The 121,896-nt window shown below is 40.9% G+C and overlaps 1 protein-coding gene across 1 annotated transcript; it reads left to right on the forward strand.

Annotated features, from left to right (window-relative positions):
- The first annotated feature begins 29,864 nt into the window (after positions 1-29,864).
- Positions 29,865-121,551, forward strand: IMPG1 (interphotoreceptor matrix proteoglycan 1). The gene is made up of 18 exons (XM_063125798.1): positions 29,865-29,949; positions 54,424-54,657; positions 67,912-68,078; positions 70,650-70,678; positions 73,911-73,978; positions 75,757-75,815; positions 77,514-77,669; positions 81,848-81,906; positions 86,677-86,697; positions 91,632-91,879; positions 95,123-95,199; positions 97,690-97,771; positions 109,638-110,170; positions 112,485-112,704; positions 118,438-118,648; positions 120,735-120,902; positions 121,009-121,190; positions 121,486-121,551. Exons 1-18 carry the CDS (start codon positions 29,865-29,867, stop codon positions 121,509-121,511), a joined length of 2,625 nt encoding a protein of 874 aa, XP_062981868.1. The 3' UTR covers positions 121,512-121,551.
- Positions 121,552-121,896: the final 345 nt, after the last annotated feature.

Here is a 121,896-nt window from a genome sequence, read left to right on the forward strand (position 1 = left end):
GAGTAAGAATGAGCAGAATGAGCAAGTGGGCCCCCAAACGCAGCAGGGTTGCTTAACACACTTTGAAATAAGTGTCATAATACACATTACCCTGTAATAGCACTGGCATAAGACCATTAAATCCAGAGTCTAAAATTACCTAACTGCACCACTGTGTGTCTCTCACTAAAAGAAAACCCTTATAAAAATCATTAGTGATTTTATAGTGCTTTTCTTAGGTGCCCAAAGCACTTCACATATATTTACACAGTTATCCAGGCAGAAATTTTCTAAATTAAGCCTGCCTTATTATCCTCCTTTTATAGATAGGGGAAAGAGCTGAAGCTGACAGAGAATAGCACTAGACTCACACCCACTGTGAGTTCATGATTCCTGCTTGTGATCTCACATACCAGTCACGATCCCAACCACAAAACTCCAGCACCACCTGCTTCTGCATGCTGAGAGTGGGGAAACATGGCTGGTGTTTTAATTTTAAAGCCAGGAGGGGCCAGGAGAGGAGTGAGAGCTCACTGCTACAGTCACAAGTGCAGGCTTTATCCATGCAGCCAGATTTGTTTGACTGTTTGTTTTATTCCATGCTGCTGCTGGATTTGTATTCTTTTTATCTGACCGGTTTCTTGTTATTGTTTTCTTGTTGTGTATTCTATGCTTTTAATTCTGACGCTGCTCAGAAAACTCCGATTATTAGGCAGTTTAAAAATAGAATTCAATGAACAAAAAACCTACGGTTTACAAAATGTTAAAGGCTCTACAGTTTTCAACCAAACTCCAAAAAGCAGGGAAATTGGGAGTTAAGGCTCACAGGCCTATAACGCCACATCCTCCCTAAGGAGGCAGAAAGTTCCAGTGAAATTCTCATTCTCCCAAAGCAGATATAAACCATGAGGACAGGATGGAAATAGGATATGCAGAGGTGACTGTGGGGTTGTGGAAAACTGATGATGAACAACTTAGGGCCACCTACTTTTCTTTTTTTGTTTAGAGCAGCCCTTCCCCAACCTGGTGCCCTCCAAAGGTGTTGTACTACAACTCCCATCATTGCAAGTCAGTATGCCCCATGGTCAGGAAAGCTGGGACAGCAGGATGGGGAACGCTGTTCTATATCCTTACCAAATACCGGGGCTGCGCAATATTTTTTTCTCACACACATCTCGCATAGAGCAGCACGATTGATAACAGAAGGGGCACTATCTGTTGGAGATGTAGAACCAGAGCAAGGGCTGGCACTTTCAGCTTTTGGTAAATACCCTGCCCTTCAAAGAACCAATGTTTTTTCTTAAAATATGTTCATACAAAATATACTGTTCACTCCCCACAATCCCTCCACAATACATCATCTCATCAGAGTGACAGAGGAACAGAAAAGGATTAGTTTGGGTGTCTTGAACTCCTTTCAGATGAGATTAGTTTGCAATCCTATACCACTTGGGGGGAAGCCCTAGTAAAATCAGTGGCACTGGCTTCTGAGAAGACATGTATAGGATCCAAGTGTAAACCATCCTTCTCCAGTCTGGTACTCTCCAGATGTGCTGCGCTGCAACTCCCATGTTATGGTGAGGACAAAAATCATTTTCATCAATAGTTTTAAAAATAATCCTTCCTTACACATGAATCTATTAGGTGGTAGCTCTGCCTTTGATCTCACACTGCTGAACACGTATGAAAAATCCTCTGCGGTCACAGCACTCACAGCATTTTTGATCACTGTCCATGCTGACAGAGACTTTTATGAGTTGAATGCCAAAACATCTAGAGATCTACATTTTGCCTGTCCTTGCTCTAGAACAGCATTCCCTGATCAGTTTTCCAGAACCCCACAGTCACCTCTCCACATGTTTGAGAGTACAAGTCACAGCATTTCTGTCCATGGGACATGCTGACTTGCAATGATGGGAGTTTTAGTCCAACACCTTTGGAGGGCACCAGGTTGGGGAAGGGCTGTTCTAAACCGCTCAGAGAGCTCCGGCTATTGGGCGGTATAGAAATGTAATTAATAAATAAATAAAGAACAACAAAAAAAGATTAGTAGGTTGCCCTAAGTTGTTCATCTTCAGTTTTCCACAACCCCACAGTCACCTCTGCATATCCTATTCTCCATCCTGTCCTCATGGTTTATATCTGCTTTGGGAGAATGAGAATTTCACTGGCACTTTCTGCCTCCTTAGGGAGGATGTGGCGTTATAGGCCTGTGAGCCTTAATTCCCAATTTCCCTGCTTTTTGGAGTTTAGTTGAAAACTGTAGAGCCTTTAACATTGTTTTGTAAACCGTAGGTTTTTTGTTTATTTAATTTCATGGCTTTGTGTAATGGATGACCACACAGGAAAGAAGCCATATAAATGTATGGGATGTGGGGAAAGCTTCAGCTGTAGTGGGACCTTGAGTAGACATCAAAGAACCCACACAGGGGAGAAAAAATATTTTTTTAATAATTTCCTAATTTACACTATTTAAAAAATTTAAATTATGACACTATAGTATAATTATTTTAAAAATAACACTAAAATTTATAATTTTTACTATATTGACATTAAAGAATCCACTTCAACCAAGGATCGGAGTATCTAGCATTTTTCACATAACTGCTTGATAACCCACATATCACATAACTTCCAGATGAAAGACATCACCAAATGTTGCTTCCTTGCTCATATTTTCTTGCTATGTCAATAACTGGAGATCATTGTTAACAACACATTTAGGTATTTATTGCAGAGCTTTGTCTATGGGGTGGTATATCAATATAATAAATAAATACACCCAGGCTATGGGGCGATCATAGAATCATAGAATCATAGAATAGCAGAGTTGGAAGGGGCCTACAAGGCCATCGAGTCCAACCCCCTGCTCAATGCAGATGGTTGTCCCTGACAGATGGTTGTCCAGCTGCCTCTTGAATGCCTCTAGTGTGGGAGAGCCCACAACCTCCCTAGGTAGCTGATTCCATTGTCGCACTGCTCTAACAGTCAGGAAGTTTTTCCTGATGTCCAGCCGGAATCTGGCTTCCTTTAACTTGAGCCCGTTATTCCGTGTCCTGCACTCTGGGAGGATCGAGAAGAGATCCTGGCCCTCCTCTGTGTGACAACCTTTTAAGTATTTGAAGAGTGCTATCATGTCTCCCCTCAATCTTCTCTTCTCCAGGCTAAACATGCCCAGTTCTTTCAGTCTCTCTTCATAGGGCTTTGTTTCTAGACCTCTGATCATCCTGGTTGCCCTCTTCTGAACACGCTCCAGCTTGTCTGCGTCCTTCTTGAATTGTGGAGCCCAGAACTGGACGCAATACTCTAGATGAGGCCTAACCAGGGCCGAATAGAGAGGAACCAGTACCTCACGTGATTTGGAAGCTATACTTATATTAATGCAGCCCAAAATAGCATTTGCCTTTCTTGCAGCCATATCGCACTGTTGGCTCATATTCAGCTTGTGATCTACAACAATTCCAAGATCTTTCTCGTTTGTAGTATTGCTGAGCCAAGTGTCCCCCATCTTGTAACTGTGCATTTGGTTTCTATTCCCTAAATGTAGAACTTGGCATTTATCCCTATTAAATTTCATTCTGTTGTTTTCAGCCCAGCACTCCAGCCTATCAAGATCACTTTGAAGTTTGTTTCTGTCTTCCAGGGTATTAGCTATCCCACCCAATTTTGTGTCATCTGCAAATTTGATCAGCGTTCCCTGCACCTCCTCGTCCAAATCATTAATAAAAATGTTGAAGAGCACTGGGCCCAGGACTGAGCCCTGCGGCACCCCACTCGTTGCCTCTCCCCAGTTTGAGAAGGTTCCATTGATAAGTACTCTTTGAGTCCGATTCTGTAGCCAACTGTGGATCCACCTAATAGTTGTTCCATCTAGCCCACTTTTAGCTAGTTTGTTAATCAGAATGTCATGTGGTACTTTGTCAAAAGCTTTGCTGAAGTCAAGATATATGACGTCCACAGCATTCCCACAGTCCACAAGGGAGGTTATCCTATCAAAAAATGAGATCAAATTAGTCTGACAGGATTTGTTCCTGACAAATCCATGTTGGCTTCTAGTAATCACTGCATTGATTTCAAGGTGTTTACAGACTGACTTCTTTATAATCTGCTCCAGAATTTTCCCAGGGATGGATGTCAGACTGACTGGTCTGTAGTTCCCAGGTTCCTCCTTTTTGCCCTTTTTGAAGATAGGGACAACGTTAGCCCTCCTCCAGTCATCCGGCACCTCACCCGTCTTCCATGATTTTGCAAAGATAATAGACAAAGGTTCTGAGAGTTCTTCCGCTAGCTCCTTCATTACTCTTGGATGCAGTTCATCGGGCCCTGGAGATTTGAACTCATTCAAGGAAATTAGGTGTTCTTTGACCATTTGTTTATCAATCTCAAACTGCAATCCTGCCCCCTCAACTTCTGCTTCACTTTTTCCAGGGGGGTCATAGACCCGCTTTTGGGAGAAGACCGAGGCAAAGTAGGAATTGAGCACTTCAGCCTTTTCTTTGTCATCTGTTATCAATTTGCCATCCTCATTAAGCAGTTGAACCACCATTTCTTTCCTCTGTCTTTTACTACTCACGTATCTGAAGAAAGCCTTTTTATTGCTTTTAGCATCCCTCGCTAATCTCAGCTCATTCACAGCTTTAGCCTTCCTGACGCCATTTCGGCACTTCTGCGCCACTTGTCTGTACTCTTCTTTTGTAGCCTGGCCTTCCTTCCACTTCCTATATGTATCCCTTTTTTGTTTTCAGTTCATCAATAAGCTTTTTGTGGAGCCACATTGGTTTCCTCTGTTGTCTTCTATCTTTTCTCCTTGTTGGAATTATTTGTAACTGTGCCTTTAAAATTTCATTTTTTAGATACTCCCACCCATCCTGCACTATATTAATGTAATTAATATAGTAATATATTAATGTATATATATTAATGTATATTAATATATATAATTAATATAAGATATATTAATGTAATTCCTTATGCCCCCCCCTTCCCAGCTTTCCCTCAGCCTACACTACCTCACAGGGTCATTGTGAGGATAAAATGAAGAGGAAGAGGATTACATGCCCTGGACTACTGCAACTACTGAGGGGCATTGAATTCTATGATTCTGTGAATCTAAGTCTACAGCAACTGGAGGGTGCCAGGTTGTAGCAAAAACTAGGTCCCTTAACCATTTCTCTGGTGTGAAGTAATGTTTTGGGTATAAGATTCATGGATGTACATTTTAGAAAACGTTTTCCTTTCATACAAACACAAAGCAGCAGATTTAGCTTATAAGAAGCAGGTACACAGAGAAAGGAAAATATTTTCTATGTACAACCAAAACTATTCACCTTCCTTCACACCAAAACGTTCCTTCCCACCAGAGAATTTTTAAAGAGACCTATATCTGTGTTCAAATTCAAAATACACACACACACACACACACACACAAATCTATAAAAGAAAGCTTAAAATGTAGTTCAGCACCTTTTAAAGAAACACAACTACCTGAAGAAGTTTAAACTCATGGCAGATAGGCCAGGGTTAACCTCCTCTCATTCCTAGTCTCAAAATATTTCTTTCCATAAAGTTTAAACTTTAAGAGGCTTGGGTGAGGAACTGCCACCCCAAAGGAAAGTTTGTCATATATTCTTTACTTTGAATTAAGAAGGATGCACCAGCACTTCAAACAAACACACACACCCCTCCCTCTTCACAATCACAGACACACAACAAAGTCAATCAAACCCCTACCTGAGCCAGCCAGGTTTTCTTTTTCCTTGGAGGCCAGGGAAGAGCCTCCCTCCAAGCAAGGGAGATATAGTTTCTCTCTCCCTCCCTGGCCGATACAGCACTGTGGGGAAGAAGGGGGTCCAGACAGGGCCTTGGCTTATCTGCAGAAGGAAATGGCTCCTAAATGAGCCAGGCGGCCATCTTATTTCAGCCAGGCAGCCATCTTATTTCCAACATTCCAATCTATTTGAGACAGGAGGGAGGGGGAGAGCGATGCTACTGAGCATGCTCCATTTAGGAGTTATGAGTCTGTATTCACTTTAACGGGGCAAAGAAATGTTCATTAAAAAAACAATAGAAGCAAATTTTGAAAAAAGAAAAGCCATTCCACCAACTAGAAGGACAGGGGAACAAGATCCCACCACTGGTTTGAAGGGTAAGGGTCCCAATTCAGAGCTTTTAGTGAGCAAAAAAATCATCACCACCCAGAAATAGAAAAGAGCCATTTTGAGCCAGAGAGGTTTTCTCCATTTTGGTACTTTATTTATTTATTTATTTATTACATTTTTATACCACCCAATAGCTGAAGCTCTCTGGGTAGTTCACTTTGAACTGCCATCCTGCCCTCAATATTTCACAAATCTTCTTGAAACGCGCAGGGTATGTAAACCCAGCATTTCTTTCTGGCAGGTCTCCATTTCAGAAAGATTGGTGAAACATTTTCCATTTTATGAACGTCAGAATGATCCACCCCCAATTTTGGACTTAACATGGTGGAATGCTCTTTTCACTGATCGCCTATAACATAGGGAAACACTCCCGCGTTTCCCTGTAATAAGTATTACAAATAGAAGGAACAAAAGAATAGGACACTCTCATAAATGCCCTGACCTGGAGCAGCCAAACTAATTCAGCTTCTACCCATATATTAGAGAAACCGGTGCCACCCCAGCTGAGCACAGGCAAATGGGGATGCTGAACTGAAGTAGCCTTTTTGGTTCGGCCATAGCACACACTTTCCCCACACTTTAGCTGGGTGTATGTATCACCTTCTCCAACCTGTGATAGGTATCTCCTTCAAACACATGGGTTGCTGGTGTGTTCTGCCCAATTGCTTCTGCTGCAAGAGTGGCTAAACAAACCAGAGACCTTCTGTTCATGGTTTGCTTACCATGGGGCATGAATGTTGGGTTATTGTGCCAGAACTTTTCTCTCTCTGGAACTCTGTTTGTGCTCAGAAACAAACACACATCACACAGGTCTTACACAGCAGAGCTGGTTTATTTCCTTCAGGCTTCTGTGCAGTTCAATTCAGATCAGTTCAGATCAGCACACTGAGGCATGCACAGAGAGCAGTGATCATAGAGCAGTGATCAGTAAGCAGTGATCAGTTCCATTTTACACAAGTGAGAAACTATATACACATCTACACAATTCTTATCTACATTACATACAGCTGTGATGAGGCTCACTTAGAATCTTGGCAAGGTTCCCAGAACAGCCTCTATCTCAAGGTAATTGCCCACAGATACTTTCTCTGTTTAACCCTGAGATAGCCATACACACACAATTTTAATGACTTAGCAAGTATTTCTTTTCATATACTTAACAGTCCTCCTCTTGCGCATGTTGTTTAAATTGTGTTACAATCTGAGACCCAGCTTTAAAAGCATCTCTTTGTATTTTACCATTGATACTGGTTTTGTGAATAAATCAGCCAACATCATTTCAGATGGACAATATTCAAGCTTAATCCAGCCCTTCTGAATTATATCTTTCACATGAGAATAACGAACATCCACATGTTTAGTTCTTGGTTTACACTTTCCAGATGTAGCCATACTAATACATGCCTGATTATCCTCAAATATGGTTACTGGTGTCTCAATTTCCAACCTTAGATCAGCAAATAATTGTTTATACCACTCAATCTCATTACAAGCCAGAGATAAGCTGATATATTCTGCTTCTGCACTAGAGGTTGCTACACAATTTTGTTTTCTTGTATACGTTCCACCTGTCCTTTCTCATTTTGTTTTACTTTGAATACCCATTTTCAGGTAATGGCTTTACGACCTTCAGGTAAAGGTACTAGCTCCCACGTTTCATTTTTTTCCATTGCTCTGATTTCCTCTGACATTGCTTCATGCCAGCCCTGAGCTTCTGTAGGTTCCATTTCCTGAATTTCCTCAAATGAAGTAGGTTCATAGGCTATTAGTAAAGCTCTATGAGAAACCTGTTTGCTTTGGTATTCATCTGAGTAACGAATTGGAGCTTTGCGTTCCCTTTCTGATCGTCTTGGCATAGTTACAGGCATAGTTTCCTCCTCCACAGTTTCTTCCCCCTCCCTCTCTTGCTGAGATTGTTCAGGAATTTCTTCTGTTTCTACAGCTTTCTGTTCTACAGGCAAACTTACATACTGTTTTGTTTCCTGCATTTGTTCATGAAAAACTACATCTCTGCTCACAATTACACTTTTGTGATATGGAGACCATAAACGATAGCCTTTTGTTTGTGTATCATATCCCAACAGTTTACATTCCAAACCTCTTTGAGCTAGCTTTCCTGGTCTGTTTTCTTTCTGAATATGAGCAAAACATTTACTTCCAAAAACCCTTATATGTGACACTCTAGGTTTTCTTTTGTAAAACATTTCATATGGGGTTTTTTCATGTACAGAGTGGTAAAGCCTGTTTAACAAATAATTTGAGGTGGACAAAGCTTCTGCCCAGAACAGGTTAGACAATCCTGACTCTTTCAATAGAGCTCTTAACATGTTCTGCAAGGTTCTGTTTTTCCTTTCTGCAACTCCATTTTGAAATGGTGAATATGGAGCAGTAAGGTCATGTTGTATACCCTCATCACTGAGGAATTTTTTAAATTGGTTGCTAAGAAATTCACCTCCCCGGTCTGTTCTTAGATTAGCTATAGGTTCTTTAAATCTATTTTTTCTCCACTTAACAAAGGCTTTAAACTTTCCAAAAGTTTCACTCTTCTGTTTTAACACATATACAAATCCAAATCTACTGTAATCATCAACAATAGACAAGAAAAATCTGTTTCCTCCTTGACTTGTCTCAAAAGGACCTGCAAGATCTGCATGAATTAATTCAAAAATTCTTTTTGTTGTTCTCTCACTATGTTTTGGAATGTTTGACTTATGACACTTGGTTTCACTGCATACATTACATTCTAGATAGTTAGAACATGGTTTGATTTTCACTCCTTCACACAATTCTGGAATCTTAGAAATTGTTTTATAGTTAGCATGACCAAACCTTTTATGAGTTAAATGGATACACTCTTGGTGTGGTTTGCAATTGACTATTGTTTTTGTTGTGACTTTGCTGGCTACAACTTCATTTTCTGTACAGGTATTAATCACATACAAAGATTCTTTCATTATTCCCTGCACACACACCTTGTTTCCATGTTTTATAGTACAATTTTCTTCAGTAAAACAAACCTCATACCCCATTTCTGTTAACTGAAACACACTTAGAAGGTTTGTTTCCAATTCTGGTACATATAAAACACTTTGTAGTTCAACTCCCAGACAATCAAAATATACATTACCCACACCACAAATCTGGATTTTTGTTCCATTTGCAAGGGTAACACACTTTTGCTCTGAAGTAGAAGTTTCCAAGGTTACAAATGAAAGTTTGTCTTTTGCCATACTTATTGAAGCCCCAGAGTCCAAAAACCAAGGATTCATTGTCTCTTTGACTCTTGCTAGAAGACACTTCTTTGTTGATTCAGCTTCATTCATGTTGTTTTCTTCTCTCCACTTTGCTGTCGACTGCTTTTTCTTCTTCTTCTTGTTGCAATCCCGCCTTAAGTGTTCTGTGGAACCACAGTTAAAGCATTTCCTTGCCTTTAATGCAGCCACCACATCAGAAGTTTTATGGCTTTGTTGAAATTCAGCCACAGGATGTTTAAGGCTCTGTTGTTTTGAAGCTTGTCTTCTTTCATAGGTTTCCAGTAGTTTTCCAGCTACATACTTGAGGGTTAAATTTTTCTCCTCTTGACTTTCCATCATGGTGACAACCGCGTCGTACGATGAATCAAGACTTGACAAAATCACATAGACTTGGTGTATAGTTGTAAACTCCATCCCTCGTGCCCTGAGTTGATTGAAGATTTCTCTCATGCTTTTCAAATGGTTTGACATAGACTCCCCTGGTTTCAGCTTCATTCCATACAGTTTCCGGGTTAGAATTACTTTACTGCCCGCTGTTTCTCTTTGATATACAGCTTGTAGCGCATTCCAGCACTCTTTTGATGTATTCAAAAACTGAATGAAGGAAATTTGAGAGTCTTCCACAGCTAATGCAATAACTGCCATTGCTTTTGCATCGTCCTTAAACCATTTAGCATTCTGTGGATCTGCTCTATCTGGTGGATCCTCTGTGACTACATACCACAGTTCAGCCTGAATCAGATACATTTGCATTTTGTAAGACCATAATGCATAGTTAGAGTCATTCAGCTTTTCTAACAATTGATGCAAACCAGACATATTAGCTCCTGCCATTCCCTCTGCTTTAGGAATTGGTATCTCACCGTCCTCCTGCTCAGAGTCCTCCTCAGAGTCAGCCGACTGAGATTTTTCCTCACTTTGCAGCACTGGCTTTAGCTTGATGTCTTCCTTCATCAACAGTTTTCTGTTTTAGCAGACTCCTGGTTCTGGTTCTGATACTGCACCGTTCCCATCAAGTTCTGGTTCTTCTGCCTGGATTAGGCTGGCGTAGGCTTCCTGGACTGGACTGGGCCCATAACCTTTGTTGGGTTATTGTGCCAGAACTTTTCTCTCTCTGGAACTCTGTTTGTGCTCAGAAACAAACACACATCACACAGGTCTTACACAGCAGAGCTGGTTTATTTCCTTCAGGCTTCTGTGCAGTTCAATTCAGATCAGTTCAGATCAGCACACTGAGGCATGCACAGAGAGCAGTGATCATAGAGCAGTGATCAGTAAGCAGTGATCAGTTCCATTTTACACAAGTGAGAAACTATATACACATCTACACAATTCTTATCTACATTACATACAGCTGTGATGAGGCTCACTTAGAATCTTGGCAAGGTTCCCAGAACAGCCTCTATCTCAAGGTAATTGCCCACAGATACTTTCTCTGTTTAACCCTGAGATAGCCATACACACACAATTTTAATGACTTAGCAAGTATTTCTTTTCATATACTTAACAATGAACACAGAACACTGCCTTGTCTGTGGTTTGTTTGGCCACGCCCACCTGCAGCAGAAGGGATCAGTCATTTATTAAAAAGAATTTTGGTTTATTGTTCAATGTGAACTATTTATTTATTTTTATTTTATTTAATATATTTTTATACCGCCCAATACCCGAAGCTCTCTGGGCGGTTCACAAAAATTAAAAACATGAAGAACATAAAAACAACCAACAATTTAAAAACACAAATACAAAATACAATAGAAAACTAGGCCACACATTCCCCATTTATCATGAAACGATCTCCTCACCAATTGATGAAACAGGAGCTTAATCTACACCAAGCAGGATATTGCACTATGAAAGTGGTTTGAAAGTGGTATATAAAAGGCAAGAGCCACACCAAGCAGGATATAGTGGTATGAAAGCTGTACATGCCATGTGTCAATGGGCTCCAACAGTTGTCAGTGCACTTCAATACCGCTATAAAGCAATAGTGTGGCTCCTGCCTTTTATATTCCGCTTTCATAGTGTAATATCCTGCTTGGTGTAGATTAGGCCAGGGACTGACCATTCTGAGTTTATTAATCAGCAATTTGCTCAACAAAGGAAATAGTTGGCTAGTAGCCGTAACAGTGCCTAAAACGAAGTTCCTAAAATAAACTGGAAGGGTAGGGAAGAGACAGACCCTGCTTACATGTTGACAATCTAATTACAGCAGAACATACCAAAGCGTGAAGGAAAGGAAAAGAACAGAAAGGAGAAGTTGGGTTTGGTATTGTCACAAGGAAAAGAAATCCTCTAATCCAGCCTTCCTTCAGTCTGGTGCCCTCCAGGTTTTGGACTACAACTGCCAGCTTCTTTCCTGACCATTGAAATCTATGGGCTTTTCTACTTGAGGCTTTGAAACTTGGCTCCTTGATATGTGTTCCCCCCACAAAGGTTTTCTTTCTATGCCTTTCTATGGCCATGGCTAGACCAGGCCTATATCCCGGGATTGTCCTGGGATCATCCCTGTGCATCCAAATGACACACAGGGGATCCTGGGAGCAGGCAGGGATGACCCCTCCATTTGAGTGAGATAATCCTTAGGTCTAGCTAAGGCCTATATGTTTCATTACACACCCACTAGATGGTGCAGTGGTATAACAGAACTAAACAATTTCACAAGAGTCTCATTCTGCCATTTCTTAAAAATACCACACTTTCCTCGATCAAAAAAAAGCTGGTGAAATGGTTGCATCCTCCGTGGAGAAGCCCTGGAAGGTGACAACATTGTGTAAAGAACTTGCAAACCACAATTATTATTATTATTATTATTATTATTATTATTATTATTATTATTATCCCACCTCTCCCTCTGGATTGAGGTGGGGAACAACACTAAATAAAATATAATACATAAATTTAGTTAAAAGAGCATATAAAACCAATACAATGAATGAACAATCATGAGAACATAAGAAAAGTTATGTGTAGAAAAGCTCTAAAACATCTGGAGGAAACTGGCTTAGGAAAGCCTGCCTTAATCAGTATGACAATACTAAAATGTCAGCACTTCTACTGTATTTGCAAAGAGAGAGCAGGTCTAGCCATATTCTCTTTTTCATGTTTTGGTTAAATGGGAATAATTACGAGGTGAGGGGAAACAGGCTTTGTGCATAAATGAAATGAGTGTCTTTAGACACAACTAGTTTTAGTTCTCTACCTTGTTCACATTTATTAGATTAGAATAAACCCAGTATTTGTGTCTGAAATGTAAAACACATATTTTGAAAGACTGCAAACCTAATCTGTGAAAAGCGATACAGGCACTCATGATATAAAAATAAGATAGCTATACCAATTTTGCAGGAGAATGGAGTTTCTCTATTATCAACAAAAGTTTTCACACACACACACACACACACAAGTTTTCAAAAGAAAATTCTGATCTGATATCCTGCATTTAATTAATTCCCATGTGGGATTATTGAAGAGCTATTTGTTAAAAAAAAAAAAAAGGAAAAGGAAACTAAACTGACAGCCATATGTGCTTAAAATTATCTATAGAACAAAATTGTGAAAGAGGCAATGAAAGATAATTTATGTGTATAGGATTAAAATACTACAATCCAAAAATGCCTGTTTGAAAGTTAGCCTCACAGAGAGCAGTTGGCTTTACCTCTGAGTATTTATTATCAGGATCAGCCCAGCAAATGTCATTTAGGCCATAGCTAGACCTAAGGTTTATCCCTGGACCTAGATGAACAGGGGTCAAACCTGTTCATCTAGGTGACACACAGGGGATCCAGTGCTCAGGCAGGGGTGAACCCTGGATGATCCCAGGATAAACCTTAGGTCTAGCTGTGGGCTTAGAGCTTTTCTACATGAAGCATTTGTTGTGTATTTGTCATTCCCTGCTTGTGGTTGTTTACAGTCCTTTAGAAAATGTTGTGACCCTCTGGTTTTGATTCTGTTGTATCCAGCACTTTTGGTGAATTTTCTTTTTTCTTTTTTTTCCTGGTGAGCTATTCTATGCAAGGTTGTTAATCCGTTGTATCTACTTCTGATTTCATCACAAAATTGAGATCCAAGCACCAGTTCCATCATGACTAAACATGGCTACCCAGAAGTAATTCATTGCCTTCCATTACACTTTTCCAAATACAGAAATGGGGAGGGGAGCCAGCCCTGCTACTTTAAAATTGCATTGTTGCGAACATAGGCTGAATCACCGCCTTTTACTGCTGCACTGTTTCATAGTTGTGCAGTTGTGCACTTTCAATATAGGGTATTTAGTGTTTTCCTACTCAATTCTATATTTACTTTGCACTATTTTGCACTTTTTTCAGTTTGGGGTATGTAGCTTCTCTGAAGTTTGGGTTATTTAGCTTCTCTTATGTTTGGAGTAAAAACAGGTAGGAAACTATAACTCGGTGACAGTTTGCTGGAATGGGCCGCTTCTACCAGCCCATGCTGAAGCCAGCTGAAGTCACATGGATCCCCAAACTACACTGCATCTACAATGATGGGGAAATCCATCACAAAATGAGTTGAGGGTGGGGAAAAGATTTAGGACAAGAAACACTGAGTTAGCTATGGGGAGGGGCATGCGTCAACTGTCACAATCAACTTGGGGATGGATTAGAACTTGAGTAAAAACTCCATGTAGATACCCCCCCCCAAATGAATGGTAAAGGTTTATCCTTCACAGTTTCTTTCCCATTCATTTTGTCATGTTTGCTTGGGTAGTTGTTGGCTCTATAGTGTGAAAGGAAATACCGGTGGAGAATTCTGAGAAATTAGAAACATTTTATTTATTTATTTATTTATTTATTTAAAACATTTATATCCCGGCCCTATATCATTAAGATCTCAGAGTGGCGTACAGATAAAAACATACAGTATAAAACAATAAATATACACAGTTAAAAACAAATTAAACCATGATCCTAGTTAAAACAATATATAATTTAAAAGCAATAAATTTTCTGACATTATAGGTATGTCTGACTTGATAAGGAAGAAATCATTGTTCCATCTGATGTCGTAGTTGTTACTATGCTAGCAAAAATGAATACTGATATAAAGCTATTACAAGAAATGAAATTTTGATCAGGCTGTGTTACATTACAGTGGAACAACAGACTGTTAAATTAAATTAATGTCAGCTTGTTTTCATACTGCAGAGGTTTGCATGTTTGTTGTGTTTTGTGCTGATATGGTGGCGGGGAGCAGGCATTGCAGTTTTAATTTTTCTTTCTTTCTTTTTGAGATATTAATGCTGCAATTTTATATCCAGTTTCCTGGAAGGAAGCTCCATTGTACTCAATGGGACTTACTTTTGGGTCGATATGTTTAGGGTCATGCTATCAATCCAGACATCAGGAGCAATCAAAACATTGGGTATGATCCAGCACAATTGTACTCTGCCTAGTGTTCTCTCTCTAAGGAACTTCGTTGGCACCTGACGCTTCATGTGACTGTATGGTCAGCAGATCAGTTTATTTTTATTTATTGAACTTTATTTGTATCCTGCCTTTTCCACATGAAGCACGGTGTGGCTTACAAAGTGCTTCACCAGTCATTTATCCTTACGACAAACCTGTGAGGTAGGTTCATTGAGAGGGAGTGAATGGCCCAGTGTCACACAGTGAGCTTCATGGCTGATTAGGGATTTGAACCTGGATCTCTCCCATGTTAATCCTGCACTCTAATCACTAAAGCAGTTGTAGCCTTATTTGCCTTAGTAATTCAGCCTTCCCGAGCACTTACACAGAATTTCCCAGAAGAACTACACAAGCTGGACAAGGATGGTGATGGGTGGGTGGGTAGAATAAAGGATTTTTTATTTTGTATTAAGAAACTGGATTTGCATTTATTTGTAATATGTGTCTCTTAAAAATAATCTGGTGAAAAATATGTCTGAATTGAGTACAAACAAACATAATGAAGTCTATAATATTGAATCTGTGATTTAAAGCCAGCTTTTCTATGTAAAAGAACTAAGCAGGGGGCAAAAAAAATGTAACTATTGAAATGAAGGAATACAGATATGAAACTATGGGTCATGAATCTTATTTATTATTCTGTATATTATCAACCAAACAGCATGAACATTCCGTTGTGCAAAAGACACATGAGCTGCATGGACCAGAGGTCTGAACCACACTTCTAGGGGGTACGAAAGTCTACTCAGTTGCGGCCTAGTGAGTGTTAATTGTTATAGCAATGAACACATGCTCAGAAAATATACCAGTGAGAAAGTAAGAAAGGTAATGTAAGGCAGCAATACCTGGGAGCAAGTCCCATTGAATTCATAAGGTCTTATTTCCGAGGAGACGTGTATAGGCTTGTACTCTTAATCAATTATTTAAATTGGTCACCTACTTAAATTTATTGTATTAGTAGTACTTACACACTGCTTGATATAATATCTGAGCAATTTACATACAGAAGTTAAAAGTTCATATAATAATACAATCATGTTACAATAACAAAGTCACAATAAAAAAAGAAGAGCAACAAGACAATCAATTATTAGCCAGAAAAAAATTATAAACTAGGGAAATTTCTGGTGTTGCAAATTGATGATTTAAATCAATTATTCAAATCACCTACGTGGCTAATTGTGAATCAGCCAAGACAATTTTGTCACACTGAACTTTCATTATGAAAAACAATTGCTCTTATGGGGATGCAATTTACAATGGTTCACTGGTACCTATTGGATTGTGCCAGTGACATTGCTCCAAATCACCCTGCCTAGCCATACTGCCGTATTGAACACATCTACCATGAAAAAAAAATGCCGGGTTTTTATTTGGTTGCATATGTACTGTATCTATCTCCTCTGTTCCCCCCCCTCCCTCTCTCAAAACACACATGCACACATGCACCTGCTATGCCCAAAGAGTGATCCACCCCCTTCCATAACGTGGGAACTAGAATATTACTTGCTGTGGCTAGTTTGCATAAAATAATATCCTCCCCTGTTCCTTGAAGATAACTTTTCATCTTCAAAGGGCCTTTGAAGAACATGAAGGTATGAAAGCACCATTTCATTAGTGTGGCTGACAAATTTCTGTGGATTTTTCATAAATGTAGCTGTTTTCTTAGTCAGACCATTGGACAGACCTTGGGTCTGATCCAGCAAGGCTCTCCTAAAAGGTTGACTGTTCTAGAATGGCTTAACATTTCATTTATTGTTGTACTTCTTGTGGACCCTAATTTCAGCCCAAACAGAGCCAAACAAACATTCCCAAGGTGTTGTGATTAGTGTTTATGACTTGGACAACAATAGATTGAGTTACAAAGCATTTTCTCTGCATCTGAAGAACTTCCAGTCTGTAGGAGAATGTAGAATTGCATCCAAGCAGGGCCATCTCCAGATTTGAGAAGTGCCTCCTCCTCCAGCCCCTCCCTCTCCGTTATTTATTTATTTATTTCTGTTTATATCCCACCTATATACAGGATACCCTAGGCAGCAAGTGGGCTCTTTCCTATGTCACCAGTTAAGCTAAGAGATAGAGAGCAACCTACACCCTCCTGTTCCCTTCACGGCTGAGCAAAGATTTGAATGTCTAAGTTTAACACTCTTTCCAAAAGAGAACCCTTTCTTTAGGCTTGTACCATTGCATCCAGACTCAAACTTTTGTTCAGCCAAGGGGAAGCATTAATAATACTTACCCAGCCTCATATGTTGCAGGTTCTATACAGTGCTGTGGAGGGGTGCAGAGGAGATCCCACCTAGTCTCCCTTCTCCACAGTGGTATAATTCTCCTTGTGAGGAACAGGTATGTTGCAGGAAAGGGCCAGGGGTGAGGGGAATAGTCATTGAGCCAGGGATGCTTACAGACAGTCGTTCCTGTGCCAGCAGCAGGGCTGAGCTCCAGCATCAGTATGAGATCACTAGCTGAGCACTCCCATCAGCGTAGGGAACCTTAGCATCTTATGCTGGAGCTCATAGGATCAGACATTTTAAACTCAGATATTGATATGTACTTCTAAGAGACAGGGCCTTGTTTAGGTTTCATTTTATGTGGTTTTTCAGCATGCAAAATAATTTACAGTTTCACAGCAATCCATTTCTATTTGAAGGGGGAAAGGTGAGCAGGAACACAGCCACCTGAATCATTCCAGTCTTCTGGTTGTAATACAGTGTCGCTCTGATTCAATACGAACAGCAGATGGTGCCCAAGAGCAATGGCCAGCCTTCACTGGCATGACTTGTAGCAAGCAAGAGGAGTCGCAAGACAGAGCCAGGACTCCAGGTTCTATGGTGTTGTAGAAGAACCAAGTGAGAGGTTTCAGAGTTGTGAGAAGAGAGTCTCCAGGAATTGACACTGAGATGGTCAATATGGGTATCCCTTTCTGTGAAAAAGGAAAGAGGCAAAGGGAAAGCCTTTGAAGAGTGACTGTACCAACAAACTACCCCAGTATTGGTTCCTCCTTGGTCTTGTAATGAATAAAAGTAGTTATTCCTCAACACACACCAGGAGGACTGATTTTGTAGCCATCCATTCAAAATTACATCCATTCAGACATGTTTCTTTAAACACACACACACACACACACACACACACACACACACATAAATGTACAGTGCAAGCTGACACAATACATAATTCTATATTGAGACAATTGAATAATGTTTGAAGAAGCCTGGATGCAGGACTCCAGAAATGAGTTCAGATATTTAGCACAGGTTCTGGACTGCACTCTGGTAAAATTCTGACTCAACATTGAATGCTCAGAGCTTAACTGCAGAGACTCTAAAACAGCCTTGCCCAGCCTGGTGCCCTCCTGATGTGCTAGACTACAATTACCATCATGCCTCCTTGTCCAGTGGTCACACTGCCTGTGGATGATGGGGGTTATAGTCCAACACACGAGGTTGGGCAAAACTGCCCTTAAAAAAGTACAAGAGGGACAGGACTGGAACTCGCACAGCAGCGAGTTTTCCTTGCAGTTTCTTAAACTCAATATTCTGTTTACTTGTGTTTCCACCTCATCTCTACACTGTATTCACAGTCATAAATTTGCTGTCATCTCATGATGGATACTGAAGCTTTTTGTAGCTGCCGTGCATAAGTGTACATTTCACCCCCCATAAATCCAACATAGTAATTTCTTCTCTCCGAGCTTTGCCTTCTCTACACAGTATCAAGGAAGATAACGCTCAGCAGAGAAAGAGGATTTGAATAAGACAATAGTCTGGCAGGTCTTATGTTTGGCTCTCTAGCCACATAATTATGTCATGAAAAACAGGCTTGTCTTACCTTCCTCCAGTAAACCAGAACAGTGATTATGTAGCAAACACAATCCATCTTCCTTTTGTTTCTGGTACAACAACCATGCCTATTTATTAGTATTTAGTATTTGCAGTTTGGTAAGGGTGCAGTTCTTTCCCCTAATGCTGAAATAAGGAATTGCTTGTGAAAAATATCCAAAGCTGCTCCTGAAGCTTCAATTTATATATATATGTTTTTATGTATTAAATATCTGTACCAAAGCCAAAACGTCCTGGGTGATTCACAACAATTACAACCATAAAATACAATCACATGATAAAACATAATACAACACTCTTAAAAGTTTGAATCTACAGTATAAAACCAAAGAAAAACCAGCAGCACTATAAAGGTCTAAAATTACCATAACAAGTTAAATAACAATAAACCTGAAGGATTCAAATGCATGAGAGAAAAAGTAGGTCTTTGCCTGGTGCCGAAAAGACCACAACATAGGCACCAGGCAAACTTCTCTGGTGAGAGCATCCCAAATCAGGAGATTAAAGTGAATCAAAAAGGTATTCCATGTCAGAAGCTTTTACTCATCTTTTTCAAATGGGGAATAGGGGAATTTGTGAGCACGTGAGTATGAGAGCGTCATCAGACAAGGGGAGAATCGCATTTCCTTACTGTCGTTTCCCCCCTGCTTCTGTCCCACAATACTTCCTCCTTCTTCACACAGGTGAAGAAAGAGGAAGTAAAGAATGACCACGTGGCCCATTCAGTGGCCATTTTTATCCCACAGTTTTTCCTGCACACAGCAGAAAATGGTGGCACATTTCATTTTTTTAAAAAAAATGGATTTAAAGGGGTCTGTTTTGTGATGTAAAGAAGGCAAGAAGGAGCAGGAGACACATGGGAGGTGGACGTTGTCATCAAAAGGACCCGTGAACATCCGTAAATGGGAGTAACGAGCGGGCAATAAAATGCTCGTCTGATGATGCTCTGAGTGTTCTTCTGCTTAGGCATTAAACAACTAGGATAAGCAAATTAAAAAATATTTTAGAAATGGCAAATTGACAGTGGGTGTGAAAAATGTTAACCAGCACCAGTCTTTTGGTGTAATACTTATTTATTTACAACATTTATATACAGTTCCGTAACCAAAGTTTTCTGGGCAGCTTAGAATAAAAATGTTAAAATGCAATGCAAACCATAAAAATTCCAATAAAACATAAAATCAGGCATCATAATAAATCAGTAAAATCAATCCAAGTAAGCAGAATTCTCAAGCAACACAAGTAGATCCTTTAAAAATGCAAGATTCCAAATCCTGTAAACCTTTAAAGACTCTCAAACCTTGAAAAGCTACTAAAGGTGCAGTTCTATAGATAGATAGATAGATAGATAGATAGATAGATAGATAGATAGATAGATAGGAAAAAGTATAATTCCCAGCATTCCCTGGGAGTTGTATGATTTTTTTTTTCCTGTCCAAATATGCATGAGATTGCTTCCTAAAGGGCTTTTTTAAAGCCTGGGAGAGCTGCAACTATGTGAAAAATAGCTAGAAGAAAATGAAAATGTATTAAAGCATTAGAATTATGTCAAAATATACTAACTTTATAGGACTAGGGGTCAGGGAACATACATATATACTAGATTATCCAAAGAATTCTAGGAAGATGAATGTACATTCTATAACAAGATTATAGAAGTCAGTTTCTCTACATCTATCAGTCAAGAAAATTGGTGAAAGGTTTTTTAAAAATGGTGTCCCAGTTGATGTAGGTACTCAGTAAAACATTCACTCAACATAAATTTCTCTTTCAAATCTTGGTCAGTGTCCCAGCCTTGATATGTGAAAGGACACTCGGAAGAACATTAATAGGATTTACGATATAAATATCTCTGTGCCATCACTTTGCTGGACCCATGAACATGAATAATGTTGCCACAAGCAAAACAAGAATGACGAACATACTAGAGCCAAAACCTTAAATAAAATAAATGTAATTAATAAAATTATATTAGAGGTCTAGGGTACCAAAAGGCTATTTGAATTACACAAATGCCATGCCAATGAAAGCAAAAATGGAATGTAGTAGTGACAGCAACATATTCTCAAGGTTAACAGGCTCACATTTCACAATCAAAAGTGACAGGAGTTTGGAAATCACCATAGCTGCAGGGAGAGAGCAGCTAAGAGTAGAAAGTCATCGCCCATTTTGTGAGCTGGTTTTTTAAAGAATAGGAAGCAACTGGTATTTTTTATTTAAAGGAAATGCTATTCTGAGGGAAATTCTGAATAGGCAAAATTCATTAAATTAAAATGCAACCTGTTTCACAAAATGTTTGTCAGATTAAATCCTTAGCAGAATTTCATAAAATGCATTTATTTGAACTGAAGGGAAGAGATGACATTTAGCATAGAGAAAGAGAACTGTAAACTTTTGTTTCCCTAATGTTTGCAAGAATATGCAAAAAGGGTAACTAAGGCCAAAGTCCAGATTGTTATTTTTTTTTAGTCAAGATAACTGACAGACAGCTTGTTCAGGGCAAGAGCAAGGAATGGAGCAGTAGCAACAGCATTACACGGCATTCCAGATATTTCTTTGATTCAGTCTCTGGACTAATTCAATAAACTCTGCTCATTCATTCCAGAGATTGACCCAAGACATGATCCAAGGCTAATCTCTTCTCCACATTCCTGTGTTGATGATTCAATGACCGATGATTCAATGGTCATTGCTGAATCACTCACAGGGGTATTTGACTGGGTGAGGTACATCCACAGGCAATGGAAAGCAGTTTCCCACAACCCCACAGTCACCTCTGCATATGATAACCCGCTTCCCTCCAGATGTTTGAGATTACAAATCCCAGCATTCCTGACCATGGGACATATTGACTTGCAATGATGGGAGTTATAGTCCAACAACTTTGGAGGACACCAGGTTGGGGAGAAGCTGCTCTAAACAAAACAAAAAGAGAAATAAGTGGCCCTAAGATGTTCATCATCAGTTTTCCACGACCCCACAGTCACCTCTGCATATCATATTCTCCATCCTGTCCTCATGTTTTATCTGCTTTGGGAAAATGACTTTTGAGCAAACAGGCAGAGGAATTCTATGGAGTTGAAGTCAACGGAAATTTTGTAACGTTCCAAAAAAGGCAATGGAAATTTTATTTTCATTTGCTGCAGAATAATGAAATGGTCCTTTACTGTGCGATCTTACACATATCTACTCATAAGTAAGGATCATTGACCCCAATTTCTGTTTATGATCTGTTCTTGCTAAAATAGATGAACATAGCTCCTCTGAGATAACATATAGCCATCCAATAAAAGCTAATAAAACCCACTCTCTCCTGCAAGAGACAAATAGCAGTAAAAAAATCTTGGAATACTCACAGAAACAGCTTCTGGTTCATTAGCGTTACATTATACCATAAACATGATACTGGTGGGGTGGGGGGGTTGGGGGGCATGCAGAAATACAAAAGAAAAAATATGCAAATCGCACACTAAGGCCTTAACTAGACTTACCGCTAAATCCGCGACGGACGAGGGGAGATCCGGCGATGCAAGTATTGCGAGATGTTGCCCTTGTTTACATACAAGGCAAGGCGACCTCACGAAGAGAGCCGTCGTGCCCGCCATTTTTTTTTAACTTTAAAGGAACGACACATATGAACGATTGTGCGCAAAGGTAAGTTGTGTTTTTTTAAAAAAAAAATGGGTTTCCCTGCTCGCCCCCCACCCTGCCCCTGATGGGCACAGCTCCCGGCTCCATGTGAGTAATCACCATGAAAACAGGCCACATGCTCGCGGTCTCGGGCTGAGCCCGAGACCACTGGAAATAGCAGGCTTGAAGGGGTAGGCTTTATTCCGGGGCCAGGGAGGAATGATCCCACCCTGTGCCCAGGATCCCCTGTGCATCATCTGGATGCACAGGGGCGATTCTGGGTATCAGCCTGGGATAACCCCTGGTCTAGCAAAGGCCTAAACCTCCTCATTACACAAAAGATTGACATTGAAATCATATATGTTTCTACACAGGGCTCATATACACCAAGCAGATATTCCACTATGAAAGAGGTATGAAAGTGGTATATAAAAGGCAGGAGACACACTACTGCTTTATAGTGGTATTGAAGTGCACTGACAACTGTTGGGGCCCATGACACATATCATATACCACTTTCATAGTGTTTATATCCTGCTTGGTGTAGATGTGTCATGGGCCCCAACAGTTGTCAGTGCACTTCATTACCACTATAAAGCAGTAGTGTGGCTCCTTCCTTTTATATACCACTTTCATACCGCTTTCATAGTGGAATATCCTGCTTGGTGTAGATAAGCCCATAGATGTAAATTTATAGAGTTCAATGGGACTTAATTTCAGGTGCTTGTGTATAGGATTGTAACCCAAATAAAATGATCTGGTAAATTCACATTGCTGAAATAGAAATAGAAAGAAAATAGAAACACTTCAAAGAACAATCTCAATAGTTGTCAGAGTTTAATATAATATACCAGTTTTTCTTTGAGTTGTCACATTTATTTATTTTTAATCTTCACACTAGATTTCCTGCTTTTACTGGCATGGTGTCTGAGAAAGCAGCACCTGTTGAATTCCTGCATATTCCACAGCTATTAACAGTATTGTGTGGAAGTATGGACCCAAACAGACATTACTTTCAATATCTGTCTAGCAGTTACGTCTTTCCCCCCATTTTTACTAGAGCAGACACAAATGGCCCAATCCAGATCTTAACCCCCACCCAATAAACTAGTGACCTGGTCTGGATTACACCCCTGGACTAGAATAAAAATGAAAAAATATAGATGCTAGACTCAGATTTAAACCAATGTCTGTTTCTCCCCAGTCAGCAAGTTATTCGATGTTAGCTGTTCATGGTTGTGCATTGAAGATTCTCTTCTCATACTTCCTGTAATAACTTCACACTAGAAAAACAAAGGTAACAGTGCTAATCTCTTGAAATATATAATTCAAGCTTCAGCTGTCAGCACGACTCAGTATGTTGATAAGGAGAAATAATGATTAAGATAAACCCTTGTTAATTAACAGAAATTTGCGTATAGGTTTGCCACCATTCACACTTATGTGAGTGCCAGTTTGCTTCCTTATAGTTTGTAATAGCTGAGCCAACATATGATAAAGATAAAACATTTAAATGCCTATTACTAAATGTTCAGTTCTAAACATCCTTTCCAAGGGATCACATCAAATTCAGATAGAAGCATTATGCAGATGCTTTCGCTGTTCTTGTTCTTCTTGCTGCAGATACAATGAACATGCGAGAATGAACACGCTAACTCTACCCAACCCTGTTGCCAATTTCATTGCCTTCCAAGTGTTGATGGCAAAATTCTGCAGCAGGGACAGCCTACGTGTGGGGCCTCTATCTTTAACCGTTGTATTAAAAAGGGAATTTCAGCAGGTGTCCTTTGTATGCATGTAGCACCTGGTGAAATTCCCTCTTCATCACAACAGTTAAAGAGGGCCCTGCCCTCTTTTGTATCTGGTCTCTCTAGCTAAAGAAATTGCCTTTTCTATACAACTGCAGTTAAAGATGCAGGGCCCCTGTCCCCCTTTTCATATAGTCACCCTATGATAGAAAAGTTCACCCTCAACATGTGGGGGGTGATGAGAACAGTGGCAGTGCTAGGTGGCAGAGGTAGCATGCTCATCCTTGTTCTCTCCAGTTTCATTGTACTCTCAGCAAGAATGCCTGAATATGGCTGGCATTTGCTCTACTAAAGGAAACAATGTTCATTTAGGCCTTGTTGCAGAGGATATGTGCATTTTGTTAACTTTTCATATTGAAACATATTTCATATGCACCCACATGTTGAAGGATAGATGTTAAATAACACCATTAGATGTCCAGATGGTCATAATTACATGTTTTTAACTACTGTCATCTCTTTGTTAGATGAATTAATGAGGGGAAAGACTCTTACATTTGTCTTTCTCTGATTCAGTCCTTCATCTATAAATTTAGGAATCACTTCAGGAGTGATGGGGCAGAAATACAATGAAAGAGCTCAGTTCTCAGATGCTACAGTATGGAGGGGCTTCTACAAAACACTGACAAAAAAAAACCCACCCACAGATGTGCTTCAGGATATTTTTGTCAAGTGGCTGCTTTATTCATTGGAAATTGGTGCCAACCTAATGAGCATGATGCCTGCCTGTCAAACTTCAACAGCATTAACTTTGAAGGAAGGAAGCAAACAATTTCTCTTCATGAAAAACTGCTTGACTCAAGCACATTGTGATATGCAGGTAACAGTTTGAACCTTTTCATATACTATTTAGACACTTTCAAATTTCTGCTCAGATTTGGCACATCTGTGGGACTCTGGGCATGATCCAAACCCCTGAAATGTGGCTGGGCCTCTGTTGAAGCCGCCACCCAGACCGCGACAGATGCAGGTAAGCCCCCCTCTCCCCTGCTCTTTTACCTGGCTGCAGCAGCGGAGCCAGGGAAGCCCCCCTCCCCCACACTTACCTGCATCTGTCACGGTCTGGGCATTGGCTTCAACTGAGGCCCAGGCCTCAAGCTGGAAGCAGGCTGCAGCCTGTTTCCGCCTTGACGCCTGGGCCTCAGTTGAAGCCGCTGCCCAGACCGCGACGGACACATGTAAGCCCCCCTCCCCCTGCCCCTTTAACTGGCTCTGCTGCTGCATGGACTGCAGCAGCAGCGGCGGAGCAAGGTAAGCCCCCCTCCCCCCACTTACCTGCATCCGTCGTGGTCTGGGCGGCGGCTTCAACTGAGGCCCAGGCCTCAAACCAGAAGCAGGCTGCAGCCTGTTTCCCCCTTGAGGCCTGGGCCTCAGTTGAAGCCCCCGCCCAGACCACAACAGACACAAGTAAGCCCCCCTTACATGGCTGCACCGCTGTCGCCGCACAGACTGTGGTGGCGGTGAAGACAAGTAAGACCCCCTCCCCCCCCCTTGCCTGTGTCCATCACAATCCGGGAGGTGGCTTCAACTGAGGCTCAGGCCTCAAGCCGGAAGCAGGTTGCGGCCTGTCTCCGCACTGAGGCCTGGGCTTCAGTTGAAGCCACCGCCCAGACCACAACGGACACAGGTAACCCCCCCCCCCGCTCCCTTACCTGGCCCTGCCACCGTCGCCGCATGGACTGCACTGCTACTGCCAGGTAAGCCCCCTTTCCCCCACACTTACCTGTGTCCGGAGCTTCGGAACGGTCCAAATCGCTTCAGACAGTTCCAAACCGCTTCGTGCTGATCTGGACCTCCCCCAATCCACTTTGGAACCGGGCTTCAAAGGTCCGGATCGGCCTGCTCCGCTTCATATTCGGGGATTCGAAATGGAGCGGAGCACAGCCCTAATATTCAAATGGCTTTATAGGAAAACGGAGGTGTGACTGCGTATAAACATATGCATGGAGAAGTACTGGCAATATATTGAATACAAAGAAGTATTGGGCTAGGTATAAAATCCCTATTACCCTACAGATACAGCCAGTATTGCCAACTCATCACCCTGAGACAGGGTCTGTACCTTTGAAGTGCTCTGAGGCATCAAAATAATACAATGTAGCTGCTGTGCCTCCCACCCCATTCCTCTACATGTCCCCTTAATAGAGTAATCTGATATGAAAGGAGATCAGGGTTCCTATATCCTTTAATAGTTGTACAGAAGAAGGAATTTTGACAGGTGCTCACTGAAGAGAGCTGCATCTGCTGGCATTCCATCTTCTATATAAAAGGTACTGAAGCTTTCACTGTCTTTCCCTCTAATCTCCCTATACCTTGCCCATTCTGTCTCTCTGCCTCTAGCATTAAGGCTTTCGTCATCTCCAGGTTAGATGACTGAAATGTGCCTTTTGTGGGGCTGTCTTTAAAGACAGTTTAGAAACTGCAACTAGTTCTGAATGGAACTGTGAGAGTTCAAAGAGGAACTGCATGCTCAAGAGCACAGCAGTTATGTTCTGTTTACCTCAGACCATGTAAAATTGAAAGTCACATCTCCAGGTAAGGACCAGGCAGCCCCTGCACATTGACCTTCTATGCCCGGGGTGGGGAAAATGTGGCCCAAGGCTAGAGTCAAAGGTAGGCATGGTTGGGCCCACCCCAGCAGGGGCCCACTGACAAAAGCCCCTTGGAGTTACTTCTCCTCTTCACCATGGCAACCTGTTTGTTTACCTGCCTCTCACTCTGGCCCAGGCAATCAATGGCAGAGGTGAGAAGGAGGAGCAATAGATGCCTCTGCCTGCTTGCTCACCGTCTCTCTGCAGTGAGAAGATAGACTCACTGAGGGAAGGGGCCCATTGAGGGTGTCTTGCCCAAAGGCCCTCAAAAACCTTGAACCAGAAGTGGTGTGGTCCTCAAGATGTTATTGAACAACATCTGAGGCCACACATTCTCTGTCCCTGCACTATGCTTTTCTGACTAAAAAAGAAAGAGAAAACACTTTTGTGGGGATGTTGCAAGGACATGTTACTTCAGGGAGGTTACTGAATACTCCGCAGTGACAAACGAAATGTTCTGGTGTTCATTTGTATGTGTGTGTGTGTGTGTCTTTTGGATGAATGGCTGCTTCAGCTCAACGTTCTGCCCTTTTATGCTTCATTTGTATGTTTGCAATGTGCTATTGAAGCATTGCCAGCTTTGTGGGTTTTTTTTTAAAAAAAACACCTCTTTGCCTCTTTAAGAATATATAATTATTTTTGACAGCAAACCAGCTATAAGAAGCAGTTCTAGATTAATTAACAGTGACCCATAATTAAACACAGCAGTACTCAGAGAAGCAATAGTCCCTTGGTAGCATTGCTTTAGTGTTTATCATCCTTGTCTGCTTCCACTGTGGCAGTTATCAAGTTTAGTTACCAGGTTTTTTAATTAAGTGGAAATATGGATAAGGTACTGCAAAATAGTTATGATTTACAGATAGCTCTCAATGTACATATCCCATTGGAAAAACGCCCGAGTGGCCTCAGTCCTATCCATGTTTAGAGGAAGCTGTCCCACTGAGTTCAGTGGAGTTTAGTTTCAACTAAACTTGCAGCCCAGTCCCAAATTAGCCATATACATTGGGTCAAATCATTATGAATGTGGAATAAAAATAATGATATAACACTATGAAAGCAATATATGGAATGTACCACTATTAAGCAGGAGTGTAGATCTAGCCTTAGTTTCTCCAAGTCAGCAATGCAAACATTTTGCAGAATATTTTCTTGTTTTTTTCTTCATTTTATGGCACTCAAACTCTTAGGAGCAAAATTAATGAGACACATGCCAATGAAAGAATGCTGGTGCAATCCTATTTTGTCTTCATTGTTATAGGCACGATTTTTTTTCTGTTGTAAACAAGTACTAGGAAGACAAGTGGTATTATAAACATGCACATAAAAATGTACTTAGATAATAATGATCAAATTCAGATTCCTCCAGCAGGTATTACAATATTGGGGGGGGTGCCTAATACTTTTGAGCTCTCTCCTCCCTTGCAAAAAAAAGAAAAACCTTTGGTTCAGCTTTCCTGTCTTTCCTGTTTATCATGATACTGTTCTTCTATTTTGTTCATTATCCTCTAATAATGGGTATCTTGGCTACAGAGCAAGTACAAGTCTTTCAGGGAACATTCAGTCCTCCTAGAAAATCCACTCATTGTAGTTGCTTCTTTGAAAATTCCTATAGAGTGCAAAAGAACAGAGTCTCTCAAAGAATATACAACATGGTCATCTTCTCACATTGGAAACTGCATAATTTTAATTCTTGTTCCTGATACAAAAGAAGAAACGTTACCATAGCTATAGTGCTGTCTGTATTATTTTCTAAGGTATAAGATGCAAATGCAGAGTTTCATTGTTCAAGATCGCTGACTTACTGGAAGGAACTTCTCTCTTTATTTCCAGAAGGCTATAAGAAATGTTTGCTTGGAAAACAAAAAATCGATACGCCTAAAGATTGTAAAAACCAATGAATGGGATGAAAGGTAGGTCAAATTCTGGTCCTGACAGCAGCAGCTTTGTAATCGTTGCTCCAAGTAGATAGAGGAGGGTGATCTTTGTTTTCTTTTGCCATTGTTTAAATCCCGAGTAAAAATAGATCCCTGACCAGGTTCAAATGAAGGTTGTTCTTAGAGCAACTTCTTCCTGCACAGCTAGGGAAGGTTCTTGCTGCCAGTGAATAACCTCAGAGCGGAAAGCCTAGTCATTGCAAACAAGATGTATACGAAAATGAAAACTCCAATTCCATCATTAGCCCTGATTTTCTGGAAGGTATGCAACTCCTTTTTAACCCAATAAAAGCTACAGAGACCTAGCATAAATAGAGGAAACACACATTACAATGGCCTAACTATTATTATGCAATGGAATGTTCATTTGTTGAAGGAACTACTTCTCATTATAGGCATTTTGAATGGTGTTAAGCTTCACCTCTCCCTCTTACTTTCATCCACCACCCATCACCCTAATCAACCCCATCACTATCCCCACAGTTTATCTAATTTAGAATTGAGCGTTCCAAGCTGTGATAGCTACAGAACTTTCCTGCTGAGTCATGACATTGTTTGCTTGGATGTTACTAAAGCAGCCGTTTCACGGTTTTTGAGCTGAAAGGCTTCACACCATCAACTTGCTAAAGGGATGTTCATTAGCAGTGATTCCGCCTCACCCAAGTAACAGTTTCTTCTGCTGCTGTCATTTGGCATAGCTTCTCGACGTGACATAGGCCACATGACTGGGATGTCTAAATGTCAAATGTTGACAGGTAATGGCCACTAGAAGAAGGCTTCCGTTGTTTATCATGGTGCTACTGAAAGTCTTCTGGGGTTGACAGATGCCACTCCAGAAGGTTAATAAGATGAAGGCAGCTCTTCCAGCTGGACCATAAGAGGGATTATGTCTGAGCAGCAGATAAACAGCTTATTCCAGAAACAGACCCTGCTTCTCTCTCTCTCTCTCTCTTTCTCTTTCTGGTTGTTTAAACTTTGTCACTCTTCTCAGAATTCTCACTCCAGTCCTACTTTCATTCTCTTTGGGTTAGAGGTGTGGGCTTGAAAGTTTTGCTCAGCTCCTGTATTCCACACCTGTTGTTACACATCGGAGCAGAGGACATTCTAAACGACGCAGTTTTGGGACACATTTTCCAAAAGAAAACACATCCAGTAAGAAGTTTGGGTGATTCGTCCCCTTAAAAAGAAAACCTCTTATTCAGTCAACCCTAGTTCGCTTTCCTGCATCCTTGAAAACTGTGAATGATTAAAAAAAACAGCATGCATTTGAAAACTGGATTAATATTTCTTATAATTTGCCTTGTGTTCCAAGTTCAAGGAAGCAAAGGTAAGTGTGTGTTAAAGTATATTGTTGTTTTACACTGCTTCAGCAATGGAGGGACAGTTTAAGGAGAAAGGTATGGAAATAGAAGAGTGGAGAACTCATTGCTTAGAATTGTATGAATATTAAAAAATGTGTTTGACAGCCTTCAACATGCTCACTTTAAAGTAAGAGTAATAGTTCCAGGTGCCTATGTGATTCCAATTTACTATTAACACATTTAAAGGGGTTGGTTTTTTTTATATTTAACCGTTTATAATAAAAACATTTCTATAGCCTGAGACAGGCTGATTAGCTTCTGTAGAAGATGCAGTTAGTTAAGACTTCTCAATAAGGCACATGCCATTTCAAAAACAAAAGGAAGCAAGACATCTGAGGTAAAGGAAGTGTGTGCCGATATGAAATGCCGATAAACTTAGTCATGGCTACATCCCATTGAAAGCAATTAGATTTAAGTTGGTTGCATGATTGCAGCTAACTTTTTTTATAGGTTTCAATGGGACTTAGTCATGACTAGTTTTAGCTGGATTCCCCCCCGCAGTAGAAGTACCAAGACAATGTACTTCTACTGCATGAATAGAAACAGCTGTAGTTCAAAATTAGTAAGATGGACTTGACAGCAAAGAACATACATACGTACAAGCAGACACACATTTTTATAAATAAGGGTGATATTAATGATAAATATATGTTGCGCAGGAAATATAAAAATATTGGACAACGGGAAGCTAGTGGATACTTATTCAAAGGGAAACAAGCAGAAATGCTTATTTCTGGGTTGGGGTGGGTCAGTAGAAGTTGCAGAAGGAGCTCCACTGACCTGTCTGTATCCGGAAATGAGTGTTTCCGTTCGTTTCTGGGATCTACTAGCTTTGCACTGCACTAGTTGTAATTCTCATTGCCACAACACTATCAGTGGGAATGCAGCACCACCATAGGATACCATCCATTGGATTGGATCCTCACTTCGTTTGACTTAGAGTAAATGACTTAGATTAGTCTTGACTTACTCACTGATATCAATGGGCCAAGTAAGTCAGGACTAATTTAAGTCTCATTTATTTCAGTGAGTCTACTCTAAACGTGACTAAGTCTGGACCCAACCCATTGGAATAGTGTTGCCAGGGTAGTCCAAGATGTTTTGCTGCCTGAGGTGAAGTAAATGCCCCCCCCCCCCCCCGTGCACCCATGTCAAGGTGCAAAGTACTCAAAGGCAGCCAAACTTATCTCCCCATCTCTGGCAGTAAAAATAGAATAATATAGTAAATTACCAACTATTTGCCCTTTCATGACTCCCAAAATCTGCCAAAGGTAGTTGCCTCACTTATGGTAGGGCTGGCCATGGTGTTTGATGAGAAAGGCCAGAACTCTGGTGATGATAATAAAATAATGCAAATTACTCATCCGCTAAAGAATTTCATATGAACTTTAAAGTAAACCATCACTTGGTTCAGTTATTTAGCATGGAGCCACAATATATACAAAGCCATCTCTCTTTTTTTTTACAATCTTTCCACATTTATATAGTCAAAAATATTGTGATTCAATCCACATATTAGCTCTGGAGTAATCCATAGAAAACTTAAATAGGCAAAACTGAGTGTATTTTATCTGAGTTGTTCTTGAATGACCTAATACGTATTCTATACATCTCACTTGTGCAGGTAAAATTCAAAGTGGATTCAAGATCAAATACATTTTTTTTACAATGGCAAAATAAGTAGAGATATATGAAAAATGAGACTCTATTGTCAATAACATTTTGAAATCGCATTTCCAGATGGAATACTGTGGCCATTTGGTTTCTTAAACTGCCTGATAAAAGGACTTGTATAATTCACTAACAGACTTAAATAGCTATAACAAACATAGATTTAATCAACATGTGGAGGCTATTTGTCTAGAGGAAATATAATTTAGCTAATAGTAGCAACATTTACAGTTGACTTTTTAGGCCATTGTTTGTTATTCTGTCTTTCATTTTTCACAATCCAGTTAATGTAATCCTTTAATACTGTTTTAAAAATTGGGACAGGGAAAAGTGAATGCCTATCTGCAACAAGAACTAAGAAAAATGTGGGTAGAAATCCATTGCTTTTGCATTTAAATTGACATTTTACAGCAATTAAGATAAACATATTCAACAGATTGTGAATTCACAAAGGTATTAATGATATAACAACCACGATTAAAGAAAGGAAAGTTATTACACAGGATGATACAACTCATCATTATCCCTGACCTCCTCCTCCTTTTGTGTGTGAGATTTCAACACATCTGAAATTTGGAGTAACTCGATGACATTGTGGGAGGGGGGGGGAGCGCGGAATATTACGGTGCAATCCTACACATCTCTCAGAAGTAAATCCTGCTGAATGCAATGGAGTTTACTCCCAGGTAAGTGGGAGTGGGATTGGAGCCTTAATAGCTGAAACTTTTGGATGGTGATTATGAATACGCTCCCCTAGAAAAGTAATAGAAATTCTTTAGCTTTAAATATTTAATAGATAAGACACCTTATAAAAAGCACAGGAGATATACCTTGGTTAGGAGGGGACAGAGAAAGGATTAAATACTGAATCCTGTGTTTTCTTATAACTTGAAAAGTGCACATGACAGCTTAATTCAAGATTATTGCAATGCATATAGCTCATGACAGATCAAAAGATTTATCTTAAATAATGCTGGCTTTTGTCAGTTTGTGTTACAGCGTGTCCTATTTTTGAAAAAGAATGGCTAGGGAAAATTTCCATCCCTCCTTTTTAAAAGTATGACTTCGAAATGCATACACCTATTTTGATACTCCTAGCCCCTTGATGCTAGGCTAGATATATACTGTTGTTTTTATACTGTTTTTTATGTTTTTGTTGGTTTTTAAATTTTGTATACTTTTAATGTTTACCATTTTTAATTGTTGTAAACCACCCAGAGAGCTTTGGCTGTGGGGTGGTATATAAATGTAATAAAATAAATAAATATACTTGGCTAGACATTTAATATATTTGCAGGGTGTTCTCTTTATGCCTCGTTAGGTCCTCTGAATAGAAATGAAAATTATGAGAGTTGGATTAGACAACTTTGAAGTCCATTCAGTTGAAAGCCCCATTTTAAAATCTGAATCATTAGTTTCTTGTAGGAGTAAAGAGGTCTACTGTAATTATGCTACTGAACAAACTGTGATGTGGGTTCTCCTCCCACCCACCAATCTTGTGGCGACCAGCAATGGCCACCTCCAGGAACATTTGTCGTTTGTGTGTAAATTCCCCCATGTGATCTGGAGGATCCACATGGCAAACCACACAAGGTTCTACATTAGGATGAAGACATTCATAGCAAAGCTACTTGCCATGGACATAAGATGGTGTGTACGCTGGCCCTTACACATGTGAACAGGTAATAATCTAAGCTAGAGTGACCATATGAAAAGGAGGACAGGGCTCCTGTATCTTTAACAGTTCTATTGAAAAGGGAATTTCAGCAAGTGTCATTTGTATATATGGGGAACCTGGTGAAATTTCCTCTTCATCACAACAGTTAAAGCTGCAGGTGCCCTGCCCTCTTTTAAATCTGGTCACTCTAGTATAGCTCCTGCACCTTTAACTGTTGTGATGAAGAGGGAATTTCATCAGGTTCCCCATATATACAAATGACACCTGTTGGGGCACAATTCACATTCCACTTCCATAGTATTATATCCTGCTTTTTATTCCACAATCATAATGATTTGACACAAGGGCAGGATCTACGCTACTGCTTTAAAATGGTTTATAAAAGTAGTAACAACTGTTGGGGCCCAGGACACATTCCATATACAGTTTTCAAACCATTTTCAATGTGTCATATCCTGCTTGGTATAGCTCAGGCTAAGATGTAAATCTGGCCCTGGTGACCTATTTGTCTGTTCAGTCTGCTGTCCAGATGGTGACTGTTGATGGGCAACTTCAAAGCCTCTGCTGTCCCTTCTTATGCTTTTATCTTTAAATTGGACAGCTCTTCAAACTAAGGACTCTCCTCTGAGAGGCCTTCAAATAGAGGACTGTCCTCTGTGAAGTAGAACACACAGGCACTCTATTGGTAATGGTCTCAGACACTTTCAACCTTTCAGAAAGAATTTAACATGGAAATGAAAGGTGGTTTTTTTTACTGCTGTTGTGTCCTGATAATGATAATATTTAATTAATGAAATATAGGTAACAGGAGAAATGGGCCTTCGAGTCATATACCATCAAAGTGCTCTCAAGGCATTAATTTGACTCAGTTCACTGAAATGTTGAATTCTAAAATATTAAATGTAATACAGCTTTTGATCCTTGTGACAAAATTTTGCCATGACGTCGTTTTCCATGTATAACAAAATGAGTAAGGAGGTGTGTACTTACTCATGAGCAAGTGTAGCACCAGAAACAAGCACAGAGCCATGCAGCGTGGCTCCGTGCCCATCAGGGGAGGGGGTGGCAGCAATTTTACCACCCCTGGGATGGCAGGGAAGGGGTTGGGGGGCAAGATTTTTTCTCTTACTTTTCATTGGAGTGGGGCCTTGCTCTTGCACGACCATCCCCCGCTGCTTCCAAAAAATAATGGTGGCTGTGATGTCCTGCTTCCTCCCCAGATGTTGCACGCCACATGTGAATCCAGGGGGAGGTTCTCGTGATCAGCATTTCATGAGATCCTCCCCCCTCCCTAGGTGTAGACATGCCCTAGTTCTTCTATTCCATTCTGCAACTAACTTCCAAGCAGTTATAAGCCATCTTATTAAAGAAAGAAAGGGAAATACTCCATTGCTAGGATACTATTAGATTATTTCATCCACATTATGTACATAGGAAACTGCCTTATACCAAGGGTGCTTCCAGATGGATAATTCCAAACATTACGAATAAAAGTAATTGGGCAGATACTCCATTCCTTTCTTCCTAAATGGATTTTTATTAAGAGTAGAAGATGGAAGAATTGGTGGTAAAACACAGGATGCTTACAAGTGGAAGGTGATGTTTTGACCCATCCCACCCCTGAAATCCATGAATGCAGGGATGATTGCATAGTAAAAATATGACCAGGTAGTACCAATGTCCAACCTGTGGTTTATCTTGCTTAACATTGTCTATTGAGTGGCAGCAGTTCTCTAGAGCTTTTAGGCAGTGGTCTTTTTCAGCTCTACCTATACCACTGCTGGGCCATTGAGCTATATGCTCCTTCCTTAGCATATTAATGCTAAGCATTTGCAAATTCCTCTTGGAATTCATTTAATATTACCCATCATAGTTGTCATGGTTGTTCAGCCACCTTCCTAATCTAGTGGTCAAAATTAAATGGCTTACTATTCCCAGTGGTACACTGAAATGAAAGTGCATTACAAGCTAAGCAAGCCAACCAGCTATGCCAATGGTTGTTTCAAAGGGGCACAAGTGTGTGTAGCAGGCAATGTACGGTAAGCTTCAAATGTTTTTGTCTATTGTATTATGAGATAAGGAGATGAAAACGTATTGATGCTACCACATTTACTCTATAAAAGTTTCCAATGCCATAAGGAGAAAATAATATTTACTAAATGTGAACCTTTCCATAATAACATATTTAATACATGCATTCAGTGATGGGAGTTTTGTCTGGAAGTAGAGTATGACAAGAACATAAGAAGAGCCATGCTGGATCAGACCAAGGGTCCATCTAGTCCAGCACTCTGTTCACACAGTGGCCAACCAGCCATCGGCCAGGGATGAACAAAGAGGACATGGTGCAACAGCAACCTCCCACCCATGTTCCCCAGCAACAAGGATTCTTAGGAGTGATTCATACTATCTCTTGATGTCTCACTATTTGGACTTATTATTTATTTATTTATTTTATTGCATTTTTATAACGCCCAATAGCCGAAGCTTCCTGGGCGGTTATCACACAATGACGTACTTCCACTGAAACGTGTGGGGACACTGAAATGATATGAAAGCATATGTAAGAACATAAGAACTGCCATGCTGGATCACACCAAGGGTCCATCTAGTCCAGCACTCTATTCACAGTGGCCAATCAGCCATCAGCCAGGGATGAACAAGCAGGACATGGTGCAAGAGCACCCTCCCACCCATGTTCCCCAGCAACTGTTGCACACAAGCTTATTGCCTCAAATACTGGCGATAGTGCACAACCATCAGGGCTAGTAGCCATTGATAGCCTTTGCCTCCAGGAATTTATCCAACCCCCTTTTATGTGTGATCACTTTTTCTCACATACATGTCATCATCATATGAAGGAGTAGTTCTTGGGTGATTAGTAGGAAAGTCCAGACTCATCCTTTGCCTAATTTGCTTATGAATTGAGAACACGTACCTCTAGCACATTGTGTCCTTTCCCTTTTCAGAGAGAATATGAGGGTCATGCAACATTTATTCAGGGAGGCCTAATGTGAGTTTTAGTTCAGAGAATAAATATTCTCCGGTTTATTCAGTCGGGCAGACAAAAGCTTTCTATGTGCTTTGAGAAATCATTCTAATTACTTCTGGCTTTCCACTTCCCATCCCAAAGCCCTAACTCAGCCATGAGAAGCAACTGTTAAGGATCTCTGTTTATATAACTGACCTCAGGAAGAAGGTTAAATATATCTGCACCAAAAGGCTGTCGTCATAATTTTTCTTTATTCTAAGAAATCAAAAACCTGAATCACAACTTAAATTTTCTATTTCCAATGGAAATCCTATAAGCTGTTGTAATGGCTTTTTACATTCGTGCAGCCCAGTTCTCTGACACAAGAGCTGCAACAACAGGCCTTTTTGTTGTCTTGAAGTGTGACTCATGGGGAGGCTCCCATCCCTGGAAAAATAGCAAGAACTGGCTGTTGTGATAGATATTATATTTATACCATGCATCTGCTTCCAAACGACTTTTTTTTTACATAATAAAGAAATAGTACTTTGCTTACTAGATAAATAAAATGAAACGTATGTATGTAGTAGTAGTGTTATTGATTGAATTTATATCCCACCTATATACAGAATACCCTAGGCGGTATTGACAATGGGTGCTTTACAGCTGCATTAGAGAGATAGCATGCTTGAATCCTGATAGGATGACTCATGTCTTATAGCTCTTAGATAAACAGACTAGATAGCTGCAGAGAAAATGAAAGAAAAAAGAACTGATCCAAATTAATAGGTCACTGTAAAGTGGCTGAGTCCTAAATTACTGTGCTAGAGGAAGGAAGCGACTGTTGCTCACTCTGTTCTTGTCTACATAGTGTTTCTGTGTGTTTCCAAATTAATATTCTTTCTGTAGTTTCTAAGCTCACGGAAGAGTATGAAGGCACGTGACTGCCATGTAATACAGTAGTTTGTATTCCCTGATGACCTCTTCAAGGAAACATATCTACACAATACAGAGTTGATTTTAATTATGTTTTATGTATATAAATCTCCATAGGTAACTGAGGCTGAAGTCCTATACCCACTTTCCTAGGAGTGAGCCCCATTGAATTCAATGGGATTTACTTCTGAGTAGATATATGTTTAGGATTGTGCTGTGTTAGTGGAAGGAAAGTTTCACCTTCCCTCTGCAGGAAGCTTCTCATTTTGAGGTGCACAGGGCCAGGAGGGGAGCTTCTAAAGAAGCGGTGTCAAAAAACCCTTTCTGCCTGAGGGCCAAGTTCAACTCAGAAGCCAAAGACAAAAGAGGCAGGGCAAGAGGTAATGGAGTGGAGCCAGAGGCAATGAGGCAAGGCCAAACATAGCATATTTTATCTTAAAGCTCTTACTGCCAGCCTTAGGAGAAACATTTCAACCTTTTTGAATGTGGGGGGAGGCTGCAAAAGCTGGAAAATTGAAGGTCACATAGGGTAGCTCCAATGGCAGGCTGGATTTTGCCCATGGGCCTGAAGTTCAACACCCCTATTCTGAACAATGTGGGATAGGGCGCAGGGGGCAGCTAGCTGAGGGGAGAAATGCTCAGTGTTAAGCATGTATTGTAAGATAAGTCACTTAATGAAGTTCACCAAAGGAAGTTTTGTGAACCGCCCAGAGAGCTCCGGCTATTGGGTGGTATAGAAATGTAATAAAAAAATAAATAAGCTTCCTCTCCATTCCAACCACCTGGACCTCCACCCCCACGCCATACCACATTTTTCAGGACAGACCCGTGACCATCCAGATTGGTTTTTGCGAGGGGAAAGAAGGGAAGTGGAAACTTTCCTTCCATTAACTCTCTTCAATTTGCTTATCTTAGTTTCCAACCCAATATATTTATTATTAGAACAATTTATTTTAAAGCTTCCACTTAGATTTGTGATCACTTTAAAGCTTTGTAAGCTTTTGTTCCACTGACAAACCTCAAGGGTATTCCCAAGAAAACATCACTCATGTGGTGATGTTTTCATCCAAGAAGCACATTTATTCTTTGCGGAGTTTTCAGTGTTCTTTTCAGGATCTGTAGTCATCTCTCTGAATGTCTCGTAGATAAAATGTGTAATAATTATAATGCAGTACAGTGTTTGTAAAAGACACAAGCCAGTTATAATCCACAGGAGTAAATGAGGTCAGTTTCCCGCCCCCGTGCTATACAATGGATACAGTATGTGTCATTGTGGATTGGAAAGAGGGAATCAGTCCTCCAGAGAAATCTGGGGTTGCAGGGGGCGAGGAAGAGGTTGATAGCAAAACATAAAGGAAGAAGAGAAACCACACAGGGTACTTTCTGATGGAGGGTTCCTAGCACTGCCAGTCAAAAGATGTTGTGCAGATATTCTGTCCCTTTTTCCTTAGCAGATTAGTTTTTCTGGTTAGAAAAAAGATGGAAGCAGTGGCGGGAAAACATACATATTGCAGATGTCAAAAACCACCCAGCCCTGGAATGTTATATGAATGCTGCAATGTGACTGCACAATAAAAGCAATGTATGGAAGTACCATAGTTACCAAAAAGAGAACAAACAATTCCCTCAAACAGAAAAATAGTCTAGCAGTGATTAAATTGTATCCCATAACTCCTATTCAGGCAATCGAGCAATCTGGTAATGTGAACACATGAGCAAAGCCCTACCCATGACATTATGCCTCTTGTTGGCATCCTCTATGCTCAAATGTCAGCAGAGGGGTCATGTGACATATACTTGAAGATAGGAATGAGGCTAAGCAGCATGGTCTTTGCATCACCAGGTTACTTGGTCACCTGAATAGGGCTATCCTCTAATATTTCACAGAGAAAAATAGGGGTGTGCTTGTAATATTCCATTTCTTAGAACCCTCCAAATAGTTCACATTGCTGAAATCTCTATTACACATGTTTAATGTTATAATCATTTATTCTGAAACATTTCGTTTCTTCTACCAATTTAAAACCCAAATGATGTTTATTTGTTGGGGGGGGGGGAATGTCCTACAGTAACTTATCAACAGTTCAAAATATGCTTCAGTAAATATGGAGTATGAAATGGCAGTCTGTGCCCCGTCTGAGCACCTTAGGCCAGATCTATACCAAGCAGGATATAGCACTTTGAAAACATTTTGAAAACAGTATATGGAATGTGTCCTGGGCATAAACAGTTGTCAAAAACATTATAAACCATTAAAAAGCAGTAGTGTATATCCTGCCTCTGTGTTCATATGCATGCATTTACATATACATGCACTGGAGACAGGATTCATCCCCTCCCCACTGCAGATTTAACTTCTAGAGACTCAGGGTGGGAGCTGGTCTCTGAAGAATGGGTACCCTAGAAATCCACATGGGCATTTTAGGAAGGCCTCCTGGAAAGGCAAAATTAAGGAGCAAATAGTGATTTATGATGGATGAATGCCAGAAAACAAGGGGTGACCATAGGAAACAAGGATACTTAGAAATATTGTATAGTGATCTGACTACCAGATACACGTGTATGGGAGAACAATTTGTCCATTCTAATGTCCCTTCAATGTATGAATTTCATCCAAATTATATATATTAATAAACCTTGGAAAGCCCATAATATTTTCTTTATTTAAAGCGTGCTTACTGCATCTTTCAGCTCAATGTGTAAGTGTGTGTTATTAAATTTTTCATTAAAGAAGTAAGCTCCCTTCTCTTTCTACTTTGAAGATCAAATCCTACTGCAAACTACCGTTCTTATTCCTCCCTAACACTGTCAATCTGGGAACTTCTCATGTAGAAGATGGAGTTTGATGAAATCTAGACATGTCACTGCTGTTGTTGTCGTTCTTCAGAGCTACTGTAGATCACTATACAAGTTATTAAAATATTAAGGCTACTTCTCTAAAGGCTAACTCTGTTAGCAAATCCAGTTGACAGCTGATAATGAGCTGCATAGCTAAAGCTTTAATGAGCTCTGTATCCATCCAGGTAAGGAAGAAGCCAAATTTGTGGGTGATAGTCCTAGACAGGATCTAGACTATTGTTTTATAATGGTTTATAATGGTATTGACAACTGTTGGAGCCCAGGACACATTCCATATACTGTTTTCAAACTGCTTTCAAAGTGTTATATCCAGCTTGGTGTAGATCTGGCCCTAATCTACTAGCTCTGTTGCATGTTTGTGGTCTCAAATACACAGACACACATCACACAAGCAGGAGCTACTCTGATAACTTTGATTTGGTGAAGGTGGATGCTATGTGCATGAAGCTTCCCCCTACATTGAACTGAATGGGGAATGCTGTTTCTGTAGAACTGTACAAACTTGCTATACTAAGCAGAAAAACCACAAAAGTCAAGATGTGCAATATAATATAATTGGCATTGAGGTGTTTTCTTTATTCAGCAGGCAGACTCATGTAATTTCTTTCTTCAGATTCTATTCCAATGTGCACATTATAATAAGCATATTCTTGATTGGATTTACCCATCTGCAGCATTTAACTACTGATCTGTATTTAATTATTAAAGCTCTCGTTCAGACATTAGTTTTGCTTACTGGTATAAATATCTGCAGAATACTTGCTGAAAATTTAATTCTTGGTTTTAGATTGCTTGGGAGGAAATATAAGAAAGCTAACAAAGTTATCCACTTGATGATTTGAGGGAGAGGGTGTTGTCATCTAATACTGCTTTTGTTCTTAAGCGTATGCAAGTGTAAGCATTAGTAATTGGTTTACTCTGAAGGCATGATGCCTTGTTTATCTAATCAAACACTCCCCCCTCCATTTTAAAAGCAACTTCTAATACAGAAACTATTTGCTTTTTCACAACTTCCCAGTCTTGATTTTTAGGTAATTCCTCCTTTTTTCCTTCCAGAATGATTCAAAGTTCAACCAGTTCATTTTTTGTTATCACTTACAGTTTTTTGCTGTACATTGATATTCTATTTCACATGCATATGTATTTATTATTTGTCGTAACTCATCCAAACCTATGAACATTTCTCCTTCCTATCCAGCCATATGGGTGCTAGTGGCAGTGTGCCACCCCATGGAAGAATCCATGGAGGCTCTGCAGGCAAGATTCAGCCTGTGGGCATACAGTCCCCATCCCTGCTTTAAAAGATTAAAAAAGAAAGAGAGGCCTCTGCTACTGGCTGCTACATATCCTGCCCTGAAAGTCTTCATCATTTCTCAAGCCCATCCCTGAATGTGCAGGAAGCCCTGGGCCAGTCAGAAAGCTAGGCTCCCACACTTCCAGCAGGTGTGAAACTAAGTGGTGCCTTCCATTGAATTTGTTACAAGCCAATGAAACAATCCAGTGGTTGGTACTGTCAAGCCCTAATGTTAATGGAATGGTAATATTGAGAGCTGCAGCTTATTTCAGAAGGACTGTCAAAAGAAAATAGGTGACCCTGGTGATGGGAAGGCACTAGAATAGAAAGAATAACATCTAAAAGAGGTACCATCAGGGAAACTGTGAGTCGACATTTGCATGGGATTGTGAAGAAGAAAAATGTTATATAAATGTGAAGTAATAATGAAAGGTCAGCAGAGTGTGACAGATGTCTGCCTATCTACAATTGAATTATAATGAAAATATAGAGTATTTCCACAGCTGCCTTCACTTTGCAGAAAGCAGGAGAAATGCCTTTGCAAATAAACAGTCAAAGGGCAAAATATTCTGATAAGCCAATATGTTACATGTAGATACAACAGTGATAGAACAAATATTTTATTTTATTAAGTGACAACTCGGGAAAGGGGGAAAGGATTAACTCTCCATGCCTCTAGGATTGGGGATTTTTGAAAGTGTATATGTTGGAGTTTAGTTGAGAAAGCCCTTATATTTCATGCCAGGCTTCTAAACAGAAATGCTAGAGCTCAAATCTGACAGGAAACCTTGCCATCAGCTGTGAAAGCACTGAAGTGGGTATGAGGAAGAAGTTGTAGTTACTCAATGGTGCTGGGTACTCAGAAAGACCTTTTTATTATTGCTTTAATTCAGGGGTGTTGAACCTATTTCAGCCTGTGGCCTTAGCTAGACCAGCCTTTATCCCGGGGTGAACCCCGGGATCATCCCTGTGCATCCAGTTGACACACAGGGATCATCCCTCCCTGGCCCCAGGATACAGCCCTGCACTTTTGGCCCACTTTTTCTGTGGTCCCGGAAAGGGTGAGGGGAGTGTGGAAAGTAGTTTAAATTTTTTAAAAAAACACCTTACCTTTGAGCACGAGCATTCGTGCACTCCATCCCCTTTACAAAATAAAAAAAATGGCAGGCGCAACACCTCTCTTCCTGAGGTTGTCGCGCCTTACGTGTAAACGAGGGCGAGATCTCGCATTAATCGCAACACGAGATCACCCCTCCTCCATCCAAGATTATCCGGTAGGTCTAGCTAAGGCCTGAGTGCCCAATTCCATTTTGGAGAAGCTCCCTGGGGCCACATTCTAGTGGTGGGTAGGCACAAAGACAAAAAAGGGGTGGAGGAAAAATACACTGTAGGCCAGGATCATGTAGGCTTCTTAGAATGGAGTAAAATTGCACAAAAGCCAGGAAACTACTAAACAATTAGTGGTTAGGGGAAAGAAGTATGTGGCCATCCGAGGACCCCAGGAGGGCTGAATCTGGACCCCAAGCCCTAGGGTGACCATATGAAAAGGAGGACAGGGCTCCTTCCTATCTCTCCTCTCTCATCTCACACTATTGCCCCGCTCGTGCTCTTCGCTCCTCTGATGCCATGTTTCTCGCCTGCCCAAGGGCCTCTACTTCCCTTGCTCGGCTCCGTCCATTTTCTTCTGCTGCCCCTTACGCCTGGAACGCTCTTCCAGAACATTTGAGAACTACAACTTCAATCGCAGCTTTTAAAGCTCAACTAAAAACTTTTCTTTTTCCTAAAGCTTTTAAAACTTGATGTTGTGCAGACTTTATACTGGTAGTTTTACCCTACCCTGTGCCTGCTTACCCTACCCTGTGCCTGTTTGCATTCTCTTCCCCTCCTTATTGTTTTACTAGGATTTTATTAGATTGTAAGCCTATGCGGCAGAGTCTTGCTATTTACTGTTTTACTCTGTACAGCACCATGTACATTGATGGTGCTATATAAATAAATAAATAAATAATAATAATAATAATAATAATAATTGTATAGAAAAGGGAAATTCAGCAGGTGTATGCATGCAGCACCTGGTGAAATTCCCTCTTCATCACAACAGTTAAAGCTGTAGGAGCCCTTCCCTCTTTTGTATCTGGTCACGCTAGCTATACTCCTGCAGCTGTAACTGTTGTGTTGAGGAGGGAATTCCACCAGGTGCTGCCTGCATACAAATGACACCTGCTGAATTTCCCTTTTCTCTACAACTGTTAAAAGATACAGGAGCCCTGTCCTCCTTTCTGTATGGTCACCCTACCCAGGATAGGGATTTCGCAAGCACCCAACTAGGTCTGGAAGTCAGCTGGGCCTCCTGGCATCTGCTCCAGGTGCTCTTGCAAGCTTGGACCCTACTCGTGCGCTCGCACTAGGCCACTCAGCAGCTGCCCGCCCTCATGCCAACATTGCGCACTTCCCCTCCATTCTGCATCAATGGTGGCCACATTCATGCCTTTACTCTTGAGTAAATGGGGCCTTTATGGCCACTATTGATGCAGCAGGGGCAGTGCACAATTTTGGTGGGCAACTGCCGAATGTTCGCCAGGCCTCAGAAGAGACTCACACAGCCAACGAGCGGGAGAAGTGATGGGGCGAGCGACCACGGAGGTGGGTGGATGTGATTTTGCCCACCCCAACTACAGGAAGGCCAGATTTCCCCCCCAGTCAGAGGTTCTGCTTTAGATATTCCAGGATCCAGCACTGTGTTCAATTCCTGGGACTAAGCCCTGACTTGAATAAATTGCACATTGCACAAAATAAGAGTAACACCTCCATGGAGGGCAGGTCTGTTAGTCCTGCAAGCCATGTGCCATGATGCTCACAGATGCTAAGGCAAAACTACAGGGAGGGAATGACTATCCTTTTCATATAGCTCCAGATGCCAGCCCTTGTTTGTTTATTACATTTATATACTGCCCCAAAGCCAAAGCTCTCTGGGTGGTTTACAAAAGTTAAAAACAGTAAACATTAAAAAGTATGCAAAATTTAAAAACCATCAGAAACATAAAAACAACAGTATAAAAACAACAGTTGGATTGGCACAGAAATAAGTCCAGCTATTTCCCCCCAAACTGGAAAATACCTTGGCTTATTTCTGAGCCAATCCAAATTCAGTAACCCTACTCCCTTCCCTCCCATGAAAAGCCCACTTACTGGGGAAGCAGCAGCAGTTCTGCAATGACCACAGAGAGGGAAGGACAAAGGCCTTCCCCTTTCTTCCTTTCTGGTGCCTGTCATGCTGCTCAGTGCACTTTTCCCAAGGGTTACTTGGAAAGAGGGCAGTGAGGGAAAGACCTCCCTCCTTGGGCTCATTGACACCAAGCAGGATATTCCACTCTGAAAGCAGTATGAAAGCGGCATATAAAGGCAGAAGCCACACCAAGCAGGATATAGCGGTATGAAAGTGGCATATGGTATGGGTCAATGAGCCCCAACAGTTTTCAATGCACTTCAATACCGCTATAAAGCAGTCGTGTGGCTCCTGCCTTTTATATACCACTTCCATAGTGCAATATCCTGCTTGGTGTAGATGAGCCCCTTCTGTTGTCTCATAAAGACTGGATCACCACTCCTGCTACGGCCACCATTGGCCTATTAAGTGTGAGTTGGTGGGTGGGATTAAAGCGAGGGAAGGGGAACTAACTGCCTTTTGCTGAGCTGAGTGGATGACAGATAAACTGGTCAACAATCTTCATGGACCCAGTCCTAGTGAGCTTCACTGGCATCCCTACTTTCATGCTATGCTTCTGAGCTTCCAACAAGCTGCCCACTGTTGGAGTGCTAGTCTAAATGAGCTTTGGTTTCATCCAGCAAGAAGGATCTTGTGTTTTTGTCCTTATTTTCTTGCTGTGATTAACCATGGATTTTACTTCCTAGTTGAATGTAGGTGTTTGCTTTGAGCAACATCCTGTGTTGCGCCAACAACGGGGAGTTTCTTGCCTCTTCCTTGCCCCCTCCTACCCCCAGCAGTCCCAAGCACCCACCCAGTGCTGGAAGTCCTGAATGGGATGATCTGTGATGTGGAGAACTGTGGGGAGCCCTGAAAATTGCAGGGAGGCACCTTCCGCAGGTGGAGCTCCAGTAACGGAAGGTGCCATTGCCCAATTTTTAGGGGATTCTCCTTTTCCCCTCAGCCCAATGCACCGCAGTGCACCTCATTCAGGTGGGTCCCCCTACTATCTCTAGCCTTGTTTTCCAGGTGCACAACTGGCGAAAGTTGTTTGGATGATGGCTCAATAGGAGCTGCCAACCCGGCGAAAGTCTGGGAGGAGACTGAATGAGATATACTTTCTCTAAGCTTGATTCAGCAGTTGCAGCTAGTCCTGCTGTCGCAGTGTCTGCTGCTGAGTTTTTTTGTCCCAAGGAGATTCTTGCTCCTGGGTGAAAGTGTCTTTTGGTGGCTGCTCCAAGGTTGATTCCAAGGCCCTGTTGGGGAAGGGTGATTAAGCTAGCCGCAGTGCATGGTGGTTAGTGCTGACCATGCCATGTGCTCCCACCACACAACTGCAGAACCACGTCCTGATGCATGGTTAACCTAACCATTACCAGGCCAGTGCTTTCATTGTTCTTTCTTTAAAATAAATAAACATAAAATAGCCAAAAATGGACATTTCCCACACAGGCTAAAAAGCAAAAGTGTGCATTTTTTGGGGGGGGGGGGAATTTGCACAAATGTGGAACTGCGTGAATTAGGACAACTAAAAAACTTGAAAGGAAACCAGGGCGCAATGTGCACATTGCTACCTCTTTGTGATCCGCACACTTTTCAGAGATCTTGCATGATGGCAGGAGCAGCAGTTCTGCTTTCAGCCACTCTTGTCACCGAGCTCTATGGCAGTGCTTAGTTGACCAGGGGGGGGGATGACAGTCAACATGCTAAGCTATGGTTAGTGAGGGTGGTTAAACCATGGTTATGTAGCCACACCCAACACACTAAGCCATCATGGTTAGCGCCAAACTCTTAACCATCATGGCTTATTGTGACATCTGAGTAGGGCCCAAGTCTCCCACCTGCCACCTCTGCTCTGAAGAGCAGGAGCCATGGTAAGTTTCTGGAAGGGTTCAATGGGGCTCTTCAGGATGCTCCAGACTTCCCCACATCTGCAGCATGCACCTGGCAGCCATCCAGAACCTCCATTATGCACGACAATGGAGGCTCCAAAAATTATGTAATCTCCCCTGCTGTGTAAATGGCAGCATTAAAAGTCCCATTTATGCAAGAATAAAAGCAGTGCCATGAACGGGGTGAATGGCAGTGGCAGCAGGGCAAGCATCTGAGTTTGACCACCCCTAGCTCTTACTGCCAGTAACTAAGCCTTAGGAGAGTCATTTTAACTTTTACAATGGGGTGGGGATGTTGCACAAAAGTTGGGGAACCACTAAACTATTGAAGGCTGGAGGGAAAGGATGGGTACATGGGAAAGGAGTGCGGCCTTCTGGAGGAGCAGGGAAGGGCAGCTTGGGACCCCCAGGAGGCTGAATTTGGCCCAGGCCCTGCAGTTCTGCAACCCATTATATAAACATATGAGCTCCATGTAATTGTGCTACTCACGATTGCACAGAGAATGCTTTGAAGAGACATGACTGGTTCCACTGCTCAGCCCTGTGCCCCTCCCAGGAAGAGAACAGAATGATGCCCTTTAAAATGAGTCCATGGAATCCATATGTTTTACAGTGATTTTGTGGGCTCTATATGCTTTACTGTGATTTCGTGGAAACTAGTTCTATATGCTTTACAAAGATTTTGTGGCTTCTAGTCTCTACTAATGAGCTCCTGTTGACTTAATATAAAGCAAGTGCACCTGTCAAATGTTGGAGGGTTTGGAGTTATATGAAGCCAGGATGAGTCAACCTTAATTGCCTACAGAGTGAATGAAAGGGAGTACATATAGGAGAATGAGCAATTTTCATGTCAAAAGACTTCTTAAAGGAGACATTGTTACTGAGCTGCTGTAGACCATGGCAAGCAAGATATTTTAAGTGGATTCAATGTCATGCATTTTAAAAAGCCTACACATTTTGTTGATTTTGCTCTTTGGTTAAAACAAACATGAACACAAAACCTTCTAAGGAACATAATTAAGAATTACTACCCAAATAAAATGCAGAGAGTGGGTCTATGAACAAGGGTTAACTCTCCCCTTCCCACGTGCTGCAACATACACAACCTCCAAAAATAAATCCCCCTGCATGGCAACTAAGCGGGGGGTGGGGGGCTTTTTCCATTGGTTTGGGATAGTCCTGGGCCAAATCTACACCTTGTGTCAAATCATTATGAATATGGAATAAAAAGCAGGATATAACACTATGACAGTGTTGTTTGGAATGTGGATTGTGCCCCAACAGTTATCGGTGCACTTCAATACTGCAATAAAGCAGTAGTATAGATCTAGCCCTGGTCAAAATGTAAATTAATTGAAGAATGGCTTTTATTTGAGATTATTTGGATGAGAAATTAACTGGTTTGCTCTGCCTCCTATGAAACTTAAATCATAGTAATTATGTCTAAATTTGTATATGTAGATGTATATTACCACATGCAGATTTTATGCAGATTTGTGTTCTATGGGCCTGGGCCATGAATATATGGTCTCCAGGTTCAGGGATTCTTAAAATAATCCAGGTTTGATTCCTTTCTCCCATCTCGATCCTGTGTGTTCCACATTTGTGCCTCATGGTTGAAGCTATTTGCACGGTGGTCCCTTTCCAGCTTGGCAAAGTCTGGGTCCATTCACCTAAACAGTTAAATGGGAAAAGATCCCGTCAAAAGCATTCCCAGTTCTGAATTGGCATTTGCGGAAAATCTGATCTGGTTATCTCTTCTGTGTGTGCCATTTCAACAAACTGCTTTATTGGTGTGTGATCATTGTGACTTTTTGCAGATTAGTGACAAACAGCTAACCATCAGTAGAAATGGAGCTGAGGAATAGGGTGGTAGCTCTGCCATTGCTGCTTCTGCTTTCTTGCAGGCAATTAGGTACTAGAAGCTCAACATATAAATAAAAGATTTGCCATTGTGCAACCCAACAAGATTAACGTTCAGGTGTTTTGCTTCTTCATACAAGAGCACTTACAGCATGCTCTTTCTAAAATGGTCGTACTTCATAACTGTAATAACCATTCCCATCTTCTGTACTTTGAAAAGGACATTTACTGGAATGTTTTAATTAAAAAAAACCTTGCAATAGCCTGATGTAAAAAGGGAGGGTACTTATCTTCTAGCAAATTACTGAAAGTGTCACTCTTTTCCCTTTTCTCTGTCCACTGAAATTCCATTCAATCAATTTGAAATTGTCAGGCTGAAGCATCTTTCCTCTCGTATTTTCTTTTCATCTATCTAACAACCACTGACATAATAATTAATGTTTATGGCTTAGCTTGAAGCTATATTCTTTATTTCACAGAATAAGAAATAAAGCAGATGTAAATCATTCCTGCTACATTGACACTTGTCATGCTTCACTAAATATTTAGCTCTTAATTTTCCTAATATTCTTATTCTCTTGTAAACTTGACTCGTTTCAAAGCCATTCGATTGCTTTTCTCCACCCCTAAGTGAATTTGAACCTTTTCCCAAATGCAGTTGACATCTACAGTCAATTTGTAAGTATTCAAGCTATACATATGTTGTTGGACTCTTAGAATATTTTCTGCCTCAGAAAAAGTCCAATTATCTGCACATTCCACTATTTCCCTTTCATAGGAGTTCTTTTTTTTAAAAAAAAACTTTTATTCTGTTTACCTTTTTCCTTTGTTTAGGTTGCTTGGGCAATTAAAAACACACGCAACCAATGTATGAGAACTATAAAAAAGTTTCCAAAGCATCTTGAAAAGTTCATTTAAAATCAACACTATAATTTTTAAAGCTTCATTGAATAGAATTTAAAATAAAATGACTTCACCGACTGTGCCTTCATTATCTCCAGAAAAATGAAAATGCTGTGGTTTTTTCCCTGAGCCATTGAAATTCAAAGCTTACACTTTCCTTTCTGTTAGCTTAAAAACAAAAAACTTGAATTATTATGTCATGTAAAGTTATGTCAGGCTGAACAGCCAAATACACTGTGCAAAGTTGAGCTCTAATTTAATAAAAGTAATTATGCCACCTAGTTTTCCACAAAATAGATAGAAGCATCTCTACTGTCTCTGACTGGAAAACTTTTGTTCTATTTTTAATAAATTTTATTGGGTGTTAAAAACCACTGCTTTCTATCTTTTGAGAGTACACCTAACATATAAATGCAAATGAACAAACAGGTATTTGAGAACATATATGCAATGTTTAAAAGTCCATTTCTATAATACTAGATTCTAAAATGCAATGCTTTGTATAAGTACCAGTCTTTGACATTTTATTGTGTTACAACCTGGGATTAAAATGGAGTTAAATGGATTTCTTCTCACTGATCTACATAAAACAGTCCATAATGTCAAAGTGGGTAAAGAATCTGCATCTTGTACAAAATAAAGCCTTTCCCATATTTACAAATTGATTGCATAAGTATTCACCCCCTGTTCTGTGCCATTCCTAAATAAGCTCTGGTGCAACTAACTGCCTTCAGAAATCACATAATTAGCTGAATGGAGCCCAGCTGTGTGCAGTTCAAGTGTCACATGACCTTAGATATAGTGCACCTGTTTCTGGAAGACCCTAGAGTTTGTTGGGGAGTATATCTAAACGTAGAGTGACCATATGAAAAGGAGGACAGGGCTCCTGTATCTTTAACAGTTGTATTGAAAAGGGAATTTCAGCAGGTGTCATTTGTATATATGGAGTACCTGGTGAAATTTCCTCCTCATCACAACAGTTAAAGCTACAGGTGCCCTGCCCTCTTTTAAACCTGGTCACTCTAGTATAGCTCCTGCACTTTAACTGTTGAGATGAAGAGGGAATTTCACCAGGTTCTCCATATATACAAATGACACCTGCTGAAATTCCCTTTTCTATGCAACTGTTAAAGATACAGGAATCCTGTCCTCTTTTTCATATGGTCACCCTCTCTAAACGAAGAGCATCATGAAGACCAAGGAGCAATCCAAACAAGCCCTGGATAAAGTTCTGGAGAATCCTCAATTAGGGATGGGTTAAAAAAAAAAAACATCCCCCAGAGCAACGTCCAAAATCCATTATTACAAAATGGAAAGTACTGGTATATGGCACAACTGCAACTCTGCTAGGCAACATCATCCATTAAAACTCAGTTGCTGGGTAAACAAGGCATTAGTCAGTGAAGAAACCAAAAGGCCAATGAAGGAGCTGGAGATATCCACAGCTGAGATTTGAGAAACCATCCATGGGACAACTATCACCCAGATGCTCCACAAAGCTGGGCTTGATGGAAGAGTGGTGAGAAAAAAGTCACTGCTGAAAATCCTGTTTGCATTTACCAAAAGGCATGTGGGGAACATAGCAAACATGTGGGGAAAGGGTTCTCTGGTCTGATGAGACCAGAATTGAACTTTTTGACCTTAGCACAAAACACTATGTGTGGTGCAAAGCCAACAGTGTAAAATGAGAAACTGCCCTTATGCTATCTTCAAAAGTCTCTCAGTGGTTTTACTCAGTAGATAATATAATTACAAAAACATGACCTCAAAACTATAAAGTTGAACAGTGGATTTATATGTATATTCCCTCAAAATTATTATGCTTGTGACATTACATCTTCAGAAGTAGGTGCTACTTCCTAAAATGCAAAAACCAAGGATGCAAAATATTTTGAGGGTTGGCAGAGTAAAGCATTGTCTAGGAACCACTGACTATATAATTTTATTTTTATCACCTTTATGTAGAGGGAACTTAATTGTTGTTAAATGCAACAATAAAACTGTGTTAAATGTAACAATGCACAGATAGAAGTGGAAGGGATGAAAGGTTGTCTAATCAGCCCTGTGTCCAAAGACAGAATTGTCTGCCTTAGTCTTCAAATGATTTTTTTAAAAAAATCACTTTGCTCTAGCCTTTCCCATATTATGTGCATCTGTAACTCTTAGTTCTCCTGGACACCCTCCATGGGTGTTGGTGTGTCTTCTCAGGAGTCCCCAAACTTTTTGAGCCAGTGAGCATATTTCAATTTGGAGAAAGTGCTGTGAGCACCACCACCCCGCAACTAGCTCCACACACAGAGGAAACGCACACACAGAGAGAGATGTTCCATTGGGGCTGGTTAAAAGTCAGATCCTGTAGAAATAAAATGGATCCTCTTGAATTTGCAGGATTTGGGTATTAGGTTCTCACCCTATCCCAAACGACCATCAAATTAAAGTTTACATTGGTATCTATAGACTACACAGTAAAAAAAATCAAAGACCCATTGCTTTTCCAGGGTCACCATGGCACAAAAATGTGGATCCAAAGCATGGATTCTCATGGGTCCTCATAATTAAAGGAGACACACTTTGTTAAGGCTCATCAATTTTTTTTTTTTAAAAAAGCATTCAACCCTATTAAATGGGGATCATGGGGGTCGGCCATTCTAATCTTTATAAAATCAGTTTCACTAATCTTTCTGAAATTTTCAGGTGTTAGAGAGACGTGTGGATTTTGCATACCTGGAAAATTTCACAATGATTGATGGAAATTTGAGGGAGTAAAGGCAGTTTAAAGGCAGGGAGGAACTTCCTCTGTCCAAAGTGATTTTGAGAAATTGATTTTTGCCCACAATTTTAGATGGGAAAATGAAAGTTTTTTCAGATAAAATGACAATGTCATTGGTGTGATTCATTTCATCAATTAAAAACATATTTAAAAAATAGCTTTCTAATGTGTAACAAGAGTCTATAGGACTCTCATAATGACATGCAGGCACAGAAGCCTCTCTGTCTCTCCCTGTCAATTCTCAGCTGATTTTGAATGGTCAGGGAAAGGGGAATAGCTGCTGCATTGTTGAAAATAGCAATAGCAGGTCTGGAAGGAGGTAGGTCTTCTGGGAGGCCTCCTACCTTCCCTAGTCTCCCCTCTTCCCTGCGTATCTCTTTGGGAGTCGATATTGTCACTTGGGCATTTCTCATGGCTAGGTACTGAAGCAGCGATCCGCTCAGGTGTCCAGGGAGGAGAAGTGTCTACCAACATGATATGACTTATTTGCTTCATTAGGCAATACAAGGCCAAGACAACGTGGGGCATCTTTGCTGGTCCCAGGCACTCCATACTCCCCATCTGGACTTGGACCTAAAAGACCAAGGAAAAGTGTGGGTACATGGAGGTTAAGTTGTAAGCAAGCACAATTTGTGAACTGCCCAGAGAGCTTTGGCTATTGGGCAGTATAAAAATGTAATAAATAAATAAATTTGTGACATTGCACAACATCCTCACTGATCACGGAGCATATCGGCTAAGGCAGCAGCCTTAGCTTCCAATTTCCTGACTTTTTGGAGTTTGAACCAATATGAGATAGCCTTAACCATAGTCTTTTAAACCAGCAAGTTTTTCTTTTCTTTTTTTAATCATTGGATATTTATATAGGATGCCAACATAACGACCATTAAGTCATAAAACACATTGGTGGGCACAGAGGTGACCTGTGATTTGATGGTGGTTTGAATGGGAGTGTTACTTGTAAAACTGATGAGAATGCATAAGTGCCCATCCCTTGAAACTATGCTTTTGCATCATGACAGTGCTCAAATGTGCTGGATCTGTGATTTTTATGATTTGGTCCTTGGAGATAGGTGGGATCTGTGATTTGATAATAGGCGGGGAGGGGGGTGTCTTGCATAATATTATATATACACACGTTTAAGAGGACCTATTTTACTGGGTTCTACTTCTACCTGTGTGTGCAGGTGCCTTAGTTCATTCTCTCTCTCTCTCTCTCTCTCTCTCTCTGGCACCCCCTTCTCCCTGTTACCCCATTCTCTCTCTCTCTCCCTCATCACTCCCATGCCATCCCACTTTCCCTCCATGCTCCAGTTTCCTTGTTTTCCACATCCCTCTTTTCTCCTCTCTCCACTTTTCTCCTCTCCCCCATTGCATCCTCCAGCCTCTATCCACTTAGTCGCCATGTCCTCCTCCCTCCCTCCCTCCAGTCGCTCTGCCCTCCCCAGCCACCTGATTGCCATGTCTTTCTCCCTCACTCCCCAGTCACTGCCTGCCCCATTTTGACTTGGGAGGGTCCCAGGCAAGCTGCGAAGTGAAGTGCAAGCCTCAAGGGGCCATGTGAGGTGCAGATGCATTCTGTGGAAAAGAAAATGAGAGGTGACTGGAGGCTAGCCCTTCACTTTGCAGCACACACGGCTCTGCCTGGTAATTTATTTTTAAGTAACGTTGATGAGGCTTTGGACGTGGAGGTAGCTATGAATGCACTGGGAAAGGTAGTCCTGTGGGCAAGGAACTATCTGCTTTCATCATCTATGCAAGATCCCACCAGCCTCTGCCAATGATCAGGAATGCTGCAAATTAAAGTCAAAAATGTCTGGAGATCTATTTTCTTCCTATCCTTTGAAATCATATTCAGCCTATGCTGGGGTGCATGTGGGGCTTGCTTTTAAAGGCAAGCCCCGCCCATGCCGCACCTTAGAAAGGTGCGTCGTTCTTCCCCCTCTTCCCTCCCGCAAAAGCCTGCCCCCATCCTAGCCATGCCGGCAGGGCGGGAAAGGGACTAGTGCAGGTACACCAGGAAAAAAAGTGCCTGGAGAAGGAATAGCTACATGTGACTTAAGGCAGCCAAGAGAAGCTGCAAAACAAGGCAACAAACAAACTCACGCCTCAGGGCTTTACCAGGAAGAAAATTCCTTCTTCACCCTAAAGGTAAATGTAATACAGTAAACATTAGTACACAGGTCAGAAAATACTATGGCCTAGAAAGCAGTTTGATACTCGGTTCCTTATAATAACTGCAAGTTATATCGAAATAGTTTTAATGTGTTTAATATTTTGAGGTTTTAGTCTTGTTTCATTACCATTCAGAAGGTACAAAACAATGCAAAAATCCCACAACCTTCATCATATTCCGTTTTACTGACATACTTGTTTCTTGGCAACTTTCCTCTTACAGAAACCCCGAATAAAATTAATCGTGGTGAAGCCAAACATCTTGCAGATGCTCCAGGGTCTGAAAAGTCAGAAAGAACCACAAAGAGGTCTAGAGTATCGACGATTCGAAGGATATTTGATATGGCCAAACATCGAACAAAGAGATCCTCTTTTTTCCCAACTGGAGTGAAGGTTTGCCCTCAGGAGTCAGTGAAGCAAATTTTAGCAAGCCACCAAGCCTATTACAGGCTAAGAGGTGAGAGGATGACATGGTTATTCCCTATCTGTTTCCTATATATATCCCTCCTATGTTTTTGTTACAAGCACCTATTGCACCTTCACCAGTTATTTTCTTCTTCCTGCTAGAAAGAAATTCAGCAACTGCTCCCGGGGGAGTGGATGGCCTTAAGTCATTGTGAGCTGTCCTAGTCACAGTATTGTTCAATTTACTGTTACTTTTTTCTTTATGCCTCCATTCCTCAAAAGAGGGTGAACACCTTAAAAAAATGCAGGATAAAAAAAACTATTAAAGAAATAAATGTTAAAAATATCCTCCTACTAACCCCCTCCAAATATATATATATATATATATATATATATATATATATATATTAAGAAACAAGCTTACCAGGTGCAATTCCTCACCAAATGTTCAACTTCCCCACTCCTGCTACTGCCACCAATATTAATGATTTTTCTTTACATTCTGTTTTTAATGTTCTCCAGAACTCCAAGAACACTTCCTCAATCTTTCTTTCTTTACTTCTTAAAATGCTTTGGAAAACAGGGCATCTACTGCAGGAACCATAGAGCCCTGGAGTCGTGTCTGCCAGAGCATAGACAAATACAACACTGATTCACATGTGCATGCACATCATTCACTGGGCAATTCTAGACATGTTTAATCAGAATTAGTTATCACAGAGTTAAAGGGAGCGTTTTCCCATGGGATTGCAGTTTCAAGTTAACATATGGTGAGTCAATGTGTGAATATCCTCCAAAGGAAAGTATTATGTTAATCTATGATGGTTCATTCACACATGCATACAAGCACATAATTGCTTCATAAGAGAGGGTGAAATCCCATGTTTTGTGGGTGGACTTCAACTTGCACAAGAGAACTTTCCCCTTTTCCTGTAACCCTTGTGACCTCCCCATAATATTCTCCAGAGGCTTCCCCAGCCCTCCAGAGCATACATTACAGATGTGCATGCCCTGTACAAAGGCTGAACACAAGCAGGCGTCTGTCAAAATTATTAGCAAATAGTCAAATACGTGCTCATGTTTGTCTCATTCCTGATTCCCAGTATGGTTTGTGCAAATTTCCTAAGTTGCGCAAATTTCTTCAGTAGACTGAATCAGCTCCTCTATAGAGGAGATTTGCACAAATCTCCTGTTCAATCGCTGCTCAATTTGTGCAGGTTTCCTATTCACCCAAAGGAAGCAGAAATTGCAAATGGGAATCGAAATTGTGAATGAGATGAGCAGTGGAACAATGTTCGGTGAATCCTAGTGATCACAAACATCACTCACCCATCCCTAGTGGAGGGGGGATGAAGAATTGCCCCCCCTCCATCTGTTATGCCCACAGAACCTGTTCTGTCAGTGGGAGGGTTAATTGGATATAACTCAGAGTGTTCCTCTTTTGATGAATAGAATTGTATTTCCTCTGGTTGATCAGTTACATTTTCTTTTTGCCTTAAACTCTGCTGCCCATATGTAAAATACAACTTTAAAACACATGGAAGATAGGAGTTGTGTCTTTCCATATATAGAAATAAACTTCAGAGATTCTAGAACAGAGGGAAATTATCTTATTTTCCTTCAATGCGCTATTCTACTTGTGTGCAAAATAATACCAATCTAACTTAAAGCACACTTTTCATGTAGTGAAAAAGAATGGTGATGGCCATTAACTTAGATGGCTTTATGAGTGGTTTAGACAATTCATGGAGGCTGTCTATCAGTGGCTACTAGTCACAATGGCTATTTGCAGCATCCTGGTTCAGAGGCAACATGCCACCAAAGACCAATTGCAACAATAGGAGAGAGCTATTGCCTTTATTTCTGCTTGTGGGCTTCCTAGTGGCTTCTGATTGGCCACTGTGGGAAACAGGAAGTTAGACTAGATGGACTCGTGGTCTGATCCAGCAGGACTCTTTTTATATTCTTATGTTCTTATACTGCAGCTTAATCCTAGAAGATACTGTAGAGTGTGACCTAATACCATCAAAGTTGCAGCTTTACCCCACACAAATGCACAGAGTATGTAAAGGGAATTTGTTTTTGTTTTTAAATAAGGGCGAAGATGGGATCCCCAACTGCAGTCTAAATGATACAGTCCAAGTACAGCCCAGTGAGAACTCATCACATGAATCTCAGGATATTTTTAGTATGTTTTTAGGATGCTTTTAGGATGTTTTTAAACAGTGTATGTTATTTTGTGTATTTTATGCTTGTTGTTGTTCCCCGCCTCGATCCAATCGGAGAGGTGGGTAAGAAATAAATTATTAATATGATGATGATGATGATGATGATGATCATATCGAGGCTTATGAGGTTTTTTGCACTGATGAAACCATTTCGAATTAACAGTATCTGAATGGTGTGCCTCTGTGGTTCAAGGCAAGTTTAATAGAGTTTAGTGAAGGTTGCTGAGTTTGTCTATTAAATATGATAAATGGCGTGTCTCTTCTGGAGCATCAGCAAGAACAGAAAAAAATAATCACGCAATTCCCCATATTTATGCATCTGTTTCTTGTTTATGTATTCATGTGTGCGAGCTGAAATCTTCTGCAAGAATGTTTGCAGAATGTAAATAGCACATACCTGGAATAATGCATCAACCGTGGTGCCATAGGGTTTGTCACACATGAGTTTTGCAACTGGGTTAAAAATTAGCCACATGCCTCAAGAACTGACAGTGGTGTTCACAGACAATCTGCAAGCAGATAAATTCCTCTGCTATCTGCAGAATGAAATTAATCCAGTCAAGAAGCATAATTTTTTTTAAAAAAAAAAAAGAACACGAGCAACTTACAGGATATGGCACATGTTCTGAACGTTAGTCAATATTCTTGAACATTTTTTTTCCAAATAGCAACTGGGCAGAGAGACATACCTTGGTTGCCAAAGAAGAGCTGTGTTAATTTATCAAAAAAATGGGTGTGCATATGTGTACTGACATGTTTGGTGCGTCTGTGTTTCAGTAGCCCCTGAAGTGCTTCTTAAGTGATTTAAAAACAACAACAGTGTAGTGCCCTTACAAAAAGGTGCCACAGGCAGCTATCTAGAATGATCTAGTGGGATGGGAAAGAAAGTTGGCCCTATGTGTTGAAAATGCTTTAACCTTTTTATGTCAGCAGAAGATTGGTGCACAGATGGCAGGCACTTTGAAATGCATTATCGAAGAGCGCTGAATAGCAACTCAGAAGTAGCAGAGCTATGAGGTGAAATGTACACAAGACATACCTGTATACATTGTAAATATTACCGGAGGGGTGGGGGAGTTGTTGTTCTTGTTTTGTCGTAGCCTGAGTTTTGGTACCTTAAAGATTTTACATATTGCTCATTTGCATTTGCCCCTCACAGCATATTTATAATTACTACATAGTGCCATTAACATAAACAATATTTTTAAAAAGATCTGAAATATAATGGCATGATGTAGCCAAAGTTAGGCTATGTTGTTTCAGTGATAGATAATTAAACACGTACTCAACTCTTCCATTAAAAATAATGATGGTGAAATGTGCTTTTCTTGGGCTGGATTGAGCCCTAAATTTTGACAATGGTGGAGACAATCAGGAGGAAAGAGAAATGAACTAGGAAAGTGTTACAAAAGCTTCAGCTATGGGGTGGTATATAAATGTTAAAATAATGGGATTTAGACTGGCAGAACATGTTCAGAACACCTTCTGTGTTATTATTATTATTATTTATTTATATAGCACCATCAATGTACATGGTGCTGTACAGAGTAAACAGTAAATAGCAAGACCCTGCCGCATAGGCTTACATTCTAATAAAATCATAATAAAACAATAAGGAGGGGAAGAGAATGCAAACAGGCACTGGGTAGGGTGTTTCATGTTTGATCCCCAGGTCAACCTCTGCACCCATTTTTTTTAGGCTCCAGAAATGTTAGATTATCCACTGCAATGCAGTATCACCTTTGAAGACTGTCAGATCAGAATTTTGAATGTTTTTGTCTCTTTCTCTTTAACGTAAATGCAGCTGGGGTGTGGAGGAGTATCCATTGATTTGAGCAGCAGGGAGGGTATTTAGTCCTCCCCCTCCTGCCATTTTTCTGATCCAACTGCCTCCCAAGATGCTGTTTAGTTTCAAAAAGGAATGCATCCATTTCACATTATTTTATAAAAATGGGGGGGGGAGGAATGACTTAGAAAAAATGACATCATTTGCTTACTCTGGGGCTGCTTTTTTGTTAAATGTTAAATTTAATTTTTGTTACATTTCACCACCTTTTTGTGTTATTATGATGTTAAGGCGATTGGCTGAGGATTCCTTTTTTAGGCAGATTATTGGCTAATAGACAAGGATGGTCAATTAATGGTCTTTTGATAGCTTTGTTTGTTCTTTTTCATTATTAAATCAATCTTTACAGTATTTTTCTATGCAAAAAAAGATGATAATTAAAAACTATATTTGTGAACAATTAACTCAACACAGGAACTTCAACAAGAAACAATAAGGAAAAGGAAAAGCCAGAAGTACCCTCATTAACAGTTTCACATGTACATTTACTTACTCTTGAGTGTTTTGAAGGAGATTAGAGCTAGAGCTTAGAAAAGGTGACCCTCTAGTTAAGGGCAGTTGACGTGTGTGTATATTATTATTAATAATTACATTTCTATACTGCCCCATTGCCAAAGCTCTCTGGGCAGTTCACAAAAAATTAAACATTAAAAACAATGTGTGTGTGTGTGTGTGTGTGTGTGTGTGTGTGTGTGTAAGTGCAGAAATGGAAGAGTCCAGCTCAAGACTACCCCTAGGTCCAGCTGATCTGGTGGTAGTGATTGGGGGAGCACAAGGAGGAATGCATGGTGAGACTTGTAGTCTTCCCAGCAGCAATGGCGGGGCTTCTCATGACTTGGTGAAGTCAGTGGTGTAGTGATAAATTTTGAAGTCTCCAGAGCCACACCCACAAGGAGAGTCCAAAATGCTCCATACTCACCAAAGAGCATAGTGCTCCCTAGAGATGTTGGGAAATCTGCAATGGAGTCAAATGAGTTCAGGGTGGATGCTGATTAGGAAATTCTGCAAAAGAGAATGCTCACTAGTTAAGATTTTTTTAAAAAATATCTTGATCATTCTACTAAAAGGACAGTGACTTTTTGATTTTAATAGTTATATAATCATCACTATATTTTTATTAGAAATATTTGGCTGAGCTTTTATTACATATATGTATCAAATTGGCCTATATCAAAATAGTTTATGGATCTGGCTTTCTGAAGGTTTTTTTAAAACTGTATTTAAACCATATCAAGGCAGATTGTGTGCTACAACTACACTCTCATTAAAATCTATCACACTGCTGCTATTTTCTACCTTTTTTCTCATTTATGCTAATGAATGTGCATCTGTTCAGCTTTCCCCCCTTTGTTATTCTCTTTCCCATAATAAATCTGATTCCTTTTACAATGCTTCCCCTATTATACTCTGTTAATGTATGAACACATACACATTGGAGGCATCATCTCTTCTGGCTTTTTCCTGCCTCTTTATAGTTCCATTTATTAATAATAGTCATATCTTGCTTAATATAATAAAATCTCTATATAGGAAGCGGCCTTGTACTGAGTGAGACCATTGGGTCCATCTAGCTCAGTACTGTTGACACTGACAGGCAGCAGCTTTCTAGGCCTTCAGGCAGGATTCCTCCCAAGCTGTACCTGGAGATGCCAGGGGCTGAACCTGGCACCTTCTGCATGCTAAATAGGTTCTCTACCACTAAGTTACCACTAAGTTACCGTTCCTCCCTAATTTACCAGTAAGTTCCTACCTTAATTCCCAGTATATTGTACAAAGTTTCTTCAATCCATTTTAGAAATGTTCTTTTTGGGCTGGGGCTCAATTGTATGTTTTCCACACACTTACAGTTCATATTGCTGTGGCCTGCCATGTATAATTCCGCTACGTTCTTCACCCCCATCCTGAGATCAGTTTCCGAAATTGGCCTGCGGTTCAATCTGCAACCCTCCTTTCTCTCATAAAGTCTTTAAAGGTGAATAGCCAGCTGCCATTTTTCAGACCAGCTGTCACTTTCAGCTCTTACCATGTGTCTATGACTGTCATTCCCTTGGCTTGCTCTCCCTCCCCCCTCTCCGCCCCCTCCGTGATGTATATTGACACTGAGAGGAATGCCTGCTTTACTTGCATTCCACTCAGCCTTTCACTTCACCCCGTTGTCTGATGTTTATTGAGGCTGCAGAATTTTGCCGTTTTCAACTTATTTTAACAAGACAGAGTTTTAAATAAAAATCCACTACATTGCTGCAAACCTCCCAGGTCCTCTGCTGATGCGCTCAGTGCAGCTTTCACAATAACAATAGAGCAAATATAACAAGCTAATAAGAGCATCAGAAAAAATAATAAAACAAAGCAGCAATTTTTAAAAAACAACAACACACAACTGGTGACAATAAAGCAACCACATAAATAAACTCACAAAAGGTAGTAGTCTGTCAAAAAATAATAATGATGAATAATTACTGGCTTGAAAAAGGTTGGAGAGCGCCATCTTTTTTCCAGCTGCCCACTGCATTTCTGTGCTGGGCATAGAGGAGGACACATCCCTCCATTGGCAAGCCATGTGGTTTCTATGCTGGACATAGAATCCTCTTCCACAGTGCCAGCTTCAAGTTTTAGAGGGCCCCTGGACAAGGCCTCCTCAACGGCCGTCTCCCTCAGTGAGTCTACCTTCTCACTGCCTGTGTCACCAGCTGTGATTGGTGCTCCTCCTCTTTCTCATCGCTGCTGCCACTGGTTTGCTTGACAGGTAGAGAGCCAGTGAGCAAGTAGATAGTGGCATCTACCGCTCCTCCTCCGATTCGTTACCACCATTGTCTGGGCCATAGTGGGAGGCAGGTTGCAATGGCAAAGAGGAGGAGCGAGGGCAGGGGGCTCTTGTCAGTCATCCCCTGCTGGTTGGGAAACCTCAGCAAGTGCCCAACCGTGCCTACTGCTGATGCCAGGCCTGCTCCTTTGCCAACCCGCTCCACTCTCTTTCCTGCTTATCACCTATGGCTATTGGACTAGAGCCTAAATGCAAGGCTGTAGCAAAATTATTACAGTTCCACAATACACATATGTGAAAGCCGGTTTTCTATAGAGGGTTGATGGCGATAGCAGAAAGGTGATGTCGGTATGTGCTGGGTACATGTAAGAACAGATTGGTCTGCTCTCTTTTCTCCGCAGAATCCTCCTTTTGGTTGTTGATGTCACTTTAAAATACTCTATCCAGTTGTCTATCATGGATGATTAATAGGGGCATAGAGGTGCTGAGGCATTTTTTCATGGCCTGCAGGCCCTCATGAAAACCTGAAGTTCAGTGTTCTTTGGTTGTTGTTTACATTTGAAGAACTGATGTTTATAGAGAAAAGTTTCAAAATACTATAATGTTAGAAGCAGGAAAAAGGCAATTTATACTTGTTAGTCAATTTCAAAAACATACCTACGGATAATGCAAGTTTTCCTGTATTTAAATGTACCAATCTCAAGATCAGAGTATAATAAATCAGCTGCAATCTATTCATTATAATTTGATACATGCCAAGCTTGTGGAATTAATTAATTAAATATAAGTATCGCGGTTAGATTTGACTGAAAATGTAAAATCATCCCCAGCGTATTGCACATTCTCAATGTGGACAGAATGTCAAACAAGTTGGAAACCATCCTGTATCAACCACTTCAGTAAAATCACCAGTATAACTCAGTTCTGAAATACCATGTTTTTAGAAATGTGTACAAAATATCACATAAAACTAAATTACATATGCTCATTTCTGGTCATTCCAGTCAAGCAGTATTGTTTGGACAACACATCCATCTCTTGTTTCTTTGCGCATGTCTTCCATTTGTTTACAATTGTCTATAACTGTGTCTTTTTATGGGTTCAATAAAACATTATCTATTTTATTTATTTACTGTATTAATACCCTGCTTTTTTGACAATTATTTTCTGGTAAAGTGGGTCACATCAATCGAGCCATCAGGGTTACAAACTCAAATACCAAGACACACAAGAAGCAGGCAGTGGGGAAGGAAGAGGAGAGAGATCATGTTTTCAAGGTCAGGACGAGATGGTGAGCTCTAAGCGGGCCTCTAAAAACACTTCAGGCCAGGCTGATCTTCCCTTGCTGGTGTTCTGGCTTAAATGAGGCTCCTGCTCCCTTGCTGATGTTCTTGCTTGAATGCTCTGGTTGATGGATGGGGCTGGAATGTTCTTTCCCCATCCTTCTGCAGTCCCAGCAGGGCATGTGTCGCTTGGAGCCGAGTGTTCTTCCTGGCAGGGAGGGGGAAGTGAGCTCCCTGCAACTGTTCCTCCTCCCCCTCCCTAGCAGATTATTATTATTATTATTATTATTATTATTATTATTATTATTATTATTATGTATATAGCACCATCAATGTACATGGTGCTGTACAGAGTAAAACAGTAAATAGCAAGACCCTGCCGCATAGGCTTACATTCTAATAAAATCATAATAAAACAATAAGGAGGGGAAGAGAATGCAAACAGGCACAGGGTAGGGTAAACAGGCACTGGGTAGGGTAAAACTAACAGTATAAAGTCAGAACAAAATCAAGTTTTAAAAGCTTTAGGAAAAAAAAGTTTTTAGCTGAGCTTTAAAAGCTGCGGTTGAACTTGTAGTTCTCAAATGTTCTGGAAGAGCGTTCCAGGCATAAGGGGCAGCAGAAGAAAATGGACGAAGCCGAGCAAGGGAAGTAGTAGGGTGACCATATGAAAAGGTTACACCCTCCTGTAACTTTGACAGTTTATTTATTTATTTGTATTTTTATACTGCCCAATAGACAAAGCTCTCTGGGTGGAAGGAGATCACATTTCTATAGACCATGGCAACCCCCTCCCCATCCCTCAAGTCAGTGCTGGTGCTGCACTGAGTACCCAGAGTCACCCTCCCATTTCACCCACCCAGGTCTCAGTGATACATGCCAGGTCGTCCCTCTCATCCACAATCAGATCATGGATGAGGAAGATTTTGTTTTGGACCGACCTGGCATTCAGCAGCAGCAGCGCCAAACCCGAGGGCAAGCTGGGGAGGCCACCAGAAACCATCTGGTTGGGGGAAGAACCAGAAGAGAGGATAACTGTAAGAAATCTAGCCCCTCTTCTCCTCATCTGGCCTGTTGTTCCCCCATCACCATATCTCCCCTTACTCATGACCACAGTTATGTGGGCACCCCCTTGCCCCCCTGAGTTCCCCAGGCACATATTTAAAAAGTACAATTTATAAAATGAAATAAAATAGTATCAAATGCTGCAAAATTGTTGCCGGTGGTTGTTTCAAGCTGGTTGTAGAAGTCCATAGGTGTCCGTAGGTCACTTGTGTGCTCCTCAGTGGGAGTCAAAGTGTGCACTTAATGTCACATTTTGCAGGATGCTGAGTCATGTGCAGAGGTGCTGCCTCTGGCAGCCTTGACTTGCAATACCTGTGGGAGGAGAGGAGCAGCTGGTCAGCCCATCAGGGGTGTGGGGGGGCAGCAACAGAAGGCGGCTTTTGCAATGGAGAAGCAGTGTTTTGCCAGTAGTACTTCTGTCTGCTTAGTGGACACAGCAGTCTTGTGCAACTAATGCAACAAGTGCCATAAAGAGTACTAACATGTACACAAATCCTATATGGTCCTTCTCCCAGGAACCATGGAATTGCTCTGTAAACCTCTGAGCTCTACGCTGTATTTTTTTAAGATTCTCTCCTGCTCTCAATTTCTGTTGTTGGCACCGATCTAAAGTTTTCAAACGCTCTTTAAAGTTCTCAGGTGGCTTTTCAAGCTTTCGAATGATTTTAACGTGTGTCAAGGCCTTCAAACTGTTGCACGTTTTAACTGTAAGTCACCTTGGGGGTCCTATTTGGGATGGTAGGTGACTCATACATTTACAAATCAATCAATGAAATAAATTAAAGCATGTTTGTTCCCCTCCAGCACACTGGTCTTGGCATCTCCAGTTAAAATGATCAGATAGCAAGCAATGGGGAAAACCTTTGCATGAGACCTCAGAGAGACACTTCCAGTCAGTGAGGACAATTTGAGGCAAAAAGGATTGGATTGGGCCTAGCATAGGGTGACCATATGAAAAGAGGACAGGGCTCCTGTATCTTGAAAGGGGAATTTCAGCAGGTGTCATTTGTATGCATGCAGCACCTGGTGAAATTTCCTCTTCATCACAACAGTTAAAGCTGTAGGAGCCATACTACAGTAACCACATACAAAAGAGGGCAGGGCTCCTGCAGCTGTAACTGCTGTGATGAAGAGGGAGTTTCACCAGGTGCTGCATGCATACAAATGACACCTTTTCAATACAGCTGTTAAAGATACATGAGTCCAGTCCTCTTTTTCATATGGTCATCCGAGCCTAGCATGAATATGTCCTTGCATTATTATAATATTAGGATAGCATTCTCTTCCTTCTTCTTAAGGAAAAAACATCCATGGAGGTTTATTTTTGTTTTGGTTCTGCTCAAATGTCTGCTAGGCCCTAGGCTTGTTAGGCTCATTAAACCTCAAGGTATGTATTATCTGTGAAGTGCCTGCCTCCCCTTTAAAACAATTCAGTCTGGTTCTTGGTGATAGGGGGGTGGGGACACCAACACCCTCATTGCTTTTCTTCATTGTTGGGAGTGAATTAATGGGCTTGTGTTGCCTGACATGCAGACATTCAGTTTTGAACAGCAGGCCATTAAATATTAGTGTGCCCGCTAGTCCTCCTTGTAGTCCTTGTTGTGTTAATTGCACGAGACGAGCTGCTCCATGGGCTCTGTTAGCAGAGGGAGCTGTTGGAACAGTTCCTTACAGCCTTGAGATTTTAGCCTACTGTGTGCTTGTTCTGAAGATTCTTCCCGGCCTTATTAGTTCTGTGCATTTGCACGTATTCACTTTTTATTTCCCCAAATGCTGCAGAAGCCAGCAGTGGTTCCACAGCTGTGTTGGCTATTATTTTCCACTGTCGCCACAATTTTGGCATGCGGTTGAGTTATTCATCATCAGAAAGGAGCACTTTTAACTTTAAACAAATTAGAGCAAATACGCAAAATTGGAGAGCTGTTTCCATGGGGACTCTGCCTAAACCAAAGCAGATTTTCTTTTTTTCTAGAGGTTTGTTTGAAAAACAAACAAACAAACCATCGAATATACTCTTTGGACATGATGAGACTTATAAGTAAATAAGTACTTCCTAGCTTAATTATCTCAGCCTGTGTCCAGACGCTTATTGTTATTTCTGTCAAACAATGAGAGATAATTTCCCTTTTACAATGACACCCTTGAATAGATTGGCTGCTGCACAAATATAATAAAGGAGAGGACAATCTTGCAGTGGTGGAAAATGTTTGCTCAAAGACAAAATATATTTTCAGAAATATTAACACACTCTTGAGATGGTGGGGGATCTCGTGATGTAGTAGTAGGTGGCCTTACATGATGAAGGGCAACATAACTAATCCATCCGTTCACATACTGAAATGCAGCTTTAAAAACTCTTTTAAAACTATTCCAGATCTTATTCAGCCATTGAGTGTGGGAAAGTGTTTTACTTTCAGTAGACCAGCCATGATCACACTTCTGTATTGCGGCAGCACTTGGAATGATTCTGGTGGCTAGTTTTAGCTTTTGCAAGACACAGTATGAACTCTTGGGGAAAATAGTTTCACAGGGATCTAAGACAGGATAAGAACATAAGAAGAGCTGTCCTGGGTCATGCCAAGGGTCCATCTAGTCCAGCATTCTGTTCACACAATGGCCAACCAGCTGCCCACAGGAAATCCACAAGCAGGACATGGTGCAATAGCATCCTCCCACCCATATTCCCCTGCAACTGTTGAACATAGCATACTGCCTTTGATACTAGAGTTAGCATATAGCCGTCAGGACTAGTAGCCAAGACCAGTAGCCTCTTCCAGGAATTTATCCAATCCCTTCTTAAAGCCATCCAATTATTGACTGTCACTACATATTGTGGAAGTGAATTCCATAGTTTAACTACGCCCTGTGTGAAGAAGCACTTTTATCAGTGCTGAATCTCCTACCAGTTAGCTTCCTGGGGTGAGCCTGGGCTCTAGTAAAGGGAGAAAAATGTCTCCTTATGCACTTCCTCTATACCCTGCATAATTCTGTACAGCTCTATTATGTCTCACCTTATCTCTTTTCTAAGCTAAACAAAATCTGAGGCCCCAACTACATGGGGCATTTACTCTAATTCTACTGTGCCTGCCAGATGATTGTGGCACATGATGTATTTATTTATTATTTTATTTATTTTATTTTTATTTTATTTATTTTATTTTATTTATTTATTTATGTATGCCCCTCTCTGTAGCAAACACAGGTTTTCAAGCTGTAAAACCTGCTTTTCTTCTCTTTTCTTTTCAATTTTTTGTTTGTTTGTTTTGTTTTGTTTTTGCTTCAGTGCAATTTGGGAGTCTGTATAACCTCAATTGCCTTTGTTGTGGGCTGGAGGGGGTTGGGGCAGCACTGATTGGCTGACGGGAAAAGGTGGTCCAGCATGTGTGCGCAAAGCTATAGTGAGTTTAAAAGCTGATCACTCCCTAGTACTGAGAAAGGTTGAGCATGAGGAGAGGAATAGGATAAACATGTATACTCAGAAGTAACTCATTGCCTTCAATTGCACTTTGCTGAGCAAGAGTGAAGAGAGGAGTCAGGAGAATTCCTTTGCTTGCTCTTTTTTAAAATCTCCAGACCAGCATAGGTGTGCATAAGTTTAATGAGTTTAAAAGTTGATGACCACCAAGTGCCCCTTTGTGGAATGTCCTCCTAAGGGAAGTTTATCAGGCCCTGGTGCTTTATTCTTTTAGTCACCTAGCCAAAGAATTGCTCTTCCAGAAGGCTTTTGTTAGTTATCTTCAATTTGTTACTTTGCTGGTCCTTCATGATTGATGTTCTGGGAGATTCAGGACAGACTAATGGAAGTACTTTTAGATTGTAAGCCTGTGGGCAGGGACTGTCAAGAAAGACTTTTGTAAGCCGCCGTGGGAGCCTTTTTTGGCTGAATGGCGGCATAAAAATCCATAAATAAAATAAATAAATAAATAAATAAATAAATAAATACTTCATAGTTAAACTGTGGGATGCTGGGTGCCAATTTGGATGGCTTAAAGGGGGGATTAGTCAAATTCATGGAGAATAAGGATATCAGTGGATACTAGTCAATATGCCTGCATATTATGTCCAGGATCTGAGAAAGTATGCTCAGTAAAGTGCATTTGTTCTTATTCTATTGCCTCAGTTTGCCAAGAAGCCGTATGGGAAGCTTTCCGGATCTTTCTGGACCGGATTCCGGATGCAACAGAATATCAGAATTGGGTCACTGCCTGCCAGCGAGAAACATTCTGCATATTCGACATTGGGAAAAATTTCAGTAATTCTCAAGAGCATCTGGAGATAATTCAGCGGGTAAGACTTCAAGGGCTTATGTGCACATCATGCTAAGCCACCCTACAATTGAGCCACGGTGGGCCGGTTGTTTGCTGAACATCCAATGGTACACCCAACAGACCATTGGGGTTGTTGTGCCTTGTTCTCCCGCTCCTTCACCTTCAGTCCTCCATCTGTCTCTGGCATGTATTCCAGGCTCCCTTGGCAGCAGCACCTGTCTTGTCTCCACACTTCTCGCTCTGATCACTATCACCTTTTTGTTTGCTGATTTTTTGAAGGGTTGATTCGGGAATATGTTGTTGTTGTTGTTGTTGTTGTTGTTGTTGTTGTTGTTAAAGTCTTTCATAAGTGTACATTTACAGCTTTCCAATAGGTGGAGTCATGTCTGAATAATTCCCTTGTCCATTTTAGCTGTCAATGAGAATGGTGAAGTGCAGTACGTAACATACAAAGAAATTTTCAAGATGAGGCTGCATTGTGGCGGAACCCGAAACCACGGGTTCCTGTGTGGTTCGCTGAGTGGTGGTCAAAGACTCTCAAGACACAATTTCTCTCTCCTTAGAAGGTTTATTACGAGCAGCGCTGCAAGGTGGCAGTCTGAGGAAACTGCCCAATAATTTCAGGAAATGTCAACATATTTATAGAGTCAGTTCCCCTTAGATACCATGGCAGAACTTTCTCACCAATCATAATACAGTTCTGAAAATGCAACAACCAATAAGAAGCTAAGCATTTAGGCATGTACAGAGTATGAGTGCTTCTCTGACTAGAAGATATCACAGTTACAGAAAAACAGAAAAACATCTCTATCTCTTATTTTCTTGGTTATCTTTCCTTGCAGACATCCTCCACCCTCTGACTGCCGGGGTGGACAACGCCTATGTTGTCACATAGTTTCAGCATCAACTTAACTCTAAAAGCAAAAGCAATTGCAGCATTAAAAACAAGGTTTAAAGGAACAGGAAGCCATGAACTTTATGAACTATAGCTAAGGATGATAGGCCATTTTCTCATACCTATGGGCATAGCAAAAGAACCAGCTAAAATTCCGCGACATGCATATAGGCTGATTTGTGCACAGTTGTGAAGCCAGAAGTGCAATTCAAAAGCACTGAAAATGGGGTGGAAAGGCAAACGGAGTAAGTGCACCAAAAGGGGCAGATATCTCCCCCTTCGCAAAGTGATCCTCTCACTTTTAAGTGTTAAACAGACACTTCTCGGTGTCCTCCACCTTTTCAACTCTTCCTCCAGCCACTTTGTAAAGGGGAGTTTTCGCTGATACTATTGCACTTATCCAAATTCTCCCCATATACTTTCTGGACCTTAAATTTGAGCTAATTTATCCCTCCATTTACTTCGCAGCCTTTAAATTTGCACAAATACTCCCAACACACTTAGAGGGTGGCTGAATGCAAATGGGATGCCTGCACCAGCAGTACTTTCACCTACCATGGGGCCTAATTTTTTCTGTCCCATGCTGTTGCCTTCTGCAGGTTTTTTATAAAAACTATCAGGGAGATCTATGCAAATCTGCTAAAGTGCAGTAACTGCAGCAGTAATTCTCCAAAAAGGAGCAGCGAAAAGCAGTGTGTGTGTGTGTGTGTGTGTGTGTGTGTGTGTCCAGCTGCATTCTGGAAGTGTTGAAAAGGTGGAGGACACTGAGAAGTGTCAGTTCAACACTTAAATGCGAGAAGATCACATTGCCAAGGGGGCACTTTTGCTGTGCTTACTACATTCACCTCTCCCATTTTTGTGTTACAGGGTTCCTCATTTCTTTTACTGTTATTTCTTCCCTGCTCTTTCACAACTGTGTGCAAATTAGCCCATGTCCATCCTCATCATGTCAATTTCCTTGCATGTTACCTACTCCACTTCACACAGCTCCCTTTGACAGGTGAAACATACAAGAAAATTCACTGGCAAGACTCTATATATCAGACACTTATAATTGCTCACACACACACACACATACACACACACAATTACAACCCCGATCTGCACAATTTTGAGGCACTGAAAAAAATGAAAAAGGTAGCAAACAAATGATGGTTCTTCCAAAGTGCCATTTGTGCATCTCTGGAAGGGCTGTCACTGGTGTGGGAGGCTGGAGACAATACTGGCAAGAGTGGCATTAGGTTTTTTGCCTCCCTTGCCAAGCATCTCTGTAGCCAATCCCAGCCAGCCATGATTAAATCTCTCTGTTGGGTTCAGATGACACAACAACCAACCATGGCTATGAACAACCCTACCACAAGCCATGGGTTCTCAGGGTGGCTTATTTACAAAAACTAAGCCATCCTGTTGAGAATGTGCTGGGGTTGAACAACACAATAACCCACCATGGGTGGCTGTCCAGGGTATGTTTGTCATGTCATGCGAATCCATTCTAAGAGTACATTTTCTATAACAATGTCACTTTGAAAGACCATGGGACATTTGAAAAGATTAAAAGGCCCACTGAGAAGGGAAAATGACATTAGAATAAATCATGGAGTAATACTAGACAAGAAAAAAGGATTAGAGCTTTCCATTTGGTGGCTGAATGAATTTCAAGTAATCCACTTTTCTATTATTATATTTTTTTTGCAGCGAGTAAAGCACAGAACCTTCCAGGATAGGTAAGTAAAACAAAAATGGAGTACTTGCCAGCTGATGCTGATGCCTTTTATTAACAGAAACATAAAAGGTATGTGTAGATTTATGAATGTTCATCCATTCATAACAGTGGATTTGATTGTGCATGTTTCTACAGCACCTATACATATAAAATAGGTATGAGTATGATGTACATTTTTCATGCCTTTTCTGTTACAGTCATGAAGAATGTCAAAAATCCTTTAGATCTCATGTATCCATGAGTGATACCCCCAAACCCTAGGCAATTCAAGATTTTCTGCTCTTCATAAAGGATGTATTCCACAATCCTGTCAAGTTTGCAAAAATGACCAGCGTTGTCTCAGAACAATCTAATTGAGGTTTTGCAGGAAGCTTTGTGATACAGGCATTTAGAGAACTGTTCAGCCATTAGCTATTGTAGGCTGAATATCTTTCAACCTTCAGCACAGTTTCCAAAGAAACAAGATGCAAGAATTGAGATGTGTAAACTCAAAATTACAGTTACTGTTGAATATCCTACTTCTGAGTGGATAATCATTGTTTTTTACATGAATTAGTTTTAATACACTATAGGATGTAACATATCATTGAGTGGTCTGATTCTTCCACATTCCCATGTCCAGGAGTACAAATTATGGTGCCCCTTTTGAGCTAATTCAATTGTTATATATTCTCTCCCTCTCTCTCTCTCTCTCCTCGTCTAAGCCACTTTGGTCAGCCACCCATTTTATCCACAGATTCTATTCTGTAAGCAGAGTTGTGGAAGTTGGTATGTAGGATTATGTGAGTTTCCACTTCCTATGTGACAATCCTCTCACAGTTAGACCACTTGGATGAGCTTATTGAATATACAAGACAGCAGGAGGGTAAAGCTTCTGAGCATGACTTGTATATTTCTAGAGATTTAATCAGAGCTTTGGTAGCCACCAGGTCAAACAGAAAGGATTTATGGGGAAATAGTACTTAAATCCACAGAACGAACTTGATCTGCTATTGTGTTGAGCATCCCTAGGACAAGAGTCATGCATCATAGTAGTCCTGTTTCCCTACAATAAATATATTCCATAAAATAATATGGATTTAGTTCGGAGAGCAGATTTTGTAGTCCTTAACTTATTATTCATGTAATACTATTTTGCTGAACCTGGCATGTTATTCCTATAGACATCTCTATCCTACCACCTTCCTCCCTTGTGCTAGTGCACCACACTGATTTTCTCCCCTTGTGCAGAACCTCTTCATTCCATCTTGAAAGAAGGTGAGCATGGGCGGTGGATGTCCTAACTTCCATTAGACTCTACTGACACCCATAATATGGCAACCACCCTGGGTGGTATGCCATGCACCATATTGGAATAACTTTCAGAGCATAAAGGAAAACTGGTGTTTCCCTGAGGATGTACCACATCATGGTACAAACTACACAAGAAATGAGATGACAACCACAGATGCTTTTAAAAAAATCGTTTATTGAAATAAACTGCTGAAGCCCAATGTGCTTTGGGTATAAAATACCTTCTTCAGGAACAACTCTCCTATTTAATCTTTATATAAAGTAGCACACCTTGTGCTGACTCTTTCTTCTGTCTCTCTGTCTCTGTCTCTCTCTCCCCTTCCTCCCTGCCTCTCATTCTCCCTTCCTCTGTTTCTCTCTCTCTCTCTCTCTCTCTCTCTCTCTCTCTCTCTCTCTCTCTCTCTCTATATATATATATCACCCTGCTGCACATGAACAGCTGATCATGTGAACTGCCCATATCTATTCAAAACCATCTCCTCTTGACAGCCATAATATTTTTAAGCTCTGCTCTTTTTAAAAAAATGGAGAGAGGTTGTGACTGTCACTAGAATCATAGAATTGTGGAGTTGGAAAATACCACAAGGATAATCTAGTCCAACCCTCTGCAATGTGAAGGAAAACCAGGAAAACCATCCATGGGGGGTGGCTGTTCAGCTTCTTCTTAAAAACCTCCAGAGAGAATTGGAGTTATGGAGTTATGGAGAACCCATAACTTCCATAGGTAGATTGTTCTACTGTTGTACAGATCTTACCTTCAGGAATTTTTCCTTATATTTAATCAAAATCTAGGTAGCTGTAACATATACCCATTATTTCAGGTCCTAATTTAACCCACTATATTGGGTGATTATCCTCCCTCCCTGGCAATTGTGCCAGGCAGTCCCGCAAGGTATCACCTTGTCCCTTACATTATTCACCATCTATATGATGCCATTGGGAGCAGCCATTAGATGGTTTGGAGCATGGTGCCATCAGTTTGCCAATGACACTGTTTCTCTGTTACATCTGAGTCAGGAGAGGCTATGTAGGCCCTAGACTAGTGTCAGAATGCAGTGGTGGGATGGATTGTGGCCAATAAACTGAGACTTAATTCTTTACTGACATATATCTTGCAAGCTTACAGTTATTATTAAAAGATGATAAATGCAGTTAATTCCACTGACACGAAAGCACTCCAGCAACCATCAGGAGGTGCCATATGAGCGTTAAAAGTTCCTCATCTTGACAGTTTCTGTTTCATTCTCAGAATTAATTTTATTTCATTGTGGCTCTTAACTTTGATGATTTTGGATTGCATTTATTCTTCTTCTAAAAAACTTAACTTTGTACCCAGAGGGCAAGGATTTGAGGAACACTGTGAGTGGAGGAAAATCAAGCCATAGAACCAGTTCACCCCTTTCTCTGTCAAGGGTCGCTTTCCTTCAGGGATAATATTGCAAATAAAAACATAAATATGGCAGATCATTTCACCATCCTCTGACACATACACCCTGATAGATCGCACTCCTGTGGGCACCCTACTGAATTGCCCATGTAGTGGTTGCAAAAAATGTTTTGTTCTACCACTGATATTCAGCAGCAAACTGCTATGGGGCATGTATTAGGTTATGTTTAGCTTGTTCCCAATCTAAATGTGGCATAATTACCACCCTGTAACTAAATCTGACCTACTTATTGCTCTGTTGCAGTAAACGGATGTTTGTGTGGTTTTGCCGCCACACATTTCAGCAGTGAGCCCCAACCCCCACCCCTAACCTAAAATCATGATCCAGCCAAAATTAAGCAGAGCCATCGACTTAAGCACAAGAGATTTAAACAGACGTTTAACTTTCCTGTTGACAACAATAAAGCTGGTTGAGGTCTTAATGTTTAAGTCAGGGAAGAATGAATTCCTTCATGGCACAATTTACTATGTTCCTTTATTACTTTCTTGATAGAAAAGAGGAAATTTCTACAGAGAAAACCAGTAGCAAAAAAATGGAAGAACCTCCTTCTCCTGCTACAGGTAAAAATGCAATATGCTTTTTATCCATTAACATTGAGTACTTTGATTATTATTACTGTAGTTCAGAATTCTGAAACATCATGGGTGTTGCAAGGGAAATATGCTAATGGAATACATTTTGGATTATAAGCCTTATATTTTCCCATGGGTTGAGAGTACTTTACAAACTAGGCTTCCTAACACGTAAACTGCAGCATTTTAACTGTGCTCTGTTCATCTTGCTTCTGCTATAAAATACGTTTCAGGGAAGCTGTTGAACTTTGCTAGGAGAAATGATGAGACAAATTGGTAACATGCAGTTAAATTTGTATCAGGTCGGGCTGCCTGTTATTGGAGCGGCATGCTGGTGTTACTACATGCAAACGTGCACTATTCTATATGGTCAAGCAAAATCCTTCTTCCACATTCATGCAGGAACTGTATCTGAAGATGTGGCAGCATGGAACCAAATAAAACATGATGCCATGATCCTGACCCAGGTTCCAATTTGCCCTCCTTGGGAGGAGAAGCCTTTGACATAGACTTCTCAGACCCAGAAGAAGATGTGGCCACACAGAAACACCCATCAATGCCCCTCTCAGCACAGGGTCCTTGGGGCTGGAAGAGCCCTTGGCACCAGGCCTCCCTGCTTCTGAGGAAGCCACGTTGTCATTCTCAGATTCTGAGGACTCTGGTTCTGGCCACCACCACACAGCAGTTGGCTCTATTCCATCAAAGTCAATGGCTTTAAAAGCAAGAATGACTCCTTTAAGGGAGAAGGCCTCATGCCGTGTGTGGGAGAAGCTAACAGCCTCTGGGTAGCCCCAATCCTTACCAAGCGCTCATAGGCTGAGACTGCAGATTGTTGGAGAAACTTACAAACAAGTTTGTCTGGCTTCTAGTGGCACTTGGAGCTCTCCATGGTGCTATCCTAGTGCTGCCTCCCTGGGAAAATTGCCTTTCTATAACCCTGGTATTTATAGTGAAACCCTGGCCTTTGCAGTGCCCAATGATGCTAAGCCCTCACCATGACTGTGGCAGGAGAGACCATCAACAGGACCTGTGTCCTGAAAAGCAATTAACACTTCTCTGAATGGCTTTTAAAAAGGAAAGAGCAGGCCCAGAGGGGCTGACCTTGGAGGAAGGTGATGGAAAGGGGGCTTCATCTCTTCGCCCCTCTGCTGCTTTCCCTAGAGAACCATCCCTGTGTTGGCTATACAAATTGGAGGTTTTCTTCTAATGCAAATATTAGGTGTGTGGGGTCCCTGATCAAGATTCAGGGTGCAGCAAGAGAAGCCAAGGATGAAAACTCATCTTCTCCTCTCCTGGTCAGGATCAGGGCCTCTGAACCTACTAGTTACTTTAATATTTATTTATTTATTTATTTATTTTCTATCCTGCCCAATAGGCAGAGCTCTCTGGATGGTTCAGAAAAATTAATGGACACTTCACAAAAATTAAAACATGCTTTAAAACACACACACATTCCCCCAAATGTTAGTTGTGGGAATGGCATTGCATCTAATTTGGCCCTTAAAATGCAATCCTGTCAAGACCTACTCAGAAGGAAGTCCCATTGAATTTGCCACCATGTAAGTGTGTGTAAGATTGCAACCCCAATCTGTTCCTTTGTTCTTCCTTGAATTCACAAGAACTGAATTTATATTTGAGTTTATAGCACATCTTCAGACAGAGGCTACTTAGTTTTGCTATTTTGCCCCCTCCATATTCTGTTGATATTGGGCAAAAGCAGAGTGCCCAGTCAGATGTCCTTAACCTCTCTCTACTTGTGCATGCAGCGGCCCCTACTGGCACCCTAGTGAATGAGATCGCCAACGACACCAAGGCTCCCGTGAAGGTGAGGACATATTAGCATTCCATCTAGCTGGGCAGTTGCTCTTGGCTTTCTGTCTCAGTGCCTTGCAGAGTGCTCTAGCTCGATGCCATTAGGTTTCCTCTATATTCACTTCAGCTGTGATGTAAATGTTTTATTAGCGTCTCTCCATTGAGCTAATTGTGAAAGATGTTTCTTGCCTATGCTTCTGGAAAATAATGGTCATTTGAGATGGCTTTAAAGCAAAGGTTTCATTCAGGGCTGTTAATCAAGTCTTTTAGTCCTTATTACATAACCCATTCCCATTACACAAATAGGAAGCCATGCTTTGCTTTAAAGGGAGTGGAAAAATCAATATTTTCTTTGATAGTTTTGGGTGTGTAGTGGTGGGTAATATTTAATGAAGTGTGTGTGTGTGTGTGTGCGTGCGCTAGATTTACCTGTTATGAATACTTTCACATATTGATAGTTGTATATAAAATGTACCCACCCTGTAAGTTGAGCCTATGGCCCCTTTTATTTAGTTATTTATTTATTTCCAATTTAAGGATGCAATCCTACCAAGATGGCTTACAAGTAAACACAAAGATTAATAAACCATGTTAACAGATTCAAATTCATCAGGATCCTTCCCTTAAGGCAGATGGTGGTAAATGGTCCTGTCTGTCCATCTGGGGCAGGCTCTGAGGTCTTGCTTGAATGACATGGAGTTGAATGGGGAGGGGAGACGCAAAAAAGGCCTCCAGCTGAGTTGAGTCCACAGCACTTGATGGTAGGGAACCTCCCCAGCCAAAGAAATGCCTTTAAGTGGTCTTGACAGTGGTTTCTGGAGCCAAAGTGGCTCCTGCTTGAAATGTAGTGAAGATCACTAGGCTGTGAACTAGCCTTCCTTTAGTTTAAGGCTTCTGTATATTCTCCTGCTCTCTCATTGTACTTTAAACTTATGTAGAGTGACCATATGGAAAGGAGGACAGGGCTCCTGTATCATTAACAGTTTATTGAAAAGGGAATTTCAGCAGGTGTCATTTGGAGCCTCATCACACGAGTGGAAATCATATTTGTTTACCATCGCTTCTCCACCCTTGTGTTTGTCCCTCATTACTTCCTTTTTTGAAAGAGGAAGTAAACAATGTGCATGTGGCCCTATGCTTAATGCCCTGCTCCAAACCACCTGTCCCATAAACCTCAACTGCCTGGGACAGGTTTGAAATTAGGAAATGGTGCTTCTTTAGGCAATATCGGGAAATTGGTGTGTGGACATTTGCATACTGAACATTTTCTATCCATATATATTCCTGATTTTAGAGGCATGCATTGTATTTAGCTTTTTAATACAAAAGCCAGATGGTGCAGATTCAGAGGTGTCTTTATGAAATAGTACGTGAGGTTGCTATGATAAGAAATGCAGAACAAGATAATACAAGTGGGACTTACAGGAAAATGTTGCAGGGTAGAGCTGTCTGTTCCGGACTCCAGCCAGCCATGCCCTTTTCCAGGATTCTGTTCCACTCAGCATTGTGTGGCCACTGAGCATACTCAGACCTCATTGGGCTCTTTTAGATGTCCACCCCTTAGGATTTTGTTTTCTAAAGTTGTTTTTTGCTTGTGCAACTTTTGTGGTTTTCCCAAGCCTGCCGATATCTCCTTCTTGTGTCTGTGGATTGTGCCATAGTAGGCTTTGCTCAAATAGGATGCATCTTACTTCCTCTCTTGTTCTTCCAGGAGCTAAAGCCAGAGGTTCCAAATATAGTCTCTGAATTTCCTGTGGAGCAGATGGTGGAATTCAGTGTCACCCTCACCAACCAGGAATATACCCCCGAACTGAGTGATCCTTCAACCGCTCAGTACCAGAAACTAGCTGCAAAATTTCAGCTTCAAGTAAGAGCACAGCAGTACAGCCTATTCTGGTCTGATGAGAAATGTACTTGTGTGGGGTGCTTTGTTTTGTAGACATCCCACAATACTTTTAATACAAAGGAAACATACCTCTTGTCTGCTGGGCTATAGCCCAATGCATTGCATTGATATAGAAACTGTTCAATTATATTTTAGGCTGCAATCCTATGGGAGCAAGTCCCATTGAGCTCAGTGGATCTTCTGCCTGAAGAACCATGCTTAGGATTGTGCTGCACGAGTACTTAAGGTTTTATAAGAAATAACAAACAGCACCAACTCAGCCAAAGTTAAGCACTTTCAAATACCATTGATTCAATGAACTGGTCTCCATATAATGATAACTCATGGGTTAAACAAGCCATGGGTTGTCTGGGACAAGCGGGAGAGAATGGGTGCCCTGCCTGCAGTGCACCAGCTCCTTCCGCTTTTAATCAGGTTGTTGAGCATGATGTGCACACCCAGAGCAGTGGGTTGTTTAGGGGTAAACAACCATGGTTAACCCTACCACAAACCATGGGGCACAGAAACACCATGCTGTTTTTCTCCCAATTGTCCCTACCAGGTTAAACAACCCATGTTGCATGGGAACTGGCTCACTGCATGCTTAAAATGCTCCCACTGAAATAAGTAGGATAATTTATCTTTTGGTGACTCAGACCCTGTCAGCTGTTACATCCATTATTAATTCTTATGAGTTGTTTCCCAAAATGTCATGCCACTATCAAATTGGCAACACAAATACAGATCAATAAAGGCCACCACATTGCAAACAAATGGCACTACGTCAGCAAAACAAGTGACTGGTGTTATCAAAGCTTCGTTCTCACAGGAACTCTACTTAAGAAGCTGGGACATGTCCCCAAGGCTACCTAATAACCCAGTGGCAAAAACTGAACCTGCATATTACAAAGACAAAGTTAACTCTCTGTTAACTGGCTATCAATAGGAGCAGCAACAGCGATGATCTTCTTCCCATGTTATAATTTCCAGATGGAACCACTGGCAGAACGGATGTCCCTTTCCCACCCCACATCCCCTTCAAATCTGCTCTGGGGCATTGGGGGCCCCTCCAGGGCAGATTTGTGGTGCTGCAGGGGCAAGGGAGGAGATTTCCGCTTGCCCATGAGTTGGAGTCAACCCTAGATCCCCTAGGTTCACTCTGAGAAGTCCCAGGCCAATGAGAGACCTATATGGCTGTGCTGCAACCCATCTTCGTGAACCCTCTTAGCCAGGCATGACATCTCCTGTCCTGCTAGCCTAACCAGCATTACTAGCGTCCATTCAGCAGCCTAAGACAGACTGCAGAGATACCCAGTCAGCAGAGAGCATTAGCCATCCTGCACACACCATTAGGAAAAGTCATTTGAGCCTAATCAGGAATTAATGGACAGTATTTTGTAGTGATTTCGTTTCAACAGTAAACCTAATGAGCAATTTCAATGTGAATGTTGAATGAAATTAACCACTGTTGTCTGAGCTACTTTTTCAAAGAGAGCTGCCCATGGGATCCAAAATCATGCCTTCTCTTCTTGTCATTTGGGTATTATCTCCATTCCCTCAGAGTTAGAGCAGCGATGGCATGTTTATACCATTACTAAGGCTAACTGCATGCTTCATTAGCTATTTAATAGTCAGCAATTAATGATCTGAAGGTTGCTTAGTTAAAAGTTAAGCAAAAGTCAGTATGGCAAGCAGAGGGAGGGTTTGCCGGAATGTTCCTTTGAGTATTCTCTTTGCCTTTTGAATTCTTAACTCAATCATCAATCACAAATGTAACACTCATTCAAAGAGCATAGAAAGAACCTTTCCCTGAAATATAACACTAATCTTCATGCAAAGTTGTGGGCAGACGTTACACATTGCTTACACTCTACTGAGTACCAAGAACTAATAAACTGACTGTCCAACATAATGATGTGCGTTGGGAGATGCCTGCCTTTTTAAATCAGATTCCAGAGAGGCATACGAATATATATATATATATATTTAAAATGTTTCAGACTGACATTAGGAAACTAGGATCCTGCCTTATACTGAGTCAGACCCTTGGTCCATCTAGCCCAGTATTGTTGACACTGAGGGGGCAGCAATGGCTCTATGGGGTTTCAGGCAGGAGTCTTTCCTTGCCTTACCTGGAGATGCTGAAGATTGAACCGGGGACCTTCTGCATGCAAAGCAGGTGCTCTAGCACTGAGCTCTGGCCCCTCCTTAAATTGCATCAGGCTACTTTGCAGCCCCTGCAGCTTCATGCTCAAAATATTTATTTATTTATTTATTTATTTATTTATTTATTTATTTATTTATTTATTTCATTTTTATACCGCCCAATAGCCGAAGCTCTCTGGGTGGTTCACAAAAATTAAAACCATAATAAAACAACCAACAGGTTAAATGGAGCATTCATCAATGAAATAGGTCCCCATAGCGCTATTCTTCATGCACAGCGTCCCTGGCTTCCTCCAGAAAGAGGTTCTATAGCTGTCAGAACACAAAAGCTCTAAGTGCCCTAGTTTTTTATGTGGAATGGGTGGTGGTAGTTCTCGGTATTCTTGGCATACCTTGCTACCATTTTGAGATCTTATGATAGAGAGGCAGGGTGGGGCAGGTCAATGCTAATCGGTATGTTCACAGCATTAACGTTGCCCCAAACAAGGGCCTCAGTAGTTTGTTTTTCTTTTGTTGACCTTTGAACAGTATGGCAATTCTCCTTACCACTTGACAGGTCGGGTGCTACCTCTCCCAGCCCATCACAGGGAGGAGAATGAAGGGACGTGCCCTCCCTCCCTCCCCCACCTCCAGTATGCCTGCCCCACTGCCACCCTTCCTGCATAGGTCAAATTTGATTGCTGGGTTTTTGATTACTGGAAAGTTTATTACTGGTTGTTGTTTTTTCCTTGGCAATTGATGGTGCGATCTACTTGTGTTGGACTGTGTACACATAGGCTATACTTAGACATTCTATCCCCACCTGGCTGTGTGGATGCAAAGGCAGCGTAGGTAGATAAGCCAAGCAGATGGAGTGTTCACTTGATTCCCTCTGCCTATATCATGTGCCAGATTGAGGGAAAGGTATCATTGAATCCAGCCCAGAGATAATCAGTTTATAAAGTGTACACTGAACAGCTGCAGCCAAATCTGTATGATACATCTATTTGCAAACACACATATTTAACCCAGTGTTGGCTCTAGGTTTTTGAGGATCCCTGATCAAGACACCTACTATAGCCATCCCCCCACCACAGTGAGTCAACCTTCTTGGGCCATTTCTACACCTGCCTTTTCCCCCGGGATCGTGCCAGAATCATCCCTGTGCATGCAAATGACACACAGGGGTGACCCCGGGAGCAGGCAGGGATGATCCCTCCATTTTCCTGGGATAATCCTTAGGTGTACAAAGGGCCTTGGTGCCATTGTCACCTGCTGTTATTGTTCCTCCTCCTCCTCCTCTTTCTCACCACTAACATTGCCTGGGCCAGAGTAAGAGGCAGGTTGCAATGGTGCAATGGAGTACTCCAGGGGATTCTTGCCAGTGGGGCCCCTGCTGGGGTGTGGGCCCTCAGCATGTGCCCGGCAATGCCTACCCTTGATGATGGCCCTGATTTGACTTCATTCACTGTCAATGCTTAGAGAGACCTCTAAAACCATGAAGTAACAAGAGGCTGACAATGGCGTAGGAGAGGTATTGTGCACATTCTCAGGCGAACTCTGATTATCTTACCACTTCACATTTTCTGGAATGGATCCTAGCTTTGAAACCTGAGACCAGACTTAAACCATGCCCTCTGTAAAATTATTACAAAGTTAAATAATACGTACAGGCTTGCTTGGTGAGAAAAGCTGCCACATAGAATGGGTTTTGTTCCCTAATCCAAACAATATTTAAGCATGTCCATGTTAAAATGCTTAATTAAGGTCTCCACTAACCATAGAACTGAAACAAATTCCCAAATGTTCTTTCCAAATTCCAAAGTTCTGTTGTACAAATGCTAGAATCGGGCCTACTGGGAGTAAATGCTTATTTAGCTAACATCTGTTAGTTCCTCTGATAGAAGAATGAACATATAATTAATTCCTCTCTCTCTCTCTCTCTCTCTCTCTCTCTCTCTCTCTCTCTCTCTCTCTCTCTCCTCCCTCCCTCTCCCTCTCTCTCTCTTTAACAGATGCAAAAGATATTTGAGAAACTTGCAGGATTCAAAGAAATTCGTGTGTTGGGATTTAGGTAAGAAATAACAAGGATATTCTCGAAGACCACAAATATGCACATCTCCCACCATGCTGATTATCCTGCAGTATTTCTCATTTGTGGAATTAACTGCAGAATTGTAATTCTAGTGTATGAAGTGCACATCAGTTGCTGACTCAAAACCCAAAGCAGGTTGGAAGAACAGGAGAAGGAACAGCCATTTTAAGAGCATTAGCCCCACTCATTCTGATTGGTGGGCATGATACCTAGTCTGGTGCTTTCTTCTCTCAACTGCAAGAGGAAGTTTTTCATGGTTCCAATAGTAAACTCCCACGTGAACACATAATGGGTTGGGTCCAAATTCTTTTCCACCAGTGGGAGCATTCCCTGAGCAGAGTTCTGCTCAGAATGCTCCCATCTTCAGAAATGGAAGGAGGAGGAATCAATTCTTTGTTTGTTTTATTTAGCCTTCCCACTAAAAATAATAGAATTTGCTGGTTTTCCTCTTCCTCTGCAGGCCCAGTGCCTCTTTTCTTCCCTGACCCTCTGGAGCACTTTTTGTGAGTGGGGTGGGGGGAAGCATAGAAGACTGCAGAGAAAGGGAGGAAATCAGCCAAGATTGCCTCCACCTCCATTCTGCCAGTAGGGTTCCTCCACTGAATCAGAAGTGTCCTGCAGATGGAAGGAGCTCTTCCATCCATGGAAGGCAGTTGCTCAAATCAACCCAACATGTTTCCTTTTATCCAGCTTCCAGTTTTTCTCCTTATATAATGCGAGCAATACATGGATATTAGTTGTGGATTGTTTGACCTTTGAGGTAAGGGAAACTGGAAGGAAAAGAGCAGCTACTGTAGGATGGCATAGTCCATGTAAGAGTTGTAGGTCAAGATATTAATATTGGAAGGGAGAGCGAACGATCTCCAGGACATCTTGGGCGCAACTTCTCAGACACACTTAGGGTTTTGGCATTCCAAGCACCTTTCTTGTTTTTCCTTTTTCTTTTCTGGTGCTGAAATACATGGTTTGTTAAAGTTTCCAGGACTGTATTTGTATGCCTTTGGTTTGCACACAAAGATTTTGCTGTTCAGGGAATATAAAAGAACCATAAGTGAATGTCATAAAGGTGATTTTCTTTTTAATCTTGACAAAAGCAGAGATATTTGTCTTCTGTTTGTTTTTTTGGCATGCTGTTGTTTAGCATTTTTTTATATAAACTCAGAGGATTTAAACACACACACACACATGCACGCACACACCAAGGGCAATGCCCCTGAGTTCTGCACAAGCTGTAGACAGAAAGCCAAGCTGCTATAACAATTAAATAAATGAACAGATTTTAATGTTAGCCAGATGTGCTATATTACCAGGGAATAGTCATAATGTTGTGGTGAACTGAGCCCCAGTGAACCATCTGATGTTGTAAATAATACCTGAAGCCTTAACTAATTTTAATAAATGCCAAAAGGATAAGATGCCTGTGATTAGGGAAGAGTATGATTAGGGAAGAGCACTTGAGTCATGGTGAAGAAAGGAGGTTTCATGAATGGATTTGCTACCAAAACGTTCTGCTTTAAGCACTGATAGGAAAGATGAACTGTGTCGAATGCTATAATAGAGTAGCTCTGATTGAGTCATATTGATGGGATCTGGCACATCTCCACTGCTGTCCCCTGTATGCTAAATGATAATGCATCAAGTTCCTTATGCTTAGCATTTAGGACATTGTGGCATGATCCCTTTCCAGGTGTTCATAAGGGTACAGTGAATGTGCAGGGCAGCAGCTCTGCCCTCCCCTCACACAAACACACAACTCAAATCGATGCATATTTATTAGAAGGTCTGTAAGGATCAGAGTTTGTGCTGACCTTATTTTTATTGTTAAAAGTAGTAATTGAATTACTTCCTGAGGCATTAAGAATTATTTTCCTCTCATCTGTGTAATTTATGAATTAGCTCTCAGGAGTAGATTTTAACAAAATCTTTTGTATTCTGGTACAGAGGCCAGAGTACAAGAGTAAAAATATTGTAAGAAGAAGCCTGAGTGGTGAATCATGGGTGATGTCAATGTGAAGAGAAAGCAAGCACAGTCATCTGAGGTTGATCAGTGTCACAGTGGTTGCATCCATATTTAAGACCTATTAGTGGTGCTGAGGGTTTGCTTTTCCACAATGAGCTGGATGCAGGATTAAAATAGTGGTTCCACATGGCACTTAATATGGCACATATTATCTGGCAATTCCTAGACCTGCAATCAAGCTCCTTCTATAACGTTTACTTAGAAGCAAGTCCCATTCAGCGAAAGTCCCCTACAACTTTAAATAGACACATTAATTAACCAACTCGTTTTCCCTATGGTGGTGGTGGGTTTTAATTGCTGGTTTCATTACATTGTTTTTATTTTCTTTAAAAGTATGAAATAGTTAGGGTGACCATATTTTGGAAACCAAAAAGGAGGACAACATGGTCAGCCCCCAAGGGGGCATGTCTAGCACCAAGGGGGTGTGCCCACCCGAACATAGCCTTTGTCACATGTCTGATTTTACAGCACACGTTTAAGACAAATCTGTTCTACAAAATAATTTTAAAACCTCAATTATTAAAAAATTCCTTAAAAATCAATGGATGAATATATCTTTTTCAAATTTGGTATGGCTAAAGCGCTACCTAAAACCTATCACGGTGCAAAGTTTCATCTCTTTATCTTTAAAAATGACGATTTTAAAAATAATAATTTTAAAACCTCAATTATTAAAAAATTCCTAAATAATCCATGGGTAAACAGATCTGTTTCAAATTTGGTATGGCTAAAGCTCTACCTAAAACCTATCATGGTGTGAAGTTTCATCTCTTTATCTTTAAAAATGACAATTTTAAAAATAATAATTTTAAAACCTCAATTCTTAAAAAATTCCTAAAAAATCAATGGATGAACAGATCTGTTTCAAATTAGGTATGGCTAAAGCTCTACCTAAAACCTATCATGGTGCAAAGTTTCATGTCTTTATCTTTAAAAATGATGGAGTTATAAGCATTTTTGTTAATTCCTATTAGAGCTGCTCTTTGGCTGGGGAAGATGGAAAAAATCCGGATTTCCCCTCCCCCTCCCGGATTTGTCACCATAAACCCGGACAAATCCAGGCAAATCCAGTCATATGGTCATCCTAGAAATAGTGCTATTTTGCAATTAAAAAGTGTGGGGAGGAGATAATGCAAGGAAGTCAGTAATGAAAGCTCCCCGTCACTATCACCACAAGGAACAGGACTAAATGATGATTCATCACTAATGCCACACCATGCTGAATGAGGAAGCAATTAGAGGCAAAAGCTGCACAGAGAAAACTTCCAATTAAAAGTACAGTAGCCCCCAAATACCTAATAGCTTGCTCTGCCCACACTGGACAGTTTGAAACTATGATTGTATTTTAAATGGGGAGACAAACACACACACACACACACACACACACAAAGACAGGAGGGCAACAAAGTAAATACTGGAATACAGCAACAATCTTATCTGTATTATCACAAAAGGCGAGTGAACAAAAGATGGCAACTCCAAGCTAAATGGCTAATGTGGAAGCAACCAATGAATGAGACATTCCCATTTTATAAACTGCAACAGAAACAGGGAACAGAAGCACATGCAGCTTCTTTCTTTACAATCATGTAATGTGTGGAACACCTTCAAGGTATAAGCAGTGATCTTTTTATAGATATGGAGTAAGATCCAGATTTAACCTTGGCAGAAGTGATGTTCTCCATCCCCTCCTTCCCATGGCAGTCCCTCAGACCCCTGAAAATGTGACACAGAGAGTCAGGAGACTTTGTTGATGAAGAAGAACCATGATGCGTTGAGGGGAGGGCAGATCCCCAAACATTAGTGGAGGTACCTTGCGCAAGAGGACTCCTTTCTCTTGTGGAAAGGTCTGTCCTCTTGTAGAGGACCAATCCTGGATCCAACCCATGATATCAGTGTTTTATCCCATACTAACATTCTGGTAATATTTGGATATTTCCAAAAGTCATGAATCTCAGCTTTTGCAACACACCAGCCCCCAAAAGATAATTATATATGTTTTTGATAAAAGAAACTTTAACATATAATTCATTTACCTGGCAAAATGAATATAAAATGGTTGGGAAATGGCTAGTTTAGAACGCTGCTGAAGCAAAAGGTTCTTTCTGTCCATCTGTAGTGCTAGAATGGAATCGTGTCTTTCCTAATGACCTCCAAGAGAAGGTTTGAATACCTCCTTGAATACATCTTCAGCTAGTAGAAAGGAAGCTGATCTGGTGAATCAACTTGCGGGGGCAGCTAAAGAGCTCCATATTTGGCACGGACGATCTGCCAGGCAAACAAAGAGAGGACAGTATTACAAAATGTCACCGCAGGACACGGCCTCAAGAAGTGTGTATGGTCAGAATAATTATTAGGTCAGGTTACAGTGGCCTGGATTTGGATAACAGCCAACCAGAGTGAATCCTAGCTTCTTCATTGCTACTGGAAAGGGGGAGATTAGCAGCTGCTGTAGTACAAATGGTATAACCTGGATGGGAAGGGGGAAATGCTTGAAAAAGGAGAACAATCTAAAGAGCTTCCAACTTGTGGAAAGCTCCTTTTGCTACAGGATGGGAGGGAGGGTAGAAGTAATATATTAAAGATTATTTCAGTCAGACTGAAATAATGGCTAGGAAAGATATTGAGCCAAGTGGTATGTGTTTACATGCTTTAATGCTTTCATATATTTTTCTTTTCCCCCCCTTTTGGAATGTTGACATCTCTCCTGTTTGTGTTCTGAACTGAAGACAGAAGAAGGAAAAAGATGGGTAACTTCCAGTTGTTTGTTTGTTTGTTTGTATGGCATATAATGTGATAGAACATGCTCGGTAATTAATGGTTGTGGCAGTGCGAAAGAATTTGCCCAGTTTTAAGTTACATAACTTAGACGTAACATGTAGCCTTAGATGTTAGGCCACTTTACCCTCTGCAACTGAAAAACGTAAGAAGAAGAATGTTGATATAAACAGCCAAAGGTACCTCTGTCCTCAACATAAAGTAGACAACAGCTTGGTTTGCATGTACGTAACACTAAGCCAGGATTTAGCACTGTATGGATGAGCCTCTGTGTGCCTCAACAAAGCTTCAGGCATGCATGGTCTTACTTCCTCCCTCCTCCTCCAGGATGGCTGGGAGAAGAAATTAACCAAGTTTTAATTTTGCATTCCCTGATTCCTGACTTGTCATAATGCAGAATGCAGGAATCATGGTTGAAGATAAACTCTAGTTTGATAAGCAAGCCAGCTCAACAATCTAGGAAAAGGCCCCAACAAATGTACTACCACTAGGCCTTTTGATGTTGCACTAGCGGAAACCCATGCTTGTGCATTGTCAATTAAGCACTATTACTAGCATGATGAGCTTTCTGGGAAACCCATTGCACTAGCAAGGATGATTGACATTGTGCAACAATTGGTTTCTACTGGCACAACATCAATCTTGACATGGCATCATTGGATCCTTGCATAGGTTTTATTGTTGGTTTGTTTAGCAATTGATTAAGATGTGTTTGAAACCATGATTCTTGTCTCAGATGTAACAGCAAGACAGGAATCAGGGAAAGCAAAACTAAAATCTGGTCACGTCCTCCTCCCAGCTGTGCAAGAGGAGGGGGGGCATGCGAGACTGAGGCTTTGCTTGACCTATCAGGGAGTCTCATCCTCATAACACTAAACCATGACTTTACATTACGTTGAAAGGAAGCAGTTCCTCTTGATATCCTTGGAACATTCTCCCTGGCCCAATCTACACCAAGCAGGATATAACACTTTAAAAACATTTTGAAAACAGTATATGTAATGTGTCCTGGGCCTGAACAGTTGTCATAACCATTATAAACTGTTATAAGCAGTAGTGTAGATCCTGCCCCTGTCTTCAGGTAAATCTACAGGAGCTAATAGGTGAAGAAAGAGCAAAATAAATACATTTCTCCACCCCCTTAGAAAATGTCTTGCAATCTGATTCCCAGGCTCTGTTTATGCCTTTTTGAAATGTTATTGGAAGGTCAATTGTCATTTGCCTCACAAAAATAAATTGTTGGAGGGGTGGATTTTTCACACCCCTTAGGTGTCTGTCCAGTAACTATTGATTTCCAATGTATGATATAACTCTGAAATATTTTTGAAGCCTGTTTCTTCACAGGATTTTTGGCCATAGAGCGCAATGTAGAAAACACATTCCAGTGACTCCCCCTCCCTTCTAATGTTTGCTATTGCAGAGCACTTTTACACAAAAGCAGTTTAGGAACATTTCTTTCCCCTTTTCTAATTGAGAAGAATAGAAGATAAATGGTCTTGAAGAGTGGTGTTGTGATTCTAAACATTTGTATTAATGTAGTTGCCCATGCAGCAAATGTAATGTCATTGCAATCCAGGCATGATAACATGCTTTGTAAATATTGCTGACCTGGAATGCCTCCATTTTTAAAATGAGACATGCCTCCTGCCTTGAAATCCTCTATCCCTATAAACCAGTACTTTGTGGTCTGGTTGTGAATACTTAGTACCAAAGAAAGCGCTCCCCCCCCCCCACCCGCCCAGTATATACCTTTCCTACACGAGGCATAGAAAGGCAAAGAAAGACACACACACACACCCCAAAAAAAATGTGTAAAGGAGGCAAATGTAATCCCACAAAGAATCTGGAAGCAGAAGCCTCAATAAAATGGCAGATTAAAAGCCTCATGTAAAAAAGCCCATAGTCACTCCCTTCCTTATTATTTCATGTGAATCCCAGTATGAAGCAGGTCTTTGCATCCTGGCATATTTACTGATTTGTTCCATCCTTCTTAAGCAATCCTGTACTACTGCAGCAAGTAGAACTTCTGTTTTACTGTTGAACAGCTACTCTGAAAGGCTTATCCAGTTATTAGTACAGTTGGGCAAGCTTCAGTCCACATGCAATGGACGTGGCAGATGTGGGAATTTGTCTTCCTGTTTACTAGACATCTTCCATGAACTATGAATCATGGAAGATGTCTACTCCAGCCCTGGAAGGGCAAGGCATTCTGATGTTCAACACCTATTTTGCCCCCTCCTTTCTTTAATGGGCTACATAAGCACTCATGCACTTGTGAGGTTCAAACAGGAAGTATTCAGCCTCCAAATAAGAATGTAATTTATTTTTTGATGATCCCAAAATAGCACAGGGAATAGATTACCACCACCACCACCACCACCACCACCAATCACATCGTACATCACCCTTCCTCAGCCTGGTACCCTCTGGAAGTTTTGGACTACAATTCTCAACCTTCCTCACCATTAGCCATGTTGGCTGGGGATGATGGGAGTTAAAGTCCAAAACATCTGGAGGACATCAAGTTGGAGATGAGTATAGTTGGTGATGTCTAGTCACTGTACATGCCATTTCCACCAGTTTGTAATGGAACAGATAGATAGATGATAGATAGATAGATAGATAGATAGATAGATAGATAGATAGATAGATATCACAGTGTATTAAAACATATATTTTAAATGTTTTGGCTTCTGCCCTCATCAGTAACTGTGTTCTTAAATGGGTATCAGGAATGGCAGTTTGGAATGCCTGGAGATGAAAGTTCTTTAGGAGAAAAAATCCAGAGGTATGACTAGTGTAATGCTGATGTGTTGTCCTCCAGATTAGGGCCATTTAGACTAAGAGTTCTGAGTCTGCATAACCAGAAAGTTTCCCTTTCGTCAAGCATATCAGGATCTTTTGTTTGTTCTATTGGAATAAATTGTAAATCCAAGAGATTACATGCAGATTGTCTAATGCAATAAATTGGTAACTGTGCTCTTGAAAGAAGTGGTTTCTTGGAGGTAACTGCAGGTAATGCAATGCATTGATTTACACTGATGTGATCCTGGGTTGCAAATACCTTAAGTGCAGCTTTAACTAACAATTTATGCAGATTAGGTGTTTTTCAGAATGTGATGCATGGTGGAGAATTAATGGCTTCCATTAAATGAGCACTATGGAATATAAGAGGGGAATTATCTTTGATTATCTTGTGGTAATTAGGGGCTGTAGGGTATCAACCTTATTGGAGATGACCTTTAAGTTCTTTACATCTTCTTGAGAAGTTTTCTTTGTTATTACAAATGTATTGTAATCTAAGAGCCAAACTATATATAATGTTCTTCTTTAGATGGTTTGGATGACATGGCTTAAAATTAAGGTACAGGTGGGAATCTGTAGGTTTACAATTTAGGATTGTCACAATTTGTTTGGTTTCAATGGTTAAGAAGAACATTTTATCATTTGGTGGATAGCATTGACAAACTTAGCGAAAATATACAGGCTATCCCTTCCATAGTCCCAGATGACAAAAATGTAATCTATGTAATGCCACCATATGCTAGACTTGTAAGTAGAAGTTCTGCAGATAGTTTCTTCGAGTTGTCCCATAAATAGATTGGCATATGGTGGGGCCATATGTGTACCCATTGCTGTACCTTGGAGTTTTGCCATTGAACATGAAATTATTACAAGTAAGTACCAAATTAGCTGGGATGTTAAGACTCAGTACTGGGTTCAACAGTGGTTCTGCTTTTTAAGAAGTGTGTTAAGACAGAGAAGCCATCTTTGTGGGGTATATTGATATATAAAAAGTAACAGCAAAGGTTGCAAACATGGTGTCATTGTTAAATCGATGTTCCTGATTTAGTCTTTCTATCTTCATAAGGAAATCTGTAGTTTCCTTAATATATGAAGGACATTTATGGGCTAGTGGTTGAATTATGGAGTCAATATATAGTGAGATTCTTTCAGTGACAGTAATGTTGCATGAAACAATAGGTTGTCCTTGGTTGTTTTTATGGATCTTCCTGCTGTAGGGGTGGGGTTCATTAAAAGATCAGCAATTTCTCTGTCCAGTAGGTTTTCATGCAGGAGTTTATGGATTATTATGTTGCCATTGTCTCTGACCTTCAGAAACATAGTCCTCAGCCTCATCACCATATATATACATACCGTATACTCTCTGAAACAAAATGTTGCTCTCTGAATGCTGTGAAAATGTAGTTTAGGAAATGTCATCTTATGGGAACATTTCCTCACAAGTTATATTTGTTTATTGTGTTAAAAGAGATTTTAAGGATTTCAAAGGGGATAGAAAAGTTTTCCAATATAGTATCTTCCGCTTTATAAATGTGTGCATGCCTCAACCTTGAGAGGAAAAATGGCTAGTTGTATTTATTTTATATAGTTAATGGTGTTTCTGTGTAGGTTAAATGTATTTTCACCTTGCTGATATACAAATGTGTGGGTTACCTGGGAAAGGTGTTTGTAAGACTGGAATAAGTTATATTACAAGAGCTTCAGAAAACTACATTAGTAGCAATGGCTTTTAACCTGTCATGTCTATGTCACCATAAGCACTGTGACGGGATTTAAACTAGAGACTAGGCTAAAAGTCATTTCTTGTTGTTACTAACTTAAGTCAGCCAGTAAAATCAGTCACCTAATTATATGCAGCTCTTCCATGTCCTTCCCTGTTACAAAACTAATTTCAGTGAAATATGTACTTATGCATATTCTGGTTGTACTTTTTTATTTTGGTTTTAAGCTTCCATATTTTATATGTTATACTGTACCTCCTGGTTTACATTTTTGTGAACTGCCCAGAGGGCTTCAGCTCTTGGGTGGTACAGAAATGAAATGTACACATACTATACTATATGAAGCATTTTTCATTCATTTGTATCTTCCTACACTGCAGGTCAAGCAGCACTGTAGCACGGTATGTCATCAATTTTGAGAGAGATGACTCGGAGGTTAAAGCTCCTGAGGATGACATCTCAACTATTGGCTCTAACAAAGTTGAAAATGAAGAAGGTCCTCTTAGTACAGAGGAAGAGACCCCAGCCATTAAACCAAAAGTGACAGACCTTCAGCAGATGGTTGCCATGGCTCTACAGGAAGATAAGTCACTATCAATGGACCTTGGAACACTTCAGTTTACTGATGGTCAGTTGATCCAGATTTGCTCTTTGTTAACTAGGACCCAATTGCTCTTCATTAACTACAGCACTCTGGGCTCCCACATCCCCAGAAAATGATTGAGGAGTCACATGACTCACCTGCCTGTTCCTTGGAAGGAGGAGAGAAAGAAGAAAATTGGGGACCAGCTCTTTGCAATTCTTGTCCCCTTATGTCACATAGCCTTATCTCTAGTTGTGTTTCTCCCTCCTTAAGGCAACCATATTGCAGGCCATGTTGTAGCTGGAATAAAGGCTGCTGCTCATTTAAATTTTGGTGCATCTGCCTGTCAAGTTTTATGTTACATTAATTGTGTGTCACATAACTGAGCCTTATCTTTAACTTTATTTTAAAGAAACTGCACATAGCCCTGATTCAGATTTGGACCAGCATGTGTTGAGAGAGAAGGATTAAACCTCCTTTTCCCCCATTTGCTTCCTGAAATTCTCTCCACCTCCCCATTCCACTCCGCAAGGCTCTTTTTAAAATCCCCATGAGGAATGGAATTTTGGGAAGCAACCAGGTGTGGGGAAGGTTTAATCATTCCCTCCTAATGTCCACTGGTCCAAATCCAAATCAGGACTGTGGATAGTTCCTCTAAAGTAAAGAAAAGAATAAGTCTCAGTGACACAGTTAAGGTAATGTGTAGTTTGTCCGTGACTCTGAGGGCAGACATTTTGAGGAGGTTAACATCATGAATATGTATGTCTGCTGAGCCCAAGAATATTATCGACTTAGGCCTTTGAATAATATTTTTCTTTTCTCTGTGTTGGATCATAATTAATCCATTAGAAAGTCCTCTTTGGCAAGTGGCAAAAAGAGGACAGCAAAACAAGTCATGAAAGAAAGATCTGTTGTCAATATGATGGATTTCCCCCTCTTAATCTGTGAACATTGTTCTTTTATCTTGACTGAACATAGTTTAAAAAATTACCAGATTATAGGGCTTTTATCACATTTTCAGAAGTTCCATTTTTTAAAAAACCGCCTTTACTAACCTTCATTTTTAAAACAAACAAACAAACAGACTTTACAGGAACATTTAACAAGACTATATTAAACAAGAGTATATTTTTGGCTTATCATTTGTAAAGTTGTTATAGTGGTTTTAAATGTATATGCATGTTTCATGTTTTTGTGGTTTTTAATTTTTGTATATTGTTTTTAAGTGTTTTTATCTTATATGAACCGCCCAGAGAGCTTCAGCTATGGGGCGGTATACAAATGCAATAATATAAATAAATAAATAAATAAATAAATATAAAATAGATTACCATAGCAAGTGAAAATGGTTCTATATTTAAATGATAGGTATTCAAATCCATTATGTAAGCAATGAATTGTCAATGGGTTCAGAAAGTATAGAATTCGGGGTGGAGGGGTGAGAAGGAGTTCTGGTTCCTTTCTCTGTATTACGTGAAAGAAGAACTTTCAATTCTCACCTAGTGGGGAGAGATAAATGTTTTCTTTTTGATAATCATGTTTATTTCAAATATTTATAGCCTGCATTTTCTGTCACAAAACAGTTGAAATGGTCTAGAGTAGCACACCATAAAGTTTAAAATGAAAAGATTAAAAACAAAATTATCCTACAACTATAAACTCTAAACAGTATGAATTCAGTGAAGCAAAAAACCTCTGTCAGTAATGTATCTATAAACATATTAGAGATTACCCAAGGAGGGTACTTTTGCTAACAGAATGGTGTTGGGCATCTATCTAAATGACGACAGAGAAAGTGAAAGATGAATCTGAGGAAGGCTACCCCACCAAGTGGATGCTACTGTTGCATTTTTGTGGAAGGTGCCCAACTTGGTGGAAGGTGAGATCTAAAGCTTGACCTCTCCATAATATTTCAGGGAACTGGGAAGGACAGATGGGAACAGGCGCCTCCTAAGTTATATAGAGCTTCTGGGCATGTAGGCCCTTAAAGGTCAGAACTGGCATTCTGAATTGTAAATAGCCAGTGCAGTCAAGCCAATACTGGAATTACTCACTTTCTGGCCTTCTCCTGCCAGAAGCTGAGCTGCTGCAATGTGTACAAGCTGAAGCTTCTGAAAACCTTTAGAAGCAGCCCAGCAGAGACTGTTTTCAGTAGTCCAAATAGCAGGCTACTAAGCATGGGTTCATGAAGCCAAATCCAGATCTGCAAAGAAATGATGCAGCCAGTTCACTGGTCTCTGAGGGTAAAAGGCAGACCTTGAGGGTGTTGTTACCTGAGAATGCCTTAAGAAAAAGGAGCAGCCCTTCATTAGAAAGCGCTATATGAATTGTTGTTAGCACCCCAAACTGCCTTTATTTGTCATAAGTAGATTCTGGATGCCTATTTAATGGGTAAGCACTAGTTCACCTCAGTGTTGTTAGACAGGATGGAGAATGGGTTAACATTTAAAGTATCTAGGTGAACAACAGTGACCATATGTTTGGTGGGTAGAATAAAATAAATTGATGAACCTATCCCTCTACACCAAGCTGGGCCATTGAATACTTTTTGCAGATCATGAAATGGACAGATATTTTTACTGCTGCTGCTGCTGCATTGGGTTCCTTTCATAATCTAACAGCCAGCCAGATGGTTTGTAGCCAGGTGAACAAAGGATTAATAGAAACCAAAATAGAAAAAAACATTTGTCATATTTAAAACACACTTCATTTCCATTTTGCTTGGATCCTAACTTCTATTCCAGGGTTGGATTGCTGGAAATTAAAATCCCTCTGAACAGTTTGCCATGTGACAGAGGGCTGTAGCAGGAAGGGGGAATTTCCAAAAATCTTTTAGGATAATGTATGCATAAAAGCGGTATTCAAATAAAGTGACTATGACTAACTACCTAAGGCAACAAGAAAGAGTCCGAAAAATAAAATTTATCGCACAAGTATACCACAGCTGGGATTGACTGGCATTTCCACTTCAGTGCATATTCGGTTGTTGTGTCATGTGCAGAATCACCCTGCAATGTGAACATCCTGAAATATTTTAGCTTAAATTGCTCTTTCCAGCTGGCTAACTTAAAGAGAGCTCAGCTCTCTAGACTAAGCAATATCTCTTTACAATTTTGGTTAATATTGAGAGACAGTAAAAAAAAAAAGCTGCTTTATTATTAAGTCTAGTTTGCAATGCGTCATCTTAAATAACATCTTGCACATTTTGATGGGTAAATACAACCTGATGTATTTCAAGTAGGCAGACTTGCAGAAAAAAATATCCTTTGCATTTGCCCTGTTTTGCAGAAGCTGTTAGGCCGTCTAGTGACATAGATAATGATATCAAATCAATGGCAACCGATGCTGCAGCTGGACCAGGCTTGGTGAGTACATTCTTCTGCCTTTGTCCCTCAAGGTAAGATATATAGGAACAAAATAATACAATTATTTTTAAAAAATGTTGATTGTGAGTATGATTAGCATCCTACGGGCACAAGCTGCTGAGTCTGTGATGACAAACAACACACTTCTTTCCCCTTCATTCGCATGCCAGTTTGAGCATTTTTATTCGTTTTTCTCACCAAGCCTGGTTTTCTGTGCTCTTCTGTCCTATGACCCTCCAGTGATAATGTGGCTTTTCAACACTGTTTTTTCTCATTACTGGGTTGGCACCAAGTTTGGTATTCTACAAGAGGAAGGGACTTTGCGTGAGAGGAAGGACTCTGGTCATGGAAAGTTTCTCCACCCAATTTTTAGTGGTGCCCCCTTCACGCCACAACCCACTCCATTCAACAGGTCTCCTGTGAAGCATTTTAACAGGATTGGAGGGGGTTACTGTGGGAAGGGGGACATGGTGAATTCCTGTCAGTACGTGCAGTTGATCCCACCTAACATGGTTTGTTACATTTTGTAAAATATAAATACATCTTAATACATTTTGTAAGTCCGGTAACATTTTGGAAGATTGATAAATATTCCAATATCTACAGATAATAAAGTGACTAATGTTCCTACATATTGACTGATGTATCAATGCTACAAATTGCCAGCAGTACATATTATTATTATTATTATTATTATTATTTATTTATTTATATAGCACCATCAATGTACATGGTGCTGTACAGAGTAAAACAGTAAATAGCAAGACCCTGCCGCATAGGCTTACATTCTAATAAAATCATAATAAAACAATAAGGAGGGGAAGAGAATGCACCAAACAGGCACAGGGTAGGGTAAAACTAGCAGTATAAAGTCAGAACAAAATCAAGTTTTAAAAGCTTTAGGAAAAAGAAAAGTTTTTAGCTATATATTTAGCTATATTTTTAGCTATATATTTAGGCAGGATCTACACTATTGCTTTATAACAGTTTAGACAACTGTTTGGGCCCTGGACACATTACATACACCTTTTTCAAACCGTATTCAAACTGTTATAACCTGCTTAGTGTAGATCTGGCCTTAGTCTGATTATTTTTAACCATACACCTACTTTTTAAACCTCACCATTCCTTTGTTGTTTTTAAAGCCTGGAGTGGGGGACGTTTCCCTGTGTTCAGCCTTCTGCTGTCCAGCCCTCCTCCCTCACATGCCATACATACCTATTTTTGGAACTGCTACATTATATTTTATTTCATGGCTGACTAAATAACTTGCTTTGCTAAGCCAAGACAGAATGGGACTCCTCATCTATCCTAGTTTTAAAAACTAGAAAATGGGAGAAAGCCCACCACCATTCCACAACACCCTTTACCTCACTGCCTCATGTGTGTGTCAACCTGTTCCTCACAGCAGTTATGTCTCCTCCATCCATTATGGCAGGGTGGGGGAATAGATATCAATAACTGAATGGGACAGGGAGTAGGTTTTATTAAATAAATGTGTGGTTTACTGCACTAAAAATAAAAATCCACTGGTGGCACAATTAATGTACTTTCTAGATGGTGGGTGCCTTCTCTGTTGCAGCACCCACCATCTGGAAAAACCTCCCTCACGTAGTTTGAGAGGTGGAACATGTAACACCCTTTAAATGCCTCCTGAAAACATGTTTTTTCACACAGGCTTTCCCTGGGCTGTGACTGTTGCTGGGTTTATTTTGGTCTTATGTGGTATTTTTAAACTTTTAAAGCTTTATATTATGTTTTGATCTGCTGTGTTTGATGGCTTTAATTGTGAACTGCCCAAAGAGCTTTGGCTATTGGGCAATATCAAAATGTAATAAATAACTAAATCAAAAACACTTTTTAAGCATGCAAAAATTCTCTGTAAGTATTTTATCCTTATCTCTGTGCTTTCAATGATATAAAACTACTACATTTCTTTAGAAATTGATTACAGCAGAATGTGTAGAAAGGCAAAGCAGATCAAGGCTGCTTGACGAGTATTCTTTCTATATATATTTTGTGTGGTTGTTGCATGCACACTCTACCTTGTCCAGGTGCTGACTTAAAACAACTTAGGCTTTCACTTTGGGGGGTGGGGAATGTGTGAAGTGATCCTGAGTGAAATCACAATAAAATATAATAGCAATTGCTACTCTCTTTAGGTTTTCTTTTCTTTATTTCTTTTCCCCTCTCTCTTTTTCCTTTTCCTTTTGATAGACCTCTGAAGTTCCACTGGTCTATGCTAGTCCAGCAGCCATTACAGAATCTCTTAATGAGATTGAGGATACAAACCTCATTATAGATTACCTGGTCCCCACAGTGCCTTTCACTGCCTTGGATAGTACTGGGCTTCCTCCTCTCAAGTCAGGGGATCCCGATTCACCTCCGCCAGCAGACCAGTCAGCCAGCAATGAGTTAAGCCCGGAATATTCTGAGAGGCCAACTGAAGAGCCATTTGCACCTGCAGCATTTACCCCTGATATCTTTCAGGACATTACTGATGAGAAGAGTGAAGATGAGAGAATGAAAGACCAGATCTCTAGCACAGATTCAGTGATCCCTCCTGAGCAAGGTAAGCTGTCAAGTACCTTGCTAAGCAGGAGACTTCTCGGTTATCCTGCCTCAAGAGAAAGCTGCCTGTACACTTTAAAATGTCCACTTTCTTTCAGAGGTGTAAAACGCCTAGCAATTCTTTCTGGTCATATTTAATGAGCTGCCCTAATAATAATGTTTAGCATTTTTATAATGCATTTCAAATGGTCCAAAGTCTTCATATACATCAGAGGTGTGGAACCTATTTCAGCCCAAAGGCTGAATTCCATTTTGGAGAACCTCCCATTGATCACCTTCCAGTGGTGGGTTGAAGTCCATAGGGGATAGGGCCAAAGGTTGTGTGACAAAATGCTGGTATATTGTAGCTTAAAGCTCTTGCTGCCAGTAACTAAGCATTAGGAAGGAATTTTAACCTTTTAGAATGTGGGGAAAGAACTGCACAAAAGCAAGGAAACCAAAATGGTTGTTGGTCAGAGGAAAGGAGGTGGGGCCAGGGCAAGGGGCATGGCTGGCTGTGGCCCACAAAGGTCAGATTGGGTCCCCAGGAGAACCATATTTGGCCACTGAGCCTGAAGTGCTGCACGCCTGATGTACATGATCTCAGGAAATTTCAGCAAGTATTATTTCCTCCATTTCACAGCAGAGGCTGAGAGTCAGTGGCTTGCCTCAGGTCACCTCATGAATTCATGGCCAAGGCTTGGAGTCAAGATTTCCAGCTGACATTCTTGGCCATCATGCGATACCAGCTCTAGGTTGGCTTTGAGATTAACAGGATTCCAAAAACAATCATAAAACCTCTGACCTCCACCATAAACACTTGCAGTTTCTAGTATTGCAACCGGTTTCCATTACACTAGAGAAATTTTAAGGTGGTGTTGAGAAGAGACCCAAAATGGGTTTATAGCTGAGTTTGAAAGATTATTTTCTTCTGTTGAACTTCAGTTTCTGTGACAAAGGGGTATACTGTCAGAAACAACATCTGGCTATGGCTAGTTTTCTTGTATTTGTGGTTTGGGGAAAATGATTCCTCCCTTCAGGGATGGCTGTAGGGTCACGTGAGAAACCATACCCATACTCCTCTCCCCCATTACAATGGATGACTGACTCTTCTCTTTTGTCCTACTGTCTCTTTGTCCCATAAGAGACTGCATTTGGCAGACAGGGGTATGGATGGGATCTCCCTGCCACCAGCTGGCAAAGAGAGGAGTGTTAGCAGTGATGCCAATAGTGTAAAGGCAGGAAGTGGTAGCAGCACCCCAGCTGGAAAGGAGGAAGGGATAGCAGTGAGAAGGCAAAGATGGACCATCAGCAAGTGGCCACCTGTGCTGCTGGTCCTGCCTCCCTCGAGTGTGTTATTTTTTCACTGTCTCAGAGTGTTTTCAATTCCCTGAAAAAACTAGTTGGCATGTTAAATTGCCCCAAAAGATAAAGCTAAAAATGACATTTCTGCACATAGTTAGTGGGGTTGTGTGACAGCTCAACAATCAGTTGTAGAATTTGGTTTCTTGACCCCTTCTTCATTGATTAAGAAAAGCAAAATACCAATAGCACTGAGATGCTATTCCCTACACCCAGAACATCGTGTTGCAAGGTGATTGATGGACAGTCTATGGGTCATGCTGCAAAGGTTGAGTTGCATAGAGGCTGTCTGAAATGAGATTGATTTGGGGTTGCAGTGGTATAAGATAATTTTCCCAGAAGAAAAGCATTTGCCTATGGGTCCCAAACTGTGTTGTTGTTGTCAGCAATATTTATATACTGCTTTCCACTTAACAAATCTGAAGCATTTTTTTTTCCTGTGAGGCCCCATGGATGGACCATTTCTCTTTAAAATTTTCTCTCATTTGCCCTGCCTAACCCAAAATTCATGTTTATATTATGTTACTTTCTGCTGTGGTCTACTTCCTGCCAGGAACAATGGGGCTACAGCCCTTCGTCTGAATGTGCTATAGGATTTTTGAAGACCCAGCTGGGTTCCATAAATCTGTTCAGTTTTTCATCTTTCATAGAGCAGTTCCTACACATTTAATGGGGCTCCAGGCTTGTTACATTCATCAGAGCATGCCTCTGCACAGTGAGTATACACCTGGCACTAGGATCCTGCCAGGTCTCAGCATCTCAGGATAGGGTGGTTACTTTCACAGAAGAATGGCAATGTTCCAATGAGCAGCACAGGGAAAGGAAGCAGACTGCACATGTGGGAGCTTTCCTCAGCATGCCTCTGGTTTGTCAGGAGCTCAAGATAAACATCGTTCCTTTCAGAAGAAGGTTTACAAGGGCAAGTGGCTTCCCAGCTCAAGCAGGAGAAATGTGTGCGCTAAGGTGCAGTCTGTTAGGGCTTGTGACAAAACACTCAGCCAGCCAGTGATGAAATGAAAGTTATACACTCTGGGAGTATGAAGGGATTTGCTGTAACTCATTCAGCTGACAGCAACGTGGCAGCAATTCCCAGTCTGGCTCTCTTTGTGACGCATTAGCTGCATTTCACTTACCTGGCATTCTGGTTTGGCGATGCATCAGGTAATGGGGCTCCCTGAAACTCTCTCCATTCTGTGCTGGATGTTTCTTCCATCTGAGAAGAGGCAAAAGGTAAAAAGCAGCTCATATTGTATCCTCATGCACTGTGTGTCTTAGAAGGAATCCATCCAAAGCCTTACATTGTGGGAGAGACAACAGTAGCCACCCACATAGCCTCTCCTCCCTATATTTGACAAATGATCAATCATTTTGGATTGATTTTGTCCTGATTATTATAAACTCTGGATTTAGCTGACACACACACACTCAGTAATTTGTTTGGCCCAGGTGCCATTGTAAAGACTGAAATTGTACACTCCAAATGCCAGAAGGCATCTGGCTTTTCCTCTTTACTGGCATGAGGGCCACTTGTCATGAACTGCCTGGAACATCCTTTTCATCTGCTCAGTTCCAGTTCTGCCAACAAAGTCTCTCTTTTATGTAGCATTTTGAGACAAAAGAAACTGCAGTTCTGAGTAAGTTTGTATGCTACTAGTTCCACAGATAAGACACCCTTCCAGATGAACTAACTGGGAAATGGACTTGAAAATAAAAGACATTTTAAATAACGGACACTACCATTAATAATTTGATTTTCAAGTACATATAGCCCAGTTTATTCATGCAAAGGACCCCGTCTTTCAGCACTCACAGACTGTTGAGCAGATCAAAATAAATATGGCTTTCTTTTCAACAACATGGACATAGCCTGCAGATAAAGGCAGCTTTCATCTCTGTCTCATTAGTTTATAGACAGAGTCACAAATACGTCTCGTGTTCCAGTGTGCTGGATTTTAGAAAGTTCCTTTGTTGTTGTTTTTAGCAGGCTTTAGTGCTTTTGGCTATTTAACCAAAGAAGCAGAAGGAGATTGTTGTTTCTGAAACAATTTAGAATGGATATTATGCTGAAGAACTTGCTTCCATTCTGTTGTGATAGGCTCTAGGTCTATTGTAGACCAGGGGTCGCCTTATCATAAACTGAGGGAAAGCTGTTGCTTCAGCAGTGGTTTCCAGAAAGCGAGCCCTTTTCCATCTTCCAACCGTCATCAGTGTGTGTGTGTATGTGTGTGTGTATATATATATATATATATATATATATATATATATATATAATGTTATATAGGAGTTAATGTGGTTCCCAGTCCCAAAATGGTACAGATATTTAAACAGGGTACAATGGTATGGTCATGAAGGTGAGATTTCCACTTATACAAAGCATTCCACCTCTAGAGACAAAGTGGTAGTTGATACCAATTTTAATGAGGCCCAGCATTGGGCAAAAGGCGGGATACAAATAAATATAATAATAATAATAATAATAATAATATTTTCATGCTTGCTAAATAGATAGGTGCTAAGAACTGCATCACAAAATTCCTAGAAGGGAAAATAACCAAGGAGAACTGCTCCAGTTTGTATATTTATTCGGGAAGTGCAAATTTGATAAGCTCCTAACAAAATGTGAACTGAACCAAATTCTCCTGCATCCCTATGGGGCACCAGTTTCCTATCTTGTGTGCATCCCACCCATGGCTTTGCACATCGGACCACAGAGGGAACATTTCACACTGGATCAGCAGCACCAGCAAGCTGGATGCACAACTCCTGAGATGAAGTACTTCAGCCCTGAAATTCCTGTTGGAGTGAAGGGCTGCTGGAGCGCAGGCGTGAAACCAAAGGCATTTTAAATATTCTTTTGGAAGAGCAAGCCTTACCAGGTGCGAACTCTGCTTTATCTTTTCTTTTTGTTTTCATACATTCTCTTTGATCGCAAGCTGACGAAGTCATTGTTAACATTTTTCATCAGGGGTCCTGAGTACCACTCACCGTCTGCCACCATCATTTCCCACTACAGATGTGTTAAGAAAGCTCTGCATGAAATCAGTGCTTTGAAGAATGAAAAAGCCCAGTTAAGTTTCTTTTATGAGAATTATATCAGATTTTGAGGAATATGAGACCTGACATCTGATTGATAGATACATGCCCTTATATGGATCATGTCTATATGATATGTGTGTGTGTGTGTGTGTGTTGCTTTAAAGTGAGACTATTCTTCAGCCCTGGGAGTTCAAACACTGAAAGCAATTTTAGATTATATGTACTCTGGTGATTTGGGGGAAATAGCTACAAACAATTTTATCAGCTGCATTGATATTAGATATCGAGTAGTGGAATAAAGCCACTGAAACTGATCTTCAGACAGCCTATATTTCTAAGATCAGACATCCATATTTTTGTCATGATGTATAAAAGAAATACAAACTTTATTCTGTACCAAGAAAGTCGGATATTGTAGTACTTTGCACAAAACGATTTTTGCAGAGTCATTTCAGGATTACATTCATAATCAACTATTAGGTTACGTTAAAACTTTGCATAAATAGCACATTGCTGCCTTCATGTTCATGCAAGGTTCAGCTCCACTCTTGTCCAAAAACCACTTGCTAATCCACAGCACACTCCTATGCATGTTTACTAGTTTGCTCTGGATTTATAGCTTATAGGCCGAAGTCAGACATGTAGAATTATTTAAAAGATGTCATATTGAAAATCTATTAACAAAACCGTTGTAGAAAACAACTGAGAAATGAAAAATGTATCCACACGGAAAAATGGTAGCAATTCTTTTCCCCACCTCATCACAGTAAAATGAACACACCATCTCCCATCCCATCTCTCTATTCTCTCCCTCTCTCTTTCTCACAATGGAAAAGGCCTCCTCCAATGTCCCCAACAATCGTGTGTCTGATGGTGACAGGATACGGATCAGGACCTGCCCTGAAGACCTAAGTGGCTGGTCAGGCTCATATGGGTGTAGATCAGCAGTTCTCAACCTGTGGGTCGGGACCCCTTTGGGGGTCGAATGACCCGTTCACAGGGGTCGCCTAAGACCATCGGAAAACACATATTTCCGATGGTCTTAGGAAACTGTATTGACTGAACTATGTCATGTATCATCTTTTGTATTATTAAAGCTATTGTTATGTATTATTTTCATTAGCAAACCATCCCATGACAATGGATCGTGTAGAGAAGAACGAAAATAATTTTATGGTTGGGGGTCACCACAACACGAGGAGCTGTATTAAAGGGTTGCGGCATTAGGAAGGTTGAGAACCGCTGGTGTAGATGGTCCTGGCCCAAAGCCCAAATATCCAGGAGCAGAGCCAGTTTCAAGAGCGCGCCAAACTGTGTACCTGATTTTTCAAGGAAGCGTGAGCCCATCCAAAATGGATTGGATCCCACTTCCTAAATCTGGAGGCCTATTGACAAGTGCACTGCTGTGATTAGCTGCCCTACCTTTTAGTGGGACTTTTTAGTGGGACTTTTCAAAACAGCAGGCCATGCTGCATTTTTCTGGGAGCTTCCCTGATTTACAACGGCTCCTCACAGCAAACACGTTTTCATCCATGCTAATTACTCTTAGGAATTTTCATTCAAACAAATGCTGGTTCAAAATGTTACAGGCTAGTCTCCAAGATGAAAGGATTCAAAGGAATCAGAACTGCAAGGCAGGGTTCTTCACAGCTAGACATCCCTTATAGCATATCCCATGCATCCGCATTAAAATGGATTTATTTTTATCCAGCAGAACGAGATTGCCACGGCTGATGTGCTTGGGTACTTTGCGAAGTACACAACTATTATTAGTCCACATAATACAAGAGAAACCAACATTGCAATTGACCAAGTATGATTGGTGTTATTTTTCACTTTCTAATTCTCTGTTTTCTTTCTTCCTTTGTTTTTTAGGAATCTTGGCTTATGAAACTCTCAAGTGCTTTGTGCTTTGTTGGTTCTTGTCACTGCTCAGTCTAATAAACACTGGTACCATAGAGCTGTGTTTCTGAGTATTAAATAAAGGATGAGAAACCCAGGGTTTAAGCATCCTATTTAGGATTTAATTTAGAATTACTTCTCCACTTTCAGAGAACATGCATTGTTGTATATTGAGCTTGTCAGAATGTAATTGTAAGTTGCTGCCAAGTCACTTACAGATACAGACACACACAAGCACACACTGATTTTAATTCTTTATCCTATGCTGTAAAGAATTCCAAAACGTGAACATTCAGTTCATTTTGGATGCCTAGCTACATATTTCTTTGCCTTTCCTAGATATCTTTTGGGCCCACATGACCTCTTTCATTTTGAAAATGTTATGTATGCTGAAAATTGAACACCCCAAGTTTGATTGCTGTGCTCTGATAAAATTTTTGCCTTCAAACTTTTTGGGGCAGGGGTGTGGGGAGGTCTGCAGCAAAGAGCTTTCCATGAAGACTTTGCAACTGCTTAACAGATTTGTATGACCAAGATATAACTTGAAAGGCAATGGCACACAGGCAATACGTACTTCTGTGTTTCAATTTACTTAAAATTTGTTCATTGACTGGTGTTCCAATTTTTAAGATCTCCCTCATGGCACATCTCTAAGCTGCCATGTGCCTCTGTGACATCAGGGCACCTAAGCCATTGGCCGCCAGAGGAACCTTGAGTCTTTCAGAAAGGTTGAAGGTGTGCTGTTCCTACCCAACCTTTAGCCTGACAATGCAAGCCACAATCTGGAAAAGAGTTAAGCATGCTTAACGGTGTGACCCAATACAAGTCTACTTAGAATAACACCCATTGACTTCAGTGAGGCTTACTCCCAGTTAAGAAGCTACTAGATTGCAGCCTAAAATCAATGGATTTCAGCAGGCTTACAGGGCAATCCTGCCAATGTCTACTCAGACATAAATTGCTTTTCATTCAATGGGACTAACTCATAGGTATAGGATTGCAGCCTGAATGTTTTTTTCTTCTTAACTCACATATCATTTCCCATAATAAACAGGTGGTTCCTGACCTTAACTGTTCTTATAGCACTTGAATAACTGTACATTAAAAAAAAAACACTGAGGAAGTTGAATTACATATGGATTCTGTATCTAGTAAAGCACAAACTGAACCTTTTCTTTTCTTTTCTTTTCCCCCCCATATGAGTACTCCAGGCTGACCGGCAATTGCCCTCCTGTCATATTAGCAATCTAATTAGTCTCATGCTGTGTTGGTGTTCTTATAGAATTCAGAACACTGCTCTTACTTTATAATCCTCTCATTAGGAAACACTAATTCCATAAGCTGCCTAAAATAGTTAAAACACAAGTAAGCAAAAAAAGATACTGCATTCTCATCAGAGAAAAATACAGCTGCAAGAAAAAAGTGATTACGTTACATTTTATCATGAAATGAAGTTCTTCACTAGGCTCAAGAAAGTATTTGTAATGTTGACACAGCATCCATAGTAAAATGAAATTTGTTTCTTTTGAGATTGAATGTACAAAGTTGTCTTAGATAGAGTATCATGAACTGCCTAGGGTATTTTGTATTAGATGGGCTATAAATTGAATAAATAAATAAATAATGATGAACCTGCTCACTTGAGGCCATTGGCATCAACCCAACAAGTAGCTCCTTTCTCCATCTGCTCCTGTTGCTGGACCAGTGTGGCTACTTAAAGGAAAGTGTCTTTTCAAAAACTTACCAGCTCTCAGTAATGCATTATACCACTGCTTGAGTGAGTTTGGCCATCCTCTTTTGAATATAGTATCTTGTGGGTTCTGATCAAAACCTTCTTTTCTAGGATTTACCCTAAATGCCTTCAGGTGATTTTGGAGGGATTGTTTTGGAAGGTGTGGTTAGGAACAAGGTCCATGACTCCCCCGCCCATGACTCCCCCGCCCCATCCCCAGGTACTGTGTGTGGAATCTTCCCAATCTCACCCGGTGCCCAACCCACCTCTTCAGACCAATGCTGCTGTGCTCTAGTGTTTAGGTCAGGGGTGATTAACCTCTTTCAGGCTGAATTCCATTTCAGAGAAGCGCCCTCCCCCTCCTTATCTACCATTTTAAAAGAAGGTGTGATTCATCTCCCCATACCTCTGTTCAAGGAGCCATGGATCCTCTGCCTTGGTCTCCTTATGTGTATCTTTGGTTGAGAGGGCAGCCTGCTCTTTAGCTCTGGATTACTATGATTGCTCAGGCTATTTATCCAGATTCAGTGGAGTTCAGTGTTTGTGACATGAAGGGAGGGAGGGAAAAGAGGCCACACTCACTTAGCTGCTGATTCTAGAAGGCTACCAAGGGGCATGATTTGGAGTCAGTTGGGGCTTGTGGATTGCTGCTTCTTCACCAATGGGTGATAGTAAGGAAGATCTGTGGGACAGCTGACCTAGATTCAGTGTATGTACAACACAGATATTTGTCCTTAGGAGCAACGTACATTGCTGTTATAGGAACTACTCCATGGCTAAGGGTGGAGCTATCAAGAAACAGTGATTTGACACAAACTGGCCATGAAATTGACCCAGTAATTTCAGGAGAAGCCATTTTGTGAAAAGCCCACCACCAACCTCATTTCGCAGATTGAGCCATACAGTTCCTTGGGAGCAAGTCCCATTGAATTTCTGATTTTTCCACTCCCACAAAAGATACTGCATCGGATGTGTTTTAAACCTTTGGGTCTGATATTGAATAAAGCATCCTTGGGTTTTGCCATCTCATCAAAAAATCAAAGCAACCCATTCTGATGTTAGTGAAATGGCTTTGAAAGGATTTTTATCCTTGAAGATTAAAAAAAAATGCCATTAATGAGTGATTAGGTAAGATTGATGAATGTAAAGTCACTTGGATTTTCCTGTAACTTCATATATTTTCTTATGCCAGCAGCACCACAATAGCAGAACAAGACACTTGTGTAATAGGAAATCAGGGTAGACATTGGGTTATCAAGTTTGAAAGACTCACAAAGGCTGTGGAAATAAACTATAAGATCAGACTTGAAACTATTCGCAGAATGCCTGCTGACCAATTGACTGAATTTAGTGATTTACTCCCTGAACAACAATAAAATCCATATTCATTCATTTGCATAGTTCATTGATACATTGGACCTGTTCATCCTCAGACTTCACTAAAATATACTTAACAAAAAACCACACTGGTATCTTGCAACCAGCCAGTCTTAAAATGTGGTTTATTGGCAAATTATCAAGCAAATACAGGATCAATGTACTTGTAAAATAACAGAAGTATACAAATCGTGTATTGACAAATTTGTATTGAACACACTAGGAGATATTCAGCTTTACTTTTGTGATGTTCAAATCAAAGGCAAATCATTGTAATCCAATTTGCACTTAATTGCCATCTGTAAAAGGTGTGACAGTTTGTCAAACCAATTACTTATGCAACTTGCACTGCTATTTAAAAAATGAAGTTTCTGAGCAATCAATGTTCATAGCAACTTGTAGAACACAATACAACTCAGGTGAATTATTCTTGTAATAACTATTATCACCCCTTTTTCTTTGTGCTGTGCTCCTAATTCCCTTTCCTGGCATCTTCTTTATATTTCTTCCATTTTCTTTCATCTTTATTTCAGAATGAGGAATTTCAGATATTTTATTGTTGCTATTAGTACAATTGGAATGTTTCTGCAGAGACATTATTGGTTATGGAAGAATGGCTAAGGGCTCAGTCCTCTGCAAGCACTTCGGCTATTGGGCAGTATAGAAATGCAACAACTAACTAACTAACTAACTAACTATTTTGACAGACAGAAGTCCTACAACTCCCAGCATCCCCCAGCCAGCCTTGCTGTATGCACACAGGCTTCCCACGCAGTTAGGAACCCCAATCTTGTAGAGTTCCCAACCATATGAGAACTTACACACATACAGCTATTACATATGTAGATTCCTGTTTTCATATGTCAGACTGAATGTGTGGATATTATCTGTGGGCTGCATGACATTGTGATCGGGGCCAACAGGCACGGTGCCTTCCTGGAGGCAACTGTACAAATAGAGCTAAAGAAGTAGACAAATAGTTGATCCAAATATGATGATGAAAACCATACGAAAGTTGAGCCTGTCCACACATTAAGAACTTCCCTGTTCCATATATCATCTCTGACTTAAAAATTGGGGAAGGAGGCTGCATAGGGTAGGGCCTTCTCAGCAATGGCACCAATGTTGTTGATCTCCTTTCCTAGGGATGTGCATCTCCCTCCCTGCTCTCTCCCTCTCGTCTTGATCATTCTCTTGGATTTATGAGATTACACAATGGTTCTGGGATGGGTGTGTTTTTATTTGCTGCTTTTTTAATTCACAGCTGCTGATTTTTATCTTATTGTTTTGCTTATGTTGTCATTTTAATAATTTACATTGGTTTTTTATTTATTCTTAACCATATTGTGGGGGTGGTTTTTTTTGTGGAAAGGAACAACATCACTATTTTAATAATAAGTAATTCCACCTCTACATTTCATGTAGCAGACTTCAAATGTATATTATCTATATTGTGCTATTGCCAGAGGCACAGAAATTATATCCAGACTTAGCCAAAAATTATTTAAACTAGTGAGCAAGAATACAGTAAAAGTCCTTCTGAACGCTTAAAGTGTGCCTTTCCTTTTCCATTGAAATGCTCCCTGCCCCTTGCACAGAATTAACGAGAATGGTTAATACCACAAATGATATTGTTCCCCATAAGCCTGAGTCCCTTGCAGATCTATTTCTGAAAATTAAACTTTGTTTCCCTTTTCTGGCAAGATGCAACACAGCCCAACAAGTACCTGTTTTTAAAATTGGGGTTTTAAAAAAATCTAGCAAACAGTCTTTTCTTCTCTCCCAAAAAATCCATTCCACGTTTTTCTTCCTTGCAGCAGCTCCCTTCACAACCCAGAACTGGTCTCTGGAAAAATTGCATCTACTGTCGAAAGGGGGGAAATGAGATAAGTGGGGCTGGGGAATTGAGAAAGGCTGCAGAGATAGGAATGCTGGGGGGAAGAAGCAGGCAAATAATGGGAAATTCAATATCGCCCTTTGTTTTCTCCTATCAAGTCAGCCAATGAATTTACAAAGCAAACTTTCCTGCTGTTTTAAAAGATCTACTTGCAATTGGAATGAAGCAGCAGGAGCTTGTTGACTAATAAGCTTTTCCAGGGGGAAGATGGTGCTGGACAGGGAAGCAGAAGAAGCTGTGTGGGGAAAACCACTTTGCACATGGAATGGGAGAGAAACTGGCACAATACTGAGCAGCATCACAGGGACTAAAAGTGGTGCAGCCATTCCACCTAACCAATCAAAATGTCAGCATTACCAGAAAGGGAAGGGAGGGAAAGAGACACCATTCAGAACAAGAGAACAGATTTTCTCCCAAAAATTCACACCAGGTTTTTCTGCCAGCCTAGTTTAGCTGCTGCAATTCAACCTCCTTTCCTGAGCATCCATGTTCACCAAGATCAAAGACTTCCTTGCCCCCTGCTAGGTAATGTGTTTGTTGAAGGGTGGTTATTGTCCTACATTAACTTTGTGTCCTTTTCAGATGGTAAGATTACAGACCAACTGGAATCTTCAGGTGATGACATTTTAGCCACATTGAGTACTATGCCATACTTCATTGGTTCTCCTGATCTTCCAACATCTCTTCCTGAAGATGATATTTTAGGGCCACCAGATGAGATCATTTTATTGCCAGCAGTGACTACCAGTGGCCCTTCCATTGTTATTGATCAGTCTTTTGAAGCAACAAGCTCTGTGTGGGTAGCAGCAACAGACAGTACTGGATTTGAAATGGGGGTGCAAGATATTGCCACTGAATTAGGTGCGATTGATATGATGAGCCCAGCAACTATGGACGAGGGTGGAAGTGGCTACTATGCACTGCCAGGAACTCCAGATATGACTCCAGCTCCTCCGCTGAAGTATGTAACCACAGGCTCCATGACAACCACAGCCAAAGGCAAAGAGTTAGTAGTATTCTTCAGTTTGAGAGTAACCAACATGCGCTTTTCTGATGACCTCTTCAATCGGAGTTCCACGGAATACAAAGCACTTGAACAGCAATTCATGCAGTTGGTAAGTGACAAACGGTTGTTTTTAATGCATCAATAACATTTAGAAAGAAAATCTTATCACTCTAAGCATTTCATTGCTGCCTTTCCCCAAGTTAAATGTAAACACAAAACATACATCAAATCAGACTGATAAGGAAAAGCCCATTATGGAGAAAAATGGTATTTCTTCTTCTTACAGCCCAGTCCTTGCATTTATTCTATTGTGTGTAATGAGCCTTACCCCTCAAGGAGAATGCATACAGAATTGTAGTCTTCGTTCAATTACCTAAGCAAACTATGACAGACGAAAATAGCATAGGCAACACCAACATAGTGTTACAAAACCTATTATGTTGGTATTATTGGGGAAACGCTCAAGCAGTCAAAACAGAGATCCTTATGCAGATTTTAAGGTCACAGTGTTAAGGCATGCGCCTGCACTTGGCATCATATTTAAAAATGCCACTTCAGGGCTCGTCCTTTGGATGGGCTTCCAGCTTGGTGGACCCTCTTGTTCCATAGAAGACTCCAACATAGCGGAGGTGCAACACAACAGCAATCCACACAGAGAGATGACTGTTGCCTTCCTCTGCAGAGTATGAGGCATGTCAAGGTATGTGGGAGACATAGTGGTGGAAGGAATAGAGAGCGAGCATTCAGGCTGTCTGTCATTTGGAAATTGGGGCCTTTGGGGGCTCAACGGATTTCCGCTGCCCATCTGACTCCGCTTTCATTCACGAGCTGAGTCGTGTGTTTTCCCCGAACTCCAGGGACTTTTTATCTTGTGTTTTTGTTTGTGGGTTTTTTGTTTTGGTTTTGGTTGGGGGCAGAATTGCACAAATAGATATTTGCACAAATTGCGGCTGAAATTTGTACACACTTGCCTAATTTATGCAAAATGTGCCCATAATTTACAGCCATATTTTGCACAAATTTAAAAACATGGAAAATCTGCTCACTGACATGACACCATTCAGCCCAGCCTCTCTTGTGCAGCCCACCCAATTTCCTGCTGCTAAAGTGCCAAAGGAGAAATAACAGGCTAACAGACACGTACTTGCTGCAATCACATATTGAATCCCATGGAAGCCATAAAAGGAGTGCTTTGGAGGGGGGCACTGAGCCCTCCCACAGTCACTTCCCTGCAGTTGCCATCTCTGGCTACTTTTCATCTTACCCAGCTATGATGCCAGAATTGACCCAGGAAGGGAGAAATGTGGCTGGAGCAACCAAATGAAAAGAGTGGGAAGAAATCTGCACAAATACCATTAAAATAATACCCTTTTCTTCATATGTGGACAGTGTAGAGAGATATAAAGGAACATGTGTCCCCCAGCATGGTGTCTACTGTGACCTAGATAGAGTATCCCTGATTGTACCCAAGACTTGAATTTTTATGCTGGATGTACAATTAGTCCTGTGGATTCAATCCAACATCACACTAATGGAAGTCTGCTAGCATGATGGGACTCTTCCTCTCTTCTTCTGCAGCCTTCTGCACCATCTGAAAATCTGCTCTAGAGGGTTTCTCAACCTACTGAAGCAGAGTTTAAGGGCACATGGGGAGGGGGCTGAGATGAGGGGAATCACCCACCACTCGGTTCCAGTGACAGAAGCATTTCTATGAGCAGAATGATCCCATTGGATCCAACACTATGACAATGCATCCTGAGTTATCAAAGAGCTTTTAAAAAATCAGGTTTTCTAATAGAGAGATAGTGGCATTCTTTGGTGCAACTGTGGGCTACTAAAATTAATGTAGTGCTACAAGAACCTTTGAAAACAAATGGATGTAATGTGCATGTGAAATTGAATGCTGATGTTTCATTGCCCTGGAAGGACATGAAAAACATGTTCAATACTGTATCACACAGATACACCCATTGTTGACTTTGGCAGGAGGAGCTGTGTAAAGATCCAAGGCCTTCTCTCTCTTTCGCTCCCTCTCTCCCCCCCCCCCCACAACTCTTTCATAACCAAGAGTGGGTAAAGCCCACTTGACACCATAGGGCTGCCTCACCTACAGCTGCTACTCACGTTTAAGCTTGCTTAAGTCCCATTGATTTCTTTTTAACTGGATTGCAGTCTATGAATTTAATTAGAAGGAAAACTGCACTCTATCTATCTTAATAGATTATTGAAAAGGGGCTAACTAGGGAGACTGCCACAGAAGACTAAGTGAGCAACTTAACTTGGTAGCAGATGTAAAGTCTGCTAATAAACTCAGCGAAACAGTGGCTGATTTATGTTCCCCCAAATGAAAAGTGAATATAAGTGGAATTAATGACATGTAGGCATTGATAGGTTTAAAATCAAGCTCCCTCCTTTATTTGCAGCTGCTTCCCTACCTACAGTCCAACCTTACAGGATTTAAGCAACTGGAAATACTCAACTTCCGCAATGGAAGTGTGATTGTCAACAGCAAGATGAAGTTTGCAAAGTCGGTGCCGTATAACATCACAGAGGCTGTCCATTGTGTGTTGGAGGACTTTTGCGATGCAGCAGCTCAACGCCTTAACCTTGAAATCGACAGCTATTCACTTGATATTGAGCCAGGTAATGTAAAAAAAATAGAGACAAGGGGACGGAGGAAATCATAAATGTCACTCGCCAGTAATCATTTCACAATGTTAGTTGTTCTTTGCAGACAGGTGTCCCAGAATAGGTTCATGGTGTCTCTCTCAGTTGTGGACACAGTCCCTGCTTCTGAGAGTCTTCAACAGTTTTGGGCCAGTGGGCACATTTGGAATTTTGAGGATGTCATATCCATCATCAGAAAATAGCTGCCATGGCGGTCATGGCCAGTCACAAAACACCAATACCACATAAAGGCAAACTGGTGAGCCTAAAGGACAAATAACTTGTTCAAGAACCTGAATAGTAGGTGGAGTAGGGGGTTGTGCCCCCAAACACCAGCCCACTCCTTTGAAGACACTGTTTTCTGTGTCATGCAGGATCACCACCACACTCTCTCTCCTCCCACCCCCTGCACACAAGATCAGAATGATCCCATTGGATCCAACTCTGTGAAAATGCATCATGAGTTATCAAAGAACATAACAAAATTCAGGTTTACTAATAGATAGATAGTGGTATTCTTCGGTGCAATAGTATGCTTCTAAAATTAATGTGTTGTTACAAGAGCTTTTGAAAATAATTGGATGTAACGTGCATGTGAAATTGAATGCTAATATTTCATTGCCCTGGAAGGATGTGAAAAACATTCAATACTGTATCACAGAGATACACCCACCCCCTGCACACAAGATCTACTTATCCCTTCACTTATTTCTCTTTTGGAACCACCACCTTAACACAAACAAATACATACATGCACACACAAGAAACATACTTACATACACAGATCCTTCCCCTCCACCACAGACCCCAACTGGATGGTCGAAAGGCCTCCCAGTGTTCTCTGCAGTTTTCTCCTGCCCTGATTCCTCCTCCCACTCCATCAGGTCAGCCCAAGCCCTTCCCTGATGACGTTCCAGCAATTGGGTATGTTTCTTCCTTCCTTGCCCACCCCCAGCTGGCTTCTGGCCTCCCACCATCTTTACTTTCTAAGATTGTATCTGGGTCTGCAGGTGACTAGATGCCAACACTTCATTTTGAAGCATTCCAGTCACTATTATTATTATTATTATTATTATTATTATTATTATTATTGTTATTTTAACTGGCATCAGCAAGGTACTTCATGGGCTCAGGGGGAGGTGTCTGCAGGTGCAGTTGGACTTAGAGGTACCACATTGCCCATCCCAGGCTCTCTATGGATACCTGAGCACAAATGTGACAAATTGTCAGAGTATGTGGCTTGCATCACCTGAGAATGGCACATACTGTTTAAATTGCTGGTTTTAGTAGTAAAAACCTGCAGCTCGGGAAATTTGCATTTTGACCAGAAAAGCTTACATTCCAACATGCATTCTATACTGATTTAAGGCTCACATGTTTGCAGTCATTTATTCATGACAAAGTATAAAAATGAGAAGCAGCCCTTAAGAGTGCAGGCATTGGCAATAAGGTAGATGGAAACTTGTAAATGCGCCATATACACTTTTCTTGCAAAGGAAGATTTATTGGTCCAAATCCAGGAAGACCTTGCTTTTCTATAGTTCTATTAAAGTCAGTGGAATGCATTGGGAATGTTGTGTGTCGTTCATTCTTAGTGAGAGCAGCGACAGCATTACTCATAAGTAAGCACCACATCCTACCATGTGACAACCTAGGGATGGTGTGTGATAAGATCTATCGGTTTGAAGGGTCCCACCCTAATTACTGAATCGGAGGTCTGAAATATAGACATTTTGCAGCCTGAGGCAGAGCATCAAATGATGCCCCCATCCCTACTTTGAAATCAACCAAGTTATTCTGGCACATGAGGCACAAAATCCCTTGAGCACATCTCCCTACTCCTGGCTGTAGGAATAAAATAATAATAAAGTAAATAACTAATTTATTATTTCATTTTTATCCCGCCTTTTTTCCTCCAAAGAACCCAAGGTGGTGTACATAATCCTTCTCCTCTGCTCCATTTTATCCTCACAACAACAACCCTGTGAGGTAGGTTGGGCTGAGAGTCAGTGACTGGCCCAAAGTCACCCAGTGAATTTCCATGGCCAAGGGGGGACTAGAACCCAGATCTCCTGACTCCCAGTCCAACACCTTAGCCACTACACCACACTAACAAAATCTGCTGCCTAAGGTGGACACTTCACTCTACATAAAGGTAGGGTCGGCCCTAGCTGCAGCCTTTCATTGGGGGCAGCTCCTAAAAGGGGGTGGTGATGTAAGCCTTTCGAGCTGATGGATGTGGATCAATCCCCATGTAATTTGCCCAATGTTCTGTCTATTATATGGAAACACCGCAAAAATCTCTGTTCCTCTTTAATGAACTTACTTTCACCACAAGCAAATCTAGAAGTAGACTGATAAGCGCGGTCTCTTCCCAGGATATGGTATGAATGGCAGCAGTTCTTCCCAGGTTGTGACTCAGGAAGAGAGTAGGGGAGGATCTACACATAGTCGTGAAGGCGCTTGCGTGCGCCTGCACTGCGCCCCGAAACTCATTGTGTAGATCCTGCCCTATCCTGGCCAGAAGAGGAGGAGGAGGAGGAGGAGGAGGAAGAGGCCCCACATTGCCCCTCGCGGGGACGGGGCAAAAAGTTTCCGGGCTTGGCGGCTTCGCTGGGGAATCTGGCTGCGTCCTTGCCGCCGCCGCCCACCTCCCCGCCGGCCTCCTGCTGCCGGCGAAAGAGCCACCCGGGTCAGAGAGCTTGGCAGCAGGAGGCCGGCGGGGAGGTGGGCGGCAGCGGCAAGGACGCAGCCAGATTCCCCAGCGAAGCCGAGCCCGGAAACTTTTTGTCCCGTCCCCGCGAGGGGTGATGCGGGGCCTCCTCCTTCTCCTCCTCCTCCGCCTCTTCTGGCCAGGATAGGCAGGATCTACACAATGAGTTTCGGGGCGCACTGCAGGCGCACGCAAGCACCTTCACGACCATGTGTAGATCCCCTCTTGGTGTGAACATGGCCTAAGTCTCACTGTTTGCAGTGTGTTCTTGCACAACGTGCTGTCATGATCAACCGTATTTATGCTGATTGCATGCCTTTCCTAGGACGGCTCAGCATTGAAGAGCATTTGCTCATTTGGCCACCAGTTCTACAAAACTGGTGGATCAGCTCGGTGGTCATTGCAGCTCCAAGTTCGCCTTACTTCCCCCTTTGAGATTTACACTTCAGGAGTGCAACACGATGAGACATCTAGTGCCCCGCTGTGAAATAAGCACATATTAAAGAGAGATTATCTGCATGAATGGAGTAGGAAGCTGAGTGTATATGTGTTTTAAAGACAGAAAGACTGGCTATAGTGTGAGGATAAAATACCATGGGAGGGCAAAGTGACTGGCAGCCAAATTCAGGGAATGGAGAGATCCTTAAAACAAGTACAGGCAGAAACGGATCACAGCGTGAGAAATACTGAAAGATGGCACAGCAATTAAGTAGTAAGAACCTTGGCTGAATTTGTCTGTGGACCAGTAGCTGTAGGAATTCAAGGTACAAGCCCCCTGGGAGTTACCTTTCTCACTAAGCAAAGAAATGCATCTCATCATGAACTTCTGTTCCCATCCTTCCACAAATCAAAGCCTCTCGTGCACCATGTTTAAGTTCTGTAAATTGTCAGAGTATGTTGACATGACAGTGTCATGATTCTCCCACTATTTCCGACATCACAACTAAAAACGTTGTCTTGACAACACTCCTGCAAGCTTGTTCCACTTAACCTCCCATAGCTTACGATGTTGATGCTGCATTGAATGAGATACACAGGTCAAGTTTTTTCAAGGTGTTCTGTTTCTAACTGGAATATTTATTGATTAAAACGTGAGCTTTCACAGTGCAGTAAGCAATGGTAGCAAAACCAACCAACCAACCAAAAAAGAATGGAATGTGCTTACATCTGGCCAGATGGGCAGGGTTCAGTAGCACATCCAAGGATGATGAGCTATGAGGCAAATCTCCAGAAGTTCTGCTTTCTTCCTCTTACATTTTATTTATATACGTACGAGAGGAATACTTGGCAGGCAGCGTCAGTCCTTACTTGGTAAATGCCAAAGGCCTTGAAAGTGTTATATATAAACAAACACCTTGATGGTGTTTACAAGATTTCACATCTCTGTTGACAGGTAAATAAAAGGAGATACTGAAAATAAAGCTACAAAGTAAACAAGCCAGCTAGATGTAGGTACTCCATGGGCTGGATCCATGAGTTAGATCTTCCGGCGTGCTCTTCTGCATGCAGGAAGAACTTTTTCTGCCTTAGCACAGTAACCTTGAAAGAGAACTGAAATCCAGAGGTGTGCTTCTGTTTGCACAAGGATTTGCACAATCTCTTGCATGAGATCTTGCAGCAAAGAGAGCAGGTTCTTGAGGCCTCTCTTCTTTCTGGCATGTTTCCCTGATTCCAATTAAATACTTGTTTTTGCTGGCTAAGCAAGAACAGTTCCTTCAGGGTATCCTCATATTTTAATCTTCATAGCATTCCATGGAATTCATTCCATTTTTTTTTTTACATTCTTCAACAGTGGTGCCAACAATTGAAGAAAGTTGTCCGAATGAGTTCTTGGCCAGTGTTGAACATAACTGAAGGCTTGCCTGCTTAATTTTAGAATACAGCCTAAATGGAACTGAGATTTGTGGTGTGTGTGTGTGTGTGTTTTACTCATGTTCAGTTATAATTCACTAACATTTTAATTTTGTGGGACTGCTATTGATGTCAAGCCATTCTCTCACACACAGTCTTCATCTATACATTTGGATCTCTTTTGTTAATCTCTTAACATTTGTTACTGACATCTGTATTAATGGTGGCAGATGTGCACTGGCTCCAGGAAAAAAGGTCTGTGAGTACATACAAAACTTGAATTTTCTGTATTTTGTCATTACAAGACAAATTACTATTACCACTTTTCTGGTTTTAAAATTTTGTTTCAAGAGATTTTAAATTTTCACCAGAGCCTTTCATGTTGTTAATTCTTCTTTAATTGGATGGACACAGATTATAAGCAATACAAACATAAGTGTACCCTTTCAAGAATTTGATTTCTAGAAGAAAGATCACAAAGAATATGAAATTGGGAGGGGTTGTTGCCATTTTATGTTGTCTTACAGAAAAAGCAACAGATCCTTGTTGCATGCTTAAAGAACAAATACTGCCCATTGATTTCAATACATGTGCCTATATCTTTTGGCACAACTAACATGTCACAAAGCTCTATGCCAAGTTCCTTCCTATCTCTAGAGTCTCATGCAACCTACCCTGTATCTCTGACATCATTACAATGTGCTTTTCTGCACCACATTGCACATCGTTGGCTAAATGATCGTTTGTAAGGGTATCAGAACATAGGATAAGTTTGACATCATGAAGGTAGAAACTAGATATGGGACTACTGTTTCCATCAACCACCCACTTTCTTTGGTGGCTTTGTATTTTAACTCTTTTATGGCAGCTGCCTTAGGAGGACATTTACTGTAAAAGGCAGCCTATAAATATTTTCAATACAATATAAGCCTGATTCCTGAAGAAGACATATCATTGCAGCTTGTGTAAGTAAAAAGAAGGAACTCTGTTGATTCTAACACATACTTTAATGATGGGCACAGTGGTGATGGTATGTAGTACTGGTGACCTTCTACTGTCTTCCCTAGCCAGCAGACAATTTTGCCAAGTACATGTGGCACTGCATCAATGAATCCATTTAGAAAGCTTTTCCCCTTCTATTACAGCTGATCAAGCAGACCCTTGCAAGTTTATGGCGTGTGATGAATTTGCCCAGTGCATAAAGAATGACTGGACAAAAGAGGCGGATTGCCTTTGTAAACCTGGTTATGCAAGAACAGATGGACTGCCATGCCGGAGCCTGTGTGAGATTGAGCCACACCTGTGTGTTAATGGTGGCAAGTGCGAATTAGTTCCAGGAAGAGGGGCAGTCTGTAGGTAGGTAAATACAATTATGAGTATTAATGCTACTATAGAATTTGACACGTAGTAGATTCCATGGTATAATACCCAAACAGCATAACAAGGTAGAATGCAGCCACTTTTCTGGGTTAGACAAGGCTGAGGAAGGAACATCGCTCATTGACAGAGTACAGGCTTTCCAAACAAAAAGCTGCCGCTTCAAATGGGCGGGTGGGGGGTGTATGGACCAATAGATGCTGTTAGACTTCAACTCCCATCATCCCCCACTATTGGCTATGGTGGCTAGAGATTATTGGAGCTGCAGTCCAACAACACCTGGAGGACAACACATTACCCATCCTTGGCCTAGCAGTTAAAAGCTTTCAGGTAGTGGGATGCAAGAGGCCCTTACTAGAGTGAGCCACTGTTGGCTAGATGGAGCTATGCTATGTTACGTTCTTGTGGTCAACCTTAATTCTGCTTTTACATTGTACTGTTAACTACCCTTCCCGTCACACACACACACACACACACACACACACACACTATTGGCCATTAGCCAGAATCCATTTCATGCAACCAAGCAGAAGGCAGCAGAAGGGAATTTAACAAGGGATGGGGGAATGAGCGATATTTGAGATCACAAGGATTCTCCAAATATCATCTTGCCGCTCATCTCATGCCCATTTCCTGTTAGTGTTTGCGATCGCTGTGCAAACGGAAAAATTGCACAAATGGAACAAGCAATCAAATGTGAAATGTGTGCAAATTTGTGCGAATTTCCCCTAATGTGCATCATACACTAAAGCTTGGCTGATTCAGTCTACAGGGGAATTTGCGCAAAAACAAACTGGGAAAGTTGCTCAAATTGAAGGAGAGCACACGTCCAGTAATTTGCAAACACTTTTGACCAACCCATGCTCGCAATCGCATTCAGGGCTGCAAACAAGGCATGCTCATATGTTTTGAAGCAAAAATGAAATGTTCATACGGCAGCCGTGGGGAAGTTGTGAACATTGCACATGCTTGTATGTTGTACGGTAGATCAGATTTTTGCTATGACCATGAATGCAATCAAACAAAGATACGGAGAGGTAATCCCCCAGTCACTTCAGCAGGCACAGCATCAATTACATAGATGTAAAGCTAACTATAGTCACACCCATTACAGATCGGTGATAGGTATATTACAGATATATGTTAGATAAGATAGATATTATAGATATAATCATACACTGCTCCTATAATGTAAGACTGTGAGATGGATCTATCCCACCCCACTAACCTGAACCACTTGTGGGGAAGACCTGCTACAAGATTTCTTCCTTATAGGACCTTCCATTAGTCCAAGTGAGTGCATGGAGTTTCATGAGGTAAGTATCTGAGACTCCACCATGTGGTGGAAGACAGACCTGCCCATGTTTTCATGTAGGAAATGAATCTGCAGGGGATATATTTGCTAGACATCCACTTATACCAACTTAACAGGAAACTGCTGATTCTCACTATTCTTAGTTAATTGATTAACAGTATTTTTAAAGCACCTTCTAAGAAAATTCTTAGAGCAGGACACAACGATATATATCAATAAATCAACCTTTCCTAGGCTGGGGCATTCCAGATGTGCTGGACTGCAATTCCCAGCCAACATCAAGATGCAATCCAACACATCTGGAGTGTGCCAGAGGCTGTCATAAATCCAGCATACAAATAATTGGAGGGATTTAAGAAAGAACAACCACTTAAAGCTAAGATGCATGAAAAGTCCTGAGAAAAGAAGAGAGACAGGCTGCTTGCTTGTAACCAACGTTCTGCAAGTGGGCTTCTTTGCACAGTCATATTCAGTTCTGCGCTGCATATCATTTTCGAAAGTTCTAGAGCTTTAGAGAGTGGGAGCTGGTACTCCATCCCTGTCCAGGGGGTTAAACCCATGTGATATGCATGCCTCAAAGAACAGGAGATTGACTTCCTGCTAGTTCTTTTGGACTCCTGAGCAGCTAAGAGAGGCTACTCATTTGCCAGATTTCTCCCGAGTTCATGGATGCAGGTAGTTTTGCTTTTTGTACCCTTGACCATTCTTTTGACATATGCGGCTTTGCTTTCCTCTCCCTCCACGTTTTAGATGCCCAGTACGTAGAAACAGAGGAGAGCGTTGTGCAAAATACGCTCCAACACCTACCCGATCCAACATCTCCAAAGCTGTGATGCTTGGCTTATTGTGCCTAATTTTTCTTCTCATCACTTTAATAATTAAGTTACGAAGAAAATGCAAAAACAAGACTAACGTGGAGTAAGCAGCTCAACCCTTCATGTTACCTTTTCCCCCCTTCAAAATTTGGCCTTTTAAAGCTGCAAACAGGAAGTCTTACCATAAACAAACATGTTCTACCTTATAGAGGTCCACCTCCCAGCCATTGCAACGCAGAGAATGCTGTAAGAATTAATCCTGGTTTTGATCACGATGAACCCAACAGTAATTTTTGCCGTGGGCCATGTAGTGTAAGTGCCTGTATCAGTTCTTCAGAGAGCAGTGATCAAGGAACATTACACAATAATGAACACAGAACAGAGAATGGAGGTAAAATGCATGCACAGAGCCCTCATTCCTCTTCAAAATGTGTCTTCTACGAGTTGTAACATTACCCTTAGTAACAATCAACTATGCATTTGCCAGCCAGCTTGCCTTTAGTGTTCTCGGACTAAAAAATACTAATCTCCACCATCACTAATCTGTAATACTCATCTCCGTAGCAGTTTCATGTCAGAATGCTCCAGTTAGTGAAGATCAACTAATAGCACTTCTGCAATGTCTATTGTAGTTTCTTTGTTTTGATGTTTTGTATAGCAAGCACATATCCTTATTTTATTTGTAGGCCACCAGAAGCAAAGCGAAGAGTGACAAGTTAGGGTTTGAAGCCCAACATTCAGAGGATATAAAGGTTTGTGAAGTATTTATTTATCTATTTATTTATTAGTCAAATTCCTGTATGCATTCTTGATCATGTGTGGAAACTTCTCTTATATTGCCCTTGGAATTCAGAATGCTAGGAATTGTAGGGCTCTTCTCTCGCTAAACATGCATAGGATTACACCCCAAGTTTATTGCTTCCTTCAATAATGGTCAAACAATATTAAAACTGGTTCCATAGTTTCACCCAAAATTATCCTGTGTTGGAAGATTGGGCTGTAGCAGAATATTCTTCCAGGGGTGGGGGTGTGAAATTCTCCAACAGTTCAGGGAGCCTGAGAAAGAAAATTCCCAGAAAATGTATTTGGTGGGAAAT

Source organism: Elgaria multicarinata, chromosome 4 (genome assembly GCF_023053635.1).
Source record: "Elgaria multicarinata webbii isolate HBS135686 ecotype San Diego chromosome 4, rElgMul1.1.pri, whole genome shotgun sequence".
Lineage (NCBI taxonomy): Eukaryota > Metazoa > Chordata > Lepidosauria > Squamata > Anguidae > Elgaria > Elgaria multicarinata.

Bases quoted from the DNA above. Each gene is read 5' to 3' on its own strand.
- IMPG1 (XM_063125798.1), top strand. From the start codon at position 29,865: ATGATTAAAAAAAACAGCATGCATTTGAAAACTGGATTAATATTTCTT. The intron at 70,679-73,910 runs GTAAGTAAAACA...CTTTCTTGATAG, and splicing joins CACAGAACCTTCCAGGATAG to AAAAGAGGAAATTTCTACAG. The intron at 86,698-91,631 runs GTAACTTCCAGT...CCTACACTGCAG, and splicing joins CAGAAGAAGGAAAAAGATGG to GTCAAGCAGCACTGTAGCAC.